Source organism: Haemaphysalis longicornis, unplaced genomic scaffold, assembly GCF_048455015.1.
Source record: "Haemaphysalis longicornis isolate Haplotype H1 unplaced genomic scaffold, Haemaphysalis longicornis Haplotype H1 scaffold_9, whole genome shotgun sequence".
NCBI classification, from domain to species: domain Eukaryota; kingdom Metazoa; phylum Arthropoda; class Arachnida; order Ixodida; family Ixodidae; genus Haemaphysalis; species Haemaphysalis longicornis.
This window is the reverse complement of record NW_027526460.1, coordinates 56,022,046-56,145,527: the sequence shown is the minus strand read 5'-3', so window position 1 is coordinate 56,145,527 and position 123,482 is coordinate 56,022,046. Positions and strand designations below refer to the sequence as shown.

The window sequence follows — 123,482 nt, the reverse complement described above, 5'->3', positions numbered from 1 at the left end:
GTAAACCCACCTTAAAAATGGATATCCATCACTAATCCATCAAAACGTAATGCTGATTCCTTCTCAGCCCCCTTAATTCACACTGATTGATCTTAATCTCACGTGACTAGTCGTTACTATGAATTCGATCCTCATCAATTATTACTTGACTTTAATAATCAATATTCATTTCTTCTACACGGCTGGAATGCTTTGGTCCTCTTCTGGCCTTCATTGGTTTATCTGGGTGTTTGCACCCTATGCTTTGGGTCTAACCACCCCCCTTCCCTGAACCCAGTGTTAAATAAAGTAGCACTAGTACTACTAAGTCCTACGTGTCGACGCCGGGGTATTTCGAGGGCAACCTTCCGGTGACACATACGTGCACCCATCCCGGGAGAAGCGAACGTCAACTCCCGATGACTGCAGATTCAAGGCCCCGCCGGTGTAGTTGCTAGCATGAAGTCGTCCCTCCCCCCTTTCCCCCCAACATATCGGTGAAAACAGCGCAGGGTCAGGTACTGTCTTCTTCAAGCGAAGCTTTCAATGTCTAACGTCTCGGAAAAAAACGCATTACAGAAAAGCCAACATTACGCAATGGGTTTCAGTACAGGGAGATATGGGCTGGACGTCGTTTGAAGTCAGAGAAGGAAGCGCATAGTGAAATATGTTTTGAGATGAGGTTGAAAGCAATGGATCAACGAAGGTGGGCAGCTAAGGTTTTTAGGTACCTATACTTGAAAAGCGTGGACATGCAGTGGTTAAGGAAGTCTAGAAGGCTAACGATTAAATATGGTAAGAGAGTGGAGAATACAAAAGAGCCAAGGCAAACAAAAAAGAGGCAAGGCAGATTGAAACGAATAAAGGGAGAAAAAAAATGGAAGCTAAAACGTCGTTAGAGATGTACAGGGCTGAACATCAGAGAGGAAAATTTCTACGACAATTCCCAGTCCAGTGCTTTGCTTTTTGAGGCCAGAGCAGGTTTCTTGAGAACTAAGAGCTTTGTGGGGAAGTATTCACAAAATGATGGGGTATGCGTGGTCTCCAGAAAGAAACAGAAACTATGCGGCACATAGTGTTAGAATGTAAGGGTATCCATCCAAATCTACATGAGGGAAATATTCGGCTTCCAGAAGCCCTAGGATTTAAGGGTAGCACAGACGAAGTTAACATCAAGGCAGTCGAAGGGACGAAAAGAAGATTAGAATGCTGGTGGGCGAAAAGCAGAGAGGGGAATATTGCCTAGGACAGTTACCACCTGTAGCAGAAAAAAAAGTATTTTGTGCCTAATAAGCTTTTTGTGCCTGCCTAAGCAGCGCTAGTATTAAACGAAGAGTATAAAACATAGGTATATTAGTCGTTTTTGGTAAGATGACACGTCATCACCCCGCTACAAAAGGGAAACCAATAGCAATCATCACTCATCATCATCATAATTTCCCACAAAGGGCACATCAATCACACACCGCATAAACAATGGGATGTCTTTCCTTGCATAAGCGGTTCCATTGGGGTAAGAGAATGCAGTTTAACGTCATACAGTTGAGTGATGATGATGATGAAAGTATTTCCTAGGTGGCACACAGATGGCACGCTGATCACGCCACACGCTTAACGAATCGGTAGCCCAAATCAACGACGACGCTGAGCTAACCGAATACGGACATTCAGACGACGCAATCACAAACTAATCGGTGTAAGGTCATAACATTACATTCCATTACATGAGCGTTGTCGTAAATATGGGCTGGCTGCGCATATGTATCGGCCAAAGCTTCGCGTTTCAACCATCTTTCTTCCAGAAAGGAGCGTGCGATTTTTATATTTCGTTCCCGTCTCCGCGCTGGATTGCGAATGCGGAAAGACTTGAGCGTATCCGCGCTGCTTTGAACGATTTAAATTTCAAAAAATTGTGATGCAACGAACTAGCAGGAGCTCATCATGCCATTGGGGATCACGGAATTCGCATGCCATTGGTGGTCGCGGGTTCGATTCCCGGCCGCGGCGGCTGTGAATACCAACGAACACTTCAGCGTGGTACCTTACGAACACTCCAGCAGGTACCTAACGAACACTTCAGAGTGATTTCTTTCCTCCCTCGATTATGATTTGGCATTGTGCTTATATTTTTCCTAGCTGTGTCATACCGTGATACGATACAAAGCTTTTTAAAGATCAGAAATAAAAAAAATTATGTCAAATTCTAATCAAATACAGATATATCTACATGTGAACTTCTGAGCAACATAGCCCACACATTTTATTTCACGCACGTGTCAGGTGACAGTACGCAAAGTTATCGATACTTCAGGACGTTCTTGTCTTTGACTCTTGAGGACGAAGTTCGGGTAGTGAGAGAAGTGTAAAACTCCGCTACGTACTTCAAAAGGTACGTCTGTTGCAGAAAGAACTACGCCGGCTATTTACCATATGAGATAACGAGAAGATAATGAGGTATATAACGAGAAGAGATCAACTTATTGACTCCATTGCTTCACGTCTTCTGCCTTCATTGGATGTCAATGCGGATGGCAATCATATCTCATCCCACACAAAAAGTGGCTCATGACGGGAATTTATAAGCGGTTTATAGCCCAAATATTAGTGTCAGTGCGACATGAGTGCGCCGCGTTGAGCACAGGTTTCAAGGGACACTGAAGTGAATTTGTCAAGCTCCCGTTTTTGCTTGCACTGCGTAGACTGGCTCAAATTAGCACACTTTTCATCGATTATCCGGTTGACAAATCGGTAATTATTTTACAAAGCACGAAAGAAGAAAAACCACCATGCGCGGTTTGCGGCGGCCGCACCAACTAAGCTGTGACGTTGGGAGGAGGGGGCACCGTTATTGGACGATGCCCAAGGTTAGCAATCAAACAAGTTTCGGTTTCGGTTCTGTAAAACAACATGTTTGACATCCGATGGCGTCGTTGGATGGACATTCTCAATATCCCAGTAATCGTAGTACCGCGCTTCTGCCATGTTGTCGGCTGTAAAATGCATAAGATAAGCCTCCCAGGACGGCTTGGAATCGTAGCATTCACTAGCCGAGGCCTACGCGTGCATGAACGCCCTCCGCGTCCCCGCAGACGCACAAATGCATGCAATTTTCCCCCATATTTGGAGCTTGCCTCACTCATGCCTGTATCGTAAAAAGCATGTTCGCACCAGGCCAAGGGTCTGTTGATTCTGGCCTGTGCCCACTGCCCGCAAGCAGTGGGTGCTTATGGCAACAGCACGCCAACGAGAACTCGCTAGCGCGCCAGTGCCAGGCAGCGCGAGTTCTGCGGACTAGTTCGTGGAGCAGTGAACGTTGCGGCCCCCCCCCCCCCCCAAAAAGGTGAACTCAGTATAGAAAACATTGGCGAAAAACGAAAAAGTTACCTTATAAAAAAAAAAAAGCTTGTCCCACCAATTCATCTGACGATCGAAAAAGAAATCGAAACATCTAACATACTTTTCGCCGGAAAAATGTTCATCTGGAAAAACCGTGCTTTTACGGGAGACCAAATAAGTAACAAAGTAGATACATGGCAGCTGCATCCAGCAGATAAGATATCTTTTACCTATCTTACTCAACCAATTTCGCAAACAGATTTTGTAGTATTTACAGACGGCTCGCAAGATAAAACCGACATAGGAGCAGCTTTTATAATTCTAGACAAATCCGGCAAAATAGTAGAAACCAAACAATAAAAACTTCCGGAGTACAGCAATAACTTTGAGGCAGAAGGAATCGCGATTTTAAAGGCACTTGAATACCTCCAAACTAGCTTCAAAGGTAACGTACAGTTGTGTACTGATAGCCTATCAACCCTAAAAGCAATTAGAAATCCAAATAATCGGAACCTAAATATGTTTAGAATTAAAGAAATGCTAAGCAAAATAGCAAAACAGGTGAAAATAACGTTAACTTACATTAAAAGTCACAGTGGCAATGTCGGTAACGAAATAGATGACGAAATGGCTAAAAAAGCCGCAAAATATGGCGAAAAAATTGACTGGCCTATTTCACTACAATTTATCAAAAAACAGCTCAATATTAACCTAAGAAAACATTGGAATGTTGAGTGGCAACAAGAAGGAAATGAAAGCTACACATTCCAATGGATAAAGAATATTTACAAAATTCCGGACCACTTTCCCACCAATTATTACACGTCACAGTTTGTCACTGGACACGGTAGATTTCCGTTTTATTTTCATAGGTTCGCCATTGCAAATAATAACATATGAAAATGTAACCTACCAGCAGACAGTTTTGATCACTATTTACAGGACTGCCCAATAACAAACAAACACAGAGAACAACTTCTTGATATTCATAGAAATTATCTCGTAAGAAGGAAACCGGAGCTAATAAAACATACAAAAACATTAAAAATTTTAGAATAAATGACAATACTAGTTAACTCTAATATTCAACAATACTAACCCCTCAAATATTTTTTCACAATTTCACTCACACGCAGAAACAAAGTCAGCGGCAAATAACGCGATAATAGCCTTTAGATCGTTTGTATTTACCATTGTTCTTCAGTAAGTCATTTTCTGTGTAATTATCTTGTTTAATTATCTTTTTACGTTTTTTAAATTTTAAATCCATACATCCATTATCAATTTTTTAATTTACCCGTTATACCTCGGTGGAACGGGAAGGGTTTCAGTTTTTGAGCCCGTTTTAATAAAGTTCCTCAATTGATGAGCGTGTATTTATTAGATAGATACGGCTTGAATGTGATGTGGGTGCACGAACACGAAGAGGATTCGTCGGCACTCTGAAAAACGTAGCTGTCAAGGACGCAGTGGCTGATGTCATTCACGCAAAGAGTTAACAAATCCGGAGCTAAAAGCAATCATTCACGGACTCCATGCCGCTATGCTAATGTTGATTTCCAAGATTTTCGAACGGTGCGAACTGAGTATGGTTACGAACATGATAATTCGACACCTCTAAAAAGGGTGCCCCTTACACCATGGTTATGCAGTTTTTTACACAGCACAAGACCCAGTAAACCAATTCGGACGCTTTTCACATATCGATAAATAACGCGATAACTTCTTCAAATTGGCATAAGTAAATTAATTACTTTACGAAATACGACCATTCCTCTGCAGCGCCCTGCATGCGATGCCCACAGGTTACACCAAACTGCCTTTCACAAATCACTTCATGTAGTTGGATGAAGCCTGTTGCGGTGAGATTACCACAGATACACCCCCCTGCAGGCTATAAAGTGGATTCCGACCTTGGCTCTGCTTACTTTCTTCAAAGGAAGCCCCACTTTCTGAATCCTGTGAACGCCGACGCACACATGTTTAATGCCGATGCAGTTGAAAAGCCCGGTGGCGCTCTGTGTATGACGCTGTTGGATTGCCCAATGCACGACCTACTGTCGCAGCATTAAAAACAGCAAACTGAAAAAACTCCGCTCACACTCGCGGGCTTAATTAATATGCGCGCGTGTCCAATTATTTTAGAGACCATGGAAGCATCAGAAATACCAAAGGAAGAGAAAAGTGCATAAGTGCGCCTTTCATTGTATTGTCACGAAAAGAGGCAAGTAATTTAGGGTCTTCCATAATTCGATTTCAGGAAAAGGCTACTTGTCCCTAGTAGTTCTGTCACTAAACTTTCTTGTTTTGCTCAAAAATGTTTCGCCCCTTGGTTGTCATATGGCGTTATATCCCCTGATGTGGCGTGTGGTTTCATATTAACGTACATTTGAGTACGCGTCGTTTCCATTTAAACTTGTTTTTCAGTCAGCGCTTGCTTGTGGTTCTTTACTCTGTTTGTTTTCTGTATGTTTTTTTTTTGCGCTGTTAGAATTATTGATACCAACTAGCCGGAATCCTCACCATCAAATTATATTTCGCGTGTGGGCTCTTTATATTGCGCACGTTCTATTTACATTGCGATAAAACAAACCTGGTTAAAATGTACGAGACTTTAAAAATCGCGCTTTAACAGTGCACAATTTCACTTTACTATATGAATTAAAAACTGAGTTTACATGTTTTTTCCCACGCTAGATTTGTAATTCCTTGGGCTTGAATTATCTTCAGTGGTGCTCTTTTTTTTTTGTTCCCATTCAGTCACTTCTGTCTAACATAAAAGCTTTTTTTTTCATTTAGTAATTTCCTCGTGGAATTCACACACTTGGCAGCGTTGTTTTATTGCAGTGCTACTTTTTACAAAACGTTATTGCCAGTACAAGCGATAGCTGAACCCCCTCAGTTTTTTGCGTGAGTGAGGCAATGTAGGTTTTTCCCAACGTTTTCTCGTTAATTCTGAAGAGAAGAGGAGACAAACTTTGTTCCCTTCATCTAGGGTTCTTGTTGGGAAGAGTAATTACATTTTAAATGCGCTTGCAATTGGCAACTAAAGTTGGACAAAGGGGCGAGCACAACACAATGTTGCTGTTTCTATGGCATTCAACACCGGCAGTAGCCATTAATTGCGCGTGTAATGCGTTTGAATGGGCAGTGCTTGGAAAGCAACACCCAATTTTTGGCCCAACAACATTATCTTTGCGCTTGCAGCAAAAAAGGCACTTCGGTCAAATAATCAATCATTCAAAAAGCATTCGTACTGCGAATAATGACTGCCGTCATAAGTATCAGTCATGCCTCTGCATCAGCTTCACAACTAGAAACGGAAAGATTTCGCAAATGTGGCATGTTGCAAATCAGAGCTTGGGACGCCAAAGATGTCAATTTTCAACTATTGAACTTGTTTGTTTTTTTATCGAGCGTTTTACCGAGCACTGTACACTATGAAAATCTTATACAGCCAACCTTGAAATGCTGAACTTGCAGGAAACAACAGTGCAGTGGCTGGCGCAAACCCCCGGTTTACACGTATTATCATTTCTCCTCACCAATCTTCGGGCAGCCATAAAACACAATGCACGTAAACCACTTCCTTGGCTTTTCTGAGTCAAAGGCAATGGCAAGAAAGAGCCAGCATTTGGTTGCGAGGCACGTTAACAGTCTTAAAATAACGAAAAACTGAACATAAACTAGAGAATTATAAGAACTAAACCGTAGAAGTAATGTGTTATATCCTACTAAGATACCGCACAAGTAATGTGTTATCACCTATTAAGATACTTATAAAATGAACACTAAAGCATCAGAAAAGTTCAGCGTATTACCGCGCGTACTGTGTTATAGTTACCAAAAATAGTTATACCAGTGCCCACGTGTGCTGACCCTGCTAAACTACTGGTTCAGATCAGACAATATGCATTGTGCAAATGATTGCAATGCGCGGGCAAAGCACAAAAAACCAACGAACAAGAAGTGCGAACAATAAGACGATTGCTGTCGAGACATGTTGCTCTCAACAAATATCTTTATCCTCTTGAGAGAAAAACCTTGTGCGTGATTTTGCTCTGAGAACCGCAACGTTGCGATTTCTAAAAAGACAAGCTGCACAATAAGTTTAGCCGAACCCGCTATTGTGTTCTATAAGCAAGCTACAATTCTAAGGCTAGCTGCGCAGGCGACAATTGAACTCCGTTCCGACACCACCTGAAGCGTTAATTCCTCCCTCTCTGTGTGTTCACGGTCAAACCACGGTCTGCATAATGTTCGAACCGCTCAGTCTTGTTTTTACTTTGTTACCTCAAAGATAAAAAAAAAAACATCAGCAACCCCCCCCCCCTCCCTTCCTTGCTGACGGTCCAGTTCCGGAACTGCGTCACATTGGTGATGACGTCGTCGCTTTATGGCCATTTCTCCCTCCCATAAGAAAAAAGGTGGTGTAAACAAGAATTGTTCCTTTTCGAGCCATTCCTGTCTTTGTACCTTTCTTTTATATTTATATCTCTAGGGTCAGAAGAAGTATATATACCCTCAAGTGTAGCGCTACCATCACACTGTCACAGGGTGTCGAAGAGAAGGCAGCCACACGAGCACAGCCATGAAGCCTTTCGTTGCCGTCACTGTCCTTGTCGCTGGTAAGGATTCACAACCCTCGTCGTATGAATATCCGCTATGGAAATATACTCTCGTGGAATTACATTTGCTTCAGGTGTTTTGTTCAGGTGTTTTGGGCGTAATCTTAATTTGTTCTGACTCCACCAGGCAGATAAACGGGGGGAGTTCGGTCTGCAGCCCCACCCTGTAAGGCACATTTCCCCAGCTTTCGAATACACTGCAAGAAATTATCTCTTAGTGTCGGGAAAATTAGGAAGCACAGCCAGAAAAATAAGAAAGCGGTTGTATTGTCTGTGAATGCTGACGAATCTCTAGCAGGGAAGGGACAGAGGCCAGAGGTTTCGTAGATGTTGAGCAGCTCCAACTGGCTTGACGAGCCACGTGCACGAACTTTCAGGCATTCTTTGGCACATGCTCGCTGCATTCTAACACATACGCCGACAATTCTTTTTGACTCAGGCAAATGGGGCCATCATATAACCTTTGTTTGGCGGAAAAGGTGACCGAAGAGGTTTTTATGAGTGCATGTCCTGCAGAAAATCACGCCACGTCCACTCTAAGAAATCAGTAATGCAAAGGTTTCATTATTTGAAATTCAGCATTCCGTCTTTCTTTATAAATTAGGAGTGTCAGAGAAAGAAAAACTCCCGGCATTTTTAAATGCTTTTGCTTCATGGCGACATTTGTGCCCCAGTCAAGTCAGCTTTGGTTATCATGAGCCGCGTATTTTTTCTCCGAGGTTTCTCTACCACAAAACCACAAGTAATGTTTGCCTGCAAACATGAACCTATAAAACATAATGCCAAAAGGGTGAACGAGATTTGGTGCGAACTGCTGACCCGGCACAGCTTAACTTAATATTTGCATTAAAATGAATCGCTTAGACAAATGCTCCACCCCTGAGACAACCTGGTCTGAAAGCAAATAATTTAAGCAGCTTTTCTCTGCTTCCGTTAAACTTTCGTATGATGTATATCGCAGTCAAAATCCAAGTGAAGTTATTGTGAAGTGAAATTATTCTCAACTTATTTTCAAGTCAAATGTCAAGTTATTCTCGCTAACCTAATTGCCAGCCCTTGTAGACCGCAAGCATTGATTTATTGATTGATTGATTGATTGATTGATTGATTGATTGATTGAATGATTGATTGATTGATTGATTGATTGATTGATTGATTGATTGATTGATTGATTGATTGATTGATTGATTGGTTGATTGATTGATTGTAGTGTTTAGCGCGGACGCAACGCAGGTGATGAGGCGCGCCGTAGTGGAGGGCTTGGGATTAATTTTGACCACCTGGGTTCCTTTAACGTGCCCTGAAATCTCATACACACGGATGTTTTTGTTTTTCGCCTCCATCAGAAAAGCTGCCGCCGCGGCCGGGAATTGTACCCGCGACCTCGGGCTCAGACAACAAGCATTTGACACTGAGCAGCCAGTGGGAAGAGACAAATGGCCATGAGAGATACGTTGCAATGGCTTCAATCGCAAGACGGTAACATACACAGCTGGGGTGTCTACATTGGGGAAGTAAGGGTGGGCGCTTATTGAAGGCTTCAGCCTTTTTATGAGTACTCAATGAATAAACTCGTCAATCCGTCTGTAACGCCCACTATAGCGCGGACATGAAGACAGGATAATTTTTTTCTCAAGTAAAGGGGAATAGCTGAGTCGATATTGACAGTGAGACGTATTTTCCCCGGATAAACAAACCAGACGAAAGAGGTAGAACGATGAGAACGTGAGTGTGTAATAGAAATTCGTTTCCCGGCATGATAATTTTTGTTTTTGGCACTGTAAACACTTGTGTGATATACACGACAACAGGTAACAGGAAGAGCATGTGGACAGATAAATAAATACACTCCTTATTCACACGGCCGGGCAGCAGAGTACGAACTATCTTTCAGTAATTCTGCGAGTAACAGAAAGAGTGGGTGCTCGCCCCGGTGGTTATACAAGTGTTCTTGCGTAGCTCCCGATTGTTTATTTATCGGGATCACGCAGTATATAAATATAAATAAATATATATATATATATATATATATATATATATATATATATATATATATATATATATATATATATATATATATATATATATATATTTAAATATATGGGTTCGGTCCCCACTCTGGGCGCGTGTTTTTCTTTCTTTCTTTCTCACGTAATTAATAATAAAAATAAAAATAATGTAACGTCACTAACGGTAAAAAAAAATGTCTAACCATTCCCCTATGCCTTCTTTGGTGTTGTAGACTGCCGGCATTTCTTTCTGTATATATATATATATATATATATATATATATATATATATATATATATATATTTATATATATATATATATATATATATATATATATATATATATATATTTATTTATATATATATATATATATATATATTGTTATGTAAATATATTGCCGCGACTTTATTATTGTGGGAGCAATCCCCGACCGGCTAACGGGGCTGTTTCTAGTAATGGGTATTTGCTGAGTGGTGGACGGAGGAGAAACAAGTCCAAGCTTGCTTGCGGATCGCCAGTGTTTGCCGGCACAAGTTCGCCCTGTTAATAAACGTTTTTACTCTCCTTAGTGGAGCTCATCGCTACAATATATATATATTAAGGCGGGGCGCGTTGAGGAAATACAGAAAGATAGGTCGGCAGTCTACAACGCCAAAGGAGGCATAGGGATGTGGTTAGGGTCTTTTTTTACTACGGTAAATGAAGTTAACATTTTTTAAAATAATATATATATATATATATATATATATATATATATATATTTATATACACAGAAGGATACGTCGGCAGCCTACAACGCCAAAGTAGGCATAAAGGGGTTGTTAGGCTCTTTTTTATTACGGTTCGTGCAATTGACATTTTTTTTAAATATACGTAAGAAAGAAAGAAAGAAAGAAAGAAAGAACAACACGGGCCCACAGCGGGGACCGAAACGACGCCTTTCGATTTGACCTCGAATGCCTCACCAATTCGGCGATCTGGGCGACTGTGTTCTCCTTCACTTTCTGGGGATTGGCGCCGCCTACCACGCTCAAGCGTCAGATACAGTTTTAGTAAATATAAATACCCGAGAAAGTGAAGGAGAACATAGTGGCCCAGATACCCGAATTGGTAAGGCATTCGAGATCAAATCGAAATTCCTGCTCCGAACAAAATTTTAATGAAAGTCTGCACTTTTTTTTTCCAGCTTCACTGACAGCGGCTTCGGCAGCTCCTTCTCAGCAGCAGTTAGCTGTTGGTTCAGGAGTTAGGGGATCCAGACAGCGTGTCTCAGCCGGTGGCAGCTTGCAACAACAGCACGGCGGTTCACCTGGTTTTGGTGGCTTTTGGTCGGCTAGCCCATCCGTTGGCGGCGCATACTTGGGTCTCTCTCCATTCTGGTTTGGCCATGTTAATGGCGCCGCAGGAAACGGATTGGGTGGAGCTCCCAGCAGTTCTCCAAGCTTGTCGTCGCAGGGCGTAGCTGGAAGTCACTTTGGCAGCTCCCAAGGGCAACTACCCTCAACTGGAAACTATGCTCCTGGATCATACCCTGGAGCTTGGAACCAAAACTACTACGTGCCAGGTCAATATTATTATGGGCAAGGCCCAGTCAATGGTAATGGTGCCAGCTGGGGAGTCTTCCCCGGTCAGTGGGGCTTTGCTAACAACGGCTACGGAAATGCTTACGGCTACGGCGGCAGCTACGGACCTGCTTACCAAGTTGGTTTGGGCTACGGCGGCCCAAGCTTTGGAAGCCTTCAAGGATCATCGGGATTCGGCCAAGTGCCGAATGCTGTAGGAGGGGCCCGTCGTTCTGCCTCTAGTAGTTCAAGGTAAACCTCTGTTCAAACTAATTTAACTTTGTCCATATAGACAAATCTTATAACTACAACGAGATTAAGTTCCTACACAATGCTGTTTTTTTTTCTCTTTTCATCTGTGACAGCAATAGGCATGTGCAGCCCAGAATGCACTGAATATGTGCTAAATCGTTCGCGACTAGTCCAAAGCACTCTGGAAACATTTCTTAATGTACTCACCAAATTTTGAATGGAAAGCTGTGGCTTAGCCAGAAAATGCCTTACATCAGGCCGCTCGCACTTTTTCCATTAAATGGTTTAGAGCTGCGGTGAACTTGCTCGATACCGAGTTTAACCGCTACGTAACGAGAACGTGTTACCTGAACTAAACCATGATAGACGTCAGATTCTTATAAAATACCAGAGTCGAGGCTATAAAACCTGCACCAAATATGCTGTAGTTCACGCCCTTGGTAACACAAAATGTTTTCATTAACACTACAAAGATAATGTAAAAGATGTGTAACGACCGGAAGGTTGTACAGGTTACTGCCACATCATCCCTCGTTAAACTGTCAGATACAATTTCCGCTGTCAGTAATTTCTGTGAAATAGACTTGGGACAGAAGCAGTAAGATGACAGAATTAAGGCTTAATAGAGCTCTGGTTCCACGTACTCTTTAAAGGGACGCTGAAGGCAACAAAGAAGGTGGTTTCAAATGAAAGTATGACCTTCCCGTATCCATTTTAGCGTTGATTCGGTGCCGAACCTTAATTTCGGTGGAATCGCTAATCAAACGGTGATCAAACGTGAAGCAAACAGCGACTGCGGCGGCTGGTTGCGTCACGATAAAGCCGGAAGCGAGCGAAGCATCGGCAATGTATAGCGGTATAGAAGCAACCGAGTACAACACTACCGCATACCGAACGGTTTGGTGAGTTTCGGTCAAATCAGTCGTGCTTTCCCCAGCTACAACATCCTTTGAAGCTGCGGACCACTGAGCAAAATGTTCCTTCATGGAACCCATTATCATTATTGATGCTTTGTTAAATAAAAAACATACTAAATTTCGAAGCCACGCGAATGTTGGCGGCGAACCAACCGCTCGTGCGTAGCTCCATTCATGCTTCCTCCAAAAGCGGTACAGCCGCCCCAACTATGAACGAATAGAGCCATCCATCGGCAGCCAGGAAAGACGTTTCACACGCCAGACGTTTTAACACGTTCCGCTGCAAATTGCACGGAATAGCCAGTGGCGGCGGCACCTGTCTTTACGTTTTCGCTATTTTACACCCTGTTTTTTTTAAATAAGGTGCCCGTAAGAGTGGCATAATCGTGGTTTCGGTGCGCTAATCTATTGATCTAGAGCAATTTGTATTTTGACTTCAGTGTCCCTTTAAGCCATGAAGACAAAACACAAGTTTGGTTCATTCAAAAGATTGCCTTGTTAGAATCATGCTGACACCACTTTTAACGTAAACTTCGCTCCAAAAAGCTGTATAATTAGGAAAAAAGGGAAAGGCAATGCGACCCACTCGCTCATTTCCCGCATTAGAACCTATGATGTCATACAAGCCATCTGTGCGATTGGCGGAGGCCGAAAAAAGCCAACGCAAATTAGGCAGAGCTTATAAGCTTGTCCAAAGGGCTATTTGCGCTTAAATTTAGGCCACATTATTTTTAAAGCAGTAAGATTGGTCGTATTGACGTGTAGTGGAAGTTACGAAAGCACATGTAAACATAGAAGTACCGATGCCTACTGCTGTTGGTACTGCGCGAACGATGCTTAGTTTAGCTGCACAGCACTGCGGGGCTTTGGAGTAGTTTTAAACGACACTTGCCCATTGACGCAAGCAACGGTGTCTTACGTGACCATATTTGTCGAGCGAGCACTCTGTTTCACGACACGGTTATTTTCTCCCTGAGCAAAAACAAGCCAGGTTCAAATACGGTCAGAAACAAACCAGAGGCAGCCCTCTACGGTATGGTGGTGCCATCTAGGTTTACTAACTTTAAAGTGAATAAAACATCGTTTCCATCCTCACAAGCGCAGGGGACACTATAAAACACGACGTCTTTGGAATAAAACAAACTTGTATTTTGTCTTCATGGTTCCTTTAAGACACACAGTGGGTCTAGGCCTAGATTTGCTGTATTTTTAAGCTTCGTGCATACTCTGGGTGCAAAGCGAGATGATTTTTTGTGTCCAGCAAATCTGCTTTATGTCCAAGACGTTAAGCAGATGCTGGCGTGTTTGCCAATAAGATTGATTGATTGATTGATTCGGGGGGTTTAACGCGCCGACGCAACGCAGGCGATGAGGCGCGCCGTAGTGGAGGGCTCCGGATTAATTTTAACCACCTGGGGATCTTTAACGTGCGCCGAAATCTCGTACACACGGGCGTTTTTGCTTTTCGCCTCCATCAGAAAAGCGGCCGCCGCGGCCGGGAATCGAACCCGCCACCTCGTGCTCAGCAGCGCTTGCCAATAAGATGGAATATTATTCAATGCATGCTACTTTTCACTGGGTATGTAGCAATACATACCATCTTCATGGTGATGCTGTGGTATATTTACTTTTCTATTGCGTCTTAGAAGTTTCCTCCGGGACTTTTCTCGTTTAGCAAAAAGAATTCACCATTATTTTAACGGGCGCAAGGTTTCACTCGTTGCGTACCCTTGGCCACAATTTATCTTTTCTCTGTAGCTTTCCAAGTGTCTTTTACTGAACTATTTACTCTCGCTTACATCAAGCCTGTTGCCGTTTTGCTTTCCCGTTCCAGCTCGCGGTCACAAAGCCCAGTCCGACGCCAGTGATGTGCTTATGGCACCCGTGCAGAGGCAGAGTCGATTAATGTAAGGGGCACCATGGCAGAGCCATGCCGATCATTTATTTCTCTGGTTTTCAACTGACAGCATCATCCTGTTAAAAATATGCATCAAGAGGCGTGCACTTACATAATAAACACCTTAAGCACCTTCCGATATAATCTGACGTATTCTGTTTCCGCTGTTGTTTAGATTGAAATATTCATAAAACAACACCATACATTTTCATCAGGCGATTTAAACTGATAGCGGACAGTGCTACGCGTGTCTTCTCTCCCTGTTTCGGTTTCTCCGTGTGTGTGTTTTTTTTTGTTGTTGTTCTTTCATTACCTGTCAATCGTAGTATTCCAATAGCGCTCATCATATAGCAGCAAAGTTTTCCTTTTGCTCTCCTGCACAAAAACTAGTTTGTTTTCTGCCATAGTTGCCTCCATGGCTAGTAGTAAGGGCTCTGTAGATATATTACCATATACAAAAAACTAAAAACTTTGTAGAGCTAGCGAACAGGGGTACAAAACAGAATAGGTTTGCAGTTGTGCTAACGGAGTAACCACTCGCCCAGGTTAATAATTGTTTGCCTCAAGGACAAGGTGTGGGTGGGGTTCTAGATTTATTTCATTTTTTTAATTTTCTTCTACCTGTCTTCAAACTTATTGTACCCAGTGTACTCATCCCATCGTACTTCGCCTTCGCGAAATGTTCAGTTAGTAAACTTGCAGTTCTAATATTTATATAACTAAATGTACTCTTTTCTTTACCCTCTCCAGGCTTTAATGTGAAGGTTGACCTCTTCTTTCAAGACAGCACCTGAGACTTCTTGCGATGACCCTGCGAAGTGTTTGATTTGGAGTAGAATTTGTCCAATATTTTTTTCTCCTGTCTAGCTTTTGTGGAAGCACGCTCCTACGCTGCGGCGCTTGTTCTCTTCTGTGAAGGGTTCGGCCCTTTTTTCGCCCTTCTAGACGTAATACACTGAACTCACTTCTTGGATCAGTCAAAACAACCCCTTCAAGCGGTAGAATTATCGATTTGGTGATTAAGGGCTCATTGATTGATTGAATAAACGTTTGTTAAACGAGCGTTTGGTGTTGACCTCCACCAATCTACATAAAGCTACTGCGGGATTACCTGGGTTCACCTGGTTGACTGGGCCCTCTTCACGAAGCCTTGCTGGGTCAGAGGGCCTTATCTACTACTCGTCGGATGAGATGCGGTTCGGATAAAGATCTGTTGTTAGTTGGAATTCCCCCTGCAGGCGGTACAGGGTGCCGGCAGAACGGCACAAATGAAATGTTTTCAAGTGGATAGTGGGTAAATTTCATGGAGTAGGGTGCTCGTGCTACGTGGGTAGGGATTTGTTGGCAATCTTCGAACAGTGGTGGCTTCACCTATTCTCTGTCTTGGGGGTGTAGTTGGGATGTTTCTTCGTTCTTGTCGGTAATGAGCCAGTACTCAGTCTAATTGAGCCGTGGTTTTGTGTTGGGGGAACTAGCAGTCAGCCACCGACGAGTCGTCACAATTCATCCGCTCAGTTGAAACTAAGCCACGACACGTTTTTGAATGAAATAATGTGCCTTTTTTACTTTGTTATTTTGTACACTGTACCAAGCTCCAAGTCCAGGTCACTCCACACAAGCGCTGCACAAGCGCACATGCGACGCTACACTGAGTGGTACGGTAGTAGAAAATCTCAGGCCACTTGAAGGCAGGAGAAGAGTCAGAGAAGTCAATATAGGTACTAAGGAAATAGAATCAACTGAAAATGAACTAAAATTGAAATCAACCATACAGCGTAAAACTAGGGAGCCGGACGCCCTTTTTCGCGCAGGGTGAACAAGCACAGCCGTCAGCAGCATGACCACACATCTGCGAACGCTTTTCCGTTTAAGAAATGCAATTGCTCGACGTGAGATATTGTGGAAATTTGGGGGACGCTTACTGCACGAGCGATATACAACAAATAGTCACCTAAGGTGTTTGAAATGCTAATGCTAAATAAAAGTGTAAACTGGTTATACATTATATACCTTATATTTCCAACGCTGGCAGCGCTGGCCCGTGGCTGAGTTGGTCTGGAGCATTAGCATGTTGCTTTGCAAGTTGCAAGTTTGAATCCCCGAGGGTACATTCTTTTTTTTTGTAAGTTTACTTTTCGTTTTCGGCCGATGGTTTCTATAGTGAGTTCACCATTTTTTGGCCGTAACGTTCACTGCTCCACGAACTAGTTCCCAGAACGCGCGCAGGCTGACACTGACTCGCTAGCGAGTTCTCGCTGGCGTGCTGTTTTTTGCCATAAGCACCGACTGCTTGTGGGCAGTGGGCACAGGCCAGAATCAGCAGACCCTTGGCCTGGTGCGAACACGCTTTTTACGATACAGGCATGAGTGAGGCAAGATCCAAATATGGGGGAAAGCACATTGCATATGACGCCCTCCGCGTCCCGGCAGACGCCCTCCGCGTCTGCCGGGACGCGGAGGGCGTCCATCGACTGCACAGGCCTCGGCTTGTGATTGCTACGATTCCAAGCCGTTCTGGGAGGCTTATCTTAGGCATTTTACAGCCGACAACATGGCAGAAGCGCGGTCCGACGATTACTGAGATATCGAGAATGCCATACGACGATGCCGTCGGATGTCAAACATGTTGTTTTACAGAGAGAAACTGAAACTTGTATGAATGCTAATCTTGGATATCGTCCAATCACGGTGCATCTCCTCGCGTCGTCACAGCGTTTAGTTGGTGCGGCCGCCGCAGACCACCCATGGTAGTTTTTCTTCTTTCGGGCTTCATAAAATAATTACCGACTTATCAACCAGCTAAACGAATAAAAGTGTTAATTTGAGCCAGTCTACGCAGTGCAAGCAAAAACGAGAGCTCGACAAATTTACTTCAATGTCTCTTTAAGCAAAGTTGTATACCCCTACCCTCCTAACGGTTTCATCTCCGCCGGCAGAAACACCAAGGCACCAAGAATACACTTATACACTGCATGGTTCGCCCCTCCCCATGTTTCACGTTAGTGGATATGGCGCGGAATTTCTGGAGATGTTTAACAAGCATATTTTTGATTGCCTCAGTTCATTTTTGTAATTTTTGTCGATATTTCTGAATTTTCTGGTTTTTGAATATCCTGTTCAACCTTTGACCGTAGATCTCCATCTAAGCTATTATACCGGTCAAACCAGGCGGCACAGAAAGTGTGTCCCATGACCGGACCGTCTATGGCCGCTTTCTAGCATGTCCGGCAAGAATCCAGGTTCTGGCATCTCCTGATCATACCAACATTCGGCAACCGCGCTGCGGTATTTATCGCCGGCCGCTCGTGGTCAGCCACGAGCACAATGGCAGGTGTATATATATAGTTTACTTTCGGCTGTCGATGTTCAGAAAGAGCACGGCCGTAGTACGGCCTTAGGGCATGCGTTTTTCCTCCGGGAAGCGGTGTTCGGCCAATGCACGGCAAGCGACCGGCCACAGAATATTCGTATTATTGTGGAAGTTGGTGTTCGAAAGGAGACCGGCTGGAGTGCGGCTGCCGCGCATTTGCTCATTCAGCGGTGAACCGCGAGTCCGGTGGCACAATATTTGTTTTCTTCGGGTAACCGGTGGGATAAAGGACGCCAGCCTACGTACGGCCCCAGGAGGTACGTTTTTCATTCCGTTAGCGGTCTTCGGACGGATTACGGCAAGCGTACGGCCGCAGAATATTTGGCAAGCGGGGTTCAGCTGGAGATCAGCCGACCTAAAGTCTCAGGTTATCCGTCGTTACTTCGGTAAGCGGTGTAGAGCCAAACAACAGCCCGCGTCTGGGCGCCGAGAACCCATGCACTTCTGGAAACTGGCGTTTTGAAAAAGCCGTTAGGGAGCCGAGCGATGCAAACGCGTTTTTCATCCCCTCGGTGTTTCTACACTTTAACTTAACGAACTTCGTTTGTCAAGCAATAATCAATGGTAGTAGGTGAACCGGCAAGGTGTAAGGACTCACTGGACATTAACAGTTAACCCCTTAGGCCATCGGAATACCATTTAATGCCACAAGAAGACTGTGGCGCACCGACGGGTCAGCTAAGCCTCGCCAGTGGCAGCGCTCCCACGCCTCGCCCGCCGGCCTCGTCGACGCACCAGCTCGACGGTATTCGCCCCCTCGAGAAATGGAGAGCATTGGAGTCACCGACGCGGCATAGTTCTCCGACTCGAGATGGCCGTGGTTCACCGAAATTAACTGGGCTACAAGGGCGCCCCACGCAAGGGGTTAACCGGCGTCATATCAAGGACTCCCCACCAATTAAAGGGAAGGGCGCGCAAAATCGCAGGTTCCCGCCAATTGTTCTGACAATAATACTGCGAAAAAACAATGTCGCAATATTTTGTTCTAAGCTAAGCTTCGCATTTGTAGGCTTAACTTCCTGTCCTGCACTACGTTACTTCGACTGATTTTTTGACTGCCTGTTTAAACCAGTGTGTCGAACCGAAAAAAAGTACCGGTTTGGTTATGGTTCTGGTTCAGGCGAAATCATTTCGTTCCAGTTCAGTTCTGGTTCGACAAAATCACGCACCGAAACGGTTCGCGAACCTGTTCGGGAGCTTGAACCGGTTCGCGAACCGGTTCGATGGGTTGAATTATCACTGAAATTAGAAAAGAAAAACATTAGTAGTTTAAAACGACAGTCAAATCAAAATACAAACAAAAATCCAAAATTCTGCTGTTCCCCAATGGCAGTGGCGCCATGGCAAAGCAAACTTTCAGCAATTACGAGATATTAGAAAAACAGATGAAGTGGCGACGATTTAGCTCCTACTTTCTCACCCAGGCGTTATAAAGTCTTAGCAACTATTCATAAAGCCACCCCTAAGAGATATGATGGTGGGATATATCTTCTGCCCTTTTCTTTTTTGTTGAAATCGCAATCGTCGCTATGGACTCGCCCATCGCGTTAACATTGAAGCATTAAATTTAGGCCTGCCTACAGGCGCGTTCAAATACCAGCGCTTGATACCAATGGGGCACATTTTTTATATTTGTAACAAAACAGAAAAATCCTGCAGCAGGCACATAAATACTACCAATGAATTAGATTATTTGGTCACCCTGAATAATTTGTCAGCTATCACCTTATCGAATGAGTTAGCCACACTATTGTTAAAAGTAAACTTCATTTAACGCTCAAACACCGCATTATTGCTCTGACCACTGCAATGTCTTTTGCGATAGGATGTGTTCATTACAATCAGTATGTCATACCGCCTGACCCCCGGCCATCGTTCCGTGTGCTACATTGCGGAATCTTATGACAGATTATGCTGTTAGAAAATGAAAGGGAAATTTGACGCACGGAGCATGAGATGGGACTTTTTTGGATAGACGCTATTTAATTCGTCCCCAGCAGTACTCCCCTCCGGAACGAGTAGCAGTAGAAGTAATGTAGCGCGTTGGGCGGTCAGCACAAGTGCACCTTCGAAAAAAAGTCAGATCTGAAAGATACAAAACTGCAGAACAAGCAGAAATGATCGCTGGGCGAATGGGGCAGTGTGAGGTACCGGCCTGCCTTTTTGCACGTTTCATCTGCTTTATTACTGTTTCTGCTTCCAATACAAGGTCGATGCCTGCTGTTTCTTGCCAAGGGATTAAGTGCGCACCTTAACAGTTTTTCGTGACATATTTATTGTTATTTGTATCTGTAAAAAACGGAACTTGTCCACTGTACTGTCCTCAAAACCAGACCATGGAACTCAGTTCCTTCGCATTGATAACACGTTTGGTTGTGAAAAGTCGGGAAAAGAAAAGTATAGAGCAATATCCACGTTTTGCTGCTTTTTTTACTTATTCAGTTTTACTTACTTTTTGCTTAATATTTTAAAACAACATGATTCCTTATTCTTTTTTGTTGTTTTCCATGTAAACGCATTTTTTTTTAATTTGGCGCATTTGATGCCCGGTGCTCTATCTCCGCTCCCAGGCGCAGCTTATCTTGCAGGCCGGCAGACTTACTTAACCAGCTGGTGATATTAAACGTGGATCAAAATCGTGATACACGGACGTTCTCAATTTCCATCTACTTCAGGAAAACGGTCGTGGGGATGGGAGATCGAGGCCGCTTGTGGTCAGCAGCAAACGTCTTAGCCACTGAGCAGCAAGTATTAATAAACTGCAGGTTTCGGATGTTTTAAACAAATTATTAAATGCAAAAAGTTTGCACACACCGGGTGTGGGCTTTCGCTGTTGCGCAGTGGAGCACTCCTGCAGCCTGACTGCTCCAGTAAAGTCGCAGCTAGGGACTGGCAAAGTCGTTTTATATCCCCTGCAAGCTGCCGAGAATGGCATTTCGTTTGGTCAACTAGCACTACGCTCGCCCTTCCAGCAGCAACAGACCATTGCTACATTGGTGCTCATTCATTTCCCCTGTTGTTACATAGAGCGGGATAATGTTAAATTATGTGGAGGGGAAAGTGGGCATGCGGGTGCGAAGTTGGTGGTACGTGGAAAAAAAAAGGCCTGAATTGCATTGATGGTGCAATATCAACAACGGAGGGTCGAACCATTTCGGCATGAACCGGTAACCGTTGTTTCTTTTTTCGGTTCAGTTCCGGCTCGGGTTCAGCGTGCTCAAAAAATAGCGGTTCGGGTTCGGGTTCAGTTCCGGAAAAAATGCCGGTTCAGTTCCGGCTTTCGGTTCAGTTCGGTTCCAGTTCGACACCCTGGTTTAAACGCGTGTTATTTTAAATGTGCAATAGCAACAGAGCATTGTCAAGGACAAAGCCTGGATTTTAATTTAGTTGCGGTGTATGAAGGTGAGCTCATCTGCACTTGGGATATGACACATTTCGTTAAACATAATCTCCAGCATCCTAGTCAACACGGATTTCGTCAAAGTTTTTTTGCTCAACTAAGCTTGTTGAGTTCACGCATAATTTAGCTCTAGCAATCGATAAGCGTAAAGTAGTTGACTGTTTTTTCTTGGATTTCAAAAAGGCATTCGACGTTGTTTCATGTGACATTGTTAGTAAAGTGCGAGGCTATAAACTGAATGAATCGGTTACTGCATGAAAAACCCACTACCTCTCTCTAAGACAGCAGTCGGTCTTCCACAACGGTTGTTCTTCCGGATATGTTCCCGTGGACTCAGGAAATCCCCAGGGCTCAGTTGCGGGCCCCCTTTTCTTTCCGTTATATATAAATGATATTACTATTCGGCTCAAATCTTTGCTCAAAATGTTCGCGAATGACTGTGTAGTTACAGGACTGTAGAGAATGAACATGATTCTGAATTTCTGAGTCATGATTTGATTGTAATAGCATCCTAGTGTGCCGATTCAGAAATGTCATTGAATGTTGAAAAGTTTGTTCACGTCCCGTTTACAATAAAACGTTCATACGAGTTGAATACGTATAGCGTAAATGACGCTGCTTTAACGAGTGGTTTGAGCTGAACGAGGCCCCTTTACAGCATAAAAGTTAGGACTGCACGTTTTTTGCGGTTTTCTGAGACAAAATTTCAGTGAACCTCTATCTAACAACCGTATTTCACTCCTGTGCGCTCAACGTTGGAGCACGCATGTGTTTGCTGGGATCAGTACACCAAAGAGCTGATCGATACGCTCGAAAACGTACAGAATGGGCAGTGCGATTCTTTTTAGGTAATTGAATGCGTAAACTTAGTGTGAGAGAAAGCAAAATTAATCTTAATAGGTACGACGTGAAAGATCACAGACAAAACCTCAGGTTAAAATTCATTCGAAATATCTATATTTCGAAAACTGGAATCGAAGGGGCGAAGTATATCCAAACGTCATCCTACATATCCCAAAGTGGGACCGCAATCTTAAAGCAAATTATTAACTATCCTTTAAAGGTGACGCCTTACGCGATTCATTTTTGCCTTAGATCAATACGAGAGTGTAATTATCTTCCGCGTATGATTGTATCCAGTGTTTATAATGACGATTTTGACCACGCTTTGAAAACATATTTTATTATTTTGTGTCAAATTTGATGCTTAGTGTTATGCGTCTCTTTGCTGCAATGGAGGCGAAGGCAGACCAGGTATCAAATAAATAAATAAATAAACAAACAAACTTACAGAGCCGCAAGTTCGCCTCCAGGAGTTGAGAGCCTTGCGCATTCAAACTTGCCCATGAAACATATATTGTTTTATTTGTTGCAGTATGCAAGGTTGGCTGAATGCCTACTACCATTGCTATGTTATTAGTTTGAAAAAGTTATGAAACTCTAGTCTTACGCCTTTCCTTGCGTGAACACAGAGTGATACGAGTGCAGCCACCAGGAGCAGGGCGTCATTCGTAACCCGTCTAGAATTTTTTTAACGTAGTATACGACATTGGAGGAAATTAAGTTCTTTTGGACTATTAAGTGGTGTGCACGTAACTCATGAAAACAAAATGAACAATAGATTGAAAATGAAAGTACTCGGTCGATCTCTCCTAGGATCAGCCCTGTGAAAGGTCGTGAGAAAGTTGATCGAGTAGAAAATGTCTTAGCCGAAAAATGGTAAAAAACTGGGCATACTTTTTGTGTGAAGGAAATTATATTGAATGTTCATGAGTGTTTTGTGGAGTACCAAAACGCTTCGTAAAGGCATTCGCGCCGGTTTTATATACAACTAAGCTACTCAAGCAACAGTTGTAAAAATAGTTGATTTAGTCAGAGCATGGAAGTGTTCAGGAAGATTCTCTAAAAGAAATTTACTAAAAGCGGCACTTTCGTCTTTGTGAAATTCAACCCACTAAAGTACGCGCCTTCGGCTACCCCCCCCTTTCCCCGTTCATTGTAGGTAAGCCGCCCCATAGAAGATATCAGGAGCTGGACAATAGAACTATTCCAGCTCTGCAAAGAAATGAATATTTTCTGCATCCGACAGTAAAATTGGCACAGGATTATAGGAATGCACATTTTTTAGCACTGTTTCATAAATAAATTTTTCTGTCAACTGACGCTGATAATTAATCAAGGCTGCGCTGAAGGCTGGGCGGCTGGTGGTAGCGCGAGGGCTCACTTTGTTGTGGGTGCAGTGGACCCAAAATGGTGGGTTTGTGCTGCTGCACAGCGCGACTGAGTCATCTGCTTGCGCTGCATGCAGTGGTCGTCCACCGGCCTCAGTACAGTTTACGTATTGTGGCTGAACTCCAATGCCCGTTGCAAGGCCGAACTTCCGGCAGCTTTAGTCCGGCTGGAGTCCGACGACCGCATATCGGCTGCCCTCCGGTGGCCGTACTTCGGCCGCACACGGATGGCTCTGGAATGGCCGGAGCCCTACGGCTTGAATCTGGCCGTACGAATGTAAGGCGATCGACTGGCTGACGGACACCGGCCGTTGGTTAGCCATGGGAGTACTGCCGCGTTCGGCCAAAAGGCCCACATTTGGACACGGGCCGAACACGCATGCCGGAATAAGGTTGGACAGAAAATCACTGGCCAAAGTACACCTGCTTGAGTTGGGCCGAACAGTCCTGTGCTGCCTGTATATTCGCTCCACTTACGCATTATTGTACGAATTCAAGGCGTTACACGCTCCCGGCTGTGCCGTGATCTTGCTCTCAGAACCACAAGTTTGTGATTTTGAAAAAGAAAACCTGCACAATAGGTATAGCTGCAGTCCCTATTGTTTCCATGGGCGAGCTGCAAGACTAAGGCGAACTGCCCAGGCGACAACTGAACGCGGCTCCGACACCACCTGGACAAAAACTGCTAGGGCGTTAGTACCTCCCTTCTTTGTGTTCTCGGCTGACTGACTGACAATGTTAAAAATACTCTTGCTCGCTTTTACTTTGCCACCTGAAAGAGAAAAAAATCAGCAATCCCCACGCCTTTGATGAAGGTTCAGTGCGAAACTGAGTCACATTGTGGATGACGTCTGTGTTTTCGGCCTTTCTCTCTACCTTTCGAAACACTCGTTCGAGAGGTAGAGAAAAATTGTTCCTTTCGAAACACTCGTGTGGTAGTTTTTTTCTTGTTTTATCTTGATATCGATAGTCCCAGAAGGAGTATATATAACTTTCAAGTGTGCTACCGCAATCGCACTGTTGCAGGTTGTCGAGCAAGAGAAGGTAGCCAGACCAGCGCAGCCATGAAGCCTTTCGTTGCCGTCACCGTCCTTGCCGCTGGTAAATATTCGCACCCAACTTACATAAATATCCGCTATGGAAATATACTCTCGTGGAATTAAATATTTACGCTAAGCATTTAGGCAAGTTACGGCGTAATCTTCATTTCCAGCAAATTCACCAGGCAGAATAAACAACTGTTGTAGACCTTCAGTCTAACTCTGTAAGGTACATTTGGCACGAAAGAGTTTTATGCCGGGGTAACCAAGCCTCACCAACGTCATACCCGTCACGGAAATGACATTACTAGAAAAAGTTCCAATGGCGCGGCGGCGCTGGGATTCGAGCCCACGATCAGTCTGGCCGCAACGGGAGGTGTGAAACGCTCTGCCAACTGAGCCACGAAGTCATGCCTGGTTAGCTGTACGAACTCGTCTTATGCCCTTCCCTCTAACTTTTCTATTCTGATGTTGCTGTCGTCTATGAGAGGTGAAGGGAAGTAGTGCATCATAACGCTAATGAGCGCCGATAGTTGGCGCCTCGACAGGGCAGCGCATAGCAGCGAAAGGTGCTGTTTTTATCCGTCCGCCGCCTATGTGGAACGCCGCTCAGCTTGTGAAACGCCGCCGCCGCGTTCTACAAGTTGAGCTCGTCGCAACGCAAGCATCTGGAGTACGCGCGACGGAGCAGGACCAATGTGGTCGCACCTATGCTGAAGCGACCCGCCAGCAGGGCGTCGCTCGCCAAGCACACCCATAAGACTGCTGCCGACCCGCAAATCATGCTCCTTTTGCTGTAGCGGACCGTCTCTGACAACCCGTTCGGTTTCGTTCGCAAGGTCTGCGAGCGCCAGGGGTTTCAATCGGATTTACGCAATGCTCCGGCGCATGTAATCCAGTGTCTAATGTTGATGCGTCCAATGGTGCCATACCGACGAAATATAAATAGCGATGTGCAAATTAATATCGATGCACATTAAACATTCAAATGCTCCTGTGAAGGCACATTTCACTTTCGCGTTTTACCGATTCTGATGAAAGAAGGATCAACCACATTTTTCTGATCTTTCGAACCACGTTCGAGATTCGTCATGTTGTGGTGTTAGCTGAAATACGAGGCCTAGAAACAAAGCGGCTGCATTATCTGTGAATGCTGCCAAACGTGTTGCAGGGAAAGGACTGGGTCCAGCGGTTCTGTAGAGAGGTTCTGTAGCTTGGCAAGGCAATTAAGTGATTCTTACGGACATACCGGTGCTCTAGAATTGACGGGGACAGTTCTGTGTCACTGAGATCGATGGGGCCATGTTATCATCTTTATTACGCACAAAATGCATCAGACATATAATCTTGAGAACCGAGTTTGAGAAGAATCACTCCCGCTTTATATAAAAGATTATCAGCAATATAAAGTTTTCGTTGTTCCAAATTCAGCATTCTGTCTTTCCCTTCAAACGTCGAGTAAACGTATTGTGTATTTGCAGCAGAAAAGCGGACATTTCAAGCGTTTTCAGTTTTTGTTGCAAGAAAACATTTGGTGCAGTCATGGCAGGGTTGATTATGTCCAGCCGCACACTTTTTCACATAGGTTTCCCCCTACAAAACCATAAGAGCGTCTTAAAACATGAACTTATATGGAAAACTAAAAATGAAAAAGCAGCAAACAAATATTTGATCCTGAACTGCTGATCTGGCACAGTCGTCAGGTGAATCTCCGCATTTAATGTATCCCTGACCCAAACGCTCTAAACGCGAGGCGACGTTGATTGATTGGCTGACTGGCTGACTGACTAATTTATTTATTTATTTATTTATTTATTTATTTATTTATTTATTTATTTATTTATTTATTTATTTATTTATTTATTGTGGTATTTAACCCGCCGAAACTACACCGGCTATGAGGCGCGCCGTAGTGGCGGGCTCCGGGTTAAATATCACCCCGTAGGGATCTTTAATGTGCGCCGAAATCTCGAACACATGGGCATTTTCGCCTCCATCAGATAATCGGCCGCCGTGGTCGCGAGTCGAACCCGCGTGCATGGGCTCAGCAACACAATGCCTTAGTCGATGAGCCACCTCGGTGGGTACAGTTGGGACTGGGCCATTTCACCGCAGCCACAAATGTTGCGACTGGCCATCCGAGCCCAGTCACCGGTATAGCGAAGTTGTCCTGATTCGTCCGCCATCGACGCGGCGCAGCGCGATGAAGTTCTCGTGCCCACGAGGAGCTGAAGCAACGTTTATATACAGTGTGTACAAGGGTAACAAAGGCATTACATGGCTCGCACAAAGGCGACAGCACATCTCCACTCGGTGCCTCCGAAAAAAGCTGTCAAGGGGCCCATCTCCCCGCGAGGGGGACTCGAGTAAATGCGTCACATAGGGGGTGGGTGTATTGCGTTAACGTTTAGTGTTTGGGGAGTTGGTGGTAGTGAATGCGTTGTATCAGCAGCTTCTTGACGTAGTTTGAATAAGTCAAAGATATAAGACGCGTTCGTAGCCTTTCATTCTGTGTCGGTTTGGTGGCGCAGTGGGAAGAGCACCATGTACCTCGCGTTCCGCCCACAGGTAGTGAATGCGTTGTATCAGCAGCTTCTCGACGTAGTTTGAATGAGTCAAGGATATAAGGCGCGTTCGTAGCCTTCCATTCTGTGTCGGCTTTGTGGCGCAGTGGGTCGAGCACCATGTACCTTGCGTTCCGGCCGCAGGGTCGTGGGATCGAAACCAGGCGCCGGTAAGTATTGTTTTTTATATAGTGTAGGGGGAGGGGTGCGGACCTGTTGTTGAGAGCGAGGAGAGTAGCGTGATGCGGGAGAGGAGGAGTGGGGGAGAGGGCGCACGTGGAACGACTGTTGCGGACGCCGAGGCACGCCAAGGCCGACAACGCCGGGTGACATTGTGAGTTAAAGAAATGCTCTGCATTTAAAATGCCACGCTCGCTGTGCTTCCGGGCTGGTTTTATACCCCCGGGGGTCCGTTGCAGCCGCGAGCGGTTTGAATCGCTCCAAGCAGGACTCGTTGGCCGAAGTTTGAATACGACAAATGGAGGTGAAGCCGTTGCGTGAGCCGAGCCGCCACGACAGGGAAAGGGAAGGCGACACAGCGGCACCAGCTCCAGGCATGACGCTGCGCGTCTGCCGCGGGCCGTTTGTAGTACGAGGCATGAATCGGCCCAGCCGTTGAGAAGGGAAAAGGAGAGGCGACTCTGTGGCGCCTTAAATCTGGCGCCCGTCTGCCGCGGGCGGTTTTTCAGAGGCGCGAATCGGCCTCGCCATCCTGCGTCGCCAGATGCAGCGAATTTGGGCTGGGCGCTCTGGAACAACAGTGTAAGTCGATCTGGTGAGAGAGGAATCTAATTTTGGTATCTTTTCTCTGCTTTCGTAGAACAATACAACCGTGTACATTGCATTCAAACCACCTGTTACGTTAACAAAAATGTACTGCTGTCTTGCTAACTTAATAGCTAGCCAGAACACCAGGCAAGCATTGCACTTCGAGCAGGGAGTAAAGAGAAGCTTATGGCAAAGATATGCGTGGCAGTGGGTTTAGTGACTGAAAAATAAGTTAGGGCGACATGATCGATTTATTCGTTGGCGAGGGGAACAGGAGGGCTCATATAAAACGCCTAATCATATCTATGAGGACTCAACCAGGAGACCTGCCTGCCTGTCCGTCCGTAACGCTAGACGCGTAACACTCCTGGCGGAATATGAAACAGCTATTGACCAAATACCCCAAGGCCTACGCATTTTAATATTACAACTCCTATTGAAAAAATGTTTTCCTACGAATGCGTTTGCGTTAAGTCATGAAGCCTCTTTAAAGGGCCTCGGTGTATAGAGAGTGGTTCACGCCTTTATCCACAATTACCAATTGGGAGGGAGTTTCGGCACTTTTTTAAAGCGACGCTTTCAACCTTACACTGATGATGTCCGTACTGGAAAACGCACTGCAGGAAAGCCAATATTGTTGAGGATGATGATGATCGTGGGTGAAGTGTAGAAAATCTACAGCTGAGGAAGGAGGTGGTGCAGGCGTGCGACGGCTCGACGTATGAATGCTTAACATTATGTCCTGAGGTGAACGTCGACATTCGTTACGCGCAGCTTGACGTACGATGAGAATGACGTTGCTCTTCATGCCGTAAGGCTGCTGGCCGCAGGACGTTCGGCGTAACGTCCCACTTTGAGGTTTGGGACGTTAGGTCTCATGCCACATTTTGAGGATGAACACTAACCGGCCCTAACTCGAAAAGGTACTCACTGTACGCAAAGCAGCAGATACCAATGCACGCCAGACCCCAAACCCAAACATTACGCCTATGCGGAGGGCACACCCGAAGGTACCTGTGGTTATTCTGGAAAAGCGGTGCATACCCCCGTAGTTGCACATACTATCACTGCGGAATTGTCCAACCAAGAAATCCCTCACGAGAAAGCTTGGCGTTGAACCATTGTCGTCATTGAACCAAAGTCGAGCCAAGCACACAAGACAGCCCTGAGTATCCCTCCCAAGACCGCAACTACGAAACTCCTGCACCTTGGCGTCCATAACACATGGGAAGAAATTGAAGAGGCACACCACACCTCTCAAATACAACGGCTTAAACTAACTCCAACGGGTAGGGCAACACTCTTGAAACTTCAATACTCTTTACCGCCCAACCCCGACCAGAAAATTCGCACCCCCCTGGCTATACGACAAAACATTCGCGTTGCTCCGATCCCACGAAATATGCACCCCACCTACAATAAAGCACGCCGAGCAGCAAGATCCCGCAGCATTGATAGCCAATACCACCACCTCCCATGCACCCGATATACGGATGCATCGCCATACCCCCACCAATCTGCACAAGCCGCCAGCGTGGTCAATGCTAGAGGAACTGAGCTCACTGCAGTGGCTTTTATCACCAACTCCACCGAAACAGCATTGCCCTTGCCACCAGAACAGGCCAAGACTTTTTAACCATTCTTACTGTTTGCCAAGCCGCTTGCAGGAACTACCAAAATGGACGCATATCACAAACCGCCTTGAAAATTCTACAAGCGAAACCACTCTCAGAACTGCAAATAGGTCACGAATCCCTCGGGGGTAACGAAGCGGCACACGCCGTTGCCCGCGCTCATTCACAACAGGCGTTTCCCACGAGCGCCACGAACCCCCATCGGAAGCAACAGTTAAGCCCACCCCGCTGCAAACATACGCCGAAATACTCGGCCACTACAGGAACGAGCGTCGCAAATACTCATTCCCCCACCCGAACCTCTCTCTTGATGATGCTACTACCTTCCGGAGACTACAGACTAACTCCTACCCACATAACACCCTGCTGCATGCCATGTATCCCACCCTATACCTGCCACATGCAAATCCTGCCCCCAACCAGGCACCCTGTACCACATTGTATGGGAGTGCCAGCAATCCCCTTCCCTCACCCCTAACGCCAACCCTACCTATGAGCCGTGGGTGGAGCTGCTGACCAGCTCCGACTTTCCACACCAGCGACGATTGGTGGAGAGGGAACGGATGGCCAGCATAGCCCAAGGCATCCCGGACTAAGGAAGCCTCCCACCGGGCGGGTGCCCTAATATCAGCACCTGGTCGCAAATAAAGTTTATTCATCATCATCATCCAAAGTCGAGCAGCTGATCAAGGGACCAGGACGAGAGGAGGGGTCACGCAATGCTAAGTAGCAAATGCTAGCAGAACCGGTGCAGGCGGTGTCTCGGAGCAGACTGAACGCCGCGCAGCGCGCGCACCTGCTTTTATACAGCTGGAGGAGAGGAGAATGGAGGAGAGACGCGCATGCGCAGTGGGGGTGTGGACGGCGCAACAACAAGGGAGGGACATAGCCCCGACCATGAGATGGCTCCTGGAGCGACAGTGTTGCAGGTGTCTTCCTGAGCCGCCACGAGACGAGCCGAGCGGTGAGGAGGAGAGCGGTGTTATCACAGCTGGTTAGGGCTCCTGGAGCGAGTGTTGCCGGTGTCTTCCTGAGCCGGCACGAGACGAGCAGAGCGGCGAGGAGGAGAGCGGCGTTATCACAGCTGGCGTGGAGAGGGGTACCGGGAGGAGAGGTGCGGACGCCGGACGCCGAGGGACGGCGGAGGGTCGACTAAGAGATGGTCTGCATCTAAAAAACGCGCTCAGCTTGCTGCGTCAGCAGCCGTGTCTGTTTTGATGTCCTGCACTGCGACAGTAGCAGCCACTTATTGGCCGTCCTGTTCTCACCTCGCAGGAAACTCGTTCCGGCGCGTTCCGTAAGTCATAAAAACACTGCATTATGCGTCAGTTTTCAATGCGGCTGTTGGTGGTTCGTGGAGTTTTTATTGTGTTTTTATTTATTGCGGTTATTATGTTCATGAGACCTACCGTAAAAATTCTCACCGGCAACTTAATTGTTTTTCTGCGCTGAAACGTTTTTCGCAAAAAAATTTACCTCGCGTAATGAACGCACTCCTAAATTTGCATCATATTTTGGGGAAAAAAAGCGCGATCGCTACGTGAGTAAATACGATATACGCTGCCTTATCCCAGAGTTGCACGCGTAGCCCGCACTCAACTTTAACGGTGCTTCCGGTAACAGTGACAGTGGACGCTTTCCTCGATGATTATTTATTTATTTATTTATTTCAGATACTGTTAGCCCTTACGGGCTGTTACAGGAGTGGGCAAGTACATCATCAACAACACTCACACGCACAAAAGACGCTCAAGTCACAGTGCAAACGAAGGACAAACCAAAAAACTCAAATTATTTTAGAACTATTTCCAAGTGTTTCCCAAAGCTATCAGTGCTATTTGGTTCCACAAACACTCGCGGGTCAAGGTTATTCCAGTCTACAATAGTTTTGACAAGAAAGGACTGTTTAAAAACATCAACCCTTGGAGAATAAGGCAAAACAGCATACGGATGGTTGATGCGAGGAGAGACTCGTGTGGGAATTTGCAGATATAACTCAGGACGTAAGTTTAGTTTGCCGTTGTACTGTTCATGAAAGAATTTGAGTCTTGCAATTTTTCTACGCGAGGCCGGTAACGGAAGTTCTGCCTTGGCAAGTAAGGCCGTGACAGACTGATTTCTGCGATATTCTGCATAAATAAACCTGGCAGCTATTCGTTGAACTCGCTGAAGCTTATTGTAAAAGTTGTATATAATAAATCTCCTACGAAATATTGAATCACCGCAATGATGTAGTTATTGCTATTATTAAAACACAGAAGGTGACACATCTACCAACATGTTCTTACAAAAAGTTCTTAAGACGGTCTTTATATTTTTCCTTTCCAGCTTCACTGACAGCCGCTTCGGCATCTCCTGCCCTGCAGCAGCAAGTTGCTCAAAGTTCGGGAACTAGTAGAGGCGGACAGAGCCCCTCCTTGGGCACCGGTTCCCGATTTCCCGACAATTTGCTGGATGGTTTTGTCGCGCCACCCGAATTCCTGCAAGGCAGAGTCTTCGCATATGGACCATTCGGCGGACAAGTTATCGGCGGAGGTTTTGGTCGTCCTGCTGGCAGTTCGCAAGGCCAACTATCCTTAAGTGGAAACTATGGGTCTGGTGCATACCCAGGAGTTCAGGGGCCAGCCTTGTACTCACCCGGTCAAAGCTTCTATGGCAGCCGAGGCTATAGTAACGGCTTTGGCTGGGGATCAGGTCCTGTATACGGAAGCGGTTTCTGGGGCCCCTTCCCTGGCTACGGCAGTGGCTACGGCTACGGCGGCGGATACAGTGCGTTCCTCCAAGGTGCTTCAGGCGGATACGGCAATAACGGCGCCTTGGGCGACTTTGGCGGAGCTTTAGGGTCGGTGGTGCTCGGCCAAAGGCCCGCTGCCGGGCCAAGTCTTTCTCGCGGTAGTCGTTCAAGGTAAACCTCTGTACAAAGTTATTGAAGTTTGTCTATAGATTTAAATTTTCGAACTAGAGAAAAATGCCGTTATAACACAGTGCTGTGAGAATAAAAGTTGGAATGAGCTCGCCCGAAGGCAGCCTGTCTGCTGTGATTTATTTACCGAACTGTGACCTAGTCATACACACGCACAGCCGGGACGCGCGGTATTTTAATTAAGCCGTTAACCACTAGTCCAAAGCCCCAGTGTACATTTTTTTGGTGCACGGCCATCTTTAAATAGTAAACTAACATTCAGTTTAAAATGTGGCGTATTAGTCCGCTCTCATTGTTTTAATTTACCATTTGAAGCAAGGGTGAACTTGCTCAACGCACGAACAGTTCACCGTCACGTGACACGAACGTGTTAACAGAACTTCAACTGGAAAACAGCTAAATTTGGTGGGAAATGCTGGAGTAGGATCTATAAAAGGTATACCAAATGTGCTATGAATTGTACACGTTCCTAATAGGTGAAAAAGTTTTCAGTAAAATTCTTCAAAAAATATGAGATAAGCCAATAACAGAACGGGTTCCTATGGTATGCAGCCCAACGCAGAACACACATGGCTAACACATGTAGAGTACACAGGACAGGCACCTGACCTGTCGTCTTTGTGTTCGCCGTCCTTCTTCTGCGTTGCGCTGCAAACCATGGGAACTACTCACCAACTAGCCCAGCCGGAAGTTCTACTGAACAATAAAAGGGTGCATAGGTCGCCTACCCAAACTTCGCAAAATCGACTGTCATAAAACATTTCTGGTGACAATGAGGGGGGGGGGGGGGCAAAAAAAGGGCACGCAGACAGATGCAGTGATACGAAAGAGGTGATGCTTGATATAACCTTGATGACGCATACTCCTTACAACGTACAATGGGTATATGCAATCCATCGCTAATATTAAGCATATCCAGTTGCGGGAACAGACCCAAATTCCATTATTTCGAAAGAATATTCCTGGCGCATGGCTAGACTATTTCTTTTTTCGTCCAGGACATCTACTCTATGTCTTCGGTTGAAACCTGTGTAGACGTGTTTTCAGATAACTTTCAATATCATTCCCCGCGCGTTCTTTTTTCGGTATGCAACACGTGCACCTTCTGAATGCGTGATTTATCGGTATGTTCGTAATTCTTCTTCCCACCTAGGTACTTTTCTTTAGCATTTGCCTCCTTTTCCGAGACGAACTTTGTCTTTATTTTTACGGGTGGAAGAACAGTTTCACTCTTTGTCTACTTTTGACCCTTAGTTAGTTTTTACACCAAAGCTGAATATGGCTAGGGTTCCGCGTATTTTTCTGCTCCGCGAGCAGAACAGCAGCGAGCAAGAAAGCCTTGCGGTGGACCGATTTTATCGTGAGCACTCCGCAGAAAACGTCTGTAACTGCAGGTTTATCAATATTTACCCAGAAAGATCACATTACAATTAGCCGCTAAGATGTCTGTGTCACTACGGCGAGTTTCAATTACATTTCATAATTAGGTAGTTCAAAGTGAGGTTGTAAGCCTTGCAGGATTCTTCTTCGCCATTATAAGGAGAGGGTAACGGACTGCCACGTGTTGGTTTGCTAGGGTAAAACTTTAGTCCTTCAAAGTACCCTTAGGTAGCGCTACCAAATGATGAGAAAAATTAATCTGAGTGCAGTCTTTGACCATGGGCATGATATTATTTGTATTTAGCTTCACTCGTCATCCACGCTCACAAAGTGAAATTGAGCGGTTCCATACCAAGATGAACAGTAACCAACTCGTCCAACTTTCGATTTTGTATTTGTCCCTTGCTCTCAAACAGTCTCTTTTACTGAATGATTTATTCCAAGTTATTTCAAGCGCGTTCTCATTTCGCTTTCCACTTCCAGCCAGCAGAGCCAATTTCGACGACAGTGATGCGCTAACGACATCCGTACAGAGACCGCGTCGATTAAGGTAAGCAACGACCATGACGCAGCTAATGAAGATCATTTACCTCTCGGATTTTTGACGAAAAAAGTTATCTTGCTAAAATATGTCAAGATGCGTGCACTCACACATTATACACCTTTAGCACATGATGGATTCTGCTGCCGCTATTGTTTACACTCGAACATTTATGTCAGAAATTTTCCAGAAGCGGTTTCAGCCGGCAGACGTCAGTGCCATGGGTATCGCCTCTCTCTCTTTTCTCCCTCTCTCAACCTCTATGTGTGTGCGTTTTTTCTTTCTTTCTTCGTCTAACCATCACCCGCCAACAGCGATGTTACGCAGCAGCACACTTTTTTTATTCGCTCCCCCGCACGCAAAATTGCTTCTTTGCCCTCGTAGACGCCTTCATGATTACCAGTGCTCATGAGATATACTAATGTAAATGAGGAGAGCTGTATGGAGGTAGCGAACAAGAATACAAAACAGAATGGGCTTTCAGTTATGTTAGCGGAGTAACCACTCGCACAAGTTAATGTTTCCCTTAACTACAAGCCATGAGTGCATTTTGAGGTCTTCTTTATTTCATCTTTATTTCTTTTTATGTCTTCGAGTTTCTTGATCCAAGCATGTTTTCTATCCCCCGTATCTCACCTTAGCAAATTTTTGAATTAATCGGTGCCCTGAGCAAACTTATCACTAGGAATTTTTGTTTTAACAACTGCTCTCTTGTTTTTCCTCTCCAGGCTAGAGTGAAGATGGCCCTCTGCATTAAACCTGCCACCCGAGACTTCTGAAGACGACTCTTCGAAGTGTCTAATTCGGAATGGACTTTGCCTATGTTCTTTGGTGCCCCGAGCTCCCGTGAAAGCAGAAGCTGGCGTTTTAGCGCTGGTTGTCTTCTGTAGATGCTTTAACTTTTTCCCATACCTTCTATCCATAACCCATTGAAGCTATTAGCTGGATAATACAAAGCAACAACTTGAAAAAAGTCAGATTAATTAGTTTGTGATCAGAAGCGAGTGATTGATCGACTGAATAAAGTCTTATTACGCGAGCTTTATGTGTTGCCGCTGGGGCACCCGCCCCGTGGAGGGCTACACTATTCTTGGATTCCCAGGCTTCGGCTGCCCAGGCCTTTTCGACTGATGTGCATAATTCGTGCAACTCAGACGAGTTGTCTTCTGTTCGTAGAAAAACGTTAGGTTCGGAGGGAGGTTCGAGGTTAGTTGGCGCTCCCGTAGCAAGCGCTATAGGGGGCCGGCGGCCGGGATAAATCAAATGTGGAAAGGTAGAGGGTGGGGTTAACAGCAATGCGGAATAGTGCTATCTCTTCACGGAGTGGGGGGAACAGAGGGTGGGGTTAACAGCAATGCGGAATTTGTTTGCTCTCTTCACGGAGTTGTGGCTTTGTTTATTGTCACTCGTGGGTGCGGGGCAGAGAAGTGTTTCGTTTTTTTTTTTTTTTGTAATGCACTTGATTTCAGTCTACTTGAGCAGGGTGATTCCACGAGAGAACAAACATGTGTGTACACGCGCATTTTAAAGCAAAGCCTTCTACCTCGACCAGCCAACGATTCTTTTATAGAAACTCCGAACGCGGATGAGGAGAGGGAGGGCGGTTTTCACTACCGGAACACAGTGTAGATGGCGCCACAAATAGGGCGCTATTACCCAGTGTTCCCCGCGCACAGCTGCCTGCTCACACCAGCGGGCGCGTTAAAGGGATGGCTTTGTCGTCTGCTTTAGCGGCGGTTGTTTTTTAAGTGCGAATGCACTTTATAAGCGACCCCAAACCTTCCACCGCCGGCGGCGGCGGCGGCGTCCGCAGTCCTCCTCTCCCTAGCAACGGCGTGGAGCGGAGAGGAGCGTCGGTAGCAACGGCGCGGTGACGTCACTTCACCACGTGACCGCGCTCGCTCCGCCTCCTCGCCGTGGCTGCGCGGGTGCGCGCCGCTCCCCGCACCGCTCTTCGCGCCGTGACGTCATGGTATGACGTCACAGCGCGCCTCCTCTCCCCAGCAGCTGCCGCGCGCCTCTCTCTCCACCGTGACGTCACACTCTCTCCTCTCCCCCTCGCTCGGCTGCAGCTGCCGTGCGCCGCTGTCCCTCTCCCCTTGCGCTCGCCTCCTCTCTCAGCCACATGGCTCGGCGCGCTCGGCGCGGCGTACCCCCCTATATATGCAGCGATAAACTGCCAGACCTCCGTGGGTCGGCTCGCGCGCGCTCACGGGCGAATGCCAACGGATTTTAACTTTACTCCCCCTCATAGCATCACCCCGTGCATTCGCACTTAACCATGTTCACCCTCGGGGAAATGCTTGGGAGTTTTGCCTATTCTGGCGTGCTTCGCGTCCATTGCGCGCTCCCTTCGCACGGCTTGATTAACTTCTTCGACAGCCCGTCCTGGGTAGGTAACCAAGACTTGACGAAATTAAGTGGTCGTACGGCCAAGATACGTTAAGGATTGGTTTGCAGGGTGGGAAAACAAAATGTAGAGACCACATACAGACATCTGGCCGCTAGAGAAACGCTACTTATTGCGCACTGCTTGCCACGAATCAGACTCTGTTTTCTAAATTGGCGAATACAAATTCGGTTGTGTTTTAACAAGTATTACAAAAGGCGAAAGTAGCAACTGGTTCTGATCAATAGCGATTACAAGAGTTCCCTCATCTTCTTCGCAATTCTCAAACTTACTAAACTAACTAGTTTAAATCGATGGAAATGGGAATCACTAAGCTCACATGCTGAATTGTTTCGGTGTCTGCGCTTGTGTCGCGTGGTGGTGTAGCCCTAGCTAGGCAAGGGCTAGGTTCAGGATGGCTAGGTTCCGCAGTCACACCTTTCGCAATACGCTGCTCTCCGTTTTCTCTCATTTCCGACTCGCGGCCGGGCTACAGCGGCGGCGTCGTCGTCCGCCGCTCTAGCATGGCCGTGGCCGACGCTCCGGCGTTTGGGACGCCGCCCCCGCGAGTTCCAGGTAACGGGTGGCAGAATCCATGGTTTCACTCTTTGTAGAGCCAGGTGTGTAATTCAAGTGACTTTGCATGGGCAATTGTTGTGGGTGTTGTTTAAAGTTGTGCTTTCCAACCACCATCTCAGCGTAGATTGGAGCCAATTTCTTGTTTCTTCCCATATTTTTACAATTATGCGCCAGCCAGAGAGTATCTTAAAAGTGCAAGTCGGGGTCCCCTAGCGTGAGTACTACTCGAGAAAAAAATTTGCAAAGGTGGCGCGGGTGACACGCAATTTTCGGCGGCTGTAGTTTTTTACAACTTTGGGTATTTTCGCGCGGCAAAGTTTGATCATTCTAACTGAAACATGTTTGAAAACAAAACCTGCGGCAAAATGACAAGCAGGTCAAGACAACTTTTGCGTTCTTCAGCGAAAGAAAAAATTAGAAAAATATTGTGAAATGGGGCCAGACGCTAGATCGTCGCTTACCTTGACGCCCCCTATCTCCGTATCTGTAATCGCGATCAAATTGTAAGTGATAGTAATGACGACTGGGTATTTGTAAACATCTCTGCGAAATACGTTTCTGTAGAAAAATTTAAATAAACGCAAAAAAAGGTTATAAAATATTACGTATTGTACGCACGCTGGAGGAATACGGATTGCAGTTCTCAGGTATTCTCTGGCTTGCGCCTGACACATAAAAATTTAAAAAAAGAAAAACTTGGGCGTGTGCACGCATGTTCTTTCTCTCGTGGAATCACTCATCAGAGGTTCTATTAGGGGTATCAGGCCCGAAAACGGTGGACAATGGCCCAGTTTGTGTGTGCGTGGGCTGCGAGGCCGAATACAGCGCCAATAAATAAAGACGAAAACTCAGCAAACTTCATCTATACGCTGTTGGGCGCCCACCCGCGCTTAGAAGGAACTCAGTGAAGACACTGCGTTAAACACTCGTCCCTATAGCCTGCAATTTAATTGCACAATTCTGGCCTTCGGCGTACACATCACCAGAAATAAGTCGCACTTGGTGTGTCCTACTCCTCATTAAAGATATGAGGTGTAGAAGCCACCTGACTACGCAATATAGTAGGGAAAGCGCTGCAGTAAACAGCTCGTCAGTGGCATGCGACTCCGTTTGCGCATCACCGGCTTTCGGCGTACGCTTCACCAGCAAAAAAGCCGGCGCACTGTTTCACTTTTAGGAAAATGAATATCAAGTGAAGCTATTGCAAAATGCAAAAATGTGGTGTTTTGTTATACTTTTCCTAATTGCAGTGCAATGGCTTTGTTGCCGAGACCTAATACCAAATTCCATCAGCGGAGGACCACAGTAAATGGTAACACAATCACTCAGCAGGGCTACTATAATTAAGTGTGGAGTTTATCGCGCCGAAGCTATACACCAATGGCAGACGATACTGGTATTGCCCAAAAATAGAGCTTGGAGTTCTAACTGTACTGCTTGCAGAGCAACATCGCAATTTGTTGACTTTTTTTGCCGGATGTGAAAACTTTTTTTTTTTCGTTAGCGGGGACAAACAGTATTTCAATCAATCAGTGAAAAACATTGAGACCGCGAATAATGTTTGTCGCCACAAGTAGCGACTTGTGCCGTCGCATCGGTTTCGTGGGTGCACGAAAGATCAGGCATTATACCATCCTTTTTCGTTTAGTCGCAGAGGCTAAAGTGGCATGGTGGGACATAAGATGCGGTCGCGATTTGGTTGGCACATTGTGAATAGAAGTCCGGATAAATTACGACTGAATTAAAAAAATATTCTACATACATACCCATGTGATCCAGTTGGTGCTCGAAGCGCCACAAAAAGTCATATTTGGAAGACAGCATTAGTTTTTGTATAATCTACACGGCCTACCACACAATATTATGATAATCTTATTAAGCCGACCTTCATCTGTCGAATGTGCAGTAATCAACAGCGAAGTTATGGGCACAAACCACAGGTCGAGACGTAGCAATATTACCACTGAAGAGCGTGTCTGTAAGCAGCCATAAAGCGCAACGCATGTAAACCACTTTCTAGTCGTCTCTGAACCGAAGCTCAACGATAAAAACGAGCCAGCCCTTAATCGCAACTTCGCAAGTGATGCTAATGGCCTTAAAATAAATAAAAACCTAAAACAAAATTGTGAATTATTGGAACGAAACAGTAAAAGTAGTTTCATCCCCTATTCAGATACTCTAAAAGTAAACTGTCATTCCTTATTAAAGCAGTAATAAATTTAGCGAACATTAAAGCGAGGGGATAGTTCAGCGTATTACCGCATGCATTAGGAGCACACGTGGACTGACCCGGCTAGTGGCTCAGATCACATAATATGCTTTGTGCAAATGATTGCAGTGCGGGGGCATAGCACAGGAGCATCAATGCACAAAAAGTGCAAACAATAAACCTATTGCTTTTGGGAAATGTTCTTTCGACAAATATTTCTTTCCTCTCGAGAAAAAATAATCTCAAGAAATTCAGACAATTGTCTGCCGTGTTTACACAATTATAGGTCGACTCGAATGTTGGTCTTCCCGCTCACGTTGCGCGCTGAAAAAAATACAAAAAATACCAAAGACGAGCGCATTAAACAACAAAAATGTATTGCTAACCTGACCTACAATTCTTCCTCGCCAGTGTCATCGTCTTCACTAAGGCTGATCCTGCCGTCACAGCTGCTGCGGTCCACAGCACGCCCACGTCCAGTGCAAGCTCTGTTACGATTAAGCGCCACCACCATGTGCGCGCGTGATACAAGTTTAGTGCAGTGCGGTGAAGTTTTCGTGTGGCGATAAAGCCCCCACCCCCCTTCTCAAACAAGTTACGACAAGTCGGAAGCGTATGTGCCGCGTGGACTGTCGTTGGCGATAATTCACACCCGCTTCAGCTGCAAAATCCGGAACAAATCGGTTCTAGCGGCGGGGTGTTCGGACCCACCTCTGCGAACGGAAGCCGCCCGTAGAGAACCCTCCTTTCCCTCCTCTCTCAGGCTGCGCTGGATATTACGAGACCGGTTGCGGGCGTTATTGTGTGTTTGTGCTTTGTTCGGGACGTGCGCAACACTGTGGCAGGTTGTGTAGCATTGAACTTCTCTGTATATATTCCACCCTTTCAGCGACCCATGTCAGATCACTTCGAGCTTTCGTAAGAGCGCTGCTCTGCCCGAGTCATGCTGTAAGCCCGTAAGGGTGCGGTTCCTCTATCGTCGCTGTTCATCTATCGCCTCGCAGTAAAGCACTAGGAGAGTTGAAACTTAAGCTGGTTGGTACATGCCTTTGCGGGTAATAGGCACCAAAAGCGCAAGTGTTTGTCTCGCCTTCGTTTCATCCTATTTGTTGCGCTGCCTCTCACACCTGTAGTAAAGCAGTTAAGTTTTGCTCTCGGCTTTTTTTTTTTTTCGTCAGCACCAAGACAGCTCTCCCCCTCACAGCTCGTTCACCAAGCTGCCACTACGCGACGGAGGCGACGCAGCTCGGTTCAGGGACGCCTTTTCCAATGTAACAGCGCGCACTTCGCAAAAGGCTGCATTAGTCACCATAACCTCATCAAAACTTCATGCCGAATGACAGATTATGCGGAAAGCACCCATCCGCAAACAGCAGCTAGAGAGGTCCTCTTCACAGTGAGCCCGGCTGGTACGAGTTCTCCATTGTACGTCGACAGCCACTCATTGTATTGGCGGAGCAAAGGTCCTTGAAAGACTTGCACATATCTATGTCATGCGGTTGAAGTTGCCCCGTCAGACCACCATTGATCGCCAGCATCACCGCCACCACCACCACTACCACCGGCGACACGACGCTGCTCGGGAGACCGCCCCGAAATGGCCAACGGTAGAGTCCACATGTATCACCGTGGGCCCAGTAAGAGCAGAAAAAAATGTATTGCGATCAAACGTCCCGAATACAACTACAGACACTAGGTCGGAAAGCAAACGCACAGTTTCAACTGCGCCGTTGCGCCCCAGATTTCTTGTTTGGCTTGGTTTTGGTGGGACTACAAGTTTCAATTTCCATTGCAGGTCGACCCCCCGATTTAAGACTTTCAATATTGAAGAAATGGGTCGACCTTCAATCATGTAAATACAGTACTAATGCTGAGCAGTCTTACGCCTGTTGTCTACATTGCGATTTTTTGCCACCAAATTTCGCGATGACTAGCCAAATACGTTAGAATATGCTAATGTTTTAAAGTTTCCTCTTGTTTCTTTTTGCCAATGATGTAAATTTACACCATTATGGCGATTGAATGCTTTTCTTTCGCCAATTATCTGTTTTCCTCAAGTGGATGATGTAATCAGGGTTGCTAAGTTTTCGCTGTTTTTTTGTCCATACTTTCAACGTTGTTTTGCTGGCTTTTCTAATTTAGCCTTTTTTTTTGAGTAGATGTTTAAGAGACATATTTTGGATTCATCAGTACATTTTGCACCATTTTTATTTTTTTATTATTGTACATTTTTGTTTTTCAAAATTATGTTCGGCCACTTAACTTCATTTACGCTATTATAAAGATTACAGGCGTTGCTTCCTCCAAATATACCATTTTGTGGAAATGCAGGGAGTTGCACGGTCCCGGCCGTGGGTGTACTCGGAAAAGAATGCAACGCATTGAAACTCTGTGCCGTGATCTTGCTCTGAGAACTGCAATGCCGTGATTTCGAAAAATGAAAAGCTGCACAACAGGCATAGCTGCAGCCGCTATTGTTTTCTATAGGCGATCTACAATTTCAAGGCTTGCTGCTGCGCAGCCAACAACTGAACGCCGTTTCAACACCACTTGGACAAAAGCTCTCTGGCATTGCTACCTCCCTCGCGGCCATTTGTATTTCGCACAAGACAAAAAGGGGTGTAAACAAGAATTGTTCCTTTCGAAACACTCCTGTAGATATTTTTTTGGTTTTCATTTGATATATGTAGTCCCCGGAAGAGTATATATACCCTCAAGTGTGCTGGTGCTAACACACTGTCGCAGGTTGTCTAAGAAGAGAAGGCAGCCGGACCAGCCAAGCCATGAAGCCCTTCGTTGCCATCACCGTCCTTGTCGCTGGTAAGGATTCACACCCTCTATGGATAAATGTTTGCTGTACAAATATGCTATCCTGGTACTACATGTTTATGGTAAATATTTAGGTACTTAGGACGTGATCGTAATTTCATATGACTTCACTGGGTAAAATAGAAGTGGAGAGCTTGGCCGGCTGTCTCAAAATATCGGGTACATTTTTTTCGATTTCGAATCCCGTTCGATTCATCACTTTGTGATGTCCGCTTTATTTGGAGACTCTGGCGCAAAAGGCAGAAAGCGGCCGTTCTATTCGTGAATGCTTGCACTTGTCTAGCATAAAAGGGACACGACCCAGCGCTTCCGTAAGGCGGCTACAACTTTCTTGACGAGTCATGTGCTGGAAACTTGATTCATTCTTCGGCACATACTAGTCCTGTTCTCAAACCGACGACGATAGTACCTGACTGCGCCTGCATAAGACCTGCATGATCACCAAGAGATGTCCGACAGATTCTGCCGATCACAGAGATTGAAAAAGATATCCCTCCTGGCTGCAACCGAAGTTTTCGGTGTTTTAATTTCAGCATTTAAACCCCCTTTTTTCAGGAGGAATTCCCTTACACAGATTTGGAGTGAAACTGTGAACATTATAAGCCCTCCAAAATTTTTTTTTTGTTTAATGGATACCTTTTGTCGCTGTCAAGGCAGCTTTGAACATGTTAAACCGAGGTCCTTCCACTAAAATATCTGCTTTAAAATAAAAAGCTACTAAGTGCAACAAAAAACAGAAAGCAGTGACCAAGAATTTGTTACTGAAATGATGATCCGGCGCGGCTGTCATCTGACCCTCGCGATCACATGAATCGTTTGCGTAAATGCTGTAGTTGTCAGACCACTTGGTGTGATACAAAATGCTTTCTCTCCCGTTAAACAATTGTTTCATATACACTTAACTCTAATCACTAGTTATTTATACAGCGGTGGAATCGAGTTCTGTTTCGCTAACTTACTTGCAAGCCAACATACACGGCAAACATTGCCCGCTTGCAAAGAAGAAGGAAGCGCGCTTGGCCATGAGATATACGTGGCAGTCGCTTCAACGACAACAGCAGGGTGACATAACTGGAGTATACGTCAGCGAGGGCACCGATAGGCGCGTTTTTTTCGTTTAGGTGGTCAGGGTGCCCGTACTGGAGGCCGGGTCGCAGTGCTAAGCTGCCAATGCCCCAGTGCTCTCCCGCGCGGAATTAGACCCAGGACACTCCTCCATTTTTTTTTTTTGCGCAGGGCAGGGGGGTGCAGCTAAGTAGACATTAACGGCGAGGTACATTTGGCCTGTTTAATGGGAGTGAATTAAAACAGTGAAACAGGATGAGAACGCAGGTGTGCGCTCGTGGATATTGTAACTAACGCCGAAAAGATCGCGTTGCCGGATTCTAATTTTGTATTGGTTGTTCTGATACCAAAATGGAGTACAGAATGACGGAGCATACGTGTCGCCAGGAAAGTACATTTTTGAACTTCTCAACGTAGAGGGTTAACCTCAAACTATGACCGTTTTTATGACGCAACCTATAACAGCGGCAGCGGATGCCCACCACGATACTTATAAGCATCCTTTTAATAAAATTTTGGCTGTATGCTTGCTTCGCTACCGTTAAGGCACAGCAGTAGTGATTATTACAGCGAAGCTGTTTAGAAAATCATCATTTTTCGTGCCCGCAGTTCAAAATACCAAAAAATTGCCGAGCGCGCGCACGTGAGGGCGGGCCTTGCGGCAATCGCCCGGCAGTTAACAAGACCAACAAGAAAATGCATAGCGCTGGTGTCTGTGTGCCTCGTAACGACCATCCAGCGTCCCCGGCACACGTTTGTCTAGCAGCATATATAACCACTTAGGAAGATTGTCCAAGAGTGGCGAAAAAATCTCCAGCGTTCACCGTAATCATGACAACACTTGCTCGCAACGAGAAAGACGCGTCATAGCGGACCCCCCCCCCCTCCCCCTACAAGGTGATGTCCGGTGATTATCACCTCCAAAAATGAAAGAAGCTCCCACTTATACCAACAACGACGGAGAAAAGGTCGCTGCGGCAGCGAAGGAGAAGCAAATCGGCTGCAATCGGGGACCTAAACTTCGTGATGGTCGTGAAGGATGCGTACAGCTTCGCTTTCTTCAAGCCTTGCGCGTTAGTGTGAGCTTCCTTCATTTTTTTATTATTATCGTAATCATCCCTCTGTCTGTCCCCTGCAGGACGGAGGAATCTACCGTATGCCTCTAACCGCTCGTGTCCTGCGATGCCCGAGTCCATTCTTGTCCCAAAATTCATAATCCAATTTCATTTATCGAATTAATGGTTTTTCCCTTCTACAGCCACGCTGATACCCTAGAGGTCCACCAGTTTTCAGCACTAATACTATTATTCTCATTACACGAAATCTTTAACTGCCCGTTGCGAAAAAGTGCCATTTTCCGGTCAAGAAAAGGGACTGCCGCTGTTAAGCGTAAATAAGCAACTCATTTGAGTTGGCATGGAATTCGGATACGGGTCTGCACAGGAGAAGCCCGGTGCGCTAGCGCTGCGCTATCCCCGCCTTTTTTTTTTCTTTATTGCATGGGTGATACGCTCAAACATGACAGCACGAGGGCTACATAGTTAAACAAACAAAAGAACAGACTAAAGTTAGGAAAAGCCCAAGTTCATCGAAATTCAGGTGAACACACGCACAAGCGTTCAAAAGAGTGAACCATTCAGGTGGTTGGTCAAACAAATTATACACACTATGTACAAACGCCGCAGTTTCTCGGAAACATGACTTTGTTGATCTTAGTGCATCAGCATGCCTACCATATCAGCGAGATCGTCACAGACAGTACAAACCAATCAATACAACCGAGGGTGGCTCACCAGGATAGCCCAATGGCAAAACTCGTATTGAGAAAGGCGTGATATCCACGTCTTTTCTGAGGTTCGCCGCAAAACGTCCCAGAAAAAGACAGCATTTCTGCAATCTACAAAACAGTGGTCAATTGCCTCTGGTCGTGAACAGAGGCGGCAATCTGTCAACCAAGCAATGAAACGACACCTGTCTTCCATCCAAGTTCTAATAGAGAGCGCAAACGTGCAATTTATGCAGAAATTCAGCAAAATGCAGAAATTATGCAAAAATTATGCAGAAATTCAGAGAATTATCTTCTAATGCGTAGCATTCTTACGCCGCCTTTCTTGAGTATGAGTTTTTTTGCAGACAAATTTTGTGATTTTTCTCAATCTCGTCCGACAAATTATCTTCACTTACGCTATTATACCGATTACAGGTTAAACGTTTGCGAAATCTGCATTATTATGAAAATGCCATGGGTTATACGTTTTGCCATTTCCGTAATTTTTTATATTTATCTTGTTGATTAATTTTTAAAATAGTGATTACAGGTGGAACTTCCGCGATATTTGCATTTTTGTGGAAACGCAGGGCGTCTCACCTTTCGCCATTTCTCGTCATTCATTTATATTCTTCTTATATTTTTTGGTTTTTGAAAATTTCGTTCAGCCGACCTTCCTTTACGCTATTATAACGATTACAGGCGAAACTTTTGTGAAGGCTGCATTATTGTGGAAAGGCCATGCGTTACACGTGTTGCTATTTCCCGACACTTTTTAATATTTTTCTTATTCCTTAGTTTTTGAAAATTCCGTCCGACCAATTATCTTCATTTACGTTATCATAACGATTGCATTTGGAACTTTCGCGAAATCTGCATTATTGTGGAAATGCAGGGCGTTCGTCATTTTCCTTAATGCTTTTATATTTTTCTTATTTCTTTAGTTTTTTTAAATTTCGTTCGACCAATTATCTCAATTTACGCTCTTATAACGATTACAGGTGGAGCTTTCGTGAAGTCTGCATTATTGTTTAAATTCAGGGCGTTGAATTACGCTTCTCCATGTTCCGTAATTTTTTTTGTATTTTTCTTGTTTTCTAGTTTTTTTAAATTTCGTGCGGCCACTTATCTCCATTCACGCCATTAGGGCGGTTACAGATGGAACATCCGCGATATCTGCATATTTGTGGAAACGCAGGGCGTTACACGGTCCTCACTGTGGGGCTACTCGGCAAAGAATGCTAGGCATGAAAATGTTTTAACACCTGGCGGAACGGGTATTTTAGCGCACATAGAATGCGTAAAATGTGCGCTATGTGCGCACGCTGCCAGCGGGGGAACGGAAGCTGTTGTCGTCGTTGTAGTTGCTTTTTTTGCGGCACATACCCTCTTCGGGGATTGTTCAGGAATTGGGACTTTTGACGGGCTAATTTTCCCGCTGAACAAAACTATAACTACAAACGTAGACGTTATAAAATACTGCCTGCTTCGTGGCACCTCAACATGATGACACGTGAGCAGCACAAGTGCACACCAGCCACGCAGAAACCTGATTCTAGGGAAGCTATGGCATGTGCCAGTCGGTTTTCAGGCGTAATTCACACCGTAAGACGACGGAAAGAAAGCGAAGAAATAGACGCAAGTACGAGGCAGCCCATCTAGGTTTCGTTGGAAAAGAAGCCTCTGCCAAACTCGCTTGTGCGAAGTTTCGCTGACTTCGTTTCGTTGTGGTGTTCCCTCACTTAATAGGTACCTATACCGGGCAGATCTAACAACCTCACCATTGTGCCACTTCTGCCAGGAAATTGAATCGGATGAACATTTCTTCCTTTTTTGCCGCCGATTCTCTCATCATCGAAGAAGGCTGCTGGAGGCTCCCCTGCGGCGCCTTGGAATGCCACTAAATTTTTCCAGTGCTCCAGTCTTTTGGGGGCGTGAAGCTAGGCCACTGCAATGGGGATGTTTTTCACGCCATCCATTCCTTCATTTCAGAGACGGCTCGTCTGCTTGCTAAAACGATTCCAATCAGGCTGTCTCGTCCCTCTTTCTTTTTAGATTTCTCTCATCAATCTACGTACTAAATTCTATCTTCGACTGTACTATTTTGCCTTATCTGTTTTTTTTTTCCAAGAAAAAAAAATCTTCTTGGCCAATCCCGCTGAGTGGGTATGCGCCACTTTCTGGGCCACCACCACTACCACCAGCACCCTGTTTATGTGTGCGCTATACACAAAGAAATAGCAATAACAACAGTAAAGAATCCGTGGATAGGTATCACCTAGTTTTGCCTTCAAACCACGCAACTAGACGGAAGTGGCCCGAAAAAAGTTTTGAAACTTTGCTTATTCGATTCGACTGGGGGTGCTTAGTCGTTTATTTACTTCATAATTTAAATTTGTCAATATTGTTCCTTCGTTGCACGGAGAGGGCTAGGCTGCAGGGTGCCTAAAGTTCAACAAGACAGGCGAAGGCAAAGAGGTACGGTGATGCTGCCGAGGTAGTTAACCTCCTTCCGGATGAAATTTCTGCTGCCGTGTCGGAACGCCAATTACGAAGGGAGTTAAAACATTAAATATATTATTTTAACTGATAGTTTTTAATTGCAAACTGTGTGGATTTATTTTTGAACCGCTGTTTTATTTTTAATATTCTGTGTGGATTTATTTTTGAACCACTATTTCATTTTTCGTAATCCAAGTTATCAGTTCATTTATGCTTTCCTTTAATATAGTGGTACTGCTGTTTACCGTGCTGATTTGCAGGATCTAGTAGTTGGTTTTGACGGGTCCAAGTTTTTTGATGTGTCCGTTGCAAGATGGCCGCCAAATATTATTAATTACATCACTACTACTACTACTAGTACTACTACTACTACTACTACTACTACTGCTACTGCTACTACTAATACCCCTGCAATATCACGTGGCCCTTACTTGGAAGCAAATTTCTAATGACAGCCTCTACTCTTCTTTTCCAGCTTCACTGACAGCAGCTTCGGCAGCCGCTATCCAGCAGGTAGTAGCCAGAGGTTCCACAGGTAGGAGCAGCAGCTCCGCATTGGGAAGCGGCGCCCGCAGAGGCCAAAGTTCACTTGGCGGCGCATGGGGCCAAGCATTACCTGGCGTAAGCGGCGGGGTTGGCTTTACCCAAGCGCCTTGGGGCTCAGGATTCTACCAACAAGGCAACCCACAAGGCTACCAACACAGCTACGGCTACCAAAGTCCAGGCTCTGGCTTCAGCTTCTATCTCCCAGGCTATGGCAACGTTGGATATGCCCCTGGACACAGCGGCAGTCCCTGGGTCATTAATGGCTTCGGCAGTGGCTCCGGCGGTAACTACGGCAGTGGCTTCGGCGGAGGCTACGGTGGTGGCTACGGTGGTGGCTACGGTGGTTACGGCAGTGTTTTTCCATCTTTCTACGGTGGCTACGGCTACCCCGCCAACTTCGGCTTAGGATATGGCAGCGGCTTTCAACAAACACAGTTGGGTGCCGGTCAAGCTCCGGTTGCTCCAGGAGCGTCCCTTTCGTCTGCCTCTAGGGGTTCAAGGTAAACTCCCGTTTAAATAAGGTCTGTCCATAGATTCAAATTTTCAAACTACAGCGAAAAAAAGTTATAACACAGGGCTAAGGTTTATTCTCTAGCTGCGACTTCGCCATACATGCGTGCAACATGGACACACAATTTCTGGGAGCACGCGGCCGTATGTGAATAGTCAGCTGCTGCTTAGTACCAAATGCGGTCTTTTAAAGAGTTTGCATCATTTCTGTCAGCAACATTACGACTACGGTGAAGTTTATATATAGTCCCCGTATCACAACAACGCATTAGCTGAAGTAAGTCACGGAATGACGTGAATTATTTTTATCAATTACCTGCAGTTCAGGCTGCATACATTTTACCAAATTGGCTACAATTTTCTTCGTTGGTAACTGCAAACGTTTTTGGTGGGCTACGCACCGTAGCAACATTTTGTCTATAGGGTGTGCCGTTGTGGAGGGCCCGGCCTTAATTTCAATCCCCTGGGGCTCTTCAACGACCCCCAAAATCTCTACTTCGGGACGTATTTGTTCCTAGACTCTATAACACAAACGGCAGCCGCTGTTGTGACCAAACCCGCATTCTAGGGGTCAAGAGCACATCACCTTCGCCACTGAACCGCCGCGGCGTGTGAAAAAGCCAGATCACTTAGTAGCCGAAAGCATGCATAAGTCAGTGCCACATGATCTCGTGTTGAATAGTCGTGAAACATTTGCGGTGACAGTAGTAAGGTGGCCAAGTAAAGGGGCAGTCGAGCAGGAACAATTAAAGAAAAGTGGTGCGGTTAATGTGGCCTTGAGGACACATACTCTTCAGGACAATTGTGAGGTTTGGGCAAGCATTCTATTGTGAAGTGACTCCAAGTCCCCATTTCCTCAAGAATTTTCTCAGTGCGAAAACAGTCGAACCTTTTTGTACGGCCAAAATACTTTAGGTCCTCGACGTAAACCTTATCGGGAGGTCTTAGCAGAGAACTGTTAACTTTTACATTTATGTCTTTTTGAGCAGACGCCACAGATACTTCTCCGCAATAATTGTGTAATACAATTGTTATGATTCTTCACGTATTCAAGTTTCGTTCTCTCTTTTTCTCTTTTTTTAAATTAGACCTGATTTTTATAAGTCTGAGTAAAGTCTCACTTGCTTTTTAACCTATGTGGCTAGTTCTAAACTGCTTCTTTTATCTTAACGATTGCTTCTTGCGTTCAAACCTGTTCTTATTTTTTTTCAATTCCAGTTCCGGCGCGTCCCGCTCTGCTTAATAATAATGACAACCATGCAAAGACTCTGTAGATTAAGGTAAGCAAGAACCACTTCTTAGTCATGTAGATACTTTATTTTCCAGACTTTTGATTGAAAGGATTATCTTGCTAAAAATACGAGCATGTCAACGCTTCCATGGTGCTTTTAAGACGGGGACACCTGATATTTTAATGCAGCTGCCTGCACTGACGCAATGAAGCACCTTAAGCACCTGCAATGGCCTGATAGAAGCTGTTACCGCTATTGTTTATATACGGTCAGAAAAAAACGTCAAAAATTGTCCAGAGACACCTTCAGCTGACACATTGCTTCAACTGGTCTCTCTCTCTCTCTCTCTCTCTCTCTCTCTCTCTCTCTCTCTCTCTCTCTCTCTCTCTCTCTCTCTCTCTCTCTCTCTCTCTCTCTCTCTCTCTCTCTCTCTCTCTCTCTCTCTCTCTCTCTCTCGCTCTCTCTCTCTCTCTCTCTCCCTCTCTCTCTCTCTCTCCCTCTCTCTCTCTCTCTCTCGCTCTCTCTCTCTCGCTCTCTCTCTCTCGCTCTCTCTCTCGCTCTCTCTCTCTTTCTCTTTATTTTACCGTTGGCCTTCTCCCCGCCGATCCTACTATAATAATAGCAATTATTATGCGACAGCAAAGTTATTTAGTTAGATCTACGTTCACAAGGTCTCTCCTTTGCATTTCCATGGTTGCTTCTATGATTAGCAGCAAATGCTGAGTTAGATGTTTTATTAACGACGAGCCGAGGTGGAGACGGGTTGCCGCGCACTTTTATTCCGATGGCGATGTTTTAAGGTATGTCTTAAAACTTCCTGACCCCATCGTATCTACAACCCACCATCTTTCGCCTTCTCTGATTGGACGACGCAAGTTGTAGGATTAGCGAAACTCGCTACTTCAAGCAGCCATTTTTGTTTTAACACCCACTGTCTTTTTTTTTTTTCCTCCTTCTCCAGGAAGTTTGAAGATTGACCTTTGAATACAGCATGCCACCTGGCCCTCCTTGCGGTGGCTCTGCCATAAAAATAAATTTGTATTATTCGGAACTGAATTCAACGGATGTTTTCTTTTTTGCTGTCCAGAGCTTGCATGAAGCCCCAAGCCCGCGATGCGCTGCTTGTATTTTGTGAATGCTCAACACCCTCCAACCCCTCTTTTAGCCGTGATGTGCATTACAATGACCTCACTACCTGGGTCAACCACAACAGCACCTCCAAAGCAGTGGGATAATTCAGTTTGGTGCTCAAATGCCAAAAATGCGTAGAACAAGAAAAAAAAAATGTCTTTAGAAACGCTAACCCATCTTTCCAGTTTTGTGCAGCGTTCTGCGTGTTTGCATACATTCGTCAAATGGCTGAAAAACAATAAATTAATGTTTTATAGTAAGAACACTGCTTCGGGGTGTTAAAGAAAAAAGTAAAAGAAGTGCAGGATTCAAGGCGCCCCACCCATAAACCTCGCTTTATTTATTCTAATAAAAACATAACTCTTCTTGGCCAATCCCCCTAAGTGGGTATGCGCCATTTTTCGGGCCACCACCACCACCACCAGTTAAGGGGCCCAGACAACATGGCAAATTCCAAGAGGATGCCGTGGAGAAGCCAACATACACCAGGGCTACCTACCGGCCTCTCGCGATCGCTTTTTAGAGAAGACTTCTTGTAAGCTCGTCGTTGTGGATTTTACGTTCTCAAACAAGGTAATTTGGTGTCTGGTCAGTGGGGTTTCCGCAGTTTAGGTACCTGTTGGGTGCTTGTGTTGTTTGATTGATCGTAGCGCTTAAGCCGCCGACGCAACGCAGGCAATGAGGCGCGCCGTAGTGGAGGGCTCCGGATTAATTTTGACCACCTGGGGATCTTTAACGCGTGCCGAAATCTCGTACACACGGGCGTATTTGCTTTTCGCCTCCATCAGAGTGGTTATGTTACGGCATTTTTGCTGCAGTGAGAAGTTATGCCAGCAGTGCCCGAGGCTTTTATATTTATCATCTGCATTCATGGCCGCACGCAAAAACTCCCTTTTCTCTGATCTCAGGTGCTATTGCGAAGTCTGCACAAAAGCACTCGATCGGTGTGTATCTATACGGCGATGTAGGTTATGCGATGTGTGATGGCGTACTGCCCGCTTCCTGTTCATTTCAATGGCTCAGACCACCACCCCCACCCTACCTAACCCGCTGTCTCAACAATCAAGTGTTACTCTCTCTGTTTTATCTTTCTCTCTCTCAAGGGAGCATGACGCTCGGTCTTGGCTGTGATACAAAATGCACTTCTCAATAACGGGCATGGGACACGCGTTCCCCTGCTTGGGGAGTGACGATCATGCAGCCAGTCTGCAAATCTGCTTGATGTTATGAAAGCACGCTTATGGGAATTTCGCAGAAGCTTCATGCGCTGGGTCCCAGTTGAAGGTAAAAAGTTCCCAGGGGTTTGTTTCACTTCCCTGAACTGAAAACAGCACCACGTTAGCAAAAAAGGGCAGGCTGTTTTTATATTTAGAGGGTTATGAGAAATCAGGTAAATAAAACTGCCGGAAGCTGAAACATACCTACTGGACTTGCCCTGACGCCAGATGATTATCCCCCTTTCCTACACCCCCATTTCTTACCTCCTCACATTGCGTACACCCGCCAGATCTGGGTCACTTCCCCCCCAAATCTTCGCCCAGTCGAACGCCACGTCGTTACAATGCCCCAATGCTACAATTGCACGCCGGAAACGTAATGCTGGTGAGGCCGAGTAGTCGCTCACGAATGCTTACGAATTAGTAGGCACTTCCCGGAATTTCCGTGGCCTTTTACCACGCTTTCGTTTAACTATTACGCTAACTTCTAAGTCGGTGTAACTGGGACGGGTAACGTTATTAGGCCGAGCCCATGGCATAACAACATGCGAAACATCGACATATGCGAAGGTAAATGCGAAACAACAAGCACTAACATGCTGCTTGCCGTTGTACTCTATTGGTGCATAAAATCAGCAACAGAGTATAACGACACGCGGCATGTTAGCGCAGATTTCTGAACTGAGATACCACCCACCCTTGTTTTATGTTAATTTTGTTGGATCCACCCCCTCCCTAAACACATGTTCCTGATTCATAACGAGGAAAGATGCACAGCGAGAGCACAGGCTTTGCACAAGCAACACTCCTACAACCCACAAGCTGCCTATGTGGACGTTGCTGAATACCCAGGAGGCGAGGACATAACGGTGGTCGCGTAGTTGATCCATCCCGCCAAACACTAGCCCCCTTCTGCTTCCTTACTCAATCTTCAACCGTAGGCGAAGAAATGCCTATCGCTCTTTCCATTATTTCCAGTCCTATGATTAATACTGTAATACGCGGCTTCAAATTGTCCAATACCATTACTCCAACGGGCGAGTTGCCCCTCGAACATTACGCCTACTCCTTCAGGTACGCCAATTCCCGATGCAAAAAATATACATCGTTTGGGCACCGGGCCACTTCGAACTCGCAGGAAATGAATCGGCATACGAGGTTGTTCGAGATCTGATCTGAGAGCCGAGTGACGCTGCAGAATCTCCTCAACGGTTCCCCCATAGGGACTGCCCCTCGACCTACCGATCGGTCATCATCATCATCATCAGCCTGTCTCCGTCCACTGCAGGGCAACGGCCTCTCCCACAGTAACTCCAATTATACCGGTCCTGGGTTATCTGCGACCAATTTATACCCGCAAACTGCTTCATCTCATCTTCCCACCCAGCTTTCGGCCACCCCCTGCACACGGGATCCACTCGTTACCCTTAATGACCAACGGATATCTTGCCTTCGTATTACATCCTCTGCCCACGCCCATTTCTTCTTAATTTCTGCTAATATGTCTGTAACACGCGTTTGTTGCCTGACGCGGTCCGTTCTCGTCTCTCTCTACACCTCTCATCTTCCGTTCCATTGCTCGCTGAGTCGTTCTCCATTTAAGTTGAACCCTCTTAGTGAGCCTCCACGTTTCTGCCCCGTAGGTGAGTACCGGTAAGATGCAGCTGTCATGCACTTTTCTCTTCAGGAACAATGGTAGGCTGTCATCATTATCTGAGAATGCTCTGCCTCATGGTTGGGATCCGGGGTAATTACTTGGCCTAAGAAGATATATTCGCTTATCATTTCCACTGCCTCGCCACCTATCTCAAACCGCTGTGCTCTCCCGAGGCAATTGAGCTACCGAGGCTACCGAACGGTACTCCATCACTACCGATGGTCCAGAGCTCGGTTCCCACCGCCCGACCGCCCGAAAATACCACCGCTACGCAGTAGTATGACACCAACTTCAAACATCCACCTTTACCACCCCTGCCTGCCTATCATTGTAGGCCTGTCATTCTCACCCACAGGTGCTGCTCGCTGTGCTCTCCCACTGTCGGAGACAGAGAAAACCTAACAGAAGGTGGCAGGACTAGCTCCTCCTGAACACTGCCCGTGCCTCCGGCAGGGCCCGACAAGCGGTATTAACAATTCTGCGATAGAGTTTTACTGAGCTGCTACATGCCTTTCGCAGTCTCCGGGTACGGGTAGTTTGTTCTGGAACTCGGTTACATAATCCGGACCGCTCTTCAGCCTGCGTGACCAGCTTTATGGCCTCCCTTCGCCAAATCCTCGCCCACAAGTATCAGACAGGAGTCTTCAGACTGCCATGGGACTAAGCAAAGGAGATCGGTCCGCCCCTACCAACCGGTAACTCAGCAAGGAGAGTTTCACCGCTCGGTGTAGTAATTCCCCCTTTCCTCGTTTTCCCGAAAATATCTGTACCGCGCTTTCAGCAGGGACTACTGCTTCCCCGAGTGCCAGTTTGGAACCGGACCACCATGAACCACTCGCGAGGACCTGATTCTCTGTGGCCAGGAACCTTCGCCTCGGCAGACAGGCGCACGTTCCCCGTGCAAGAGGGTCGCAGCCTCCTCGAATTTTAAGAGGAACTTTTCGCCGAATTTCGGTCTAATTTCAAGAGTCCACCTCCGTAGCCCCCCAGGCTGTCTGGGCCTGCCTCTACATCAGGAATCGGTCTTTTCGGTGGAACTGGCCCTTAAAGTTCCGGATAGTCGCTGCAAGCTCCCTTGGGGCGTGGAATAAAATGAGAGTGGGGCCGAGTTTCTCACTCACCGCTGTCGTTTCTTTCTTTCTACGTGAGCACTAAGGGACACACCAGCACACATTTGTACAAGTTTGAAATTGTTTATTTACATGCTCCGTCGTCGCTTTGCACTGCGCTAGTAGTAGTCGTCGTCATATGCATCGATGTCTTCGTGTTCCTCATGCCAAGCATTACATTCACGGTAGCGCTTGGCGACAGCTGGGGCGCAGCGGCAGCGAGTACGTGCGCGACGCACGCGCGTCGTTCCTGGAGTCGCGTCGACGTTCCGTGGAGCAGGTGTTGCGCTATCTATTGTTGGCTGCTAGGCAACGCGAGGCGCTCCTAGGGGTTATCGCCAGCTTTTTTTCTTTTTGTGTGTGTTTTGCTAAGGCCACTGCGCGAGGCGGGGAACCTGGGCGGTCGCCTCGAGGCACGAACTCACGAGTCCTTGGCTTGTTCTTGATATTTTTATCTCGTTTCACGTTACACCCCACACATTACGGCCAGCTACAACAGCTCCGCCGTTAAAACACTCAAGAGAAGAATACTAGGGATATTCCCAGCGCTGACTTACAACTGCGCTTATAATTTGGAAACTCTTCCATACGTGAAACACAACAGAAACAAATAACAACAGATAAACACATAGTAAGCTTAATCCACCCACTGTTGTCGTTGAGCACTGCATTTGTTTAGTTCCGTTAATTATTAAAGGAAAGGCACTGCGATAGAAACTCGTCACGTGAAAGCGATTTCATTTCCGCATGCTGGCCTTCGGCGTACGCTTCACGAGCGAAAAGCTCTGCCTGGGGTGTGGTTTTGGCTTCTCACTTGAGATAGGAGGTATACAAGAGCCCTGAATACTTAATATAGTCGGGATGGCACTCCAGTAAATGCTCATCTTTGCTACGTGGTTTCATTGCGCATTGCCAGACTTCGGAGTACGCTTTACTCCTTGTCAGAGATATATGAGGAAAAGAAGAGCCCTGACTACGTAATACAGTTGGGAAGGCGCTGCTGTGAAAACATCGTCACTGGGATGTGATTTCCTTCGCACATGGCCCACTATTTGCAACGACTTTTGCAGCTCTTTATTGCTTTACAAAAATCATAGTAGCAACAGCTTTGTCCCCAAAACGAAATACAAACGCAATCAGCCAGTTGAGGACTACACTAAAGTATCTCTTGAGCTGCGCGTCACGTGCATCCTAATTCCCTTGACACGTAGACTTGATGCCATGAAACCCAGTCCACGGGCACTGTTGAGTATCTTACACCAGCCAAAAAAATTACCCCCATCAACAGGTTACTCTTCTTAAAATCGCTAAAGTGTCACAAAAAAAGGAATGCTAAGCCTTTTGTGTAATTGGCCGAATACAAATCCCTTCTCACATGCAAACCCTTCTTTGGCCGAAATGGAAGATTCATGGACGGCCGTTTTAAAGAGCACAGGCTCGCAGTTTAAACACCGGTGATATGGCACGTTTGACTACACATTGAAAAAACCTACAAAGGTGTGACAGGCTTTGTTAAGCCGTGATTATAGAAAACAGCAAAAATCTGAAGGCTTGGGAACTGATGGAAACTTGTGGTTTACTTTTTGCACCATATGCTCTCCCTTCAAAGTATCGTAGTTTCGAGATACTATATCTTTTGTATATCGTCCAAATATACCAAGACAAAAATGATCCATAGACTCGGAATGGCTAGGATTCACACCTCAGAAGCGGAAGCGGTGGGGCCTCTTTTAGACCCGCTGACCTTCTAATCTGCTAAGTGTTTTTTTTAATTATGGGCTAGTCCCCGCATGCGTCGATGATGCCGGCGATGAAAACAGAGACTGAAGACACGGTAGCAGACGCCCTCTCCTTGTGTCGCCTGCGCCCCAGTCATAAAATTAGGATGTCGCTTTAAAGCCTTGCTTCAATCAAATCTAATCAAAATAGCTGTAAAAGCTGTTACGAATCGGCCAGCGCCGCAGTACTTCCCCGCATCACTCCTCGGCTGTGCGGCGAAGCCACTGTGCGCCTTTGAAAACACGCGCCACCATGTCTGTGACAAGTTGCGACAAGCCGCGTCAGACGCTTCGCTTTGGGCGCATTTCAAAACTTCGGCGGCTACCTGCGAGGCTCGTCTCCACGCTCTTCAAGGACACAGTGGTCCCGTCGATCGCAACGGAGTCCTCCTCTCTCCCCTCTCTCGGACTCATCGTGCGCGGAGGCTACCGACAACTAACGAACACTGGAAAGAGCGTTGTGTGTGTCTGTGACGTTCGTGGCGTGTTGCCGCTTGTTGCGTTTGACCGTTACCGCTTTTGGGTATAAATAGACCCCCGTAAGCGTTGTAAACCATTCCTGTTTGAGCAGCGAATCGATGCTGTTGCTCTGCTCGAGTCCTGTATTGTAACCTCGCCCGTCGGGGCATTGTTCTTTGGCTTCGGCTCACCTCTCGCTATGAAGCAAACAGTTACGTTAGCCTACGGCTTCTGGACTTCTTCACGGCTGCAACAGCGGCTGGCCGTTCGCATCATACACGCTACCACTCGTATGTCGGAGGCCACGGAGCTCGGATCGGGTGCCCCCACTCGGTCGCAACAAAGCACACTACTGCCTGTGAGGTCTCGTGCATGGTCGCTTGGACCAAACGTATGAAGAACTCCAGGCATAATTTTAAGCGAAACAGAAATTTTTCAAGATTTTCTTCACGGTTGTTGCACCGTTTTTATGTCTATTGGCGGGCACCGTGCATACTCACAATTTTGAAGACAAAGAATTTTATTCTGATAATGGTAAAAAGAAAGGCATGCGTTTGTGAATATTTCAGTTTTATCTCATTGTTGGTTAACCGCGTTATCACTGTGATCTTGCACGTTCAAATGTGACCTTAGCTTCCATTTAGAATCGCAATTTCATGATATAATATAAACATATGGAATTGCATACAAAGACTGCAGTCAATCATTTTAGTTGTGTGTATTGTTGTTCTCTTGTTCATTCCTGAAGTGCTGCGTCTGGGGCGTAAGCATTCCCGAAAACGTGAGGAATATACGGGCAAGTGCAGTTCCAGTCAACCTTGCAATCCCAAGTCTGGCCAGAGGTCGGCTATACCACTTCCACGCGTTTCTTCTCGGAACCTTTCGCTCAGTCTCTTCACCTGTTCGGAAGAAAAATAGTTTTTCCAGTCGCCCACCGTTCCCTTTCGCACGTAGTTAATCTTGTCCGCCGACGCCCCGGCGCCTTTGTGAACGACTTCGTGCAGGTGTTTCCAGCCTCTGTACTCCTTCCCGTGGAACGGAAACTCGGCTTCGTAGAAGTCGTGGATCATTCTGTTCGTGTAGTTGGCCATCTCCTCCACGCTACTGTACTTTAAAACAGCGTCGAGAATCTTGCCACCGTCGGCCAACAGACGTGCCTCGTAATCGGCTCCAAGAAACCTCGCGACTCTCAACACGGCTGCCTTAGGGTCATTCTTCATGTCTTCGTAGACAATGAACAATACATTTGCTTCCCCGCTCAGTTTGTACCAATCTCGGTAGAACTTGAAGTAGTCGCCACTTTCGAAGTGCCCTTTCATGAAGTTTTCGAAGGAGTAATCGAAGTTCTCCTTGTAGTCATAGGCGCTGATCATGAACCAAAAGTGATGCATGGATACTATCACGTCCAACGGGTTCCTGATAACGACGATGTACCGGCCATCCGGGCTGTACCGCGTCAAATGCAGCGGCATGTGCGTTTTAATAGCCCCGGGTCTCTTCATCCAACGAGTGCAGTCAGACCCATAAGCTTCGATGAAAGGTGAAGCTGTGTAGAACTCTACGGCGCTCGCTGGAGGAACACCGTCGTTCTGGATGAGGTAGACGATGTGCTGCATCCACGTGGTGCCGCACTTCACGTAGGTGACGATGAACACGTCACCCTCGCGATGACAGTAGTCCATGGATGATTCAACGCAGTCACGAAGGAAGTAGTCTGCAAACGGCGTGCCTCTGACGACCATGAAAGTTGGCTTCCTGCTTTCAGTCGTTTCATTGCCTGCAAAAACGTCAACATCAGTAGTTTTTATTTTCGTCAGAAAAATCGGACAGCAGGAAGAGGACAATACTCGTGCAGCAGGCAGGGAACTCGCAACAGTCCTTTACCTGTTGTCATTTCTTCGTGCCCTAATGCACTTTGCTGCGAATGCGTAATTTACAACAGTAACGTCACACAATTGTGACACCGTGACGCATTGTGACATCACGACTAATAGCCTCAATGTTGACATACGTTTCGTAAATTTTCAATTCGCGCTAACAATCCCATCTACCTTGCATTATAGATTACGTAGGATATGAAGTGGAAGTCTCGGTATGTTGGTTCATAATGTTCAGAAAAAAAAACAGTGTTCTTTCAATTAAATTTCGTTGCAAGTCCAGTGACTGTCCTTATCTTGCCTCTCCTCTTGTGTAGCGTGTTTTCACTGGTTTTTCCCTGAATAATACGTTAGATATGACGTTAATAAAATGATCTGTTTCTTTTTTTGATATGAACGTCAAACTCTTTAAACTCCACAAAAAGCGGGCCACCGCTCGACCATACGTGTGGAAGCTACATTGAAGCGAAAAACCAAAAACCCCTGCTTCAGGGTACTGTTTATGGCATCACATTCTTTAGTCACAACCGAATAAATGGCAATGTCATGCTGCATAGAAGAAACGCTGAAATAGTTATCGATAACACTGGCAACGACGCGAGCAAGCGATCCAAAGCTGCAAACATCTTGTAATCCTTTTATCGTAGTGTGCACCCAGTATAGTCTAGCGAGAGAGAGAGAAATAATGATTTATTGGAGAGTTTCGCTCCAACCCAAACAGGAGCTGGCTACTCCAGGCATTGGAGTATACAAAAGGTACAATACTTGCCCTAAGGAACCACAAGGGGTTAGATTAAGTACATTGAGACAGCAGCGGTCCTTACAGCAGTGGAATATAGTTAAAAAAAAAAACCATCCAAACCATCTGCACAACTTTTACGTGAAAAGAACACGCCATCGATTCCTGTCAATACGTAGTACACCTGACTATAACATACTGGGCCTGTTTCAAGTGCCAGTATAATATCGATAACACATTAATACTGCAGCTTGTTTGCGTAATTTTGTGCAATTTGCCTTCCTGCGCGGTAGCGGGAGAAACTCGACCTAAGAGCTTTGATTATGTTTTTTTTTGCTTGCAACGCTCCTCATTAATTACAATTTGAAATAATAAAATCTTTTCGTTAGCGCTTTGTCTGCTCCCTCCTGTTGAGCCTTACCTGCTCTGTTTCAACGTCTTAAAACCATGACCCAACCGGGCAGCTTCCGCACTGTTCTGCCGCCAAAAGTTACTTCCCACAAAATGACGCCTTTGACCCTGCTCAAACCACCATCTCAAAAACGTACAATTTCCACACCAAGCAGCCTCTCAACATTAATAATCACAGGCAAAAATACTTTGCATAACGCTCCAGAACCTCCGTAAAACTGAATAGCTGCGATAAACCCCGGAAAACTGTACTTCGAACACACGGTCAAAAGTTCAGCTTTTTTTTTTGCTTTGTACTTCTCTCATACTGGGTAATCTCAACTGTAACGACCCACTCGTGAGTCTGCAGGCGAGAATTTTGCGCACTGCGGGTTTCATTGTCAGTAGTAAGTTCAGCCAGCTCATAAATCCAGAAGCTGCGCTTTTTCTTATAGCCGGGAATTAGAGAAACCTTTTGTATAGCAACCTTGCACTCCACAGCAATATCGCCATATGGTACGCTGCCATCTCAGGGTTGGTGCGCACGTCATAGCCCATCACCATGGCACTATCAACCGTTTGTTCTTCTTCAGCAACTTTTTAGACATGAAACGCGTACTCGCAATCTGCTAAATGATGTCCTGAAAATTTGACAGTGTGTAGGCACAGAAAACGTCACGAAATTGTGGCGCGGACTGGTGAAGCAGACACGCCCCTTCGAACGCAGCTTATGGCGGGGGAAATTGGCGCAAATGTTCCTTCAAAAAAACTCCGAACGTTTGATTGCTCATGGTAAACTGTGGTGTTATAACATCACTGTGACATGATGCCATCATGTAATGCCTAGTTTGCAATTTTGACAAACACCGATTTGATTCAGCAATACCGGTACTTAAAAGAACACATGGTCTTGCATGATCCCATTACCCCCTCACATTCGGTTGGAGTAGTGCCTAGCAAAGCTACATTCACAACCAACCAAGCTGGAACGAAATGTACAAATGTTTTCTGCAGTCCTTCCAAAAAGCAGCCGCAAGATGTAAGGTTCTCAATCGCACATAGAAGGGACGGATCAGACTTCGTTTGAAAATACTTAGAAAAGGCTTGGCCTAGGAAGAATATAGCAAACAAAAGCACTAAGAGGGCCCACATGACTAATATACAGGTTTCGCAGCAGCCGTGTTCGTAAAAAAAAATAGAAGTTACAAAATAAACCCCGTAGAAATAAAAAAAAACGAAATATTTACAACTAGGCTGGTACGAAGGAAGAACCTGCATTACGATACACCACGTGCCAAAGTTAGCTCTGCAGCGCTTTCTACTGAGGCGTAAAATTATATATATTTCTCCGATTACTTATATTGCTCCTCTTGGGGTAGATTGTACACCCCCCCCCCCCCACAGGCCAGTGTAGCAAAATAAACATAAAACCGATTCAGCCGTGTTTAATTTTTCTTATTCCAAATAATACAGCAAGAATCCGAAGAACTTTAGTCAATTAGCAACAGGTATTTGTGGTGATTTCCGTATTGCGCTCCCTGTGCCATCTATTGTAGTGATCGCATGTACTCATAAGTTAAAAAAATGCGGACCATCTGCATTCGGTTAGTAACGTTGCGCTAAATCCTCACTTTAACACGTCTTCATTTGAGCAAGTAATAAAAAGAACAAGTAAACAGGTGCGACATCAAAAAACTTAGAAAACCTATTCCAATGCATACCTGTTGTTTCGTCCTCATCCATGGCACGGGTGACCACGATAACCGCAGAGGCCGTCGGTGGGAGATCAAACTGGTAGAGCTAAGATTGCTACGTACTTTTCTCGCACCTATAGCAGCGCTAACGCATTTGTCACTGATCAGGGTGGTGATGCAATGCTTATGGCTGGTTGCTGCCAATCAGCAACGGCATGATGTGCTATTCCTGATAATGGGCACTCCACAAGATAGCGGGCCACAGCGAAAAACAGATGCATGTCAAGAGGCACGCGGCGCATTCCAGAGGCTTATCTTTGTTCGCTGATCTTTGTGGCATTGTTCGTGAAGTGCAAGTGAGGACGGACGTCAAATATCCTATACTATGCCACCTACAAGTTAAGTACCTTCCAGCAAAGAGTTGATCATATCATATGGCAGTGAGAACCCGAAGTACCCCTAGAAAAACGAACCATCCCAACGCTTGGCGACGTAATCTTATCAACGACAACAAGAAACTAGGTTTCCTACACTCAACTGTTGCTACCTTCGAACACGTGAATGTTTTTTTACATTGATTGATTGATTGTTAACGCGCCGACGCAACGCAGGCGATGAGGGGCGCCATAGTGGAGGGCTCCGGATCAAGTTTACCACCTGGCGATTTATAACGTGCGCCGAAATCTAGTACACACGGGCGTTTTTGCTTTTCGCCTCCATCAGAAAAGCGGACGCCACGGCCGGGTATCCAACCCCCGTCCTTGTTTTTTAACAGCGGAGATGTTTAGCACATCGCTCAACTTTCGCGTCTGGAGTTAAAAATACTGAAAAATTCCGAGCGCACGCGAGCACGTGCCTGGAGGCGAGCGCCGGGTGTTTAAATAAAAACCCAAGAAAATGCCAAGCGCTTGTGTGTACGATTATGATCAATATGAAAGGGAACACAGGAACCCGTAAAAAACACCCTCAGACCCAGCTATGAATGATACGCAGCGGCCGCTGTCGGAAACAAAGTGGAAAAGTGGAAAGTGAGATGCTATTCTAACAACTGTTCCCATTCCTGCCGTCCGTCTTATCGGCTGTCGGACTATACCATATTATCGGCGAAATGACGTAAGGTGCTGCTTTGTAGAAATTCTAGCGCGGTGGGAGTGCCAACAGTTAGTGGAAGAGCGCCCTCCTTTCCCGCTTTGTTTTTCACACCGCCATCCGCGTATCGCTCCGAGTCAGTTTCGAGGCTCTTTGCCCCGCGTTCCTGTGCTCCCTTTCATATTGCTCGTAATAGTACGTGCCACGCCCAGTGTTTGTACGACTGCCCAGCGTTGCCGGGGCACGTTTGTCAAGCTAAGCATACCCACTTAGGGAGATTGGCCAAGATTGGCCAAAAAAAAAAAAAAACTACAGCATTCGCCGCAATCGTGGCTTCACACTAAACTTTTTTACACCCTTTTAGCCAAAAAGGGTGTAGCATAAGTGGAAAAAGGGTGTTGGGAGGCCTTTACACCCTTTTTCTTGAATCTCAACACCCTTTTTCTAGTTCTACACCCTTTTTGCGTGAAAAAAGGTGTTGGTCAACTTGAACACCATTTATTTTTCTTAGGGTGTTCAAAGGGTGTGGAAAAGGTGTTCAGCTGTTCATTGAGTAAGGCCATGCTTGGATGCATAATAGCACTGTAAAGAAGAAGACATCCCCTCATATACTCCTCTACTCGCAAAAAATATTCAAACGCGAAAAAAAAAATAATTGCTCCGTTTCTAATGCGGTGCACCTCATGCCCCAAGTTAAGCTTTGGCACGTGAAATACCAACTTGGACCTTCAAAATTAAAAAAAGACTATAGGTGACTACCGAAAGGGTGACTACCGACTGTAACGCGCCTGGCTTTCTGTAGGTTGTTGAAACGATGTGAAATAGGGGTTCACTTGCAAAAAAAAAAAAAACAGCGGAGCTGGGGGTCGACCTAGTTTGTTCCGGTGTTCTGAGTTTTGTTATGTTGGCTAAGCTTTGCATTGTTCTTGCTAAGCTAGGATGACCGCTGAGGGGTGAGGCGAAGTTTAACCGGATTTTACAAGGCTGTTCCAGTGTGTCTCCCTTCCCCACCCGCTGCCAGGGGATCCAAGGAAAAAACAAGCTAGGTCGGCCCCCAGCTATGCTGTTTCTCCAGCCTTGCACCAGTATTGCAAGCTGCGCCAATTTTTTTACCTTCTGGAATCCAAACGAGACTAGTACATTTTGAAATGGTATAGTAAGAGGTGCGCATAAGCATACGCCCCTTTTGCTCACACTAACAAGCTCGAAAACCGACTTCACTGTTATAATACCCTATCTTCGGTGGTGCACCCTTTACAGAAGCCGCAGTTCTTTTTCTTGGTATTTTTTGCTAACGCCACCAAAACTAGTTTAAGCTTGAAGAGCCTCACTGGTAATAAATTATGCCAATTCATATTGCTTTAGACATCGTGAGGTACAAAACACCCCCCGCTTGTAGAAAATGTCCAGTTCACCCGCGTAAACAGGTACAAAATGCCTCCAAAGTGAGGTCTCTTCACCTTTTTTCTTAGTTGGCTGTCTTTTCTTACACCCTTTTTTCTTTACACCCTTTTCTTAGTTTCCAACACCCTAATTTGTAGCTTGAACCCTTTTGGGAAAAAGGGTGTTGAAATATTGAACACCCTTTTTGAAAGGTGTTGGGATGGCGGAGAATATTTGTTTGGAATTTAATAAAATTCTGTTACTTATTGAGCGTAATAACTACCTCGCGATTAAAAAGTTCTTGCAAATCCGCATGCTGATTTATGTATACTCAGATTAAAACACATAATCCCAAAATTAGCGCTAAAATATCTGTTTTTCGCCACAAGCCCACCGACTCTATCGGAGGGCTTTCCTCTGCTCGATATAAAAGCAAGAACAGCACATGCATTGCTAAGTAAGCATGCACTCCCTGTACCGTTTGCATCCCGTTGGTTTTCTTGCTCAATTCGTTTGTGTTCCAACTGTAACTTGTGCGTATTGATTGTGTTGAATGCTGCACGCACCGCCGATTTACTTTGCCACTGCGCATGCCATCACCTTAAAAAAAGGGTGTGAGGCTCAACACCCTTTTTTTGGGTGTTGAGCATTCTCAACACCTTTTGTTAAGAGTGTTGAGCTCGCAATCACACTGCTCACGTCACTCGCTGGTTATGGCTCCACCCACGATATAAGGCTGTGCGTTTGTTACTCGCATGCGGTAGGATATAATAGACCGTCTTATTTCTGTGCCGGCTCAGTCGCAGGGATGGGTCGGCCACTGGTCGTTCGCACGCCCGATGAGGAGGCCGCTCGCCTCGAGGCTTGAGTACAGAGAGCCTGACCACATGGTCACAGAGATTGCTGCCCAGAGACGGTGGTGGCTCCAGAACAATGAATCTGTTGAGCGAAAACGGGTCAATGTGCATGACCGCTACCGGCACGTCGACCCGACACCTCTGGCCAGCAGCGGGAACGTCCCTCGGTAACGTGTGGTGCACTGGGTAATGTCAGACATAGACTGCTCAGTCCATCCGGTCGAGAGGTCGACTTTATTTGAGGAGCTTCTCGACGGAGAGCTTCCACGCATCACACTTTAAAAGACGCTATATTCCCGAACGGTCATTGAATTACTAGGCGGGACATCCAGCGCCTGTTCCTATAGTTATTGAAGGACTCAAAGCTTCGTGACTTTGGATACTTTGCTGCGAATAGCTTTAAAATTCCTCGGGGCACTTCAATCTGCTTAAGTGGCTGGCCATAGTGGGAAGGCAATAACCCGATACTTGTGAAAGACTTGTCTACAGTATATACGCCGTGTTTGCATTCATGATATAAAATTACACGACACTTTTGTAGTAGCGCAACGTTCCATGGTGTTTAGCTTTCGACGCTGCATTGTAGGTTTAGTCCCTCCCAAGAGTGGCGGCACACCCGACGGCGCCCCACTTTCCATCACAAGACAGCTACTACGCACACCAAGCAGACTGACGGCTTCTTCTGGCGCGCTATGGAGCTGCGGTAGCACCCGCTCATTTTGCCTTTAATTTTTAACTCGGATGGCGGCACGCGGAAATGTTTAACCAATGAACCACGTAAAACGGGGCATTTTTGTCTCATGGGGAACATGAGGCTTTTGTCCTAAAAGGTGTTGCTCGGAACGATCAATTGCCGGCATACCATTCAAGACTATGTCCGAATGTTCACTTACAACACCCACACACCTGAAAACTCCTTAGAGTTCGTGTTCACGTAGAGAAGTTTTAGCGCTACTCGCTATCTACATATGCCATGTTGGGCATGTTGGGCGAAAATCTCGTCGCTAATTACCCCATGTTGCCTGACACCGTTTCCTCTTCTTTTTTCTCCGCGTGCTACTGGAAGTCCACTTGCGAAGCACATCGCACTTGATTGTGTGAAAAAATACGTAATAGTTACAAAACCATCAGGAAAACCGCCCGGCCTTTTACCACAGACCTTGTACTATTCGTATCTAAGAAACGTAAGTGACTTCTAAAGAGAAAATTTAAATGGAAGCTGATGTATTACGAAATGAACGGTTTTGAAGACCACCCCGGAAGCAACACGTGGCATCGGGGACGCTTTATTGATGATTCGTTCGCATTCCATAACCAATAGACACGAAACAATGAAAAAGGCTTCCTTTGTCAACATTACCGCACAACTTTAGCATTTAAAACGCGATGAACATGCACACACGATAATCTAACATTAAACAAAGCAAGGAAGCTTCACTTTTTACCTGTAAATCAGAATCACAAAAACAAAAAGTCTACGTCCACATATCTTATGGTATGGGACTCTGGGCCACCGCTGGCAATCGGAGCTTCTTTGCCTTACCACAACCCCTGGATCTTTCTAGAAGGCAATTCATGCTCAATCGCTTCCAAAAGCACTCCCCAATTTCTTGGCAGCTCAAATGCTCAAGGTGATTCCAAGTCCGCCGCTTTTCACGCCAAGGCTTCCACATGAACCACCATTCAACTACCAATACCGATATTCGGGCTGCCTCCCTCCAGTGCACAAGCTAAAAGCCACTATCCGGAGCCACCCTTAATCCCTATTCCGGCACCATCTTTTACTTCCGCCCCTAGCCCCACAGAACCAGCCCTTCCACTCATTCCCAAGGAGCCACCTTTGAGACCACCCGCCGTTCCAACGCCAGAGCCGCCTTTTAAGCCTCCGCCTAGCCCACTGGAACCAGCGCTGCCACCCAACCCTAGAGAACCCCCTTTTAGACCCCCACCAAGCCCGGCCCCGGAGCCACCTTTCAGACCCGTTTTTAAGCCACCGGAATCGGCGGATCCACTCAATCCTAAACTGCCGCCTTTTAACCCACCACCCAAGCCTCCCCCAGAACCCCCCTTCAAACCCACACCTAGCCCTCCGGAACCAGCGCTGCCACCCAGCCCTAAAGAGCCACCTTTTAGGCCCGCACCAAGCCCAGCCCCAGAGCCACCTTTCAGGCCCGCCCCGGAACCTCCTTTCAATCCCACTCCCAATCCTCCCGTACCACCACTGCCACTTAGCCCTAATGAACCGCCTTTAAGCCCACCTCCCAGTCCTGCCCCGGATCCTCCTTTTAAGCCCAATCCCCCTGTACCGCCACTGCCACTCAATCCTAATGAACCGCCTTTTAGCCCACCTCCCAGTCCTGCCCCGGACCCTCCTTTTACGCCCAATCCCAATCCACCTGTACCGCCCTTGCCACTCAGTCCTAATGAACCGCTTTTGAGCCCACCTCCCAGTCCTGCCCCGGATCCTCCTTTTAAGCCCAATCCCAATCCACCTGTACCGCCACTGCCACTCAGTCCTAATGAACCGCGTTTGAGCCCACTTCCCAGTCCTGCCCCGGATCCTCCTTTTAAACCCAACCCCAATCCGCGTGTACCGCCACTGCCACCCAATCCTAAGGAGCCACCTCGCCCACCCCCTAGACTTGTACCTGAACCCCCCTTCAAGCCCACACCTAGCCCTCCAGAACCACCGCTGCCACCCAGTCCCAGGGAGCCACCTTTCAGGCCCCCACCAAGTCCGGCCCCAGAGCCACTTTTAAGGCCTATTCCCGAACCTCCACTGCCACCACTCAAACCTAAGGAACCACCTTTAAGCCCTCCTCCGAGTCGCATCCCGGAACCTCCTTTTCCCAACCCACCCGTCCCGCCACTGCCACCCAAACCTATGGAGCCACCTCGCCCACCCCCCAGGCCCATGCCGGAACCGCCTTTAAGACCCGTCCCCAATCCGCCACTACCGCCAGAGCCACTAAGTCCCAAAGAACCACCTTTAAGCCCTCCTCCCAACCCCGCCCCGGAGCCACCTAGCCTCCCGGTTCCACCACTGCTACTCAATCCCAATGAACCCCCGCTCAGCCCACCCCCATGCCCCGCGCCAGAACCACCTTTCAAACCAATCCCTAACCCACCAGAATTACCACCACCACCCATTCTGAGCGAGCCACCTTTTATTCCCAAACCCCCGCCACCAGCGCTGTGGCCTCCACCCCCGTGCATCCCACCAATGCTGAGTCCACTACCGGACCCTAGAGAGCCACTACCAGACATACCACGCATTGTGCCCCCACCAAGACCACCCCCATGCCCCCCTGAGCCTCCCCTTGCACCTACACCAAAACCCCCACCACCCTCTCCCAATGAACCACCGTTCAGCCCACCTCCATGTCCCGCCCCAGAATCACCGTTCAAACCGATCCCTAGTCCACCAGAATTCCCACCACCACCCATTCTAAGCGAGCCACCTTTCATTCCCAATCCCCCACCGCCAGAGCCATGACCTCCACCCCCGTGCATCCCACCGATGCCACTACCGGACAGACCGCGCATCGTGCCCGCACGCAGACCACCCCCAAGCCCCCCTGATCCTCCCCTTACTCCCACACCGAGACCACCACCACCCGCTCCCATGGAGCCACTCCCCAAACCCATCGATCCACCACGAGAACCTCCCTCAAGAGCACTTCCCATACCGGCAGATCCTAGACTCCCGCCCATACCACCACCGTTCCCAGCCAACCCAAACGAACTGCCGGAGCCCTGTCTACCCCCTCCTAAGCCAATTGCTCCTCCCCTCAATCTACTGCTACCTAATGAACCTCTTCCCAGACCACCTCCCACATTGATGCCACTTCCAAGGTGGCCAGCTCGCATTCCACCCAGCGAAAGTCCGCCCCCACCTCCATTAGATCCGAGTCTGACGCCTCTGTATCCGGTGCCACCACCAAGACTGCCGAGGGAGCCCGGCATACCACTTCCTAACCCTAGACCGCCCCCGACGCCTCTGTATCCGATGCCACCTCCAAGATTGCCGAGGGAGCCCGCCATACCACTTCCTAAACCTAGACCACCACCACCTATTCTTCGAACACCACCAATACCACCTAGGTTACTCAAGCTCATTCCGTTTCGTAGGCCTCCGATGCTCGGCATTGCTAACTGTGCGCCTCTAAAACCACCTCCCTGACCATTCATAAGGCCCATAGATCCTAGCTGGCCTCCACCGAGCCTGTACCCGCCCTGATACATGGGTGCATACCGTAACCCGCCACCGTAAACACCCGATCCTCCCCTCATGCCGCCGAGGTACGCGCCGGCAGGCGATCCGACAAACCCAGAGCCTAGTGAGGACATTCCGCGTTGTAACATGCCAGCCCCAAAACCTGGCTGCAAACCTATTCCCAGCCCGCTCCCGCCACCGGCACCCAACACACCGATCCTTCTCCCACCCAAACCGAGTCTCGACCCTCCTAGACCGAATTGGGCTCCAGAGAGACCCATCGCCGGTCCCTGAAGTGCTAGCCCGGTCGTTGCCAGCGCTGGCTGCATTCCGTACATCATCCGTCCACCCCCCAGACCAGTTCCCATCCCGGTCACCAAGCCACTTCCTAGTCCAGTTCCCATCAATCCGTATGCTGGCTGTAGGCCACCACCTCGGTGCAAAATGCGTCCCATACGAACACGTCCACCGCCACCACCAGTCGGGGTCAGGTACCGTATGCTGCCGCCTCCGATGCCCGTATGGCCGCCGCCGCCACCTCCAGATCCGATATCGCCGTCATACTCAATCACCGTTCCTGGGACGCCCGTCTCGCCAAAGTCTATTTCGTAGGTAGTGCCTCCGTCTTCGGTGTGACCGTGGTCGATTTCCACGTGGCCGGTGTCCATGTGGTCGACGTCGGCGTCACCATGGTGGATTTCCGTGTTGCCATGGTGGTCTTCTGCGTCGCTATGGTGGACCTCGACTCCACCAGCTTCACCTGCTTCGTGTTCTTCGTCATCTCGCTTGAAGCGACGCAGGGACGTAGGTGAAGGCGACTCTGAAGAGCTGTTGTTTTCAATGGTGCTGTTGTCTTCCGAGATGATCAATTGAGCCTGTCGTAAGAGGATGCCCACTTCTTCGTACGTAATCTTGATTTCTTTTTGGAAGCTGATGGCACAAAGAGATAAAGTCAAGAAAATTTGCAGTAATAACTTGTAGCGAAGAAGCCCTGCCATGTCAAAGGCCGGGCCAGGTTAGAGTCTGAAGCAGTGTAGCGCCCTGAATGAGCAGCAGGGGGAGGTTTCCCTCAAGTTCGGTGCCGATGAGTTGTTCGCGTTTTCGAAAACGTCCTGCGTGAGCGGGTGAACGTCAGCACGAATGCTGTTTAGGTGGACACACACAGCTGCTTGGGCGCAAAGCCAACCTTCGAGTGGAATTTCTAGCGGAATTCTACCAGCAATAATAGGTAATAATGGTCTGCAGAAAAACCATAACGCCATAGCAAAACGTGGCGGGTGTCATTCTGTTCATAAGAATGTTTTGAACAGGTAATGTGCTAATTTTGGTTGCGGAGAATCGACAAGTGGCGGACACTCAAAATGTAGATAATAAAACCTCGCATCCGGCCTTGCCCACCCCCTCCCCCCCCCCTCCCCCCACCACTTCGTTCTATTATTGATTCTGAAGATCAAATGCCCGATAAATTTTTGGTCACCTAAAAGTGACGCAACAAACATCCGAAGCTGCAATTTCAAAGCCACAAGAATTCGCGGCACGGTTATTTTACATGAATCAGCTATCGATAAGAGCCGTTTTTTTTCACGAGTGATGGAAATGTAGTAATTCAGCTAGCCACAGGTAATTGCACGAAATAATTTTTTGTAGCTCTATAAAGCTACCCCTCCTCATGAATTGTTATTTTTGGAAAATAACCCACACCGAAACGCTACGTCACATCGCCATTATTTGGCGCGCGGGAACTCGACTGATAGCGAGGATAGCGAAACGCATTGTGAGTTGGTTGGGATTTTCGCGGCCCAGGCACATTACGTATGTCTGAGAGAGTGTATAGGTGTAACGCGCCGACGCAACGCAGGCGATGAGGCGCGCCGTAGTGGAGGGCTCCGGATTATTTTTGACCACCTGGGGATCTTTAACGTTCACCGAAATCTCGAACATAAGGACGTTTTTGCTTTTCGCCTCCATCAGTAAAGCGGCCGCCGCGGCCGGGAATCGAACCATGCTCAGCAACAAAGCGCCTTAGCAACTGCGACCGCGACGGGTACATTACGTATATCTGTTAGGCGGTGAGATGTTTGAGTGGCACCCCCTGGCTCCTAACGTAAACTTTGGGGCTCTCTTCGCTGTAATCTGCTACGCTTCGCTTGCGTGGGGCTGCAGTGTCTGTTCTAGAAACCGCCCGTTTTGATGCTTTAGTCCATTAAAAAGCGTTTCTCCAGTAATTTTGTCAGCTTCTGACACCTTTGAATCATTTCAAGTTGTATCCCGCACAAGTTTGCGACACATGAGGAGAGAGAAAACCTTTATTAGGAACATCAGATAATCATTCGTAATGCGTCCTTTCTAGCTTATTTGCGAGGTTTGGTGGTCAGAGCTCCTCGATATGTATTCCAAGTGCGCAGGCTTCAGTAAAGTAGTTTTTAGATGGTCTTACGAAGACACAACAGCCTCTACTGCTGCGCACCAAGCAGCGGGCACCAACAGCCGCATCGCACAGCAGGAAATAAAACGGCGATCTTTCGGATATCCGGTGCATGCGTTTTTGCTACGGCACCGCAATCGGCGCAGACAACTTTGTCCAGAGTATTATACGGTTTTTGTGCACTGAATTTCCATCGTAGGTTACGTTACCATTACGAACTGACTCTCGACTCGAACGGTTATGACACGATTACGGCGTTGAAGGCTTGAAATACTCACTAATGAACGCAATAAATAGTTTACGTGCTGATTTCCCGTATTGAAAGATTGAAAACTGATGAATATGTCCAAGCAGCTTTTTATTGTTTTACAACTCCTTCAGGAGTAAAGAACAAAGCCTCGCCTACTCGGGATGACGTTCCATGAATTGAAGATAATTACACTTGGTCTCTCGAGTGCCGTTTTACTGTAGCGCATATCTGAATGTGAGCCAGATATGGATGTGGGAAATGTACTGCACATATCCCTCCAGGTTTGATCAAGTATAGTGTTACTATATATTTCCCGTGTACGCCATTAGCGTGCATGCATGTGTGTGTGCGTGCGTGTGTGTCGAATAAATCTCTTTTAGTTTAAATTAAAACGAGAACGCTGATGAAACATGTTAGGCTCCACACCTGCAGAAATGGTAGAAACAAACTAGCACTAGCTCCTCTCCGCACTGCCTTTTTACTCTCCGTACTGACTTTTTATCACGACAGAAAACTAGTAGGCCATTTCCACTAATGTGTAATCTGGGGAGTGGCGAAGCATGCATGCAGGTATAAGTGTATTCTTGGCCCCTTGGCGTTTTTGCCCACAGAGATGAAACCGTTGGGGGTGTAAGTATACAGCTGTGCGTGAAACACGAAACGTTCTAGTGTGAGGCGTTGGAAAACGAGTGTCCCGGTGTGTTCTCTTAGTACGCGTTACGTTCTATCGCGAGGCGTCAATAAGTGTCCCGGTGTTTTAGTACCGTGGCTGAACGAGACGACGACGACGACAACAGGAGACGCCGACACCCCGATCCCCTAAGGGACTTCACCCCTAAAATGGCTCTGTCATTCCTCAGCTCTATCATTTTATTTACAGCTACAAATATCAGACGAGTTTGAAAATACAATTGCACAGCCTCCAAGCTTCAAGCTACCACGCCATTGGTATCGTGCTAAATTGCTTAAGTTTGGTAAAAGATACCTTCATAATGGTTAGAGGTCTGGTAAATTCAACCTATATTCCTTGCACCCCATAGTACCCGTCCGCATACTCTCATGCCACGGCAACATACAGGGACTTGATACAATGGTTTCGAGCGTTCGGAAAGGTTACAAAAACTATTTTGCAGTCTCTTTGCATACGATTACCGATAATCGTAATGTCTTCTGCCAAAGAAGACAACCCCGAAGGTCTGAAATTGGTTTTTGTATCGCATTTTCGCTAGTGTCGGGTACTAGCCGCTGGATTTTCTCTTTGTTTGAGAAGTTTCTGGATGCAGAAGCTGACGCCAGCTCCGACTTCGCTCTCTTCGCGCTCAGCCCATTACCGGTTTCACAAGGAATGGTGCGACGCCGACGATGTTTCTTCCGGAGCGGTATCAAAAAACCCGTATCTCAAACAACCCCTACAGCTAGTGTACGCAATTTTAAGTCTTTTATTATGATAAGAAGTTACGCACTCACAAAATCCAGTGCGGACAAGCATCTAACGTCAACTGAACGCAAAGAAAGAGTAGAGAGAGCCAGCCCGAGTGAAGCAGATGACAAATGCAAGAATCCGTAATCCGAGGTCACAGAGACGCGCTTCGTAGCGCCGTGCTTGGTCACGCTCATGCCAATCAATAAAGAAGACAGTTGAGTCAGGTGAAAATCTGAAGAACGTGACGATTTTGTTTCAGTTTATTTCGTCTTTCTTTTACTCATCGTAACTTTTACACAGCGTAACTCTGTGGGCGGCGTCCTTTTCAGCCCGGTTACTCATAATTTTTGAAATGTTCTGCGATATTTTTTTTATCACGCTATCTTGGAAGTGAAAACTACAAGTGTATAAAACAAGCCTTCAGTATATTGGTTCCACAAGGTTCCTGAAGGGTTTAAAATGTGAGTGTTGCGGAGAAGCTTCGAGCATTGCGGGAAAAGCTCCTGTCGCCCCCGGAGCAGAACACGTGCTGATCACTCGGTCGGTGCTTTGCCTCGTCGTTTTATCAGTCCGGGTTCCAAAAAGTCGCACGTTTTTTAGATGCAAAGCATCTCTTAGTCGACCCTCCGTTGTCCGGCGTCCGCACCTCTCCTCCTCCCCACAACTTCTGTGATAACGCCGCTCTGTCTCCCCTCCTCCTCTCCACACCACCTGTGCGCTAGCGCGCGCTGGTCCACCCCTCCCCTCTGCATACAAGTTTTTCAATCACGCGCATGCGCACTGCTCCTCCTCTCCACTCCCTCTGCTCTGCAAATAAACCCGTCCGCGCTCCGCGCAGTTGCTTCTTCGGTACTGCGCCGTCCGATGACTGTAAATGGACGCCAACGATTCCTTCAGCGAACTGGCTGGCACACCTTCTACTAGCGCCAGTCAGCACACTGTCAGAACCGCGAGCACCTCCGAAGACAAGGCTGCACAGAGGAGAGCTCGCGACGCCGAACGTAAACGGCAGCGTGGAGCAGCGGATTTTACGCTTCGAGTAAGAGAAGCCGCTTTGAAACGCCAGCGGCGAGTAGCTGATCCAGATGGCGTTCGGCAACGCGACAACGCTTCGAAACGCCAGCGTCAAACCGCGGATTCCTCGCTTCGAGAACGAGAAGCCGCAAAACGTTCTCCACTACTCGATAAATAAAGAAGACATTTAATACGCTACTACACGTGTCTTTACTCTAACAACCAATTAACACGCTACTACTCCACGGCTTTGCATCCCCTCAGGGTTCCCACGTGGGAAGATGGAGTAATTTTTTTATGCCTACGCGCGTTACTGGCGCGTTGGATAAGAAACGCATAATTTGGGGCTTTTTGAGCCCAATACTTTTCTTGCTTTACATGGCAGGGTTAGAAAAGAAACTGGAAGAAAGTCAAGTAGGGTTCAGCCTAACCCATACGTTGCAAGGCGAAGTGGTACAACAGCGTATTCCGGTAATGTTATACGCAGACGACATTGTTCTTTTAGCTGATAACCAGACCGATAAGCAAAGGCTAATAAATATTAGCGGCCAGGAAGCCAACGACCTCCGGTTAAAGTTTAGTGCAGAAAAATCAGGAATAATGATTTTCAATGACGCTACCACTGACGTAGTGTCTATCCAGCAATGCGAATTACCCAGAGTGAAGGAATATAAATATTTGGGAGCGTGGATAAACGAAGGGTATAACTACTTAAGAACTCACGAGGAGCAACTTAAGGCTAAGGGAAAGCGGAACGCAGCTATAATTAAGCATAGAGCTCTGTGGGGGTATAACAAATATGAAGTAGTGAGAGAAATGTGGAATGGAGTAATGGTTCCGGGTCTCACATTTGCGAATGCTGTACTCTGCTTAAAATCAGACGTTCTACCAGGCCTCGAAGTGAACCAGAGAACGGTAGGCCGTTTGGCCTTCGGCGCGCATGAAAAAACAACTAACGAGGCAGTACAGGGAGATATGGGCTGGGCGTCGTTTGAAGTTAGAGAAGCTCAGAGTAAAATATGCTTTGAGATGAGGTTGAGGGCAATGGATCAACGAAGGTGGGCAGCTAAGGTTTATAGGTACCTATACTTGAAAAGCGTGGACACGCAGTGGTTAAGAAAGACCAGAAGGCTAACGATGAAATACGGAAAGGACAGTGGAGAATCAAAAACAGCCAAGGTAACCAAAAAAGAGGCAAGGTAGATTGAAACGAATAAACGGAGAGAAAAAATGGGAGGCTAGAGCAGGTTGCTTGCGAAATGAGAGCTTCGTGGGGACGTATTCACAAAATGATGGGGTATGCGTGGTCTGCGGAAAAGAAACAGAAACTATGCGGCACATGGTGTTAGAATGTCATAGAGAGAGAGAGAGAGAGAGAGAGAGAGAGAGAGAGAATGTTTATTGAAAAGGAGAAGAAGTCGGCCTGAGAAATTGATCTTGGTCCTGCTACTTCCCTCTGGTGGGAGGGTACTGGGGACAAAAAGAAAAAGGAATGAATATAAAAGGTGTGGGAAATGAGAATGAAAGCGACAAATGAACTATGTACAAGCAGTAAAACCAATAAACGTCTCACGAAGAACGGGGCGCTAAATCAGATGAATACAGTTCACTTTAGAGATCCATCCAAATCTACATGAGGGAAATATTCGGCGTCCACGCGCCCTATGATTTAAAGATAGCACACAGGAAGTTAACTTCAAGGCTGTCGAAAAGAAGATTACCGTACTGGTGGAGGAAAAGCAGAGAGGGAAATATTGCCTAGGATATTTACCACCTGTAACAGAAAAAAAAAGTATTTTGTGCCTAATAAGCTTTTTGTGCCTGCCCTAAGCAGCGCTAGTATTAAACCAAGAGTATAAAACATAGGTATATTCGACCTTTTTGGTAAGATGACATGCCATCACCCCGCTACAAAGGGGAAACCAATAGCGATCATCATCATCATCGCTGGCATTCTTAGCACGCACGCTTCCTCAGAAAACGGTACCGTCGCCTCAAGTGCGGGCAAGTAGCGCCATCCAGCGGCAGTCACGGAATACGTTTCGCACGCTACGCCAGACGTTACGCTACGCCAGCCCCAGGAGGCGGCAACTGTCTTAACGTTTTCTCTATTTTCTACCTTATTTCGAGAAAGCTACACGTAAGAGGGGTAAATTGGTGCTGTTGGTGAGCTAGTCTATTGATCTAGAACAGTGGTCGGCAACCTTATGAGCCTTATGAGGTGGAGGGCAGAGTTGCATGAAATCGACACGGCGGAGGGCCGGACGGCAAGTTCCGGAGGGGGAGGGGTCTTTGCAGCAAAGAAAAAAATTAAGAGAGTCGTGAATAACATTTGACAATAATCGACATCATACTGCCCTGCGTGCCGCATGCGGCCCGCGGGCAGTTGTTTGCCGACCCCTGATCTACAGCAACCTGTATTTTGACTTCAGTGCCCTTTTAATAAAATTCCTTTGAATGTAATGGGAAAATTACTTTGAACAGATTCGTTTCTTTAGATTAGGCAGATCAAAATTCTTTCAGACATTTACACAAAGCTGACTTAAGCTAAGCCATTAAGCCCGTTTTGATAGCTTATCTTGAATTCCCCAAAATATTGGCCTAAAATAAAATACCTTCATGTCCCCAGCGTAAGCTGTTATATTTTGTGGCCGGTACAGCGGCTATATCAGTAAAAGGGCAGGACCTAAAATTGAACCTTGAGGTACACGGCAATCATTCTTCCTAATTCCGGAATATGGCAGTTCAATAGTCTGCACTCCCACCGATTAATGAGGTGTGACAAGGATAGCTTTGATTAAACTCCTCTGAAGACATAGCACTCCAGATTTTTATGACATACTGTTTTACAATGTGTGAACACGTTGCAATTCGATAAGTTAGCATTGAAACAGGTATCCGTTAACCTCCAGCGTTGTGAATAATCCGTAAACATAATTTGTACACATATATTCCGTTTATTTAGCCCGTATTGTTGCTTTCACAATCAAGTTATTTCAGTGAAAGTGACGGCTGGTACGAGTATTAATAACACGACTTTGTAACTTCAGCATACGTTGGAAGGACACACAGAGGTGCCAAATTGCTAAGTTTGTAGCATAACCACTATTCTGAGCTGTAATATGGGGTTGTTTTATTTTCGTGAGGAAAAATACCTCTTTTCCTTAAGCTATTTACAACACGTGCCAACGGATGCGTACGATGCAGCAATAACCTTCAGAAGCCTTGTTGTTAAGAACTTCCAGCAACTTGGGCACTTGAATTAATCCCAGAAAGGATACAGAACAGAAGAAAGACTGAAATCAATCGAATAACATAGAACGACCCAAAAATATCAATCCTGTTTGTTTCAAGCAAACTTGAGAACGGTTCCATGCAGAAAGCAGTCTGCAAGACCACGATTTTGGTTTTCTTTTCTCTTTCTTGACACGGTGCGACAGAAAGTTCCTTTCTAGAAAATTTCACGGGAAATCGATAGGCAATACCACATGGCGCCATGGCCCACGCCCAACAACGACAAGGGAGGGGCTGGCGTGCTTCCTGCGCGGGCGCTCTCGTGGATTCCCCGTAAATAATGCAGATAGATCGCTCGTCATCCTTAACCATGAATGGTGTAGCCTTCAGCCTGTCACCACGTAACAATAATTCCACCAAAAACGAATGGAGAATGACGCCTTGCGTTAGAGCCATCCACCAGCCTCCGTCGTGCCTCCACCACTGAGGGAAGTCGGGCTCGCGACGCCGAGCGGAAGAGCCATCGCCGGGCCGACAGTGCAGCCCGTCCATGGATGGGTGTTTTGCGAAGCTGCATGGGCGGATTTGAATAAACGCGGCGACAAACCCGACCCAAAAGTGTCCCTACGTCTTCGTAGTTAGCATAAAGCGTATCGTAAATTGACACATAAATGCGTAACACTGTTCACAAACACGAACACCAGGCACCCATTTGCATCTTCGCCGGTGAACCACCTCCTCAGGGTGTAAGGGTGGAACATTTTTTTCGTCATACTTCAGTTAGTCTCTTTTCTGGTGGTTTTATCGCTCGGAATGACATCTTGCAGCTTTTCCAGTGAAAACAAGGTTGCCGTGTTCGTGCCATAAAACAGGCAGCTACCTATTGTTCTACTAGAGTTGGTGCAGCTGCCCAGACAACTCTACGCAAGACAAAGATAGGACCCTACAACGCAGTTTCATTTTTTCCACTTCTGCCTGTTTTTCTCCAACACCTCATACACCAAGAGACTGGTCAGAGGGATTCCATGAAGCCAGTATCTTGGAGGGCATACCCATAAGAAGATCGGTTATGCTACTGCTACTTCTTGCGACGCTTGTAAGCACGGCCATCGCCCTTCACTCCCAGTTGGATGAATTCTTCATATTGTATAGCTCACACCCTCCTCGCGAAGATTTCTCTTGGGTTTATAGACTTGCTATGCCGAACTGCATCTTTGCTGCTATAATTTAGCTGCTGTCGTACGTTAAATAGCAACCGCTCAACATTTATTGCGGTGATACTCCCGGAACAATTCGTCCTCTATCTTAAAGGGGCAATGAAGACAAAATACCATCGCCTTTGTACAATTCCAAGGAACTAGCTTTTGGTGACTCATTAAGCTCCATTCCAGTCACGAGACATTTTTTAACAACAAAATCTCAAGAAATGTTAAATACCCTTCAAATTTCGCGCTACAGATACGTAATATGGTCAGCGGTGACGTAATATGGGCCAGGACCAAACAAATGGTTATCAGTGCGTTAACTGCGCTCAAGTGATACGATCAAACGTAGCTATAGGCCCCACTTCAATAGCACAGCCATGTTTCTTGGCGGTGGCTTCGGTCGGCGACCGGCTATCGCCCAAACAGGATTATGTGACGTCAGAGAGAAATAGCTGTTAAGTTGCTCAGGAGCTGCCACTGATTTATAAGTTTTCTTTAATAGCTCGTTTGAAGTTCACTATCATTCTTATCGGGACAAAGCAGTCTTTTTAATCAACTAAATTCGTATTTTGTCTTCACGGCCGCTTTACAGGGCAGTTCTTCAACTCGGAACCATTCCGTGCAGCTGTGGTCCAGACACGACATCGCAACACATGAGGCGCGTGGGGCGTGTGCGGCACGTGCCGCCCTTCTGCCGTGCATTCCGCAATCCAGTACAACAGCGAAGGATGGACTCTGCACGCGAAAACGCATTCAAACCGAAGTTCGTCTCGAAAAAAATGCGCAGAAGAAAGATAGGCGGCTGACTGCATCCGAACAGCAATAAAATGTACCACAATGCTGTCACTCTTCTTCAAAATAAAGTAACATAAAAACCCCGAAGCACCCAATCTCTTCGGTAGTCCTTGAAGGGTCGCCCTCGGAACTTTCCCGTTATTCCAGTTTCGGTAAAGGTTGCGCGGCAGTGCACGCTGAAATTTCACGATCTCTACAGGGTGTCGCATCCATTTGCCGAGAATAAAAACGTCCACATAAAAAGTGAACTATGTAGAAAAAAAAATGGAACAGCGGATATGCCTTCAGAATGCAGAGGGTTCTCAGCTGCCGCTCCAGCAGAAGCTCCAGGAATGTGCGTGCGAGAGAAAGCCGGCAAACATCGCTACGTGTTCCCAAGGGTACTGGAAGCCGCTGCCCAAACACAAGAGGCGCCGTCACCATCATGCTGCTCTTAGCCACATACGCCAGACAAGAAAGCCGCATTACTGCTTTGTCATGTGGAAGCCACTTTGACAACGTCTGTAGACGGGTTCGACCAAACGTCAGCCTACGCGGGACAAAATAGGTCGTGTGTATCCAATTGATTTGACGAAGGAAGGGTGAAGGACTCCAGCAGAAATGAGGCCTTCCTACCTGGACGGTGTTTCTCCATAACTAATGAGCTAGGAAGACAAAAAGGGGCACGTCCGCCACGGCAGATGCGCAGGGATATATCGCTCTTCTCGGGAACATTCGAGATGACGAAGGGAGTGTGGAAGTTGGTCGTGGTTGCCCTCGTGATTGCCGGTGCTGCTTGCGAGAATGAATTGGGTAAGACGAAGGATCCCATCACCGATCCCTTGGGTGATGAATCTGCAGACGAGGATTGCACACATACGAACTAGAAGCTGAAATTGCTTTTCTTCGTTAGAGAAAAAATCTGAACCCTGGTATCAAGACCACCTGTTGGCTATGCGGCTTTCGCAGAGTGAACCGTTTCGCTTCACTTGGTGCTAAAAGAAATGTGAAGATTTTCGGTCATCGTAATTGACGAATCGAGTATTCTGCTAACTTATAAGGCCAACACAGTTTTTTATAAGACGTTTTCCATTAGGAATACTCGCGTAAACATTGAAACAAAGTGTGTTAGCGGCAATGCCAACACGGCTTAGTTCTAAACAGACTGTTGGTGCGTTTTTCGGTTGTGAACTTTTACTCGTACTTTCACTGATTATTATCTCCAGTGGTACAGCGACAAGCCTAAAACACTCGACATTTCAGCTTCACAAATTCGACTTTAATACACTTGCTATCCAACAGATGTGCGTTTTGTGGGCATTTGATCAAGTCGGCAAAATACCAACTTGAAATATGGTCCACGAGTTACATCAGTCATGTTTTATACAGTTAAATCTTCGTGACCGCATGGTACGCCGTAGATGGCAATAATCTGATGTTCCTGGAAATTACGAACGATGCTTTGAGCCGAGAGAAAAGGGATTAAAAGCGGGAATGCCGACAAGTGGGAACAAAACGTGTACTGCAATAGAGCCACGTAAGTCTAATGCAGCAGCTCTCGCATTCTGGCGAAATGACAAGCAGCGGCAAAACCATTCTAAAACTAACAATGTGTTAGCGAGTTTCTCGCTGGTGCGTCAGCAGACAGAACATCATGACATCTTGGTTCACTAATGGCCCAGAGGTCCAGTGCCACGTCGGCACAGCACGAGGTAAATTCCGTTGAATATGGTTAACTAAACAGGGCTTATCATAATTAGACCTCAGATGTTTCACTTGGATTATACATAGGGACAAAACTGCTCAGCTCATCCTAGGCTTGATGTATGCATGTCCCTACCTGTTACACCACAGTGTCCCATCAGGCTTGTGAACTTACTAGCTCAGATTCTGTCTAATCAGACCCGCGTTTCATTACCAGCCGCAGCCTACACGTTGCCCTTTTCTATTTCTAAGGCTTTCCCACCAATTGTGGAATCACAATTTGAGACTTACGGTACACATTTTTTTCTGTTTATTGGTCTTCAAACTGGGCGAATTATTTGTATTTACAGAATCCAGACAAACTCAGTAGTGGTAGAATACATAACGTAGTGAAAAACACTGAAATAAGTTAGCAACATTGAAAATCTCAATCAAGCCGCATCCTTTGGCTCCTCAAACGGAGAGAACAAGCATTTAATTGTCGAATATTCATAGTAATTATCCGCAACTTTCAATTCTCGGCCAAATTGCCTCTGCCTTCCCTCCTCTTGACGAGTGCTAGTAAAGTAACCATAGTTGGTATCATACACACCTGTTGTGGATGGTTGTTTATAAGTTTTAAAACCGCCGCTCGTTGCCACATGTCGTTTTTTACGCAGACTTCAATATCGAACTTCTGTACGACGCGGTGGACAGCGCTCTGGACAAGCCTCAAGTTAACCGGCTTATCCTCTCCGTATTTCGAATTGCTGCTGACCCAAAGGTACTTTAACAACGGCCAGGAGCACGCTGTTCAAGCGTGACTTCAGACTCGTTTTCTTCTTTACACCTCCTTAAAATCTTTTTTTGTCGTTTGCCAAAAAATAGGCCGTGTTTTCCTCCACAGGTTGTTAGAAACTCTGTATGAATTAATAGTAGTGTGCATAAATAAATTATAGCTGTTTAGGAAAGCAAACATGGTTGAGATTCATGCTATTACTACCACAGTTCGGAGGATAAAAAATCAGCGTAAAATTGGTTAACGGCTATTGTAATCTTTTTCCTCACATGCAAGGCTGTACCCTGCTGGCTACGATACATGCCGCAGTGTTGTGTAATTGCTAATATTTCTCGTTTCCAGGATACGGAGATCATGAACACATGCTACGCGAAAGGAAACACCGACATACATACGGTAAGGCTACGGTTACTTTTAAACCCTGTGTTACGGCCGACTGTTTGATTCTCCGTGCACCACCGCGGTAATGGAAGCATTGAGAAGTTAGGGAGTAGGTGAGACTCACATATGGCTCTTGGAGGACATTTAAAAGCGATGATGGCACAAGATAATCATTCATCAGAAAAGTGGAAAGTCGCGTATCAGGAGGGGCGTAAGACACGGGTAAGCAACCCCGCCAAAGTTGCTTACAGCCTGTCTAAAGGGGTCTTTAGGTAAAATGATAGAGAGAAGTCGGGCATACAAGTAAGTGGAGGATATCTGAGACACTTCAATCTGCGCATGACATTGTCTTCTTCGGTGAGTCTTAGCAACAGCTGCAAATAATGCTTGAGGAACTGTTCCCAGAAGGCGCTGTCATAAGGTTCAGGAGGCTTCTTGGAGGAATGGAAAGTAGTGTTGAGCAGACATGCAAGAAGCGTCGGCTTTAGTCTGGGTAATGAGACGCTTCAAAAGGTGGACGATTATAACTTTCCTGGACAATATGTCAGTGCTAATCCAAACTACGAGAAAGAAATTCGGAGCAGCAGTATTATGTGCTATAGGGTGCATTCGGCAAGCAGTCTAAGTAATGAACACTAAGTTGCCTGGGTCAGGGAAAATAATGTTATACAACGAATGCGTACTGCCAGTGATTACTTTAATTAGCGCCTTACTGCATATCTTGAAATAAAGTTTGGTTTGTCCAACGAAGTCATGAAAAGAAAGATTAGAGTAGCTCTTATGGATAGAGAACGAGTGTCTTGAACTACGGAACCAACTTGGGAGCAAGACATAGCTCAAATTAAGTCTACTTGGAAAAGGCGTGTAATGCTAAGAACTGCCCACGAGTGTACCATTTGAGTAACAGAGCGGCTACCGATGGAAGGGTCTAGAAGTACGGTAAGATAAAATGTCTCTATGGAGGAATGATATATGGAGATTTTTGGGCAAGGAGTGCATTCTGACATTGTATAATAGGAGTGTTTGGAAGTATGGGGGATAAAGTGATCGCTTCGTGTTTCACGTGTCCAGAGTAAAATTTTCAGTAAAGGGCTAAACACATGATCGGTGAGCGACGCGTTTCCGCTCGCGTTGTTTCCCTCTCCGGAAAGCGGCTGGGCAGCGTATATGCGTTTCCTAGTCAGTACACTACACTACGCGACCAAGCAGTTCTCAGCGATTAAATTGAGGGCCACATGCACTTGGACATAGCTTCAAACATGCCCCCAGATGGCGCCATGCATCGCTTTGCTGTGCTGACTAAGAAACGCCTACACGCGGCACCCGGCCGGGCTCAGGAACACGCATGAATGCTACAGGACCGGTTTTGGAGCGGTAAAACAGCCCTTCAGTCTATGGAACACGCTGTGCGCACCTTCATCGTCCTTATCTTGTTTTAATAGAGGAGCTGTTTAGCAATTCGTTGATTCCGGCTTTTTGCTCAACTCAGTATAAACAATAGAAGTCACCAGTACCGGCAGGATCCGAACCTGTGTCTGGTAGATCAACGCAGTTAGAGCCAGTCGTCTTACCCACTCGGCTACGACCGTGAGTAAGTAACCGAGAGTCACACGGCTCAGCTGTGAAGCTTGGTACAGAGGAATCACGCCCCCTACTCGACACAGAACAAGTGATGTGTACACGTTGCACCGGCGGGCGCATAGTTGAAGTGTGCGCGCTCCGTTCATTAGCTCTGCTTCTCCGATTTGCTGCTTTTTCGCCGTTATAGCAACAAGAATGGAGTAAAGGTCGTTGCGGTAGCGAAGAAGGAGAAAATCGGCTGCAATCGTGCACTTAAACCGTCATGACGGTCGTTAAGGTTGCGTGCAGTTTCACTACCTTCAAGCTGTACGTGTTAGTGTGAGCTTCCTTTATTTTTTCGCTGGTGAAATGTATTGCAATAGTGAAACTAGCTTTCCTGACTGCGCGATGTTACCCATTTTTATTTTGCTTTCAGATGCGAGTTTGTTTCACCGACGCAAATGGCATTGTGAGTACACTGAGCCTAGATTGTTTCGTGATCCGAAGAGTACGCGCTCGCGTTGGCCGATGAGACCTCGAAGGCCAGTCTGCTGTACGCGCACTGAAAGGATAGCTACAAATGTTCAAAATAACAGGGATCACTGTTATTACTATACAAGTTTCAGCTTGGTCTCTGTTCCCAAATGTACAAATTATGTTCCCCTCTTCCTGAAGCATTAACTTCGATGAAGTGGGTTGGTTGCTTTCGATCAGGCCAGCATACGATAATATACTACTTAGGTCCAACCCTCTAGTAAACATCGATATACTTTGTAAAGCCCTACTCAGTTCTACCTTCTCGCAAAAATCATTTTTTCTGCATACCCTTGTGAGAGCTATAAAATGAATATTCATTAGAACAAAGCATTTTGTAAATTGCTTGCTACAGCTCTTCATTCATCGCTACAGCCTACCAACCTAGTGATCCGTGGCCGTAATATACGCTGTTTTTATATTTACCTACTGCACCATTAGCCATCTCTTATTTGTCCGGTGCTACAGATGTGCGCTGAGCAGCCGCGTATTCCTTTCTAGAACCATTTTTATTTCCATCTTGCGTTCCCATTCAGAGTTTTTTTCTCCATCCTGTGTAATGCCAGGAAGACGAGCAGCAGGACTGGCAGATTGGTGAAGTTGTTCCAGCATTTGCAGACTGGACAGTCGCAGCAATGTGGTATACATTTTATGCGATTGTCGTGAGGCAGACTCAAGTCTGAAGTTCGTCTGCGAGTGTTCACACAAAAATATTACCGACTAGAAATTGCGGCTGCCTGATATTCCCCTTTTCCGTACCCTGCCAGCTAGCTCACTTTGAGTTTATGTTTGCCACGTATCGTGTTACACGGCTTTTTTTGTGCACTTAACAGTCAGTGAATGGCGTATGCAACAAGGAAGGCATCGCCAAATACGTCGACATGAAGTTTGGTCACATGACTGGCTTCATCCGGGAATTAGCACTCGACTTGATGGGCTGCAGCTGCTTCAAGAAGGCAAGTGCAATTTGTCATCACACATCACCACAACATACTTTCAGTCGTGCCCAGCTTCGTCGCCGTCATTTATCTCCCGCTGTAAGCAGGGTACAGTTCTCTGTATCGCGGTAACATTCCAAGAAATTGCCGCAGGTGGGCTTCACCGCAACCCTCCACAACTGCCAATCAGCGTGACGAAATGTGCAACGTTGGCGAATGACGTGGTTAAGCATGCGATTAAAGTAAAAATAATGGAGCCTGCGAAGACACCACAGTGCAAACGCACATTTTGCGCTGTTGTACGCTTTGCACGCTTCGCACATTAGGCCACGCCGATTGGAAGTTCTGTACCATATCGGTGAAGCCCACCTGCGGCAATTTCTTGGACGGTTAATCACTGTTCCACCTTCCTTGCATTCGGAAACGCCTCGTATCTTTTCGGGGAACCGAAGTCTGTTTTCGTCTAACCTTAAGAAAACAGCGCAGTAGGAGTTCTATATGGTCTAAACGAAGATGAAATGACACTTTTTTGAGAGTTTGTTTGCTTTACGGTAGAAATTTACCAAAACCGCTTGGCAAGAGAAGCTTTTGCGCAGCGCAACGCAACATTTATTGCTAAGTTCTGCCGCGGAAGATGCAAGTAACCTAACGTATCCTCCTCTTCATCGGCCACCTGTTTCCACTCTTAAATGCGCAAGTATTGTATATACCTACTCAGATGACAGCTGAGTCGTGAAAGTGGGCTGTTGTTTCCGGACCAAATATCTCACAGCTGGGTCTTTGGGCGAAAAAATGCCTGGGCGAAATTTACCTTCCTCAGTGCATGCATAATCTCTGATTTGAGGCTACTACTGTTCCTTATGTTCCTAACGTGTTTTCTCAAATCGAATTCCCAGATGGAGGAGCTAGTACAGTGCACCACCGCGGCTGGATTCAAGGTGAGCATTTCAATCTATCATCAATCTCCTGTTTACTGATCGTATTGCCGATGCAGTTTATAAGAAAGCTTTTATTCTGGTGAAGGTACTCTATATCAAGTGTTAGAAGAGGACGTAGGAGAGAGGGAGAGAATAAAGTTTATTTTAGCGACTCAAGTCCGAGCCTTGAAGTTATTGTGCATCTTCAGAGGAGGCGGTGTTCCACTGTCCTCCGAAGGTGGCGGACTTGGCTGGGGTGCACAGAGTGCTTCGATGTGGGCAGCCAACCGGAACCACAAGGGTGCCCATAGATTTTCAAGGAGGAACGGCCCAGCTTGACCCCTAGTGTAGCATGTCATGGTGGAGGCAAGAAATGTGGAAGGCGAGCTGGTAGTTAGCCGGTGTTCGTGGTTTAGCGATGCTTGCAATGTTCATCTAGCACAAAAGACAAAAGCGTAGTTAATAAACAATTATTCATTGCTGAGATTGCACATATTGGTATCAGAAAAGACACTGTCACCGTGCCCCACATTTGTCGCTTTAATCAAGATAAAATCCTTAATTTATGTTCTAATACAAGGGTTATTTAAAAGCTTCGCCTTATGAAGTACACGAAATTAAATCGTCTTCATGGAAAACGCAAACAACCAATTGCGTGTCAACTTAAGCAATCTTTCTCAACTTTTTAGTTTCGGATTAGTTACAAAAACCATGTCCACCAAAGAAAAATACGGCGACACAATTGTGACGTGAAACTCTTTTTCGAACTTTGCAGATGGTCCGCCAAGCGTGCAAGATGGTACCTCCCGAGGAGAAATAAAATTTTTACCACACGCCCTACGTGTACGTGGACTGTAATAGCAGAGAAGTGCAAAATGACAGGTGTTAGTATGCGCTTGCAGTGGATCCGCCTGCCATCCAGTGAAATAACGAAGCGGAACATCGATCTGACTTCGCACAGCCTTATCCTCACCCATCGGAGTAACATAGTTTTTAGAAGCCTAGCAGTATTCTACTGAAATAAAAATTTGTACGGGACCAATTTTCCCGCGTCAAATATTCGTGGCAAGTGTCAGCAGGTGAATTGGGGCTTAGTTTCCTTTTTAAACTCCCGTGCGAATGACGGCATAAGGATTAGCGGGCTCGAATAAAACGTTTTTTCTGTAGTTACTTCCGCTTTTTATGCTCAGCTTATATATTTTTGCGAGCCCCTTAGAAGTACTTGCCCTAAATGGAGGGAAACCACTTCAGGGTTTACTAAAGCTTACCCTCACCGTTCTCTCTCTCTCTCTCTCTCTCTCTCTCTCTCTCTCTCTCTCTCTCTCTCTCTCTCTCTCTATCTCTGTCTCTATCTCTCTCTCTATCTCTCTCTATCTCTCTCTCTCTCTATCTCTCTCTCTCTCGATCTGCCTGTGTAAAGGACACGCTAATTTTTCATCCTTGATGTGCAGACATAACGCCACCATTGACTCATACAAACTCTCAGATCACTGCCCGAAACCGAGGGCAAAGATTTGTGACAAGAGTGACTGCAGGAAACAAGGCAGATTTAACCGGAGAAACTTAGCACCTTATTCAAAGCGCAAGGAACAATGTGGTTTTCTTAATTACAGAACAAAAGTATCCTTCGCTTTTTGCAGTTTATTTTTCAGTGCCCCAATAGAGGGTACCTTCATTTTGGGATTATTTCTATTCCTCGACAAAAACTGGATTTTCCATCTGCTCTAAATGTTGAATATGCAAAACTCGAAGTTTTCTGTGTTTTATTTACCAGGTTCTCATCTTCAAGCAACGGCCTTCTAACGCATAAATACGCGTGGAACTGCCAAACCGCCTTGTTAACCGGCTAATTCGTACAGCGGCCACAAATGCGTCGCTCTTTAGATCTGGAAGAATATCTCGCCCTTCCCGTGAGCAGTAGAAGGAACTGCCCATCTCCTCTCCTGACACCCTCTTTTGGATGTTGAAAAGGGCCGTTGCAGGGGTAGTTTTCAAATGAGTCTTTAAGTAAGGACCACACACCACGTTTTGATGCTCTCATTAAGTTTATTCTCCCTCTCTCTCTCTCCGTAGCTCTCAACAAAACTTGACTGGTGAACACATGTACAATTTCATTGTAATGTACGGGTGGCCTGTCGAAGTGTTAGAGGGGCAGGTGCAACGGAGACGTCTGAAAAAGTTTCGCGCTTTTGTTGCGCCGAGCAAACCCATTCTGCTCAAGAACACGGAAGTGAGTTCGAATATTTTGGCCACGTTGCCTGCCTTTGTTAAAAAAATGTACCAGAAGAAACACGGTAGTTTGCACACATAATTTAGCGATAACACACGGGTCCTCATTCTGTTCACATAATGACGTAATTTGATTGTCGTGCACCCCCTTAATGTGTGTTGTGTGCTAGCGCGGCTATTGTTTCGGGGTCCCTAAGGATTCGTCAATCCCCGCGTCCCAGAAAAAAACATCCACTTGCACTCCAGAACCTCTCCTTATTCCGTGTGTTCGGGATAAGCGCACATCCGGAAAAACTTATTAGTCAGCGCTTTTCTCAGTTTTATCGCGATTCGGACAAAACCTACACCTTGCCATCTACACGTATATGATATAGATGCACGTAATCATTACACGGTGATCTTTATTAATTCGTTCGACATCCAAAATCCCAAAACTGTATTTTTACCTTGTGGCTCGTTATTGATGAACGCGTTTTTTGAGCCCGTGAACTGGCCCCGGCCCTTCCGTATTCCTACAACTCGGGCTTCTTTCGGCACAGCTAATGGCCCAGCAATTCACGCTCAAGTGCTACGCGGTTAGTTATGAGTTAGCCGGTGTGTCCTGCACTAGGCCGTGAACCGCGTACGGGCGTCTCAGACACTGCGATACGCAATAAAATTGTTGATTTCTGCTTCTGTTTGCTTGCTTTTTTTAAAACGCAAACAAACATAACCCTAGATGTTATCTTCTATGGCAAAATGCGCAGGGTTTTACCATTGAATAAATCAACCTAGTTTTGGCTGTTTTAATATACTAATGTAAACGTTTACATCCATAAGCACAGTCAAAAACCCTGTTTGTAGCTCTCAAACAGATTTGAGTAACCTCGAAACGTAAACATTTCTGCGGGTGCGCTTCCCCTCCATGCGCGAACATAGCTCATTGAATAAATCAACCTAGTTTTGGCTGTTTTAATATACTAACGTAAATGTTTACATCAATAAACAATAAGCATCGTCAAAAACCTTGTTGGTATCTCTCAAGCAGATTTCAGTAACCTCGAAACATTGTAAATATTCCTGCGGGCCCACTTCCTCTGCATGCACGGACATAGCTTTTTTTTTTTTCCTACAGCGATCGTTCTTCTGCTACACGCACCAGCTATATATGATGCAAGAAAGCCCGTGCTGCCAGCGTGCTACAGACGATATACTTAATCGAGGCAGAAACAACATTCCTGCACAACGGAAAAGAATTGTGCCCTCACGGGAGTAATTTGTGCCATCCACTTGTTTAGTTCTCGTAAGGTGGACCTACAAGGAGGTAGCAACCACACAGTTAAAAACATTTAGCATAACAAAAAGAAAATTTAGTTGAGGGCTTCCGCCGCTATCTGTGAGCAGCTTTCCAAAAAGACATAGAGAGAGAACACCTGCTTTGGGAGTGCCCTCGCTACAGCGCCTGACTGGGTCTTGTACAAGAACTCGGTCTGCTCCGCCCGCACTGGTACCATGATTGGACGACCCCAAAGTTTAAAAAAGAGAAGCTGCAAGCAGTCTTCTTTTGTGCCATTCTTGAGCCATGCCGACAAGCAAAGGTAATTAATTAGGTGAAAACCTTTCCCTCCAAAAACACCACTTCCCACAATCAGTCTGGCGGAATGGGCATCCCCAATTCCATTCCAATTCCATCCCTTTCAATTCCTCGGCATGGCAAAACTTAGTCCATTCCCACTCTTGGAATGGACGGGCAGTTCAATTCCATTCCTTTAATTCCTCAACGTACAAACTCCCTCTTGGTGCTGTATCGAGTCACCGAGGAATGCAGCATAAATCTGACGTTATACGCGTTGAGAACTAAAAAAATATGCAAAACGCTTCGCTTGACATTGAAGTATAGAAGGTGGTAGCAGCTTGATAACATATCTCGCGCAGAACAACCTCCCCTCCAATGCAAAAAGTGGCAGTATCGCACCGTCCAATCTTGCATAATAGGCGACGGAAATTCCGTTACTTATTTAAGTTTTTGCATGTTAGCTTGTTCTAATGGTTTCGTTCTTGCGCGACACCAGATGAAGGATCTATTACGTTCATGTCTGATTTTTCCGTTTCGCTGCAAAGCCTGTCGCGAGCAATCTTGCTATCTGCTTCGCCTACTGTCAGAACAGCGCCATTAGTACGCAATTACTAACTCACAGGCCTGTTACGCGTACCTCGCTCACATCTACACGCCTTGAAATGCTTACTTGAATGATTTCAAGTGAATTTAGAGCATTAAGCAGTAATGTTCTGTACCAATGCGAGAGACGACAGGGAAGCGTTATGGAACACCGTTAACAATTTTGCATTCGCCATATACGAAAGTCATCATCACTTCCACGTTGACCTCCATTTCGCTTGTTTATTGCCCTGGCATTACTTCAACCCAATCCATTTAATACAGGACATTATTTATTACCCCGTAATTTTTCTGTGTGTGTAAAGGTATGCCCGAAGCATTTAGTGGACTCTCGTCTTAAGTGCTCGGATTTTTTCCACATAACGCAACAAACTGAACAAATGCATAATCGGTTTTGGTGATATTAAGCATGGTGCTGCTATATTTGTTAGGCCTAAAGCACTTAGGTCTCCTGTTCTAACGATCATTTACGCGCCATAAAGTTTAAAGTTACAGAACCTTACCGGGAGAGGAGCCCTGGTAAAATAAAAACGTATGGTCAGGCAGTTTGTTTCCATGAACGAGGCACCCATATGCATCAGGACCTGATCAAAATTTTGAAATGAGGCCTACCTACCTCATTAGTGATTGATTGATTGATTGATTGATTGATTGATTGATTGATTGATTGATTGATTGATTGATTGATTGATTGATTGATTGATTGATTGATCGATCGATTGTAGGGTTTAACGCGCCGACGCAAGGCAAGCGATGAGGCGCGCCGTAGTGGAGGGCTCCGGATTAATTTTGACCACCTGGGGATCTTTACCGTGCGCCGAAATCTCGAACACACCTCATTAGTGGCGATGCCCCAGCTTTGATGCTGACGACTAAGGCTTCAGTTATCAGGCGCAGAGTCCACGTGCACAGAAACACAGCAACCAAACCATGAACAAGTTTGGCGCGACTGGAGGAGAGGTACGCACATTAAAATCGAACCAAAGCACGGTGTCGCACTGGTGAGAGCTGTCAAAGTACTCGTAAACAAGGGCGCTGCTGGAGCCGTAACTGTTGCAAATAAATGCCCGTTGGCAGCTGTCTTCTGCATTGTCGTATATAATATATGATGTTATCGTGTATCCCAGCTGCCCACTACCGTAGCGGAGCGTGAAGGTAGAAAGCTCAGTAACACATCCGAAGCTCGCCTTGTCCCCACCCACAATTTCCTCTTTGCTGCCTTGGCTTCGATTTTACTCTATCTCATGATTTGTAGGGGGCGGCAGGCAAGCGGAGAGCGTTCGTCTTAAGCGCAGAAAAATACACGGTGTGTCCGTGTATTTTTCTGCGCTTAAGATTGACGTTATGGAGTACCAAATATCCCGAACGCAAGCACTTCTTCAAGCGGAGAGCATTGCCGTCGTTAAGATTTGAACATTATTATATGCCGATGTCGTTGTTGGAGGAAGAGCATAAATAACGGTGCCACCAGCCAAACGTGACGATTCACGCGGAATGGATGCGGCCAGAAGAATGAAACGACAAATATGAAAGAACTGGCGCTCCACAGACCACTAACATCGACGACATTTTTTTTTTCTGTTCCAGCTTCAACACGTCTTCCAAAACCCCTGTTCCTTTTCGCGCCCACTTGACTGCATGCGTGAGAGCCACTGTGAGCAAAATAACGCTTTTTTGTTCATTATAAAGTGCTAACAAGGATGGAAAAAAGGGTGTATTGGGGCAAAGAAAAACCCTTTAAAACACTGTTCAGAATTAATGGTATGAAGAAGCTTCTAAAATGCAACCTTAGACTACTTAATTAGCCGGAAAGCGCCAGCGATGGTATCACCGTCGTCTTAAAATCACCATTCCATTCCCATTCGTTTCGGGCAAATTGCCCTTAATTCCATGCTCATTCAATTCCTCCACGCGTTGTCCTCGTTCGATTCCCAATCCATTTCGGCATTTCTAAAAGGTGGAATGAACCCGGAGTCATTCCATTTCCGGAATGGTAACTCAGCAACACTCCCCTCAATTCCTACTCCACGCCCTCCTCTGGCTCGTTGCTTTTCCTACGTATTCCATAGCTTGGCTTCCGGCCGACTTTCTGTGTAATCAGCGTACGTCAATCAATCGATCGAGGTAGTTTAAAACGACCCAGTTCAAGCTAGCTATTCCTGAAACGTGAAGCTGGACGCGAATTTCAGTATTTTATCTCAGCCCTCTAAACCCGCACTGGTTAGTTAAAACGCCCGTAGCCCGCGCTATTACCTTGGAAATCATGGACGATCATGGAATAAAGCAAGGTTGTATTGTTGAGCTGAAATTAACGAATATGGATTATTCATTCGTCTTTATAGATAGTAACTAATTGCAAAATGGAAATGAAAAAAATAAATGAATGCAAGTAACGCGAAATGTAAAAGCCAGTGCGCCCCCGCACTGCCCAACATGCTTCCACTAGGGTCAACTTCTCCTGGATGCGGCGCCTTCGCGCGTTTTACCCTCATGACGCAGCGGTATTCGCTGGAGATTTCAATGCAGAGCACAAGGCCTGGGGGTATCAAATTTCGCGCAGTCGAGGATTGCAACTTCTGGAAGAGGCTGACGAGGCAGAGCTACACCTTGTAAACGACCTTAGTCAGGCAACTTGACGAAGACAGAAGCCTGCACAGCGTGATACCGTTCCAGACTTGACATGGGCAACAGCCAATGCTGTGGCCACCTGGTCTCGCGAGCCGACACCGTGGAGCAGCGACCATTACCCCATCTGGATCCAGCTCTCCGGTATTGACAAGAAGTGTCGGAAACACGTGCTCTACACGAACTGGCACCGTTTCAGAGACCTACTTATCCAGCCGACGGAACACGACGGGCCAGACAAACCCTGCCCAGAATTAATAGATCGCATTCTGGGGGCGGCGAAAGCCGCTACCAGCATTTCAGAGGTTGAAGGAGACTCCCCACCACCGGATCGTCACCTGGTCAACCTTTGGAAGCACAGGGATGAACTGGAGGAGATGTACACTGCCGGCGGCCGCACGTACTACGACTTGGTGAAAATACGGCAACAAACTGCGAAGATTCGCCGTCATGCAAAACTACTCGCTCGCCAGCGCCGGGAAGAGTATTGTGAAACGTTTTCACGCCATACAGGAGCAGGAAAGCTTTGGTCAACGTTCCGGTCTCTTTGTGGACGCGGTAAGCTCCAAGCAACGGTGCAGGCGGTGATGCTCCGCACCGGGATGGATCAGGAGCACTTCGAAAGGGAATCGGCTTCTATCTTTTTCCCGCAACCAGTAACCCTGCCTCCTCCGGATATATATGCCCCTCTCGAGGTGGACGAATCACAGCCTATCGAGTCTTTGTTCACTATTGCCGAACTTACCGCGGCTTTGGAGCAAATCAATGTTCGTAGTGCACCTGGAAAGGATGGCGTCACGTGGACAATGCTTCGGAACCTTCCCGCGCCTTTACGGGGAGAGCTTCTTGAGAAGATAAACGAAATCTGGATCAGCGGACAGGCGCCGGCAGCTCTAAAACATGCTGTAATAGCTCCCATTCCAAAACCATGGAAAGACCCGTCAGATATGGCCAATCTTCGACCTATCTCACTTACGTCTACCCTCTGTAAGCTAATAGAACGGATGGCAGTGACCAGACTGGATCACCACCTCGAGGAGGAAGCTGACTTTTTCCACACCTGTCAAACTGGGTTCCGGCAGAATCTGGGGACGCATGATTCCCTGTTTCTCCTGCGGCGTATTCTACGGAAAAGAAATCACAAGCGCCCGCACGTCATGGTTGCGTTGGATCTCCGCAAAGCTTATGACACAGTCACTCACGTAGCTGTTCTTGAAGCGCTGGCGGACGCCTACCCGGGCAAGAGACTGAACAATTTTGTTCGGAGTTTCCTGGCTAACCGGACTTTTGAAATCCGCTCTGGACGCCACGACTTTGACACTTTGACTTTGACTCTACACTTTGACAACCGTTCAGGAGTTCCACAGGGGGCCATCCTATATCCAACTCTGTTCAATTTGGTCATGACTAAGCTTGTGCGAGGGGTTGCAGCTATCCCCGGCGTCCACGTCACGGCATATGCCGATGATGTCACTATATGGACCGAAGCTGCGGATCATTCCTCAACAGAAAGCGCTATGCGTAGTCTGCAACAAGCTCTTGATACGTTCACCAGTCTCCTTCCCGCTACAGGAATGGAGGTTTCCTTGGCAAAAAGCAACTTTATTATAATTAGAGGTAGACCAGAAGAGCCAGCAGACAACCCATCTCAAGGACAACTGACTTGGACGTAACAAGAAGGCTTTTGCATGCACAAAAAAGCTATGGGAGGTTACTGCAAAACGGCTTCGCTCGTGGAGTAGCTTGCAGGCGCTGTAGATCCACGGGACCGCTTTTTATGAGATTTCTTCAATTTATAAGCTATTCAAACACCACTGTCGCCGCTAGCCAGGTCCCCGACATCGTGCGTGGAAGTAGGCACGGATGTTGCTTCTTTTGTGCAAGGCTTCGGCGCGTAACTTCCGCCGTCACTTCCACTTCGCGTCCACTCCCACCCAATGCAGACATCGCCCAGGATGCCCGGCAAGCCTGTTGAGGCGCGGTATGCAGTTATCGCTTTCCGTTCAAAATGCCGCGCAAACTACGAAAAAAAAAACCTTTCCTCTCGTCGTTCTCGCTTGGCATACGTACACGTCCGCCCTGCGCACCCTTCCTGATGGGAGGGGGTATAAACCAAAACTTACAGGGGCACCGGGGATGAGACCTTTACACCACCGGTGGGCGAGTCGTACGTTCACCTACGCTCAGCTCACAGGCGATTTTAAGCAACATACAAGCCCGCAGCCTCAACAATTGACATTTCAACCGTTCCCTTGCAAAAGCCTGTGTAAAGTGTTTAACTGCCGCTCATTTAAAAGCAGGTGTTGATTCAAAACTACTAAACATCATTTCTTGGCTACGCATCCTGTCCGGTTGATGCCTTCGGATAAGGACCTCGTTCCCTGCTAGAAGTTTCGTAACAGGCACAAGCGGACATCGCAACCACGATGGGAATGGCAAGACGCGTGACGATACTGAACGCTATCCTTGGGCTGGCGTGGGCGCACTACGAAGAGGTAAGAACCGTCTTCTTGTGCTCTTTTCGACTTTTGAATTGAAAAAAGAAAAAAAAGGAACCCTCCGTAAACCGCGCCAGAGAAACGCGGTAAGCTGCATTATTTTGCGCTCATTCCGAATTACCGGGAGTAAATTTACTAACAGTTTTAAAGCGTGCGTTTGCTTTCACTCTTTTTCATATTCTTTGCCTCCTGGTTACTTACCCTCTGTAGTCCGTGTAAACTGCAAAAGCTTTCTTTACGGTTTGTAATGTTGGCTTTCCTTTGTTTGCAAATATGCTATCGTAGACGCGCGCACAATGAAAATACTTTGTTCCAACAAATTCCGCCAGTATAGGAGCGTAATTTGTACACAAGAAGAGCCTACAGTATCAGCAACGTTCTGTGATTACGAGAAACTCCCTCATGCATGATGTGAGCCTATGCAACGAAATATTTTTTGAGGGCCCTCGTTCATGCGTCCATACGTTGGTTAGGTCCTCTGAACTTGTCACTAGCCTTGTGTATTCCGCTGACAGTTGGCACATTTTGTTCGTCTTTAGTGCTTGTGCACTGCTTATACTGCTGCATTGTGCACTGTTCCGTATACGATTTGAAACTAACGTCTTTTTAATGTTTCAATTCTTTCGGTTACATGCTTGCGTTTTTCATGCAGGCGACTATGCATGTTTAAATGAGAGTCTCATTTAAAAGTTAAAATTTAAATTAAACGTGATTAAACCGAAGTTGAGAATTTAAAGCTCAATCAAATAGGTGTATTGCCAATCCTCCAAAAATTGCTCGGTCATTACCCTTGTAACATGTGTCTTGACTGTGCATTCCCTAAATTAATATTTGCGATACCCCGACACTAGAAAGGCATTCCTACGCCGAAACTATAATAGGCGTCTACTTAACCCGAAGAGCTGATAAATAATCAATGAACATACTTGCATGGTTCAATGCGCGAGGGAATTGGCCAGTCTGTTTTGTTTATTCTGACGAAAAGCGTGAATTTGGATGGTTCATAAAAACAAGAGATATCACCTGGATATGAATAACTTGCATCGTTTACTTTCCGGTATCGAAATTTGGTCGGTAATACTGTTAGAATTCAGTAACATTTGGAAAAATTAACGTAGGGTCCGCACGGAACTTATCTATATAACGAACGATGAAAGCTTATTGCCAGAGACAAATGTGTGCCGAAAGAACCATGCAACTTGGATACCTGGATCCTTCACCCGCCTTCTGATTTATAAAAATCTCAAGTTTGGAACCACCGGAGATTTGGGGCATATACAAAGTATTTCTTGTAAACATTTACAATGACAGAACTTTTCTACGTAAGGCATAGTTGATTGACTTCATGGCTGATGTGCCTCATCCTGGCTGCATTTCTTTGCGCAGACGATTGAAGGCCTAATCCCTGGGAAGCCCGAAGTTACGGAAGAGAAAATAGAGAAAACGCAAATGGTGAGTGGACGTATTGGAAGTAGAAGCGTTTCTCAGCCTCGCTCTCAATGCTAAGTTGTAGAAACATGCAAAACGTGTGAACAGTTCACCGAACAGTTTAAAAATAGCCAAGAGCCTACAAAATGAAAACAGTGAAAAAATGGCGGGATTGTACTTGTATTGGTTGTATTGTAAATGTATTGGTTGTATTGTAAATGAGCCATAGAGATAAGGACTTATAGTGCGAAATAAAATACAGACAGAAACCTTCAATGCGTTAGAACTTGACAAATTCTTAGTAGCAGAGAAAGGCGCAAAAATACGATCATGCTGAAATCCAGTTCTACCGTAATTTAGAAAAGCTGAACCACCGAAATTATTCAGGGGTTCAGGTGAAGACGAATACATTCGCTTACGTGCACATCCGGCAGTATATGTGACAGCGCGTATTCCTCAAGTGCCCCTGCACACATTAGCCACCAAAGAACCCGTAAGTGGTTACTTCAATCATAGCCCCTCTACTGCACGTCGACGGATAAGTCGGATACGCCTGCGTCGCGTAAAGCCGACAGTCAAAATTTTATCATTTGAACCATTACATGCTAATTCAGGCTAACTAATTAGCGCTTACTTTGCGTTCTTGACCTGCACCAGTCGTATCAGCAGTTGCGGGGGAAAACATCCTGGTCGACCACTCTGTAGATCGCATCTTCATGCCAAATGACGATGCAATGGACATTCAGGACTCCTGGACTCGTTGACAACCGCAGAAACGTTTGTTTACATCGACCGCATTTCTCGGACTCTATCCTTCGGCTGCCACTTCGGAGTCCCTTTTCTGTATACTTAACTCTCTTCTTGCCTCCCCTTTCGCAGTTCGAGCGGATGATGCACGAGGTTCCAAAACTGGACAACGGCCACGTGATGTTCCAGGGCGACATGCTCATGAGCGAACAGGACCTGCTCGACATGTACGATATCTCGCCCTCCCGACCGCTCACCTGGCCAGGAGGCATAGTGCCCTACAAAATCAGCGAAAGCTGTGAGTGAAGCTAACACCCCGAAGGAAACATTGTTAGCGCTAGATATCAAGAAATTACCGAGTTGCTGCCGAATGTGGCAACCTTTCTGATGTAACACCCTACTTCTCGCCATCATCATCAGAAATTAATGCTTGTTAGCTTCAAAACGAAGGCTTCTTCCAATAATTTCCTACCACACCTACGACCCTCGGCCGGACCCGGTTTAGGGCCGCGAATTTTATTTTCTTCCCATCCACCTGGTTCCGTTCTTCTCCCTGCTTCTCATCCTGTCCCTCAGCAGGGTCAAATTCACGCAGCTTTCGCACGATATTCTGTGATTGGGGCCGGCAAACTATGTGTCCTTCTTTATCCCCATCCTTGACGCATAACACATAACATTTTTCTATACCTTATTTTTTTAGTTCATATACATCATATTATAAGCTGCTTCGTAAGGTTACAAGTTTCTAACCCAGAAACAGAGCACCGGGAGGTTACATTGGTTTAGGGCTACTTTCATGGGACATGTCTTACAGTTTTCTTCTCTAAGCTCAACACTGCTATGCTTTGCCCCCCCACCGTATAATTTTTTTCGCAAGTACGTTTCCATGAATAGCCTCTGTTGTATTTCCCGATTCCTGTGCCTTTGGAAGAGCTGTGTAATTGTGTTCAATGGTACACCAGGTTGTCTTTGACCACCTTGCCGATTTGCTTTATGTTGTTTGTTTAGACTTTGTTGAATGTGTTTTATATGGATGATTCATCATTGCTTAAAATAGTTCTCAGAGGCTTGATCTGAACCATCAAAAAGACACACTGCTGAAGTAGGGTGTACCAATACTTCTTTTAACTTAAACATGCTCACATGAAACAGGTCGACCCCGCTCGAAGTTCACCGAGTTGTAAGTTGCACAAAGCTGTACGTATCTCTAATACGCCATCCTGTTCACTGTATTCATACTTGCGTTTCGTTCGTGCTGCGACGCGCAGCCAGGAACGAGGCAGACCTGATACGGCGTGCAATCGCCCACTGGATGAACAACACGTGCCTCATGTTCCGCGAGCTGCAGCAGGACGACACCACCACCGACTTCATACTCTTCGTAAGAGGCCAAGGGTGAGTGCATGCATGTCTTCAGAGTTTACGATTTTAAGTCATTACCAGCTTTTTTCTCTGGTGCCAGTGTCACACTCGTAACCCTGCATTTTGACAGCAGTTTCTGCTGAACAATGGAATTATAGTTACTTTACAACGAGTTCAGAGACAACAGTGTTGTTCGAGTCGTCACAATTAACGAGTAAAAATTAAGTAAAAAAGGCGAGGGATTCATACAACAACCTCGTTAGACATTCGCGCTTGCCTTGCTCATCAGACGCAGTATTAATGTGCAGTTTTTGTAAAAACTGCCATGGTTATTCCAAAAATTGTAGGCCCCAAGGAAGATTCAAGCTCTCATTTCTAGTCAGCCTGATTTGTTTTCTGCAGTTAATTGTCACCGGAAGACCTTCATTTTGTCACTGTAATCAAACAATTCCATCACACTTGAAATTTAACCCATTTTTGTTTATTTATTGTGGCCTAGGCACAATGGCGTGGCCAAGAAACTTTTCAGAAAGACTACGCAATATAATATCTGGCGTTGATAAGCTTATCAGCCGATCTCTTTTTCGCTGTCTTGCGCAGTGCTTCGTCCCATGAACGATTTCCGTCTGTTGCAGTTTCCATCTATGGGTCGTCATGGCTAAGGGAGCTTTACATGCCTGCATTTTGTGTAATTCGGTGACCCAGCATGAATATTGCTGCGTGAAAAAACTAACTTCGGTTGGGCTAAATGCAGCGTTCACGATTCAATCGGCGATGTTTTCACTTTGGATGTCCAACGATATTTTGTATTGAGCCCCTTTCTCAGTCTATGTACTACTATCCCTTTGATTTTTCTTTGTTTCTGTACCCCATTTTGCTAACCTCTAATGTGAGAGCAGCTGTAAGAAGCAATGTTAGGCAAATTCGCGGTACATACTTTTGAAGCACAGAGAAATTACACAAATTTTCGATGTGGCCAGGTCAAGTAACTGATAGCGTCTTTCTAAAACCTTGTCGGAAATGTGCAATATTGGATGAAATATACTACCGAAAGCTAGTTAAATGATCAAGGCGAAAAGCAAACACGCCCGTGTGTACGAGATTCAGACGCGCGTTAAAGATCCCCAGGTGGTAAAAATTAATCCGTAAGTCTCCACTACGGCGCGCCTCATCACCTGCGTTGCGTCAGCGCGTTAAACCCTACAATCAAAGAATCAATCAATCAAAGCTAGTTCAAAAGAGTTCCTGTGCTCCACTGGGTTCAATTTTTCGGCCATAGGTAAACAACGTTCGTCATATATGTGCACGTGCTCAGCACCAGGCTATTAAACAAAACAATAAAGACAACTATAGCCATACGTGGAGTCCTACACTTGTACTTTCCCTTGTAACTTTGCGTTTGATGTCCCACTCACTTGTGCGTTTCGATTTGATGTGTTTATGTGCATTTACGTGCCGCAGGTGCTGGTCCCGCTTCGGTCACATTGGGTCTATCCAGCATATATCGATCGGCGAGGGCTGTGAAAGGGTAAGTTAAAATGAAAAACGCAATGCTTCAAGCTGTTCGTGCTGAAGATTAAAGTTTTGTATAACTGCTGTCCACCTTTCAACCAAATATATTTGCAAAACCGAAATATAAATAGGAGGGGTTCTTTCTATAGAATGGCCGGAAGTTGGCACAGCGGGGTTCACTCGCTGCGTCACATAGCAACCACTGGGAACTATAGCGTTGCACAACTGCGCATGCATCCCGCCTTTATACAGCGGGACTGAATGACGCACACTCAAGATTACTGCCACGTGATTCTGAGAAAAAAGTGGGTTCTCAGTGGCTTTATAAACACCGCGGCAATTAAAAAGAAGACTGCTTCATTCTTCCTCAACGGCAAATTTCCCGCTACTAGGCAGGTTCTATGCTGCACGTCAGTTTCGTCGCCGACTGTTACGGTTGATGCTATCTTGGACGGGGACCAACGGAAGGGGGCAGCCGGAAGTCTAGCGTGACATTTATCATTTTGTGCGAGCGATCAAACAATTCGTGAAGAATCAAGCAACGCGGATTTCATTCCTTCCATCAGACTGCCCATTCCAGAGACGAAAGATGCAGCTAACGCACAAAAATACGGCCCAGCTTGCTTATAACAGTCAATAGGCGAGTCGCTACAAACGAGCCCCCATGAGCTAAACCAGTCCGCTATAAGCCTTACAACCAATCAACGGCGTGAGACTGCCTCGCCCTGTAATTTTTTTTTTTTCGATCTCCCATCTCTTACGCGCAGCCTGTCGTTTTGAGATCAATCTTCTGTGTCCTGCTCCCTCCGCAGCTTCCGACGGTGGTGCACGAGATCGGGCACGCGGTGGGCTTCCTGCACGAGCAGTCCCGTGCCGACCGGAACCGCTTCGTGGTGGTCAACTACGGCAACATCCTGGATGGCCTGCGCAGCCAGTTCGACCCGGACCAGAGGAAACGGCAGTACGGCGCCCGATACGACTACACGTCGGTCATGCACTACTCGCCCACGGTACGCTCCGCTCGGGTGGCCGCATTAATTTCAAGGGACCCTGCAACACTTTCACAACTTTTTCTACACTTCAAATGTTTTCCGAACGCGCCCAACAAGTGCGCCCAGTACTCGGGATAGGGGTACAGAATGTGCCTGAGCAAACAAATACTGCTCTGCGCCAGGTGAACTAAAATACTAGCTAAATTTTTTTTCTTAGTTTCCCCGTCTTGGCGTTTTTCGTGCGCATGAGAAATGTCTTTAGATCGGTGGCGATGTTGTTGGCTATTGCATTCTGGAAGGCGATCCCGAACCGGGCTTCGTTGCCTCCGTCATGCGAGGTAGCGTGGTAAACAGCGACCAGCAAAACTTGCTGCCTTGGTGACGACAAGAAGGCGAAAGGAAAATTTCACTGGTTTACTGCATGGCGAGAGATGAGCCGAAGGAAGACAGGAACAATGCACTTACGGGTGAGGTTACAGTAAGGGACTCGAGCAGATTGACAGAATTGATTCGCTGCTTCAAAACGAATACACTTCCGTGTTTGGGACCCGTATTTATGCCCAAAGTGCTAACGGTTGAAAAAGTTCACCCATTGCTTCCTGCACACGGCGCGAACATAGTACAGACACACACCAGGCTCCCTCCAGAGTTTACGAGGGGTCGGTAGTAGCGGCGCACGCTGAGTCTGGGAGAGGGGAGAGAGGCGTTCTCCGCTGCAGCGTCCGCGTCATTTTGGGAAAGACGCTGCACGCGGCGTTTGCCGCAGCCAATCACGCCGACGTTGAATGCCCGCACTGTGAGGAAGATTCCTCTGACATTTTTCACGTGGTGCGGGCGTGCCGAAAAACCCCAAACCTACCCCCTCGACCCACCCCTCTTCGGGAGAACTGGGAGGCAGCCCTGCTCAGCCGCTCCCGGGTGAGCTCCCGGATAGAGCTAGAGTTAGTCCGACCATCTGTAATTAATAATAATGATTAATAATTATCAGTGTTCTGGCTAGTCAGTGAGCGGTAGCGGTTTGGCCGGTTGGGTAAAAATCAAGAGTGACTGCTCTCAACGCGAGTTGCGTTTCCTCTGGACGGAACTTTTGGGGGCTCCGTCACTGTAGTGCAGATTTTAAAGTGACGGGGCCCCGTCACTGTAGTCAGTACCTTAATTTTATTACCGTATAAGTTTGTAGCCACATAACTTCAAAGTCCGCTTGAAACGCTGCATTGTTGAATACACCACTTGGCACTCTCAGCAGTGATTTCAGGTGTTAAAATTTAAACCGCCTTTTTTTTAGGTTTCCGACTTCATGCGATACCCATCTCTTGTAAGATATTTCATGTACGGTGATACAATAATTAATGCACTTAGCCAGCTGTGCAAAAGAGAGTGCGCGTTCAGGGGCCAAATTCTCCAAAAAATGGGGCTTCGGGTTGAAGCGACGCGGTTCTGGTATGCAAATGCATATATTCTTGGGTGGGGGTCGTCGCTTTAAGGTGGGGGAAACGCAGAAAACTACATGGTGCTACTCGATGAGAAGCAACGCCAGCGCCACGCGCTTAAAAACGACGTCCCATTTTCGGAGAATTCTCCCCGAGGCCTACAGCATGCTGGAATTATTTCAACCTTGTTAAAACGATCTCTATGTAGAAAGCCTGCACTGACAAGGCGCGTGAAGTACAGCATCTGCTGGACGCAAACTTCGAATACCAGAAAGATGATCTCTTGAATGATATTTACCTTTGAAAGCATTATATGTATGTGCTATTCATTTCGCAGCCCACTGGCGAGATATAAAATCACATTTTGGAGCGTACGAAGTTCTTGTCACACTCTATTTAGATTAGATCATAGTTTAGTTTATTTTTTTTTATATTGTCGATGTAAGCCTTTATACTTGCACTGACGCCCATTTAAGTTACCTTTTATCCAGGTACAAATAGGGTGTGATAAAGAAAAACCGTATACAAAAAATGTAAAAACATAGATCTTGTGCAACCCAAGAAGCCTGTCATCGTATCACGAAACCACCTAATAGTAGAGGAACACTCCGAGCTCATGTAAGTACTTCATACGAGGTGGGAACCTAAAAAGTATGAACGTTCGATAGAACGCAGCTGAGTGCTCCTTCCACTATTGCACTGCGAGCAATTGTGATTGTGGCGCCGCTGTGTGAGGTCAGCGGTCTGTGCTTGAAACTCTACCGAATATTGCACTCACAGCCACAGCTACACTGCCCACTTTGCGCGTGGCTTTGCGCAGGCCAAGGCGTTGCCTACCATAGAGGCCTTAACTGTGTTTTTACAACCGTGAAGCTAGCGGTGCGAAATACTTAGCCATTACGTGGGAGCCGCATCTCGGCTTCTGACGCAAACTCCATAATGCTTTAGCATCAAATTGTGCCTAGGTGGGCATTCCTTCCTTCCGATCTTCAGTGACTGTGCGATGCGCTGGCGATGCAGGCGTTCGCGGCTTCGCCGGATATGAAGACCATCACCCCGGTGAATCCTCTGCTGGCGCCACTGATTCAGAGACAGAATGGCCTAACATTTCGCGACAGGAGCAAAGCGAACTTTCTCTACCAGTGCGACGGTAAGTCAGACATCTGGTGCCTAGCTTCCGACGTCTATAGCGTGCAAAGTAAACTTCTGATGCGTCGGCCACCAAGAGTCACAGGGGGTGCACTTTTGTGTCGGTTCAACGTGCGCGGAGTGTATCGTCACCGGTACACAGCGCATGCGCCGCCGATGGCTGCGTCAGTGGAAGTAGACTGTGCGAAGTGCAGTGATGGAAGATGTCGAGAGAAAGCACAACAGGTGGCGGGCAGTGTTGTCATGCAGCAACCGCCACAGCAGCGAAGCGGGGGGCGGTGGAGAAACAGCGGCACAAGGCGGCCATTCCACGAATTCTCAAAGGGCAACCCAGTATGTCGCTTCAAAATGTTGAGGAGTATCAGGCAGGTTTCCTAGTGCGGGCGGAGAGCTCTCGTTGTCTTTGAGTTACCTCAACAGGCTGTGGTATATTTGCATTTTCTTTAGGACTTATTACCCCGATAACCCCTTATTCGCATGATACTCTCTTGAAGAAACTCAAAATTGTCTAGACGAGGGGTCGGCAACATGTGGCGCGCGGGCCAAATGTAGCCAATGAGGCTGTATTACGCGGCCCCTGCACGTCGTCAGAGTCCGTTCCTCTGTAAAAACCCCTATAAGCCAGTTTTGACCTTAAATGGGGGCTTTGACGGGAGGCGAGACCAAGGGGCTTGCAGTTGATCACTTCCTGTTGGCATTGTCCCCTATTTTCACACTGACCAGATTATTCTCAGTTATTGTCACATATTATTGTCAATTCGCTGAATTTTTTGTATTTGCCGGCAGAGCCCCCTGCACCCCCCCCCCCCCCTTTTCCTCTCGATTGGCCGTCCGGCCCTCCGTCGTGTCGACTTCATGAAACCTAGCCTTATACCTCAAAAGTTTGCCGACCCTGCCCTAGACGAGTTCTCCCGGGCGCATCGATGTTGAAGTCTTTTGCGTGCCCTTTCTGTTCGATTCCAGCCGCATGCACCAACAAGCCTCAGTGCCGAAACGAAGGATTCGTGGACCAAAGCTGCAGGTGCGTCTGCCCACCAAACACCGAGGGCGAGCTCTGCGGAACGCAGCGGAGGCCTTACTACAGTGAGTGTCATGCGTAGACGTATGCAACTCTCCTCTCTGAAACTTGTTCCTCCTGGCAGCCCAGCCTGTTGCGTCATGTGTGGCTTTTTACAGTGAAACTAGTTTACCTTTCGCCCCTGTACCCACGCCCCTAATGTGTTCCCAGGGGAGGTACCCGAGCCGGAAAGTGTCCGTGTGCAGAATCTCTGTAGAAAGAGGTGACACGGCGAGAAGGTTTCAAGCACGAGACGTTCCATAGCACTAGGCGTGCCTTCCCATGGAGGGTTATAGGCAGTGGTATGGGGAGAGGACGCGGCGAGAAACCAATATAGAACGTAGTGTACCATGGCACGATGCGTTCCATAGCACGCGAGTTAACTCGACAGTGGCGAATGTTGGCCGTTCACGTTAGCACACCGGAAATGAAGTCCGGGGCGGAAGAAGGCGGCCAAACAAGCGAACAGACAAGCAGCGAAATTCACCATCTTTGTCAACTATCCTATTAGACATATTAGACGTAGGCAGGATGGATGCAGCAGCGCCGCAACGCGTAGAAAACCGATAGAAGCCATTCTAAAGAATTACGACAGATCAGGAAGCATGGCATTTCAAGGAACTTCATAACAAAGCCCTTTGACAAACTGAGGCGGAAGCAAGGCGTATCAGGCGCTCGCGCCGACATTCACGCTTTCGCATTCGCAACCCATAACAAGCGCTTACGTGTCCTCGGATCGGACTTCTTGTTCTGTGAATGCGTGCACCGTAATGAAACCGAAACATCTTCGCTGCCTATTTGCACGTGCATATTGACCCGCAGAAAATAACTACGCACGCCTCTTTTATTAAATAAGGTTCATTGTTGGGAACTTGTGCTCCTCAGTTAAGCTGAACAAAACACATTTGTCGAAGAAGCAGTCAACAAATTACCCTGCCCGCTTGAGCGTCAGAGAAGGGAAATCCACGACGTTTGCTCTACAGGCATTTATCTCGGGCCGCCCTCCTTTACGTAAGAGTCTAACTACATCGAGAACATAGGAGATGAAATACGAATAGTCCATGTGTGTGGCGGCAAGGTGGTAACCACTCCCTAAAAAGCAAAAAAAAAAAAGCCTGGTGCGATATACAGTGGGAGAGGCCTACTGGGGCTACGCCTCGACACACGGGATTATAGGGCCTGTTTGATCAATGCTATGAAAACAAAACGCATACGAAGGTATAATTTGTTGCAATATTGCCACACTTTGAACTATAATCATACCCGCAAGAGTACGCGCCGACTACAGGGAAACCGCCATAATCACTAGGCGGAGCCAGGAACCTTGTTCAAGGAATGGAATTAAAGTGAATTTTATTGACCAAGCGTGAACATGAAACGTGAATGGGTACAGAGGCACTGGGTGGTCCCAAGGTAAGTACTTCCCATAATGATTGTAAAATTTTAAAATATGAATAAACATCAAACAACATTAAAATACAATGTCACCAAATAAAGACTCAGCATAAAACAGTACGATGAATACAAAAACCAAAGAAAAAATTACACTTACAAATAGGAACACTAAAAAACAATAAATGCAACTCCAATCTATTCAAAAATTAGGATATGAATGCCACATCAACAAAAATACCTAATACTGCAGTTACAAATAAATCAAATAGAAGGGCCTAACAAAGTGTTTTAGTTTAGATTTGAAAGCGCGAAGTGAGTAAGAGAGATTTATTATCAGCGGTTAGTGAATTTCAAAGTGAAATGGCGGAGAATCGGATCGTATGTTTGCCGTAGTTAGTGTGTATACAGGAAAGTAGCAGATTCTGGCGTGAAGCAAAGCGCGTTAAATTGAGATTATAAGTGATGCGTTGAGGGAGAATATCTCAAGCAAGGTGATCGTAAAACAATGTTAAAGAAACAAATACCAATGCTGTAGCTATAAATATGATGTAGGGGCACAACACGGAGCTAATAGAACAAAGGGGAAGATTCTGCTTGTCGATGGTAAAATGTAATTATGCGTAACGCTTGTTTCTGCAGTGTTATTAATGGTGCGATGTGGGTATGATACGTACCACCACAGGAAGAAATGCAGTAATTTAGGTGACTGTGGACAAAAGCGTAATACAAATTTAGAAGAGTTTACAAGTTGAAGTATGGTCTAGCTCTAATCAAAACTCTGATACCGAACGTAACTGTATTTGAAATGAATATTACGTGCTCATGAAATTTAAGGTGAGAATCGACTAATACCCCAAGAAAATTAGTTCTACGACGAAGTTCAATTTTATCACCTACAATATAGAGGGGAGGGATGGCAGAATTTTTATGTTGAGGGGAACTACAAAGCAGAAAGCAAGTTTTCAGTACGTTAATAGATAACTTGCTAAGGGGACATCATCGTTCGAGGAAAAAGAGGTCAGCTTGGAGCATTTGGGTTAAGGTACACATGTTTTAATGGGCGTTAAAAATGGTGGTGTCGTCAGCATACAGTAGGAATTGTGAAGAGGTTAAAGAGTGAGGAAGATCATTAATGCAAATTAAAAAGAGCAATGAACCTAAGATCGAGCCTTGGGGAACGCCTCTGCTAACTGTTATCGGGCGTGATGTTGCTGTGGAAACTGAAAATATTTGTTGCCTATTTAAAAGAAAGCTGCGTAACAAAGTAAGAGCAGGACCTGTAATGCCATAACGCTCAAGTTTAGTGAAAAGAATGTCATGGTCAATGGTGTCAAATGCTTTCGAGAAATCTATGAAAACAGCAGTAGCAACGTCGCCGCGATCAATGAAAGATTTAAATGAAAGATTTAATTTTGTCTGTTAAGCATGCAGTCGCAATGTTAGTAGATAGGGCAGCACGAAAACCACACTGAGAAGGCGTGAGTAAGTTGAATTTTTAAGGTAGCGGGAAAGACGGGTCTCAATAAGTTTTTCTAGACCGTTATCTAAGAAGGAAAGAATAGATATGGACCGATAATAATCCCTAAAGCGCGCGGCACCTTTTTTGAGTAGAGGAATAATTTTTGCTGTTTTCAAAGCCTGTGTAAATGATCCTGATTTAAAAATTAAATTGAATACATAACAAAGAATTGGCGCGACGAGTCGACGCACAAGTTTCATGTGGATCCCATGAATACCGTCTAAGCCAGGCCCGGTAGTCTTTAATCCTGCAATGGTAGCTTCGATTTCATCAGAACAAGTACGATAAAGAAAAAAAAAAGATTGGGGACAACGCCAAAGGTCAGAAGAATAAGGGCACGAGGGAAGGTGTGAGAAAATAGCCGAAAAATGATTGCTAAAAGCATTAGCAATATCTGCAGGTTCAGTAAATGATGAGTCGCCTTCAGCAATGGATTGAATGGGCTTATGCTGGGTAGCGTTATTCAGGAATTCCTTAACTAATTTCCATTTTTTCTTTATGCTGTTACCACACCTATTGAATTCATTGTCGTAGTAGCGGCGCTTGGCGGCTTTAAGAAGCGAACACAGAACTTGAAAGTAGCGTTTATAGCTTGCTCGGAGATTAGAATTTAAAGGTTTACATTTCATCTTTTTATATAGCTTATCTTTTTTACGCAAGGCAAGAAGTACGGAGTTTTTTAACGCGTATTGGAAGTTATTAATGTTGCATAGTCATCGACAGAATTATTCATTGCATCAGAAAATAGCTGTAAAGCGATATCAGGATTCCAGACTTTGAATATACTGGACAAGTCCATTTTTGATACAAGGTTCAAAACTTTTCACGATAAAAGATAGAATGCTTGTAGGTCTCAGTTTTTTTGTCCTGTTTGTACAAGAAGAGGTTCTGCCTGCTTGCTCGCTACCGTGTGTGTGCTCCATACTCATTAAAACTGGCATTCTGTTTAACAACCATCTGCCCTTCTTGTGACAATATTAACGGTTCCCCAAGCGCCACTACCCTTGAATTTTACCTTTGCTGAAGCCACCTGTTAGAGCACGGTCACAACCGCCAGTGTGTGGCCATGCTAAAACATGTAACATGAGCAGCAAAAACTACTGGTATTTCAGTTCCCCTTGTTTAAGGCTTTCCATCGCGGCTTAATTATTTTTGATGCGAATGCCTTAGATCTCTGTTTCATGAAACGCGTAAGGTACAAAATATCGTTGTAAGATTCACAGAATCGTCCAAAAAAAAAGTTGACGTTGTGCTAGCCTGAGGTCACGAGTCAAAGGCCGCGCAGCAGGAAAGAAAAAAAAGAGGGAAAAGACCCTGCCGATAACTGCCTCTCGGGTAGAGGGCACCCCTTCCCTTACTTAACTGTCAAGTAAATCAAATGATTGGCCTAAATCGTCGAATCACTAGCCGGCACCCCGGGCTCAAGGAGAGAGAACGAATCCGTCAAGTTCAGGCTTTTATCATCAGTCGGATCACGCACTCTCTCCCCTACCGCAAGCTTGCCACCTTACTCCAACTTTTCTTCATTCATTCTTTTCTCTTTTTTGCCTATTTTCTCTTTCCCACGGGCACGATAGCAAACTAGGCTCTAGCCAGGTTAACTTTCCTGCCTTCCTTCTACACCCTTCCTTCGTTCCTAAATAGACAAAATTGACTGCCGCATCCGAAAGCCATACAAGGCAGCATTACAAATCCCCCTCCACGCGTCCATTGCCAGATTCGACTCGTTGGGAATATACAACCCTGCCCTCGAGCTACGAGAAGCCCATGGTATTAGTCAGTTACGCCGCCTCTCCACCACTTACACAGGTCGGCACATTCTTCACCGCTAACGAATTGGCATCCAGGTAATGGTAGGAAGCCAAGCTTCGTTGCTTTTAGACACCCGAGACTGCCTCCACATGCGTCCCCTTCCGCGGAACGTGCACCCAGTGCATCACGCAGAGCGCAGGTGCCAACACGCCCGTGCGATTACAGATAAATACCTGATCTCCCCCACCACTATGTATGTAGACGCCGCGGAGTACCGATACGCGGGACGGCATCGTTCTGGCAGTAGTTACCCACCCCAACTCTCCGCCAGTCACCTCCCTCACCGTACGGACATGTTACCCCGCAACGACGGAGGAGGGAGCAATAGACCTGGCTCTTATCACCAGGCCGCAACCACACATTATAATAACTGATTCGAAGACAACTGTTCAAAACTTCATTCGCGGTAGCATGTCGGCTACGGCGCTAAAAATTCTCCTCCAAAATCCTCCTACACAACCAGTCGGCATCGTCTGGATCCTGGCCCACTCTGGGGTGGGAGGCAACGACGCGGCCCACAAAGCAGCACGAGAAGTTGCGAGCCGTGCTCGCATCACTTATAATGTCAAATTAAGAAAACTATCTTATCTCAAAATATGAAAAATATTAAAAATTACGGAAAATGGCAAATCGTACAACACCCGGCATTTCCACAGTAATGCAGATTTCGCGAAACTACCACCTGTGATCGTTATAACAGCATAAATTGAGATAATTGGTCGAACTAAATTTCAAAAAATTACAAAAATAAGAGAAATATCGAAAAATACGGAAAATAGCGAACCGTCATATTGCAGATGTTGCGAAAGTCCTAAATGTAATCATTATAATGCGGTACATGGATATAATTGGTCGAACAAAACTTGGAAAAACTACAAAGTAAGAAATATATACAAACATTACGGAAAATGGCGAACCGTATAAGGCCCTGCATTTCCACAATATTGCAGATTTTGCGAAAGTTCTAAATGTAATCGTTACAATAGCCACGATGAAGATAATTGATCCAACAAAATTTGTAAAAACTTTAAAAGAATTAAAAAAGAATTCAGAAGAATTACGCAACAATCTAAAACGTATAATGATTTGCATTTCCACAATAATGCAGATTTCACGAAAGTTCCATCTGAAAATCGTTATACTAGCGTAGGTAGAGATGATTGCTTGGAAAGTGGAGTGGAGTGGATAAAATTAATGCAGACGAGCTTCAGGCGCTGATGGTTGGACGCCCGCCCGGTGGGGGGCCTCCTCTAGTCCAGGAAGCCCTGGCCCGCGCTGGCTATTTTAGCCCTCTCCACCAGGCCACGCTGGACTGAGAGGTCGGAGCTGGCCAGCTGGCCCGCCCATTGCTCGTACGTTGGGTGAGGATTTGTGGTAAGGGATGGGGTTTGCTGACACTCCCATACCATGTGGTACAGGGTGCCACGTTGGGGACAGAAATTACACGTAGAGTAGTCGAGGGTGGGTACATGGCATGGAGGATAATGGGGGGAGGATAGGAATTTGTCTGAAGTCGGCGAAAGGCAGCCGCCTCTGCTCTGGATAAATGGGGATGTGTATTGTATTGGTTCCGTGACAACATCAGAGATGGCGCTGTGGTCTGTTGTCCTGTCGTGTATATAAGTGCACTGTCCAAAATAAATATTGGCAGTCGTCGGTAGCCCACGGCGGCCTTCATGTGTGCCAGTTTGTTCCTTCCGAGATAGCGGCCCACCGCGCCGCAACACCACATTGGCGACGAGGATGGGATCCGAACCCACGTGGGAAGCGTCGTCGCTCGTGGCGGTAATGGGCGAGGATGTCCGCGTATGAATTAAGAGTAGCGGGCTTGGGTGAGCGAAGGGGCTGCGTGAGTTCGCCTTCTTGAGAAACGGCCCGGTGTGTATGAACGCGGGGAGCGGCGTGTGCCGCCTCGTTCCCCTCGAAGGACTCGTGTCCGGGGATCCGGATGATGTGCATTTCCAGGAGCTGGCGCACACTTCACAGAATTTTTAAGGCCGTGGGTGTGTCCATAGTACATGGGAGGAACTGGAAGAAGCTCATCGCATCTCCCGATTCCCGCGACTTAAGCTCACGGCAACCGGCAGGGCTACATAAACCCGGCTCGGCTACAGGCTTGGAAAGGATTTAAGAAAAACCATACGATTTGGCAGTAAAGCACTCACTCTCAAGACAAGCGTCATAACAATGCTACGCATTAGTAGACACTTCTCTGAATTTTTGCAGAACCTATTTTTATTGTTTTTTGCGGAAATGGGAACTTGAGACTTTCGCCTTAAAATTGCAGCACGGGAGCTGTCGTACCTCTATGGGCTACAGGGCTACTTCTGCCTGTACTACGCAAACTGCCTTTGCACACGCAAGAAAGCTAATAATGCCATCTCAAGCTGAGTTAACAATCCCAAAATAAGCGAGTTCACACTGCCATAAATTTCTTACAAGCGAATGACACGTGCTTTGCAGCTCGGCCCAACTGCGGCGGCCGCGTCATCCGGGCGAGGACCATCCGGTCACCTGGTCATCCGAGTCGCCAAAGGCCGGACGACGGCGTCTGTGTGTGGTGGATCCAGGTAAGCGCGCCTATCCGTTCTCAAGCAGAAGGATTACAAAAGGACTACGAATGGTGAAAGTTTGTGCCGCATCGCCTTGAATGGCGCCAGGTAGAACAAGAGGACAAAGGACATTGTCCTTCTGTCCCCTTGTCCTTTTGTCGCCGTAAAACCCTTCTCAACTCAAGATGAACCAGTGAGAGCTTGGTGTCTTCGAGTCACTGTAACATAATTAAAACAACGCCAGCTAAAGAAGAACGAAGAAGTAAGCAACCATGTACAACAAACTAGCGCAATCCGCTCATCCGTTGTTCGCGTTTACTTCCATCCCTGTCTTTACCGCCATTTTTTTACCTGTTCTGTACGTGGACGCCGTGACGGCCGAGAGACTCTGGCATCGGAGCAAAGAACTAAGACCGATTGCAGGACCAAATTTTACATACAGCCCCAATTAGCAAAAAAAATTAATAGTACCGATCTCGCGAGGTATATCTGAATAATCGAGCGTGCGTAGTAGCGCGAGAATTAAGAAATAAAATTGAACAAAAAATTGGCAGGAAAGAGGGACACTATTTTTAGACCGATCTGACGAACAGGGGCGGAATACTCAGTTTTCCCCACTTCACGTCCGTTTCAAAGAGAACATTACGAGCGAGCCCTGATTGGCTGAAAGCAGAAGGCAAGATGTGACGCAGCACATTCAACGGTCAACGGTCTCGCCAGTGCAACTACGCCACGACTGAAACGGACGCAAGGTGAACATTTTTGAAACGGAAAAGTGAAACGGACAATAGGAGAAAAAGGAACGAAAAGGTCCCAGTGAGAGTATGGAGCAAATTGAGAGAAGAACTGCATCGACAATAAGGCGTGTGAGTTGCCTATTGACAGCGAGAGTGGGGAGGATAAAACTTTATTGAATAAACAGTAGCGCAGGTTAGGTAGTATCGACATGGAAGATGCTGTGAAATGGATTGTTACGCGTAAACTAGAGGTGGCTTGTTGAGCAGTCACATAGAAACGTAAGCCGAACGTTTAGATCAATGCCCGGTCTGAATCGACGCCTCAAAAAGAGCTAGAAACACTGTCCGTCGTGTAAGAGATGAACAAGGCTAGCAGATCAGTTGGTTTTATCAATCCAATATCGTGTTTTGATTGCGTGTTTCTACTGAATCTGTAAGAGTTAAATAATGGAAAAATTATTGGTCGAAAATGAATTGGCTGGGTCGCAATGATTGGTGCCGTAGAACGTGCACGCGGATGAAGCGGGGCAGTAGCTAAGCCGCTATTCTGCTGAGGTCGAGCATGCCTTTTCGATACTAGGTCGTGACAGCTCTAACACAAAGATGTCGCAGTATTTTCACACCGCCCTACGAGTTTATTCTGTTCCCCAGGGCGGAACCCCCTGAACGTCCCTTGATATGTCACTGTAATCAGAAGCATCTTCCCGCATCACTAAACCACGAGAAGCAATGCAGAAAATAAAAGCGTATGCAAACGCCCCTACAACGAACGCTTCTACTACGAAAAAGCCTGTACAACGAAGTATGCATTATGGCCTGACCAGATTCCTACGTTTCCTATGTATTGTGAACGCCACTACAACGAAGACCACTACACCGACTTTGCCTGTTTAACAAAGAAAGTCACGCTTTCCCCATCATTGAATCGTTGTTCGATAACGAATACGCCTAGCCGCACGCCTGGTAATGCGCAGCTGAGTGGTGTGCCGACGACCGTGAGTTATCCAGTGGGGCGACAGAGCTGCAGGAATCGATAAACACGTGCAGTGCGTGTTTCGACGCAGCATCGGTTGTGACGGCCGACGATTACGTCTCGGTGGACGACCAGGTCCTGGTTTTCTCAGAACAAACAGCTGACGACATCGCAGAGACCATCATGGAGAAAAAGACGCTACAAATGATCAGGCGAGCAGTGATGAAGAGCTTGTAGAGGAGCTAAGTTTTTCGACTTCTCGCGAAGCGGTAGCGGCATTTTACGCGCTGTAGATAAATATCTCGTCACTCCCTGACCCCGCATCGCACCATGCCGTGAACCTCGACAGAATTATGTGGGCGGTGGTTGTGCACTGAGTACGTCGGCCTACTGTACAGAAGAAAATTGTTCGCTCCTTTTGGATACCCCAATCATGGTCGTAGTAGAGTGCCCTCGTCACAACTTCACCTGTGCATATCGTGCTAAGTGAACGCTCACAGTGCAGTGCAGACTTTATATGAACAATCTTCCCCTCCCCTTTTCCCCGTGCCCCACAACAGGGCCTATTGGCCTCCTCCTGTAATAAAGTTATCCACTCCATTCCACTTCTTTTTCGCCTATAGGAGTTTAAACCTGATGTAAGTAAAGATTGTTTCTCTCAATATTGTTATCTGCTTTATAGGGTGTCGGCGAAGTGCGCGACGCATATAATGAAGTGACGTCTACAACGAACAATTATCGCAATTTCACACGATTTGTTATACAGGCGCTTGACTCTACATGAAACTGCCTCTGAAGGTCGATATGGGCAACAGCAGTCCTTGCGCAAAGAAACTGCGGTGGTTCGTGTTTCAGTGACCATGCTGGCGTAATGTCAATGCCTTGATGCTATTGCTTTAGTTAATAAAGCCGTCTTGATGAGCGCCCGACAAACATCCCGCTGTCCCCCTCCTTAGCGCTTATTTCCTTTCACCAGCAAGAAAAAAAACCTGCAGCTTAGCTTAGCAAGCTAGCTTTGGATATGCAAAGCTAAAGCTTGGATTAGTCTGTTTCAGTCTTTGTTTCACTTGGTTAACCTTTGGTGTAGCTGTATTGTCGACAACGACTCAACGCCGTCCGGTCCCGTGCAACGCTCACAGAAGGAGGCCCGCCTCGCTTTCATTCGCTGCGAACGCGCTATTCCTCTTCGCAGGGGGCAAGATGAATCACGTAGCCCGAGACGACCCAGCGGAGCATGCGTGGTAGGCGGTGGGGTTGGTCCGCGCCGCTGAGCGGATCAGTTGAGCAGAATGACTGTAAACGGGGCCTTGTGCGCAGTGCCGAAAGCGGGCCCGGCGAATCACGCGATACGCTTCAACGGGTGTGTCGCAGGGTGTGTGTCTGAGGTCAAAAGGTGAATTTCCGCATCCGCGGGAAAACCAGTGGCCCAAAGTAGTAAAGCTTTGCTTTAAAAAAAATTGGGCCCATTTTCCCGCGAGGGGGACTCGAGTAAATGCGTCGCATAGGGGGTGGGTGTATTGCATTAACGTGTAGTGTTTGGGGAGTTGGTGGTAGTGAATGCGTTGTATCAGCAGCCTCTTGACGTCGTTTGAATGAGTCAAGGATATAAGGCGCGTTCGTAGCCTCCCATTCTGTGTCGGCTTTGTTGCGGAGTGGGTAGAGCACCATGTACATTGCGTTCCGCCCGCAGGATCGAGGGATCGAAACCAGGCGCCGGATAGTATTTTTTTTATATAATGTAGGGGGAGGGGTGCGGAATACGACTACGGACGTCAACGCGGGTGACATCGTGAGTTACTGAAATGCTCTGCATTTAAAGGAGCCATGAAGAGAAAATGCAAGTTGGTTTTATTCGAAAGATTTCGTGTTTTATAGTGCCCCCAGCGCTTGTCCGGATACAAACGGTGCTTTATTGACTGAGAAATTAGACAATTTAGGTTAAAATTTTGATTTCCCCGCTCAATCGTGCGTTTTCGTGGTCCCAAATGACATCACAGGAACCGACCGCTCTGCAGCCTAGAATACCTTCATTCACGCATCCGCCGTACAGGGTAGAGACACGTATACGCTGGCGCCGCCATTTTCGGTTGCTCGCTCGCCGCCGAAGCAAGTCATTGTGTCAAAACCGCGCTAAAATTATCGCCGCAACGCGGTTTACTGAAGAAGTTTGAATCATATTGTCTGTTTCGCGTTGCTAGGTCCCGTGGGAAACGAAAAGAATAACGCTGAGCCCGTTGGCCCAATTGCGGCGGCACGGGACCGTTCAAAGGTTGTCTCCACCCTGTACAGCGGTGTTTGTTTGTTCCCGCGTTTCTTTACGTTCCGTAACCTAGATGGCGCCACCATACCGTGGCAAGCGTTTGGTTTGTTTTTGCCCGCATTTAAACCTGGCTTGTTTTTGTTCTGGGAGAAAATATTCGCTCCCTGAAACAGTGCTCGCTCGACAAATGGGGTCACGTAAGACACCGTTGCTTGCGTCAATCGGCCAGTGTCGTCTGAGACAACCCCAAGCCCCGTAGTGCTGTGCAGCTAAACCAAGCATGCTGTGCGCAGTACGAACAGCAGAACGCATCACTACTTCTATGTTTACATGTGCTTTCGTAACTTCCACGGTTTGTCCCATCATTCTTATTGCTTTGTAAAGAATGTGCCCTAAATTTAAGCGCGAATCGCTCGTTCGTCTAGTTTGTAAGCTCTACCTAATTTTCGTCTGCTTCTGCCAGCCTCCGCCAATCGCAGAGCTTAGCTCATGTGAAATCATAGGTTCTGTTGCGGGAAATGAGCTGGTGGGTCGCATGACCATTCCCATTTTTCCTAATTATGTAGCTTATTTGAGCGAAGTTTACGCTAAAAGTGGTGTCAGTATGATTCTAACGAGACAATCTTTTGAAGGAACCAAACTTGGGTTTTCTCTTCATGGCTCCTTCAAAAATGCTTGGCGAAAAACGGACATCGCTGACGACAATCTGCGGGCTAATCTCTCTGCAGGCTCCGCCGAACAGGAAGGTCCAGCTGACGTTCCGCGACTTCGAGCTGTACGGCCGAGTTCGCACGTACTGCATCTACGACCGATTCGAGATTCGGCTCCAGTCGCTGTACATGGGACAAACGTAAGTGCTGACACTTAACGCCGTTCATTTCCCTTGCTCACTGCTCGCTCTTCTGCAGCTTCTTTCTTCACCTTCGCAGCCGTTTTCGTGGAGCGGAACCGCCGCGGCATAAGTGGGATTGCCACTTGTCTCATCTTTATAAAGGCTTATAATTGCTCGCCTTTTTGCTGAAGAAGCAACCATGAAACAAACATGTCCTTTAATCGCCTCTCCAGCAGGGCGGAACAGGATTCAACGACGCTTCGGCGGGATTTCGCCACATCGTCCACGAGATGCGCTATAGCCGAGACTCACGGGGATACATATATCACTACACGAGCTTTAATGATCTTGTCGACTAGAGCCAGCCCTAATTTTTCAATAATTGTGGGGAGGGGGGAGGACCTGAGCGCCTTTGACAAGTATCATCGTCATGACCACATGCAGACTAGTAGTGGCTTCATAGTTCATTCATACGCTCGATTCGCAGGTTCTGCGGTAAAGAAATCAAGCCTGGCAACGTCGTCACCTCAGTTGGCCGAGACGCCATCATCGAGTACCGTCCGTACACCAGCTTCAGGCGTGGATTCGCCGTCGAAGTCAAGTTTGTTCCGGCTTAGGGAACAAAAATGTGACGTCGAAGACCGTTCACACCCTATCGGCGCTCTTACATCCCACACAACATGGTGATGTGAATGGGCAGTGTATAGCGCGAGCTATGACTCCACTGTGTCCGAACTAAAAGCCCACATTGAAACGACCACGTTTCCATCTTCATCGCCCTATTATTGAAGCATACGAACGCCAGTAAAAACTATTCCACCCATGCGTACTTTTAAGCAATACCGTAAGAAAAAACTAAACGTCCTATTGCATTATTAAGCCCCACCCAAGATTTACCATCCGTAATATTTCCCCGCATGTATATGAGCAGAACACTTACAGCGAGACCGAAGACCGCCTTTATACTTACAACACAATGAATGGCACGCGCATGGATTCATACCATACATATTAGCACTTCAACAACTATCGTATTAGGGCGTATAACATCAATGTGCTTTGCCAAACCAGCTGTGGCAAGTGGAGCTAGCCTTATAGCACCAAAACATACGTTAATGTCCGCGCGTATTGGTGGCATCTGTGAATACTGTTTTCGCCATGACGTAATGTCGTGCTTTGCAGTTTGTAAACGTTACAAAATAAAGTGACATTCTTTAAATCGAATCAAACTCTTTCTAGCACCACGGGCTGCATGCAGCCTCGCTGTTTCCCGACTATTCCTATTTAAATATACCTCACGCACGAAGTTTCTAATTGCGCTAAACCCAAGAAATATTGTTTTAACGGTTAATAGCTCTAAACAACAAACGTGACGTAGTACAATTTAACATTAAACGTCGCCCAACTTTCTGGTCGCGTTGCTAGCCGCGCAGGCGCTCGGTCGACGGCGTTGTGTCTATCTTGCTACAAGGGGCATGCGCAATCATTGGCGCCAAATTGGAGCACTTGAACCGGAGCGCAAAGTCACTCATGTGCTTCAGTGGAGCGTTGACACTTTCAGCAGAAACAGACGTTCCCGGAGGCGTACCATCGCGGCACACGGCACGCGCCCATTTCATGTAAAACAGTCGGCCTTCAGAGATACGTGCGTCCTCTGCCAGGAGCCGTTCCTGCCTCCACCTGACGGGGTGGGCAGCGTGAGCGACAGTCATCAGCGCAAGTGTCCACTCCGCAAAGCCGTGGTCTTGTCTCGTGAACGTGGCGCTTTCCGTGGACGCAAAACTTTGGGCGCCGCGAAAACAGTCTTTGTAGTCCCTAATATTTTGAACGGTTTCAGTGGTCCACAACTCGCTCCGTTCGAGGAGCAGTGACCACAGTTCCCTAGCCACGTAAGCCGCCATGACTGGAACGTCCATGAGACGCCTCTCATCTTTGCCCTTCCAGAATTGGAGGTCAGTGTAGGCACCGGCGTAGACGGAGATCTCAAGGTCGCGTCGAATGACATCGGGCGATACCGATCTACTGTGGGCAGCCTGAAACCTTCGCGCCGTTAGAGCTCGGGCGATGTCAAAGTCGAAAGAGCGCGAGTGGAGGAGATTCCAGGCGAATGAAAAAGTCATACGAGGTGGAAGCAGGTCGCCAACTGCGACGACTTCAGGTAGCTGAAGGACTACTTTGCTGAGTATATTAACGGCAACGCGAACGTCTTGCTCATGGGCGAACAGTGAGCTGGACGATACCATCGTGGAAGTGGTGTCCCTTATTCGGCCGAAGATCTTTCGTAAGTAACCATCGGCCCACGCTGGGCTTGCCAATTGGGCCTGGAACGCCGCTTCCATGGCGGACAACTTCATGATGGTCATGGAGCACTTGCCTTGGCCTCTGAATATGTGCGTGCGGTCATCTTGGAAGTACCAGTAAAGCTCCATCACCGTATGCTGGATAACGTACAAGCCGCCGATGGTTGGGTCCGAAGCGAGACGTCCGAGAACGTCGTCGATTCTGTCCTTGGTTCGACGCTTCAGAACTCGGACGCTGGGAAAAATGGGGAAGATCAGACTGTTCAGGGTAGTGTTCCAGGAAACGGCGTCCAAACCTTTAAACGGCACCTCTTTAATGTCACCCGCTTCCAGAGCAGCCCCGTCATCGTCGTGTTCTGGAGTCGGTATTTCAAGCTTTTCCAGTCGGGCTAGCGTCTCATTGACAGGAGATTCTTTGCTCAGCGTAATAAAGATAGCAGCCAAGCACGTGGGACAAGTGTAAATCCTCTCTCTTATCGGTAAGCCACGCCACGATAAGGTGAGCGCAGAGGCGTCGGGCGGAATATGGTGCCCTCCGCTCCTCATGGACAGGGCGACAGGGGAGTTAAGCCTGAACTCCACGAGGGACTGGAACCAGACGAGTCTCGACAGGTTTCGCAGGGGAGCTGCGGAGCGAGGTATTTTGGCAGCAGCGAGGACTCCTTTCGTGAACTCTGGCAACGCTACCGCAGGCTTCCAGTTCTGTTTGGAGCAGCTTTGTCTAAGATGCCAGAGCGTGCGGCCTACAGGCGTATTTGCTGCGTCGGGCAGCATGGCTGTGGCACTTAACTCGATGTTTAAAACATCACACCATAGGGCATTGAGCGGAGATTTCGGCACTGCAGTGCAGACGTGGTCGTAGAAGTTGGTGCAGGGATTAACACTTCCGTTGACTTCTTCGAGCAGCATCGTTGCCTCTTCGGGGCAGCAGAACTCTAAGATGTCTTCCAGCCCCTCGAGAGGCCTGCCGAATACCGCTTGCACAATTACCAGCAGAACGGTGAGCAAGCCGAGCCCGATAACTGCTCCAATGACGGAGTACTCAAGGCGTGTTCGGTTGGCGACACCCTGGCGTTCAGGAGCTGGCGGCACGCTCATGCCTAGAACGGGCCCTTCGAATGATGTTGTTGTTGTTCGTTCTAATTATTGGCGCATACCCGATCAGCGGATCGGCCAAACATCAGTCGTTAAACCGAAAGAGATAACTGCCTAGGTACATTACTCGACGAATATTAGAAAAATTTGAAAGCTTTTTTCTTCTGGTGTTTAAGATATCGAGTTTGGAAATTAGTCAATATTAAAATAAAACAAAAAACGGAAAGAAAGGAAGAACGAAAGAAAGAAAGAAAGAAAGAATAAGAAGAAGAAGAAGAAGAAGAAGAAGAAGAAGAAGAAGAAGAAGAAGAAGAAGAAGATGATGATGATGATGATGATGATGATGATGATGATGAAAGGAAGAAGAAAAGAAGAAGATGGTGATGAAGGAGGAGGAGCAGCAGGGAGAAGAATATAAGAAAAATATTCAGAAATGAAGGCTCTTGGGGGGCTTTGGTGAGGTGCCAGAATAAGAATCGAATTACGTTGTGAATCTTCTGGAATTTTCTATGAAGCGTAGAAAAGCAGAACAAACATCCCGGCGGCAATATCCCGTTTCTCAAGCCCCAAATGATAATAGAGCCGGCACAGATGATCCCAATCCCAGGCTATGAAGCGGCACCTCAAGGAGCTGAAGTCTGAGGCTTGAAAATCCTCGACAGGACAAAAGGAAATGGTCGACAGACTCTTCTTCATTACAGTAACTGCACATAGCAGACTGCGCCAGACGAGACCTGTGGTGGTATGTATTCAACTGTGGCACACGACATCGAAGGCTCGTTACAATCACCTCCAGGTCGTGTGAAGGGCACCAATTCGGTTTCCAGGAGAATTTTAGATGACAAAAATCTCTCAATGACAATAAGACTGATTCGTGCTGCCGTTGGAGCTTCAACAATGTACGGAACCTTGCCGCGGGTAATAAAGGCGTTGCCTCAATGACATCGACAACAGGCCCGGTGACTGCTACCCTTGCAAGTGAATATGCGGTTTCATTAAAGGTGATTCCCGCATGCCCAGGGACCCAAAGAATGTCAACTTCAGTAATGTGAGGTGGCAGAAGTGATCGAAACGTCCGTCTTAAGCGCACTTCGTTTCATCGTGGCAATGCGGCTGTGCGTATCAATGACGACGGCATTGGTTTAGTAAGGATTCTTCTACAGTAGGGGATGCACACCCCACGGGGATGATTGTCCCAGAGTTCCGACTTTGTGGCTGGAGCGCTTAGTGAAACCGAATGTAAACGCAAAAACCCAATAAACGCCACAAAAAAAAAAACAATGAAAGACAGTGAGAGAGAAATTAACCTGATTTAGTAAGAAAAAACTCGCGTTTACATGATAAAAGGCAGGAGGAAATAGGAATAGGTCTATTATTGTCGATGAGAATTTGTATGCCTTGCCCTAAAGCTTCAAAAAATTTTGCCATGGTTACCAGTGCTTATACCAAGTTGTCAAGCGATAGCTCGATTTTCGCGCCACAGTGTGCAGTGAACGTAGGAGAATTGCACCGCAAGACAAAAAAAAACTGCTCGGCTCGGATGAGTCGCTGCTGTACGTTGGCGTGGTCGTACAGTGCGCTTGGAAGCATCCAGCGCCTCTTTATATCATTTTCTTGTGTCATGCTGTGTCCTGTATACAAATGATGGTCTTTCGTGAGTAACCATAGCCACACGCTTGGCTTGCCACATGGACCTGGAAGGCTGCTTCCATGCCGGGCAACTTCATGATGGCCATGTAACACTCCCGTTGGCCTCTGATTATATGCGCGTTGCGGTCATGGAAGTACGGACAAAGCTCCATACTCTTTCCTCCTGTTTCCCTATGCGTACTGCCTCCTTAGAAGGAACAGGCGATTAGACACTTTGAGTCGGGAACCGCCCGAGCCGCTGGCCTGACCTTGGCTGAGCTTGAAGGGCAGATTGACGTTACGAGGCACTGACAAAGCGGGGCGTTTTCTGGGCCCCGAAGAATTTCGAACGCTGCGGGACCAAGGCGCACAGGCAGTTGTAGTCATCGGTATGGCT

At 46.6% G+C, this 123,482-nt stretch overlaps 5 protein-coding genes and 1 long non-coding RNA gene across 6 annotated transcripts; 5 read left to right on the top strand and 1 right to left on the bottom strand.

Annotated features, from left to right (window-relative positions):
- Window positions 1–7,691: 7,691 nt before the first annotated feature.
- Window positions 7,692–15,643, top strand: LOC144152123 (uncharacterized). Its single transcript, XR_013319067.1, has 5 exons — window positions 7,692–7,742; window positions 7,872–7,943; window positions 11,140–11,767; window positions 14,519–14,591; window positions 15,332–15,643. It is a non-coding gene; the product is annotated as an uncharacterized LOC144152123 (long non-coding RNA).
- A 26,631-nt stretch (window positions 15,644–42,274) lies between these two features.
- On the top strand, window positions 42,275–51,117 carry LOC144151774 (uncharacterized). Its single transcript, XM_077682909.1, has 4 exons — window positions 42,275–42,429; window positions 48,249–48,819; window positions 50,048–50,109; window positions 51,023–51,117. Exons 1-3 carry the CDS (start codon window positions 42,393–42,395, stop codon window positions 50,070–50,072), a joined length of 633 nt encoding a protein of 210 aa, XP_077539035.1. The 5' UTR covers window positions 42,275–42,392; the 3' UTR covers window positions 50,073–50,109; window positions 51,023–51,117.
- Window positions 51,118–57,906: 6,789 nt separating this feature from the next.
- LOC144153849 (sulfotransferase 2A2-like) lies at window positions 57,907–62,342 on the bottom strand. The gene is made up of 2 exons (XM_077685577.1): window positions 62,140–62,342; window positions 57,907–59,189 (listed from the first exon to the last, which is right to left on the bottom strand). The coding sequence occupies exons 1-2, from the start codon at window positions 62,159–62,161 to the stop codon at window positions 58,225–58,227; spliced, it is 987 nt and encodes a 328-aa protein (XP_077541703.1). The 5' UTR covers window positions 62,162–62,342; the 3' UTR covers window positions 57,907–58,224.
- A 3,081-nt stretch (window positions 62,343–65,423) lies between these two features.
- On the top strand, window positions 65,424–68,937 carry LOC144153204 (uncharacterized). Its single transcript, XM_077684858.1, has 2 exons — window positions 65,424–65,608; window positions 67,164–68,937. The coding sequence occupies exons 1-2, from the start codon at window positions 65,424–65,426 to the stop codon at window positions 68,935–68,937; spliced, it is 1,959 nt and encodes a 652-aa protein (XP_077540984.1).
- Window positions 68,938–80,567: 11,630 nt separating this feature from the next.
- On the top strand, window positions 80,568–87,631 carry LOC144151314 (uncharacterized). Its single transcript, XM_077682319.1, has 7 exons — window positions 80,568–80,795; window positions 82,346–82,449; window positions 82,807–82,860; window positions 84,842–84,874; window positions 85,773–85,895; window positions 86,774–86,815; window positions 87,570–87,631. Exons 1-7 carry the CDS (start codon window positions 80,684–80,686, stop codon window positions 87,612–87,614), a joined length of 513 nt encoding a protein of 170 aa, XP_077538445.1. The 5' UTR covers window positions 80,568–80,683; the 3' UTR covers window positions 87,615–87,631.
- An 8,293-nt stretch (window positions 87,632–95,924) lies between these two features.
- Window positions 95,925–119,280, top strand: LOC144151549 (protein SpAN-like). The gene is made up of 11 exons (XM_077682646.1): window positions 95,925–96,301; window positions 97,691–97,756; window positions 98,612–98,777; window positions 99,748–99,874; window positions 101,303–101,369; window positions 102,166–102,363; window positions 104,796–104,925; window positions 105,888–106,007; window positions 113,171–113,277; window positions 117,958–118,079; window positions 118,549–119,280. The coding sequence occupies exons 1-11, from the start codon at window positions 96,233–96,235 to the stop codon at window positions 118,676–118,678; spliced, it is 1,302 nt and encodes a 433-aa protein (XP_077538772.1). The 5' UTR covers window positions 95,925–96,232; the 3' UTR covers window positions 118,679–119,280.
- The last annotated feature ends 4,202 nt before the right edge of the window (window positions 119,281–123,482 follow it).

Excerpts from the sequence above, each read along its gene's own strand:
- LOC144151549 (XM_077682646.1), top strand. The coding sequence starts at position 96,233 with ATGGGAATGGCAAGACGCGTGACGATACTGAACGCTATCCTTGGGCTG. Across the intron at positions 99,875-101,302 it reads CTCTTCGTAAGAGGCCAAGG|GTGCTGGTCCCGCTTCGGTC; the intron begins GTGAGTGCATGC and ends TACGTGCCGCAG. Across the intron at positions 101,370-102,165 it reads TCGGCGAGGGCTGTGAAAGG|CTTCCGACGGTGGTGCACGA; the intron begins GTAAGTTAAAAT and ends CTCCCTCCGCAG.
- LOC144153204 (XM_077684858.1), top strand. The coding sequence starts at position 65,424 with ATGAGGAGGCCGCTCGCCTCGAGGCTTGAGTACAGAGAGCCTGACCAC. Across the intron at positions 65,609-67,163 it reads AGCAGCGGGAACGTCCCTCG|TGCACAAGCTAAAAGCCACT; the intron begins GTAACGTGTGGT and ends GCCTCCCTCCAG.
- LOC144151314 (XM_077682319.1), top strand. The coding sequence starts at position 80,684 with ATGCGCAGGGATATATCGCTCTTCTCGGGAACATTCGAGATGACGAAG. Across the intron at positions 84,875-85,772 it reads TCACCGACGCAAATGGCATT|TCAGTGAATGGCGTATGCAA; the intron begins GTGAGTACACTG and ends TGCACTTAACAG. Across the intron at positions 86,816-87,569 it reads CCACCGCGGCTGGATTCAAG|ATGGTCCGCCAAGCGTGCAA; the intron begins GTGAGCATTTCA and ends CGAACTTTGCAG.
- LOC144151774 (XM_077682909.1), top strand. The coding sequence starts at position 42,393 with ATGAAGCCCTTCGTTGCCATCACCGTCCTTGTCGCTG. Across the intron at positions 42,430-48,248 it reads CATCACCGTCCTTGTCGCTG|CTTCACTGACAGCAGCTTCG; the intron begins GTAAGGATTCAC and ends CTTCTTTTCCAG. Across the intron at positions 48,820-50,047 it reads TCTGCCTCTAGGGGTTCAAG|TTCCGGCGCGTCCCGCTCTG; the intron begins GTAAACTCCCGT and ends TTTCAATTCCAG.
- LOC144153849 (XM_077685577.1), bottom strand. The coding sequence starts at position 62,161 with ATGGATGAGGACGAAACAACAG. Across the intron at positions 59,190-62,139 it reads GGATGAGGACGAAACAACAG|GCAATGAAACGACTGAAAGC; the intron begins GTATGCATTGGA and ends ACGTTTTTGCAG.